Source organism: Acanthaster planci, linkage group LG21 (assembly GCF_054643075.1).
Source record: "Acanthaster planci isolate LZ-2023a linkage group LG21, COTS_SCS, whole genome shotgun sequence".
Lineage (NCBI taxonomy): Eukaryota > Metazoa > Echinodermata > Asteroidea > Valvatida > Acanthasteridae > Acanthaster > Acanthaster planci.
The window spans coordinates 5,957,572-6,063,607 of NC_141797.1; the positions used below are offsets into that span (position 1 = coordinate 5,957,572).

At 42.0% G+C, this 106,036-nt stretch overlaps 5 protein-coding genes, 1 long non-coding RNA gene and 1 pseudogene across 11 annotated transcripts; 4 read left to right on the forward strand and 3 right to left on the reverse strand.

Annotated features, from left to right (window-relative positions):
- Positions 1 to 839: 839 nt before the first annotated feature.
- On the reverse strand, positions 840 to 10,742 carry LOC110989780 (uncharacterized). Its single transcript, XM_087131183.1, has 4 exons — positions 10,530 to 10,742; positions 6,367 to 6,479; positions 4,464 to 4,766; positions 840 to 3,730 (listed from the first exon to the last, which is right to left on the reverse strand). The coding sequence occupies exons 1-4, from the start codon at positions 10,573 to 10,575 to the stop codon at positions 3,479 to 3,481; spliced, it is 714 nt and encodes a 237-aa protein (XP_086987309.1). The 5' UTR covers positions 10,576 to 10,742; the 3' UTR covers positions 840 to 3,478.
- A 1,700-nt stretch (positions 10,743 to 12,442) lies between these two features.
- LOC110989779 (uncharacterized) lies at positions 12,443 to 17,743 on the reverse strand. Its single transcript, XR_002599683.2, has 5 exons — positions 15,689 to 17,743; positions 14,930 to 15,066; positions 14,527 to 14,630; positions 13,864 to 14,195; positions 12,443 to 13,665 (listed from the first exon to the last, which is right to left on the reverse strand). It is a non-coding gene; the product is annotated as an uncharacterized LOC110989779 (long non-coding RNA).
- A 2,307-nt stretch (positions 17,744 to 20,050) lies between these two features.
- Positions 20,051 to 35,174, forward strand: LOC110987479 (GTPase KRas). Of its 2 annotated transcripts, none has more exons than XM_022250233.2 (8): positions 20,051 to 20,325; positions 25,749 to 25,797; positions 26,893 to 26,921; positions 28,334 to 28,418; positions 28,939 to 29,081; positions 30,055 to 30,173; positions 30,371 to 30,412; positions 30,936 to 35,174. In XM_022250233.2, exons 1-8 carry the CDS (start codon positions 20,295 to 20,297, stop codon positions 31,002 to 31,004), a joined length of 567 nt encoding a protein of 188 aa, XP_022105925.1. In that variant the 5' UTR covers positions 20,051 to 20,294; the 3' UTR covers positions 31,005 to 35,174. The 2 variants fall into 2 exon arrangements, with proteins under 2 accessions (XP_022105925.1, XP_022105926.1); XM_022250234.2 differs by lacking the exon at positions 25,749 to 25,797 and adding an exon at positions 25,854 to 25,902 and having other exon boundaries at positions 20,052 to 20,325.
- Positions 35,175 to 36,674: 1,500 nt separating this feature from the next.
- On the forward strand, positions 36,675 to 63,234 carry LOC110987489 (aldehyde dehydrogenase, dimeric NADP-preferring-like). Its single transcript, XM_022250252.2, has 15 exons — positions 36,675 to 36,918; positions 41,727 to 41,792; positions 44,794 to 44,937; positions 46,040 to 46,135; positions 47,098 to 47,233; positions 49,828 to 49,913; positions 52,315 to 52,478; positions 53,620 to 53,797; positions 54,332 to 54,384; positions 54,794 to 54,920; positions 55,892 to 55,962; positions 57,380 to 57,495; positions 58,062 to 58,191; positions 58,942 to 59,077; positions 60,398 to 63,234. The coding sequence occupies exons 2-15, from the start codon at positions 41,763 to 41,765 to the stop codon at positions 60,422 to 60,424; spliced, it is 1,494 nt and encodes a 497-aa protein (XP_022105944.2). The 5' UTR covers positions 36,675 to 36,918; positions 41,727 to 41,762; the 3' UTR covers positions 60,425 to 63,234.
- A 1,539-nt stretch (positions 63,235 to 64,773) lies between these two features.
- LOC110987490 (uncharacterized) lies at positions 64,774 to 68,311 on the reverse strand. Its single transcript, XM_022250254.2, has 2 exons — positions 68,155 to 68,311; positions 64,774 to 66,776 (listed from the first exon to the last, which is right to left on the reverse strand). The coding sequence occupies exon 2, from the start codon at positions 66,743 to 66,745 to the stop codon at positions 65,864 to 65,866; it is 882 nt and encodes a 293-aa protein (XP_022105946.2). The 5' UTR covers positions 66,746 to 66,776; positions 68,155 to 68,311; the 3' UTR covers positions 64,774 to 65,863.
- Positions 68,312 to 71,407: 3,096 nt separating this feature from the next.
- On the forward strand, positions 71,408 to 87,111 carry LOC110987488 (sodium-dependent glucose transporter 1A-like). 5 transcript variants are annotated; one of them, XM_087131204.1, is made up of 7 exons: positions 71,446 to 71,566; positions 72,283 to 72,308; positions 73,741 to 73,937; positions 76,008 to 76,293; positions 77,903 to 78,406; positions 79,198 to 79,305; positions 80,769 to 87,111. In XM_087131204.1, exons 3-7 carry the CDS (start codon positions 73,767 to 73,769, stop codon positions 81,731 to 81,733), a joined length of 2,034 nt encoding a protein of 677 aa, XP_086987330.1. In that variant the 5' UTR covers positions 71,446 to 71,566; positions 72,283 to 72,308; positions 73,741 to 73,766; the 3' UTR covers positions 81,734 to 87,111. The 5 variants fall into 5 exon arrangements, with proteins under 5 accessions (XP_022105943.2, XP_086987330.1, XP_086987332.1 ...); XM_087131206.1 differs by having other exon boundaries at positions 72,286 to 72,308; XM_022250251.2 differs by lacking the exon at positions 72,283 to 72,308 and having other exon boundaries at positions 71,408 to 71,566.
- A 7,412-nt stretch (positions 87,112 to 94,523) lies between these two features.
- Positions 94,524 to 100,028, forward strand: LOC110987492 (solute carrier family 60 member 1-like; annotated as a pseudogene).
- Positions 100,029 to 106,036: the final 6,008 nt, after the last annotated feature.

Below are 106,036 nucleotides of genomic sequence, written 5' to 3' on the forward strand. Positions count from 1 at the left end.
TTCCTTGTACAAGTAGCTCATAAGAATCTCCTTATATGGATTCGGTGCATCCCGTGGCGAGTTCCAATAGGAATGGTTTAATCTGTTTTGTATCTAGGTGCCAGTGTGTTTTCACGCAGCGTGCATTATCAAATGTTTCGCGGTCACGTGACGCGTTTTGACCATGGAGGAAGGGCACAGGATTTCGAAATTGAACTGCCCGGGCTATAACATCTGGCCAATTACCGCTTTCAGGCATGCCCAATGTGTCCATAGCCAGAGCGCAGCGGATGCTTGCTTCGCACCATCTGTTTCACAACGATTAGCCCGCTTTGTACCCCATGATCATCGAACAATCATGATCAATTTTTCGTGGTAATCTGCATCCTTAAAACGTTGTATACTGCAGTAATGGAAGTTGAATATTCAGGCCATCGTTTGTGCTTCGTGTGATCTATCAATTTCAATGCTTGCGCATTTGCTTTAATTAGGCTGTGTACCCGAAGTATTTCATGTGCAGTTATTGCCCTTATCTAACGCTTTCTTCTGAACTTCTTTTGGAAATTAAGTTGTTTGAAAGATTTTGAGTTTTATTTGAATCCTTTTTATTTCGGAATTTTCACAAAAAAGTATTTTATGAGATCTCACGACCTTGTGATGAAACAGCGCATTTTGTTTTCCATGAACTTAAATGTCCTGTGGTGGTTAACGTGTTATTGACCAGTCTTGGCCACACTCGTACAAAGACTTTGAAAACTGATGTTTTAGAGTGACAAACTAAAATTACGATCATATGCACAGATAATGGAAAAGGGCATCAAAATCTGTAAAAAAAATTTTCACAACGGCAAAAATAAATCTAATGTTATTACTAGACATTTTTCTTTTAATTTCCTGGGTACTGCGATAAGTTGTAATAAATTGCAAAGAAAACACAACAAATATTGCTAAGATATTACTGGCCCCACTTGTCCGGCTAAGCTGCAGGCAGTAATCAGACATTTTTGAATGTTTACTGTTGTTCGTCTGACCGGGCGGCGATGATCATTGAGCACTTCGATGTGCCAGAGTTGTAACGCCTTCTGGGTCCCTCCTCCATGTTTTGACTAATAGCAATTGGGAAATTGCTTAAGTATTAATGAATGTTATTAAATAACATGAAGAAAATCAACAATAAGACTAATGCAATATGTCAAAAGTGCTCAGCCCAAATGAATTTCTTTAGGGAGATGGTAGGCTACCGTTTGTTTTGTTTTTTGTTAGCTTGACAGATTTTGAGGTATTCTGATCCAGATCTGGCTATCGAGGTACACGGAAAGAAGAACTTGACACCATCCCTAACTAACGACGTGGCAAAAAAACTGCACTCCTCGTCAATTGCCTGATTTATCAATACCCGAACAATCCGCGTCATCTGATTGTCGGATTGTTGATCACGTGGATTGCATTATTCATTCTATAGAATAAATCTACGTTTCACTCGTCTGGTTCTCACCCCCATTTCATATAACAGTTAGCAAATCAAGTCGGAAGACCGGTCTTCCTACCCGACAGGCACGGACCACTAAACGAATATAAACCTCTATGAATGGCAGTTTGCTGATTCAATGTGTATGACAGTTCTGGTGCAGCGTGTTGCGGTTCGACGTAGTACTGTGCGAGTTGTCATGCTGTCGCAGTCTATCCACGATCAAAATGCAAATTTCAGAAATCAAGCAATTTACCACAGTTAACATAAGGGTCGACCCGAAAACCGGATCAATGAATGGAATCACAGGCATGACAGCTTGAAGTGGGCGACTGTACCCCCCTCCCTTTGTTAATCCACCAGGTTTCCATACCATCTGTGCTTTACGTTAATTTGAGTATTAATGTTCGAAACAGCGCAACAGGTGCATTGCATTTGAATCTGTCCCAACTATAGACTTACAACATAATGACGTAATGCAGTGTTTACCGCGGTGCATTGTGGGTGAAAGGTGGGGATGTTGCAGGAACGCGTCGACGTGACACGTCATGTGTAACGTATACTATATGGCGTGTGTATTAATATATTCCTTCCTGGGAACATTGCTTCAATAAAATGCATTATATAAAAAGAAATACTTTTGTAGTTTCCCCAAATACAGTACGTGTTAACTGGGTAATTTTGCTATGCAAAGACTGTTGCTATTTTGCTGTTTAACTAAGAATTGTTCATACGGATTATGAGATGCTTTTGAGCAATTCAAATCAATTTCGGTTTCATTGTAAAAACGAATCACTAAAGAAAAAGCCCACGTACTACAAAATATTAGGTTTACCGTAAGAAACAAAAGGTAACATGAGAATGGATCTAAGAATTACTTAAGGGGTAACCTTTCAACTAGCATTAGAATGAAGAGGCTTCACATATGCCACTTTAATTAAACGAGATTAGTCATTTTGTTCACTGGTTAAATAACATTTGCTCCTGTCACAGAACAATCCAGCATTACCACATTGGCGCTGATCACATTTAAATGTAGTAACCCGCGCATAATGAATCAATAGCCGATACGTTATTGAATGAGCGTCTAGAAGAATTTCTGAGTGATAAGAATAATCTGTTTAAGATTCTCTTCATTTAAGAATATTTTATGTGCAAGTCAGATCTAACCAGTAACCTAGCAATTCCCCCCCCCCCGAAAAAATGGATTCGCCCTTGCAATGGTTTCCTGCGTCTTTAGAAGTCTTGGTGGCTGCATGGCTCAGTTGTAATAATTCTTCCTATGTGTTCCACTTAATTTAATTCTCAAGTTTCACGATACATTCCATCCTGATTGTTACGAGATCCTGTGCTCCTGAAATCTATAAATAAAGCCAAAATTCTATTAGGGTAAATATGTTTCACCTAAACTAAAGTAATCACAGCAATGGAAGTTTCCTTGGTTTCCAAGTGTCCTAACTTCGTCGCTGGTCATTAAATGAATGACCCTTGTCAATTATTCACAATGTCAAGAAGAGACAAAAGCATTGTAGCAATACAAAACGAAAACTTAATAAAGTAATAATTGTTTTAAAAGCTTGTAATCTGTGGATTCCACTTAATTTCATGTTCCACGATGACTTCTATCCGGATTATTACAAAGATTTTTGCTTCTAAAATAGCTACTCTAACATAAAGCCAAAATTCTTTGACGTAGAATATATATCAGCTTCGATAATCACAGCAACTGTTAGAAGTTGTCTCGGTTCTAAAGGTGTCCAAACTTCATTGCTGGTCATTAAATACCACCGAAATGTAAACTAAAGGCAAAGCGAAGCATTGTAGCAATTTATAATGAGAGATGAATAAGCCATTATTCTGTGTATGTGAGCTCCATGAGTCCTAAAAGCTTCAACCTTTTCTACAGAGCTTTAAAGTATGTCGCCTTGAATAGGTTTCCTGTACCGGTACACTAAGTCCTTTATTAAAGGTATTCTGTGTAGATAAACGCCTTTGCATACACCGGTCGTAAAAATGTGCCACAGGTCATATCTAAAGCAGGACAACCATGCACAGACCAGCCCCGATCAGCACTATACGCAAGAGGGAGAAGTGCTCCAGAGACGGCGCTGCACTAGGTGTGGTCGCCACGCCACCCTCGCTCCCTCCGTTACACAGGTTGGTAGAGCAGCAGGTGTTGCAGTTGATAGAGGCGTCGTCACAGCCGGGGGTGCATCCCCCCTGGGCGTTGGGGAAGCAGAGCCTGTTTATGGCAGTGTGTCCACCAAATGTGGTGTTTATAACCTTCCAGAAAAGAAAAAAACAATGCGTTTCATCGCATAAACCTTTCCACCATTGGAAGGAAAACTGTTAACGGTTCTCGGCCCAATAGAGTGGAATAAAAATGTATCAAGGCTCATCACCAACAGCAGAAACTAAATGCTTGACAGTAATGTCGAACGGAATATGGGGAAAACAAATGATTCCTCAATACCCACTAGTAATGGAAGGAATGTCTTTCCTGCGCTTGCAGAGGACCGGCTTGTTTTGTTTAGATTTACCCTATTTCCCAATCAGCAGCAAAATACGAAAAACAGAACCAGCCTGATATGCATCCCCACCTTATACTGAGTGAGTTTCCAGCTTGAATTCTGTTATTATAGTACTTCTCTGAGATTTTAATTATGAACAAAGTTTCTTCACAAAAACGGGCTCGCTGGATGTCAGCATATGCTTGTATTAATTCGAATATTCAGGATGGAAAAGTAAGCAACAGACTTTTAGTTGATTACAAAATAGCATGGGGAATATCAAGAATTGTTCATTGTTCACCAAAGCTATCCGCTGAGGATCCGAAAAATTAAAAAAAACAAAATTCATGTTTACAAAACTGTGGATGTCAAGGGTTAGATTATAAACTGCATAATATACAGAGCGTGTGAACCTCTTCAAAATAGAGGACAAACTTTAGAGTTATCTCTATTTCATGATTAGTATCAACGAATTTAAAAGCAGATTTAGGATTTTCTTCACTCACCCCGCACTTTCCGTCAGGGCAAGGCAGCTGAAGCACCCTGGTATCAGTCGGGTCGAAAGGATCGTTGCACCCTGGAGAGCTTACGTTCGCAGATGAGGGGTCCGAACTGTATGCACAAAAATAGCAGTGGAGGATGCTGGCAATTTCGTCTGCGATGGCTTTGCGGTTGCAAAGGTCCTCATCGTCACAGCAGTAACTGCATATCATGCCTTCAGCAGTAGTTAGGCAACCTGGCGAACAACTATCGGCTTCCACGCAATCGCGGCTGTACAGGTTGTTCCCGCCAGAACGTATACTTTGGGCCTGCAGAAGATTTTTGTAATTGAGGATAACATTAGAAATAAGGATAACATGTTCTTTATCTAGTTGAAATGGTTGAGCAGTAGGTACTTGTGTGTCTTCCTCTTGGGGGCTGTCCTTTGTGCTGCCTTTTTCGTAGGTATTGCTTTCATTTACGAATTTCGAGTTCGATTCAAAATCAAATTAACATTTATTATGAGAAACACGGATAATCGTATCATTTCACTCAATGAACCTGCTTACTCCCTCGTTCAATCTTGATCTCTGCTGTGACAGTTAACTGAATGTGAAATCAAATAGTAATTCAGTAGGCTTAAAAGATTAAAAGCACATTTTTCTCAGATCAAATCAAGCGTTATTAAGATTGAAATTACACTTAAGCCTAGGATATTGTCTGTATGAGCAGAACATTACAAGGCCAATAATGCAAGTCATCAGGTTCAGACAATTACGAACAAGACAAACCAAAAAATTAGAACAATTTAAACAAGTACGTCTGTACAATAAAGTATTTATTTATGAAGTTAAACATGGCATTAAAATTGGATTTTAACAATGAAAATTTCAATATCAAAAGCATGATGATGACCGTAATTTACTGAAGAAAAAAAAGGTCATCATACACGCACTAAAGTGTTGTAAACAAAACGTTTACACGATGAAAGGCAATTTTAGGCAAGTCTTAAAAAGAGCACCAACACTATTTCTATTCTGTTTAGTTATTCACCCACGAGATCCCACTTCAAAACAGAAAAGTTCACAATCATACACTCCATCTTCAATATCGACTACAAGAGAAGCATATTTTTCTGTCCTGGACATGTACCATGTCTTTCTGGAAAGACACTGTGAAATATGGAGGTCTGCTCTTGAAACTGTGCAACTTTTAATATCTCCACCGGCTGCATTTCTCAGAAAGGTTTCTCGTTTACTTGTTTTTACAAAGAAGCGAATGACAAAAGAACAGGAAAGCACGCACATGTGCTAAACTTGACATATCATTTAGGTTTTCTGTCTAGGATCTCACTTGCTAATGTGAAGAGTCGTGCTGGCATAACTTGAAAACATTAGCTTAAAAAGGGCACAAAGGCAGGCCTACTGGGGAGGAAGGATTTAGAAATTCGGTGTCAGTATTTAGCTGTACCTGAATCCTTTTGCCGCGGCTTGGAATGACACACAAATCTGTGGGAACTAGCTGCAGCCGTTACCATTATAATCTTGTGCTTGAATTCTAGCTGCAGCTAACTAATTCTCACCATAGGTGTAAATCGCGTGGGGTGTGGGGTATATCCCACCCACACATTCTGAGGGAATGGGCTATTGATTCATCACCCAGTTTTTGAGGTGAGCAAAAAATGAAAGGGGATTGTGACTAAATTGTATTCAATATCCCCCAAAAGGGAAAACAATAAAAAGTCACCAATATGCCGTTTTGATGTAAGATTCTGCATGAATGGAATACATGTTACAGACGTACATCTGTATCATAAACATCGCCCCCGCCGCTTTTCAAATTTTCATGGCAGGGCAAGTCATACCCCCCGCAAATCCCCATCCACCCACCTTCCGGCACAAACTGATCACACACAGTCTGACAACTTACCGAGCAGACACTCCCATTAGAACATGTCTTGGTTGTGGCGCTGGCTGGGTCAAACGGGTCTCCACACCCGGATGCCAATAAGCAAGAATAGCAGTCTAGAGCCGCACACCACCCTGCACGAATAAGACATGAATTTACAACCAACGTGCATCCTGTGTTCACTGGCCCTGCTACATTAATCATGGGCGTAGCTCAAGGGGGTATGCATGGAAGGCAAGGCAGCGCTTTCTCCCTAAACGGGGAAAAATCTAACACGGAAGAAATGAAAAGAGGATGAATTAAGCCAATTTGCTAAAAAACTACTTGAATTTAAACCACTTTCAATGATAAGGGCACCCTTTTTATATTCTATGGTTCTCATTTCCGACCGACCCTATTTTGGGCTCCCTATCTCGGAAAAAAAACACTTTTTTTCCCACCGACCATGCTAAAAAGACCTAAACTCAAAAAAAACTGAAGGGAAAAAAATTTGCCAGCACGACCTTTGAAAACAAAAGCCCTGAAAACTTACGATTTCGCAAACGACCAACAGCGCGGTCGGCGTTCGCGTAAACATTCGGTATACCGCACCTTTCTGTGGCCCACTGATGTCCGTGCATAGCGCTACACCAGCATCTTGGACATTTTTTTAAGGATTTTTTTTCGACCAACCGACCTTATCTCAAGTGGTAAAAGAAATGAGAACCATAGAATTTAATAAGGGCGCCCTAATGGTTCGTAAGTTCCTTACCCGTGAGTGCCCCCCCCCCGAAAGACCGCCACCCGCGGAAAGTGAAAAGTGCTTTGTCCTCTCCCAGGAAACAAACCACACATACCTATTGCAAATCAAAATGGGTTTGTAAAAAGTGTGGCATTGGGAATGCAAAACTGATTTGGGGAAAAGAGATCCCAACAGCAAAACAAGGCCAAGTTCAATGATAATTTCGAGATTTGATCACGTTAAACTCATTTCAGGACTTTAATGGAATGCACCGTAAAATATATCAGACATTGTCAATTTGTCATACAAGCGTTCCATCATTCATCATGGTGTATTCACCTTCAACAATCGGCCTTGTACTTCCCTTTCACAGCCCTATACTATTGGCGCCAAGCTTCAGACTCATGAACATGGGGACCGCGAAAGCACTGTGTGTCACAATTCATATCCTAATCTGCCAGGCGACCTTTATGCTGTATTCCGAAAGGCCTTGAAACAGCACCTGTGTCACTTTCGATTCGAAGTTTGAGGCCGCAATAGAACTTGCTTTTCATTCTCAATATTACTTCACTCATGTAAAATGACATGGGCTAGGGTTTACACGACATGCAAAGTTTCTGTGAAAAAAACATATCCAGTACAAATATCTGGTATTTGGAGATACCTATCGACACCTCCATTTCCTTTCTTTACTGTCGAGGGGACCAAACACGTCTGGTGGATTTTAGACATGACGTAGCTGACCCCATTATGGGTTATCAAGAAAATCTCGTGTTAAAACGTCTTTTCCACAACGTATATTTATTTCACAAATGTAAAACATAGCCGGTCTAAATCCTGAAGGCACCTTTCTCCTTTTGTTTATTCCCAGATCAGCCTGAGTTTCCAAGAATTTGTGGTTACTTTTATGTCTGCGCGGTGATTTCGGACAACTACCATTCCCCGAGAGTCCATTTGTATGGCTTTCTTGATTCTATTTACTCCTATTTACTACTACTCCTCCTTAATTAATTAATCACCACCCGTCCCAGTTCTTTTACTCGCAGTTTGTTCGTGACGACCTCTTGAACACACATACGGTGTCTTTAGAGTCTGCCAGCCAGAATTCGAATCCCAACTAGGTCAGCATGTGGGTTGGGTTTACCAGTCGCTGCCTGATTCTGTGGAGTTTTCCTGGAATGTTTATCCAGGGTTTTTCTTCTCACCTCGAAAAGTGAACTTTTCTTCCTTGCCTTAATTATCACTTCATCCTATAATTGGCGCTAAATGCGCAGTTAGTTAATAAATAAATATAAATGAATTTAGACACTTTTTATGTGTAGTTCTCTGTTACGTGTACACAAGGGAAGGAACAATTGTTTACTCGAATTCAAAGTTCCTCCGACCCTGAAAGGAGAAAGAATTCTGGTTTGATATTATACACATTCCTCATTTCATGGAAGCAGGTCTTCCGTATGAACTTGTTAACATAATTTAGGAACGCAGTGTTCCCTGCAATGATCCCGTCAGTACACGCTACAACAGAGTCCAAGCTAGTCAATAACGCTTGCCTTTCTTCCCGTACTCATGAGTGATGCATCTCCATTATTTCCTGAGGTAATTACAGACTTAATGTTTATTTCATGTAACTATTCGCGTATTTTTGGTAGCCACGCAAGTTTTACAGAGGTTCCTTCCTCCATGGTCATGCAGGCACTTGCCTCTACATTTTAAAGTACAGCTGCTATGAGTTTTTGTTGGTCATATCTTTCTTACAAATTTGTAGTCTGCTTAATGTATGAAACTGTTGACATTCCCATAAGACTACATGCATTGGAGAGTGAAGTTTTTAGACTTATGTAATGATCCATGCTTTTTTTAACAACTGAGGGCACTGTTGCTATAATGTCGTCTAGGGAAGGTGTGATTTAGTGCATGACTACGTTTATCCGTTGAAATTTTGAGAAAATCTGAGAAACGGTTGCTTCCTTGTTTGCTTATGCTGTGTACATTAGCAATGAATCATAAAAAGAGAAAATGTTGCTTAGCAATTTTTTTAAGAATAGGCTTACACAAGTTTTATGCACAAGCCAATTGGTTTTCTTTTGAGCGTGACATAACAAGTTTGTTCATGAAAAATGAAATTGCTCATCAGCATAAGAACCAAAAGGTAGCAGAACACCCTCTACACAAGTGAAACAAACACTGAAAATGACTGTGTACAAAATGTGCAATTTTGTGTGGATTTTATTTTTTTTAAATTCCATTGCTACTATCGTTTAGGAGAACCATGACACTTGCATCCAGGTTCATTAAAAATACAGGAACACACAAGGCCGTGGTTCGCCTTTGCCTCTTTGTATTCCTGTAGGTTAATGTGCCTTCACCATCCCCACTCCCTGCATTGTGTACGGCTGATGTGGTGGCTCACATCATATCCGACATAGAGCGTTTCCGAAACGAGTGGATTCGGCAGAGATTTGGGTTTCGCTGGTTCATGGCTTGAGCATGTAGTTTCGAACACTGCTTCCAAATGGCTGGAACCAGCGAAATCAAAGTTTAAGCCGAATTCACTCGTCTCGAAAACGTTCGTTAAGTAAATGCAATTGTCATGTAAAATGAACCAGGGGAAAGAGCTTGTGTGGCAATGTTGCCTTACTGTGTCGTCATTCTAGCCTAATATGTAAAGCTGAACACTGACGGGATGTAAATTCTACTTTTCCCAACAGCACACAGAGCCTGGCTAAATACCCACGTGACCATAAGATGGCAAGACAAATAAGCTGTTAAATCATCTCTTTAGCAATGAGGGTGGCGTTTGCATTGTTAGCTTTGTATCGGGAACCTCTTTGTCCGGCAGTCTACCAGGTACCGATAAAGCGCCCCTTTTTGATACCGCTGAAATGATTTTTTTTTTCATGCTAAGCCTGCGGGACATTAATTTTTTAATAACATTTACAATGAGTCAATTTAGACACTTTGTACGAAAACCCAATAAACAATCTTAGTTTCTGGGGGGAGAGAGGTTGAATCTGTACACGGCTGAAAGATGGACCGAAAAGTCCGTTTTGTTAAGGTAAAAAGGTGTTTGTATTCTGTACACATGAAACAGCGAGATTAGTGTCTACTGATTCATACATATATCACCACAGCCACACCATTCCCACCAAGCACTGTGCTTCTGGACTGCCAACGTGTGATTCGTCAGGGTGGGTTTAGCATTGACATTTTCACGCTAATGGGTTATTTTTTTCGCTCCGCATCTCTCAGATTGCCATATTATCTGAAGCTCTCCCCAACTGGCTCGAAAAGCAGGAACTTGTTTTGATTTATTTCTTTATCAACACAGCTGTCTGATGAATTCCTTTTGCCCTGCACACCCATGCCAGTAATCGACCTAAATCTTCAAACCTAAATCTTGTTGCTTCTAATATAATACAAAAAATAACGTTTGTCCCTGGTATGTTTAAAGATGTTGTCTTACCAAAGGCGGCACAGATGACAAACAGATAACACACAGTCGTCTGCATCGTGTATGGCAGCAGTGTTCTTATTCCACCAGAAATGCTTTGATGAGGAAATATCGCTTGAACACAGAGATCAAAAAGGGCGTGAAATTATGGAATGCAGCTTGTTTGCAGTTTTTTATTTGTGGTCACGTGCTTGAGTTTCACAAAGGACGATACCACTGCTAGCCAGGGTGGGGGACTGAATTGTCAGATCTGGATAATGTCAGATCCTTCAAAATCGAATATATGGAGCCTTCTTTGCGCTGGGACGTGTGCCTCAGATTTTTTCTCCCCAAATTTTAAAACGAAAATAAAGGAATTAAGTACCTGTTTTGGGTTATTGTTCTGAAACATTTGTCAGTCAGTACTTAAGTAAACTCCAAATATGCATTGCTGATAAAAAAAAGCGGTGTTAGGACTTGAACAAGTCAAAAACACACCAGCGTCTATCGTTTCTCGTTTGTAGGCCTACAAACACTTCCAAATGGCGTGCGAAATTGACATTTAATCGCAAAATACAGATATCTTTTTATTAATATTGATATATCAATTTCTAATAGGGTCTATGCATATGACATATTCAAGTCGTGCTTACTGGCGACAGCGCCCTCACTGTGGTCAAGCAAACTTACATATATTTTTATTTCGGTTAATTTGGTACGAGTGGCGCGGCCATTTAATTTCGTGAGACACTATTTTAACGCCTTTTCTTTGTTGGCTTAGGCCTATTAATTTTTGTTGTTCATCGTCATTCTCCGTAACTACTGTTACTGCAGTATGGTATACTGTTGCTGTGTGGTTGGCTGTTCCGACCGTAGACGAGAGGGTCTGTCGTTCCACTGCATTCCGGTCGTGGTAAAATCTAGGGGCCGAGAAGTCGAAACATTGACGGCAAGAAGAAGATCAAAATGGTTGAGCAGCATCAAGCGACACGGATGGCCGCCCTCCAAGTTTTCACGGGCGTGTTCGGCACACTTTATCTCAGGTGAGCCAAATGTTCCTTACTTGCCCACGTTCGATGAAGAGAAAGCAAGGGGTTTTACGATAAACCCTTAACAGATAGAGTTCCATAAACATAATACTGTAGTGATAGACGAGTAGGCCGGACGACACTTTGTCATGTCTGTGCTATGGTGGAACTGATCAACAAGCCTCACTGTAGTGTTACATAGTCTATTAGTCTACCAGTCTACCCGCATTGCTAATCACAAATGCCTACAAAAGAATAAACAACAATCAAATAATACCCCCCAACAAAATATTTGCAAGCGCATTAAGCCCTCAGCAACATTATATCACAGTCGTATTTAAAGCATTTAAATTTTCAGTACTGAAAAAGAATATAGGTACTCTAACTATAAGCCCTAAAAGGGAGCTATTTAAGTTATAGTTTGCCATTCTGCTATGAATATTCTAATGAATAAACTAGAAAAGCAGTTGTGATTTCCAGGTTTTTGTCCTTTATGCTGGAACTTCAGAGTACCATCATTGTAGTAACAGCACTATAAAATGTCAGGACACAGCAAGACTTTCACATAACTCTGAAAGTGTTACTCTTCAGTATGCTGCCTAACACCTATTTCTGAACCTTGCTTTGCTTTCTCAATTTTGAAAGCTTTGGGAACTTCCTGCAGTGGGGACAGTACCACTTGCCCTTTGGAGGGACCCGCAACATGAGACAATCCATTTGAAACAAAATGATAGCACATAATTTATTATCACATGTCACCATATTACCATATGAGAGGCGCTCACAGAAGCAACAGTTAATGTTGGGAACATCTGCTGCTGACGGGGATGAAGTCTCCACTGGTTCAGGAACATCTACAATACCATTTGACTCCACTTGTTTTCTCGTCTGCCACTTTTCTACTAATTCTGGCAGGATTCCAGTTTAAAAAACATGTAACTGCTGGTAAGTTATGCTTAAAAAAAAATTGATATCCTTATTGACTTCTTGAACAATTAGGTCATTTGTCCAAAGAACAAAAACATACACATTGACATTGCAAATATTTAACTGGACCTGAATTTGGTAAAAGTATGGATGATCTTCTTTCAGCTTCCAGAACCCATCAACCCTTTTTACGCAGAAATTTTTGCTGTTACTTTCCTCATGCGGCAGTCCTTCCCGGAAACAATAGGAGCACTTCACTTCAATCAGCTTCTTGCCACAGCAGCTACACTTCAGGAAATCAACGGGGGAGACTCCAAGGTGTGGATACTTTGGCTTTAAAATAAATCCACAATCTTCCACGACCAGGTCTCTGTGGTGTCAGCTCAGCATTGACATACACATGCTCCTGGCTTCATTTTCATGCTCAACTCCCCCCCGTAAAATGCAAAAAAAAACCACGGAATAAACAATAAATTTTACAGGATTGATGTCACATTTTCCCCTTGGGGATGCATCGCTATGCAACTGTATTTGGGTAATTCCAGAAATTAGGGGTCCAAAAGTGTAACATTTATGTGTCCCTGTTACATCTGACCTTTGTTATTTGACATGGAAATATCACTGAAATTGTTTTTGAACTATTCCTGTTGGTTTGGCATGTGATTTACCTTAATGCATCACTCTTAGAAATTAGAAAATGTCTTCTGAACTTACAAATCATGTGCCAGATGTGACAGGGACACAAAAAATGGACCCTAATTTCTGGAATTACCTATTTCTGCTGTTAGTAATTCATGCACAGAGCAATCGCTATGCAGACAATACGGGTGCAAGTCACACAATAGACTGCAGAGTACCTGTACGATAAGCATTTCATTCTGAATGTCTCCATATTAGTTGTCGGCACAATAAAGTGCACACAACATACTTTGTGGCCAGAAAAGGTTGCAACTTTCATTTATTACTCTCATTTGACTTTATAGTATGTAAAACATTTACCTTGTTGCAGTGGTGGAAAAGCGATATGCCTCAGGATCAAGGCATATTTTCTTCACCAAGCTGGAAGATGGCATTGCCAAGTTCGTCTAAACAGCACTGTGGAATTGTGAGGCAGTGATTCTTCCAGCACGTTGCTGAAACCACAGCTTACTTTTAGCTTGGTCATGAGTCCTGAATTCTACTTCTTTGCACTGTTCTTCTGTTATCTGGAAAAGCTAAGACATAAAATGAGAAAAAAGGGTTATTTAAACTACTTAAAAACAATAAACAAATAGTATCCCTACTCTCCCCTAATAATTAAGACTGTTATTTTCACCAGTTACAAAGCAAAGGATTATTACATTTCACAATTTCACTCATATCAAACATGCCAAACGAAAAGCAGACTTAAGTTAATTAGAGAGATAACTTACCGGAGAAGTATCGAAAATGTTTGCACAGTCTTGCACAGGTTGGCAAAATGCCATTTAAGGGCATCTGGATTGTAAAGGCTGCTTGGGTATATGTCAGTGGCACTCAAGACTATGAACTCCCCGGCATAGTCATCCAGAATGTGGTGCAGAACTGGCTCGGTTGGTGCTGTGGCCCGGCCCGGTGGAAGGTTGCAAGCTTATCTGCAGTTGGCCCGGTTAAATCTCTCTTGCAAGCCTGTGTATGATCTGATTGCTGTCCCTTCTTCCTTTTTGTCGCAGGGCTTGTAAATAGTCTATAAATAGTCTATAGCACTGATCTCAGCAGCCGAAACCTATTACATTTGTTAAAAAAAAACAATTAGGATACATGGTGATCCATTTCCAAACATCACAAACAGAAGGATGGCAAGGGTCATCCTTGCTTCGAGAATGGATTAAACAAAAAAAATAAAGCAACACGAGACACTTGAATAACAGCTTTCTGTCCTGAATTATCTACATCTAGCCACAATTCTTGGGGCATCTTCCAATCTCATCCAAAAACAATCTCCAATTGAAACCCTGATCAGTAGGTATGCATTTTTGAGGTGTAGGAACTAGAGAGTAAATTCAGTGAACCAATCAAACGATGACTCAAATCTCGTTTTGAGGGTAGCAACACACATTTCTGGGACGTGCAAGCATCCACACTGGTCATTCTCCTGTACTCGTTTGCACGTACGACACATGAGATCAGGGCTGCCACTTGTGAACATGCCTCACGAAGGCTACAAAGAAGTAGAAAAAATACAAAATGATTACTGAAATCATAAGAAGAAAGTCTTGTGTGATAGGTCTGCTGGACTGGAATTATGGGATTTTGGACAAATTTTCCCGATAAACCATGCAACCATATAGTTTTTTCAAGGTTGCTAAACTTCAATGTTAGAGTTTTCATTACCACCAGTGCATCATTAACACTGATGGTTTCCTCTTCCATCTTTTAATTTTTTGAATAGAAATAGAGACCTATATTGAGCCAAGGGCAATATATCCCCTCCCCTCACTACACAGGACCTTATCTTACTGTGCAAAATAGCCCCGTCTGTGAGCTGACTTGACACAATGTTTCCATTTTTCTCCGGCAAAAACCACGGAAGCATATCATGGAACCATCGATCCAGCTTGTATAAAGCTATCTGAACCCGTCATTGCCTTCCATGCCTACAAATACAAAAGGAAATATTTATGTTTTTTTCAGCATTTATTACTTAAAGTACATTAACAATACCAATAGGCAATACAGCATTAGACAGTTTTAGAAGGGGGAGGGTACGGGTGTGGACAAAAAAATCTAGCTTTGGAATACATAAGAAATGTATTGAAGACCGGAATCTGACGAAATTTAGACCAGACCTAAAGCGCTTGTTTTCTTGGATGATACGCTTACAGCCAATACTTGTGATAGGATATGGAATACAGTGCGGTTGCATTTCTTATGAACTGACCGGTGAAATATGTTTGGACTCCCTCAAAATTTTATGATCAATTTTTGATTTAACCAAGTATGGGAAAAATTCTTCTCTCGGAGTTAATTCAACAACACTGAAAAGAAAGGGGCTTTGTAAATTGTTACTTTTGTGCAAAGCCACTTGCAGACAATTCAATTGTCAAACTGTTCGCTTTAAAGCATGTAAATGAATTTAGACTGATATCAAATTCGGACAATACCGGTGGTGGGTGCGTTTAAGCAGTTAAAAAATTAATGGTTTCTATCCAAACTTCACAAGAATATTATCAGGCCTAAATGCCTATTGTCTGTACAGATATCGAGTCTCAAACTTACTCGCATTTCCTCACGCGTATGCTGGCTCGGTGTCGACCTAAGACAAATCGCCCCACTTTACTTGTGGAATAACAGCCGGAGACGCATCCAGGTCCTTGGCATCGCCGATATTATGGGTCTTTATCCAAGCCACTGCTTGCCAGTTTCTGTACGTACCGGGCTTTTTGGGCCCCCGGAAGACCCGCTTCTGCATACTTTGACAACCTAATCATGGTTTAACGGTCCAACGCGAGCCAGCAACCGTGGAGCTACACTGCGACAGATCGCAAGCACGGTGCAAGTACTTGCCAAATGTGCGGTCTGTCAGGTATCAAGAAAATGTAAACAAGTTGCGCAACCTATATGCCGGCGTGGCGTGCAAGTGATTTGATGACCGGCCTTGACCTCAGTATCAAAGATCGTATAGGGGTGCGCTGAAACAATTCAAGCTCCATTGAAAATGGTGTAAAATCAACCACGTTTGGAGCCCCATGGCAAGCAACTGAAGTCCCTGAGGCCTCTCAAACAAAAAAACAATGTGTTGTGTGGTCCTTCAGATTTCATTTGATTTTCAATTTTTAGTAGGTTAACCGATGAATTTTTTAATTATCCGCCCAAAACAAACTCACCCCCAAAAAGTGAATGTTGCCAAGCCCTCCCAGCGGCCATTTTTCAAATGACATCCCTCACTTTCTTCGGGCTCTTCTGACTAATTTTCAATCCCATTTTTGTCTGCTTTTCCCCCAGATGGGTGCCCCTGAATCTACAGAGATGATCCTGGGCCATACTGACACAATCCACCATTTCTTGGCCTAAACAGGCCCCTCCGAGTTTTCGAAACAATCTCGGGGGGGGTACTTTTTGTGCGCCTCCGCCTGACGGAGAATTTTCCTTGAATTGAGACACTGCACCCATAGCCGCGGCTGCGAAGCGGCGCAAGATGGCGAACTTCACCGTGAATATACACGTAAAACGTTGTCATCCCATACGCGACATTTAAGCAAGCTATACGCGTGCGCAATGCACATTAATGCACAGGGACAGGCGCCGCGGCAGGCACGTGCACCTGAGCCTGCGCCCAAGCATTACCGTAAACTGCGCAGGCGTGTCCCTTGCTCAAATGGCGTCTATGGTAATCAAATCTTATGGCCTATGGTAATTAATTAAATTGCGAAATATATGAGTTACGCATACTAAGCGTGCTCCGTGTCAAACGCGCATATATTTGCGCGCCTCAAGGCGCGCCTATGCGGTTGTAAAAAAAAACGAAAAAAACACGCCCTCTTTTGTTCCACTCGGAGCAGATTGCGCTAGATTCTTCTACTGAGGCTTACCATTTCGAGAAAATGTGTCCCATCTTTAATTCTAAATCAATTTGACACTGGTATAAAATAATGCTTTTTTGTTTTTCTTGCCTAAACACAGGTTAATCAGGGGAAAACAAAAAAACGCTTATGTCAAAAATTGAAAGTTGCAGAATTCATGTATAAAAAGGGTATTGTTTGGAGCGCAGACTACGAAAAACTACAAGTAACCCTTTTGCAATCACTGTAATTTAGTTAAAGGATTTGAATTAAAAACACATCGAAAACGTGCGTGGTAACTTTTTATAGGAAAAACTCATTGTTAGAAGGAATAATCTCAGGATCTCCGAATCAGAATGATTGTAATCCCGGTGGACATATTTGGGCCATCACCCAAACTTGCGCCGTTGCTATGTCTATTGAGCTGAAGCCGATGTAGCACCCTACCTGAGGGCCGCGGCAACTGGCGGAAGGCGGATTTCCTAACCCAGCACAGTGGTACGGAGGTCAGCGACTGAACACAAAACGGAGAGTGTTGGGTGACGGACCACTGAGAAGATCCTTCAAGGGAGGAACTGTATCTCAACACGCCTCCAGCAGAAGCACCCCCTCACCGGTTTAAAATTTAAAGTCACGTTGGTCGACGGAGTATTCATTTTGTTGGTAGCCTGATGCAACCGTTAGGCGTGCAATCATAGTCGTTTGTGAACTAACGAAATTCAGTTCCGACCAAAGGAACCCCCGTTGCTAAGAAAAGAGCGCCCTCTCTTATTAGTCCAGCTCTAGGTCCATAAAACTTCCTTGCACAGTTAGTATACACAATTTATGGAGAGTCCTCAACAACATAATCAAAGTCCGTCATCATACGTAGCCGCTCAGTGGCGTGACTACAGGGCTAAATGTCCGCGGGTCACCCGGGGGTGCACACATTTCTTCACGGCTGTGGCTATATAAACACAACAGAAATTATTCACAGATCTTAAGGGGGGGGGGAACCAGGGATGGGCATTCACGGGGGGGGGCACGTGTCCCATGCCCCCTCCCCCTGGTTACTCCACTGCTGCATACATGTAACATGTAACAAAAGGCCAATTAAACCTTTCGTTTGTGAATTTAGCTCCGCTGTGCTAAAGTTAAATTGGAGTTCTTCAGCAGCTCAGGGATTCCTGATGATGTGCAAATTTAATTTTGTGCCCGGCACACTTCAAACAAGGAAAGAATTTTGCAGATAAAACTACTCGCGCTTCAAAATTAGCAAACGTTACTACGAATGGTTGATGACGTCAGATTTACTTCGCTCTTATGATTGCCTAAAGTATGAACTGACCTTGAAAGCAGGCCCGTTGCCATGACCAGACTTGTGGGGGGGGGGGGGTTGTCAAACCCAAAAGTGGAACTTTGGCTCTGTGAACACATATCTTTATACACATCATCAAACAAGCTGCATGTTTGTCGCGAACCGACGACTGCATGTAAGACTTGAATACTTCAGTTTGGAAATTAAATGAAATTATATTAAAAAATACACACACATACCTAAGTGGTGAAACACCGAAACTTTGGATATTTGCCAGAACTTCCTGACTATACAGTTAACCATTAAAATGCAAAATTCTTCACTCGAAGTGGCAGACTGAAAAGCTTCTCCAATGTCGGCGAGGCTTACACATGTATTATGTTACCTGATCAGTTCTACCGTAGGCTTAACACACGACTGAGATTAAAGTTCATTGCAGTGCCGAAGGGTCTGACACACTGTCACATTCTTGTTTTTTGTTTTTTTTTTTGACAGGATCAGACTTCTTATCATTGTCTCCACATCTTCTCTTGGACTAAGTTGCGAAGAATTTCATCCGATTTTTGATTATTAGCAGCTGGCCGCTTCCTTTCCCGCTGTCTGTTCGGAACAACTGGACCCATTGTGAGGCTGATGTACCGACCTAATTTAGCTAGCTTTCGCCGCTTATGTATGTTTTAGGTGACTGCTTCCTCCGTGATATACCATTGAATTTGTCAAAGAAATTGCTCCATTCAAAATGTACTATACAATATTAATTACAATACATAAAATACAAAAACAAATTGGTCAGAGTGCGAGCGTTACAAATGTATTAAAATTAACTGGGTCAAGGGGGCTCACATAGTGTCCCCCTGGATGTTAGGACTATTTATGGCATGTAGTAAATTAGTCTGGTATTAAGTCACTCCTACGAATGGTGTCAACATTTTTATATTACAAATAAAGACCAACACCACCACTAACGAGTGGAAGTCAGAAGCGAGCTGTACCCCCCCCAAGATGGTGGGCCCCCTTTGTGCCCCCCCCCCCCAATTAGTAAAATCGTAGCTACGCCACTGACGGGGACCCCAAGCCTATGGGCCTGGAAAGGCATGATTGGCATCATTAATGGTTGCAGTTTTATTTTGTTTCACAAATTATAGGCTGTAATAAGTTTCAAGACCCATACATAAAACCATTTTATAAGACGCGCAAAAGCAAACACGATCAAATATTCGTGTTGTGAATTCTTTAAAAAACTTGGAACACATGATTATTTCAACTCGAGCAAAATTTCGTCCCAACCGTACCTTTCGTGTTGTCAACTTCGCTTTCGCATTCGCCTAAAGTCGTGTTATATTCGTCAACTCACACAGCAAAATGCGGTAATAAAGATAAGAAAAATAGCTTTAATGTGCGCTTTGATACCTGGGAAGTAATCTTCTCAGGACTTTTTGAAGTGGGGATATTTGTTATTGTTCATCATTGCAGCTTTGGTCCTAAATCATAGTGCTCTTTCCTGTTGAACTCACAGACATAAATTTGCAGTGTAGCGCCACCTTTCGTTTGAAATAGTCTGCGTAGTATGTGATAGACTGCATTTCAGCCACCGACTATAAAAAAAAGTCGTTGAGAAGACCTACATATACAAAAAGTATTATTATTAACAACGCAATCAATATGAAAGATTACAGTTGTTATTAGACATTAATTTCTTCCTTCCAACCTCAGTAAAAATTCTTTTAGCGTACAAGCGCAGAATGTTTGCGGCTGTTATAGAGTCTACGCTATCAGTAGAACTGCTATTTTTAGAAGGTTGGCGATCTTCCATTTTGCTGCTGTGCAAATTTTGGGCGTCGAGCGGTCTTCAGCCTTGATACAACTGAATCATCGGTCACGCTTCAGATTACACCCTGAATCCTGACAAACAAAGCTCCTTGGTCAATGAAGGACCTCGGAGATTGCCTAGGGAGTTGAAGAAATTTGCAGGACCTTTTTTGAGAGGCAAATGTTGGACGAATCCGCAGTGAAAGATTAAAGCGACATGACGGAGTACAAACTGGTTGTTGTCGGAGGTTGGTGCACGTTGTCCATTTTGTCGTTTGCGTTTGGCATGATGTATGGAGCGTCTGCTTCCGGTATTTTCTGTGACTTCAATCTTCGAAGCTATTTTTATTGTTAATGTTGATATGTCATGAATGTTGTGTTATAGTTGCCTGTCAACCTGCAAAAGCTCCAGATTCTGCATCAGGCTGGTGGCTTGTGTAACGTGCGTGACGATGTACAGTACATGTACAGTACTCGTCGCCAGGTCTCTTTCACACTCGGGCCTAGGGTTCATTACCATAAGCACCCTGTTCCTATAACAAAGTCCATTTCTTCAAACTAACTGACATTCAGACCTTGAGGATCCATTCCTTACCCTTGGTAGCTCTACTGTAGGTAAATTTTGACAATATTTCAGCAAGAAAACCTGAATTTTTTACCCGAAAAATTACCAAATCACACCATTTTGTTTCACATCATCATCGTGTTGCCTGACCCAGCCATTGTGGATATACTGATTAGCACTGAATTTCATAAAAAAACTTCATTGGTTCAGGTCAAGGAACCAGATTACGTGCGCTGATCATCTTCGTTCACAGCTCTTCGTCGCCTCATTTTTTACGCTGAGGTTTTATCCCACAATATCCCTCAATATTCAAAGCCCTTCCCTCTGTTCTTTCTGATATGAAAGAGGACATTACTGCCAACTTAGGTAAGTTGTTTCGAAAAGATAGACTGTGTTTCCTTGTTTTAGGAACAGGGTGCTGGTAATGAACGCCTAGGCCTTGGCCAATGAGACTTGACAATACAATGTACGCTGTACCAGGTGACTATACTGTCATGCACATTACGTGCATGCCCAGCATTTTGAGCTGTGATCATGCAGTGATGTTTTTGGATTTACAATAAAATGTAACATGTTTACGTTACATTAATTAAAATACACACGGGCCCCCTATGCAAGATACATGTGCATGTAAATGCTTAAAAAGTACTCATGTACATGTACAGTAGTTTAGCACACTTGTTTGTCCATGTTTGTGATGAGACTGATATGACTGATGGAAACGCGGGCAAATGAGCATGATGAGGTGGGATATTACTAATGTAGCCTAAAGTCTTGCTGATTGACCATCAGCAGATCATGACCATTTGTCGAAAATAAGTACCTGTATACGTGTACATGTACAATTGTATAGACGTCTACATGTACAGTTATGTACATATGTAAGTGTTCGTGTACAGTTATGTACATGTTCGTGTACAGTTATGTACGTGTTCATGTACAGTTATGTACGTGTTTATGTACAGTTATGTACGTGTTCGTGTACAGTTATGTACGTGTTCATGTGCAGTTATGTACGTGTTCATGTACATGATACATGTATACGTGTACAATACTGGTACACGTACTGTATGTGGATTTTCTACATGTACAATGTACAGGGCAATTTGAAACACTCAGAATTTTTTTCCCCCTAGACTTTAATCAAGACTTGTCAGAAATTGTAATTTTTGACGATCGTCACATCTGCTCATGAATGATCATTCTGAGATTTCTTTTCAGTTTGAAAGCACACGTACGTGTATACATAAACAATCGTGACGGTAAGACTTAGAGTTTATACTCTCAATATTCATCCAGCAACCTACATGTATATGAAGATTGTATCCACCTGTTCCCCAGGACAAACTAAAAAGCATTTGTATGGGAAGTGACTGGAATCACTTGTATTAATTTACTCGTCTGTACACGTACGTGCTCATTATGGGTAGGCTTTCCTGGATTAAGGTCAGCTTTTGTATGGAAATTTGGGACAGGTTGGCTAAGAATGCATCCCCGTAAAGGAGGGGGGTACATGTACCAGTAGGAGGTACTCCCCCCCTCAAAATAGGTGAAAAGATGACTGTGTGTCTGCGCAACTTCAGTACAAGTTCTTGCACATGGTCTTTTCAAACCACACATACTCCAGAAAGAGATTGATACACGGTGCAACCGCAACCATTTTACTCATGCATACATGTATGTGTTACACATGCACGTGCCTGTTGAGTGTACACAGTAGTACGCGTGTGTCACAGAAATGCAGAGACCACCAGTCTTGCACGTACATGTATAACTGTGTTTTTAAAAAGTGTGGGTAAACAGTGGGCTTAACGATGGATGACAGCGCGCGCGTTCAGTCATGTCAGTGCGAAATACGCGTGATGCACTTAGATTGCATGTATTTGTTTGCGTGTGCTCTTAATTACATGTATGTTCTCTTTTTACTCTTTGCTACTGTTGTCTCTTCTTTTCAAACGTTGCAAACGCATTGTTTTGTTGAATCTGCAAATTGGCCAGATTAAGTAAACAGGAGTTTTTACAATCGAATGGCCTCATAGAGTTTTATGGCTGGAATTCTTCAACTGTGCATAAATTCCCTGTACCAAGGGGTGAATTTGCCCACGCTTTGGGATTTAATCACTTGCCGTCTCAGCGACGGTAGCCCACACTTGTTTGAATGGGAGCTGCCCGTCTATGGGTTTATATGTCTGTGGTGTGTACATGTACTTGTACAACTGTAGTACATGTACATGTATGTTACTGGTATACGTACATGTCCTGGTACATGTACATGTACATAAGTAGGCCTACAGTATGTACAGTACATGTATGTGTGCATGACCACGATACATGTTTATTGTGCATGTACATGTATATTAGGATTTCAAACAGAAAAATATGTAGACCAAAAATAAACTGGCAACATATACTTAACTACAAAACAAAAAAATCGTTTGACTGTCAGTAAAGCTCATTATGATCAGTGTCTTCCTTTCCAACCACAGAGTACATGAAACTTTCGAAAAGAAAAATACTGAAAAAAAAAACCCACAGGGATGGTGTGTTATTGATCCTGTTTTATTTGTGTGGGGGGTATCATGTTTCTGATGTAACTTAGTTGGAAGCTTCTACAGTGTGTATGTACATGTACATGTATGTACATGTATTTGTTGCTGAGGCATTTGCCACTGTGCAATATTGCATGTTCCGGGCCCACCTGGAGTAAATTTAAGCAAGGTACTGAACAACTCATGCTGTCCTTTCCTTGCCACGGCATCCCTAAACCCACTGTGTGTCGTTTTATTGCAAAATGAATTACATATTGCACCCATCATGTCCCAGGATGTTGGTGTAATCTCAAGCGTTTGTTCAGGATGGTGGGTGGTGAGGTTCTGCACCATAATTAGACCTGTTGGGTGACCCTGGGCTGTCTCATTAGCCACTTCCTCCCACAGGAAGTCTGCAGGGACTAGACCAAGGTTGAAGCACTCTGTTACAAGTCTGTGTCTGAAAACCAACAAGAAAAGCCTTGCTTGGTTCAGACATTTGCAATTATTTGGGACTTTTCGGTGATTGTTAATTTCCAGTATGTGCAGTCATTCCTGATATGTACTGGTAATGTACTGTACATGTACATGTAAATGTATGTACAGTATGTGTGCATACGTGTACTCGTGTATGAACCAACACGGGTATACGGTACAGTGTACATGTACATGTACAGTCATTTGCAAAACTTTAAGAAAATTCTTTTCTTTCCTACATCTCCATCATGTGAAAATAAGAGAGGAACAAATCGGGCAGTTTGGAGCACGTGTGGTAGGAAGAGCCGCCTACCTTGCTGTATTTCATCAACATTTCATCATCAACGAGACGAAACATGCGAGCATGAAGTGCTCTTAAATCATGCACTTTTAAGTTTATACATTTGTTGGCTTATTAGTTTGGATACTAAGTGATCAACATTTGATTATTTCATATGACTGTCTAAAAGGGCTCAATAGTCGTAAGGCAGATCATTAAGACTGCGGGGTTAATTAATTATAGGCCATAAGTTTCTGTAATATCACGCCAAACTCGAATTATGAAGATGACCAACAAACAAAAGACAGGCCGGTTACGGAGCCAGAAAAAAAATAGTTGCAATTAATACATGCAGCGGAATGGTGCCAAGACACTCCTGCGTTACACGACAGATTAATGGAGGTTCATTGGTAGATGAAATTAATACTTAAACATACATTATAATTGTATGATGTAAAGGCTAAAAGTAGTAAAGACGAATTACTTGGACATGCGCTTTGTCGTAAATTAAAAGTGACCAGTAATGATGGAATTTCATCGAGCATCGATATAAACTAGCAAATACTCGTCATTTTATTTTATTTTTTGGGAGGTCCTGTCGAAGACCCGGGAAGGTTTGTAGCTACCAGTAAGTGTAATTATAAACGTAAGTGTAATTATAAACGTAAGTGTAATTAGTCGCCTGAAAATAATTAGATACAGTAAATGATGTTGTGAGTATGATGAACTTATTAATGACTTAAGTTATGAAGTTATTATAAAGCTATCAGTATAGGGATTGATTGGTTTAGGTTTGGTTTTCCTTCAGGTTAATGCATTTTCTATGGGTTGGCCTAAACTTTTGCAAATGACTTTTGCAAAGGCCTATATGTACATGTACATTTACATGTGTACGTGTACATGTGCACATGCACATGTTTGTGTGTACATGTACATGTGTATGTGTGCATGTGTACATGTACTCTGTATGAGTACCATGTACCCGTATGCTGGCATATACGTACATGCACATGTAATAGTAAAGACACATGTAGGCATTTATAAATTGGAAGAAGCAGTCTTGTAAAAACTGGTTTCTGTTCAGTAAACTTTATTAGCTACGGGACCAGTCATCCAGGGACCTTTTCAAGAAGTTCAGCCTAATTTAAACCCAGGCTTGTCAATGCTTGTGTGCAAAACAGGTACACCACATGAACATAAAAACGGCACAAACTTTTACAACAGAACTTTAAGTGAAAATTTCCAGAAGTACATGAAGTATACTAGGCTATTTCTCGCTCACCTGTGCTGTACACTGTACATGTACATGTATTGTACAATGTACATGTACATATGAGTACATGTTTTCAAAATGCTCCCATTTCAACATGAATCGCTCTCCTGGACTGAAATTTCGACTGAATGTCCCTTATATGAAACACTTCATTTTGCGACGGATTCTTACACATTAAAAATTTCTCCTCTTTGAGCAATTTCCAAATATCAGTTTCGTGAAATCCTTGTGGAGACCTACATGTATTCGCCGTTAGGAATTCCTGTGGAGACCTACATGTGTACGTACTCAACCCCTTTTTTCTGGGTCTCCACAAGGCACCATTCAGTACATGCACTTCAGCACACCCAGGTTCACTCAAGTTTATATTCATTCTCAAACACTGGGCTAGTGCAGGCTTATCATGTTGTGCCCATGTACGGTTTGCACGTGTACATGTACATATGTACATTTTGAATTGTACTTTTTATGCCCGTTTTCTTTGTCTGACTTTGTTTATATATGTTTCTTACATATATTGTTTTCATGCACCCATTTCTATTCAACAGCTGGTGGCGTAGGCAAAAGTGCACTAACGATACAGTTGATTCAGAACCAGTAAGTACTGCACTAGTATGTTTTATACGATTTTTCTACCATTTTTTTGCCAACAGCCGGTGGTGTTGGGAAGAGTGCCCTCACGATACAACTCATTCAAAACCAGTGAGTGAAAACTTTCCCCATCATGGCTTCATTCCTTGCACTCTTGTGCCTTCTCCCTTCTGCCATTGTGTCCCATTCCTGACCCCTGTGCCCTGTTTCTCACCCTTGTGCCCCATACTCACCCTTGTGCCCATACTCACCCTTGTGCCCATACTCACCCTTGTGCCCCTACTCACCCTTGTGCCCATACTCACCCTTGTGCCCATACTCACCCTTGTGCCCATACTCACCCTTGTGCCCATACTCACCCTTGTGCCCCTACTCACCCTTGTGCCCCATACTCACCCTTGTGCCCCATACTCACCCTTGTGCCCATACTCACCCTTGTGCCCCATACTCACCCTTGTGCCCATACTCACCCTTGTGCCCATACTCACCCTTGTGCCCCATACTCACCCTTGTGCCCCATACTCACCCTTGTGCCCATACTCACCCTTGTGCCCATACTCACCCTTGTGCCCATACTCACCCTTGTGCCCATACTCGCCCTTTTCCCCCATACTCACCCTTGTGCCCCTACTCACCCTTGTGCCCATACTCACCCTTGTGCCTCATACTCACCCTTGTGCCCTATTTCCTCACCCTCTGTACCAGATTGGTAAAAGTATTCATAGTTCTGGCCCATTTCTCTGGTCTCAAGCCCTCATGAAACATTGCTCTTTTTTGTACATGTACATGTTCAAAAAAGGGGGGACAGTAGGGACGCAGTGATTAGCCAAGGTCGCAATACACACAAACAGTAACCACCTGCTTAATTTGAAACCCCCTTCCATCTTATAACCGTCGGGCCACACAGGCTCTCTGCCATGGTATCCCATCCCATATACCTGTATGAACTCCATGACCTCCTGTTCTTCCGGCCCCAATCCCTGCCCTGGCCCCTCACATTTGTATTGTCTCTTTTACACGTTCATGTACATCTAGTTGCTGGAAAACATATTGTTATTGTTATTTCATGTCTACATTCTTTTCTGTCTCTTTCCATTTCAGCTTTGTGGATGAATATGACCCAACTATCGGTGAGTTGTTGAAACCCTCCTCCCCCTTTTAGGGAGGAGCTTTCGCTCAAAAACATCCCACATGTACATGTACGATACATTTGTACATGTATGTTGCATATTTTGGTTGACATGCTATGTCATACATTTACAACACACGAATAAATCCCAGTTACATGATAGGTGAATTGTGGATCACATGACAAGCTCCACTTTTGTCAAAGGGAAATGGTTTTGTTTGGTGACAGAGAGAATGTTCCATTCTACTCGTCTTCACTTTGTAGAAGAGAACACGCAGTTTGTCACCTCATGAAATAAATACATGTAATATTGTTGTGCTCGGATACATTCATTACATACACACTTTCATAAAATTACGTTGCGATACTACATCTCCCACTGTACATGTAGTTGAAGTGCATAGGCCCACTGTTGCAACTTGTGTGCGGTACATGTCCATGGCAAATTGAAACCAAAACATACAAAAATTAAAACAATACCAAATGAAACCCAAAGCAGAAAGAGATTGTAAGCAAGGAAGCAGCCTTGAGCAATATCACAACAAAAGCCCATTGTATCAAGTGTTGGCTTTGTGGACGACTCGGTAACATGACTGTGAAGTCTTTCTGTAACCGTTCCCTCCCCATCAATCATCAATGTAGCAGTACATGTACAGTAGGGACCATTAGTGTGATTGCATACATATACATGTATGTACATGTATATACACACATACCACAGTAGTTTGTAGGTTTTTGAAATAACTGCACAAATCGGTGATGTACATGTAACCACTCAGTTTTCCCTGTGCTGCACACAGTACCGGTATGTACATGTATCCTACATCTGTACCATCTGTAATGGTCCCTATTTACATGTCCATAAATTACCCTCAGTGTCATGTACATGTACTACTATTTCAGATTTGATGTCAAGCACATGTACTGGTACCCGTGTTTTTGTGGTCCCTTACATGTATTTATCTTATTGAGCAGCAGTTTACTAATCAGGAGATTTTACTTTCCTGTACATGTACATGTTGGTAATGGCAATAGATCAATGCAGATATTATCAAGAATTTTACACACAAAGTGCAGTTACAAGTATGTACATGTACCTTTAACTCGGGGTCATCCTTGTTTTTTGTATCATTTTACATGTAGTCGGGAACAATAAATACTGTATTATTATTCTTCCGACTCATTTCCCCCTCCTGAAAAAGTATGCAAGAAAATGATAATGGCGGAGCCTCATTTGCCTTCAGATAGAAAAATGCCTCTCCCCCCAACAAAAAACTGAATGCCCCTTTCGTACCATCCAGTTACATGAAGTGCATCGTGAATTTGTTTTTGTCTTTGTGACTTCGTTTCATGTACCAACTCAAACTAAATTGCAGCTGATCAAGTTTCTTTGGTGATTTGATCGCATTGCAGAGGATTCTTATCGTAAGCAGGTGGTGATTGATGGAGAGACGTGTCTTCTGGACATTCTGGACTCTGCCGGTCAAGAGGAGTACAGGTAGGCCAGACTTTCTTGCATTGGTGTTCAAATTGACTGGCTGCAGTTTTGTTTTGAAACAGTATACCACGGTTTGGGGGATTTAGCGTGAGCGGATTACCATCGGGGACAAAAGCGCTCGACCACCACTTTGATGAGCCACACAGTACCCCTGCATGCTAATCTGGCCCCTATTGAAAAGAGGTCAGCAGCACACTGTGCCAAGTTCGTGAACAAAAGAAAGTTACTTAACACCGCACAATCTGGGCTCTTTTTACAAGGGTGCAGGCCTGGCTGAAATACTCTGCATCGATGGATTTTGTCTGTCAAATTAGAGTAGCGACCAGACAGTCATTAATGTGGGTGTAAACGTCCATTAATTGAAATAATGAACTTTTGAAGAATTTTGAAAACTGAAATCTTGAAAATGTCCCGAGTGTGTGCACTGCATTTTTCAAACCACCAGGTAGCAAGTGTTAAAACTCTGGGAGTTGCATAATTCTTTAATTCTTTCTATTGTTTGCTTGTATGGTTTCTACAGCGCCATGAGGGACCAATACATGAGGACAGGGGAAGGCTTCCTTATCGTTTTTGCCGTCAATAATCGCAAGTCCTTCGAGGATTTCAACCTGTACTGGTCTCAGATTTTCCGTGTGAAGGACACAGATGAAGTACCCATGGTTTGTAAGTAGCTAACCATTCAGATTTATGTGGCAATCGATATTCTTATTCCCAATACAAATTTTGTAACACCTCAGCCACAGATTGGCTGAGCAATTTTGGCTATCTTGCTGTGCACAGCCAAAAGAACTGCAACCGTAGCAACCAAAAAACTACATGTATATGCATGACCACCGGCATTGTGTGCAAATGCATACTTTCGCACACATTGCTAGTCATGCGCATTCAGAAGTGCTAGTGCCACACAACTGGGTTCAAATATTTTGAGAAGAAATAGATTGGAACATTGCTGGCAAATTTCCAACAAATTGCGTATTCATAGAGATACATTTTTGTTTGTGGTAAGATCAAATTAATCAGTTTTATCTTAAATAAAGCAGACTCTGTTTTAGAGGGGGGTATGAAAGAAATACTGACTGCTCGATCTTGTGGTTTAGTAAAAGTAGTCTCCCCCAGTGATCCATGGAGCGTTCCATATTCCCGCAGCTACACCTCGGGGAAATAGATTTCTCTGTGGATCATTTTTGGAGGCACGTTTTTACTACACTCCAAGATGAAGCAGTCAGTATTTTCATGGTATTCACTGCAGGGCTGTAGCTAGAAGTATCTGCTTCAAGCAGAAACCACCCCGACATTTGTTGAAAAGAGCTACATTGGTCAGGAGTATTGATTTTGTTGGTAACGAAACAACTGCAGCGCTTGTGTTTCCCAGTTGTTTGTGAACCGGCGATGTGTAGTTAGTACCAAAGGAGTTGTCGTTGCTTAGGAAATAGCACCCTCTCTTGGCCTAGCTCAAGGCCCATAGCACCAGTTGTTTTGAGGCTGCATGACTAAGCCGGTGCAATATCAGCTGCACAAGGGGGCTCAAAATCGTCTGGCCCATTCTCTGCAAATCTACACTTTCTCATCCTTTCTCTGCAACTTCACAGCTTTTCACACACTTTCTATTTCCTTTTCCCCTTTGTGCCAACTGCAGTGGTAGGGAACAAAATCGACTTGCCAGAGAGGACAGTTGCCACAGAGGACGGTCTTGCGATGGCCAAGAGCTCGGGCATCCCGTACATCGAGACGTCAGCTAAAACCAGACACGGAGTGGTAAGACACATGACAAGGGATAGATTTGTCACCACTTTCATCACAGAGAAAAAAGGAAGAGGAAATCTGAATCCTGAAATCTGAAAGGTTGCGTGTACACGTAGCCAAATTGGGAATACTTAAAGAGTTTATCAAAGAGAGGTCACCCTGACTTGCCCTGATTTTAGCCTTTTTTTTTGTCACCGTTACTTTTACAGGATGATGCATTCTACACTTTGGTGCGAGAGATCAGGAAAGATGTGAGTCCTACCTGTTGCCGTTGCATGTCTTGTCGAGAGGCTATAATCAAAATTTCCACACATTTCCAAGAACCAAGAATTGTTTAGGGAAAAATTGTGACATACAAAATTTGAGGGACCATTTCATTTGCCTCCCTTCAGAAAGCCTGTAAACAGCCCCCCAAACGCAGCCACATCCCTCAGAAAGGCCACAAAATGTTACATGATAACAACTACAAATTCCCCCCCCCCAAAAAAAAACATATTTTTGCCTCTCTCCCCAAAAATTTGGTTTTGGATCCATCCTTGCTTCTGCCAAGCTGATTGAAATTATGTTTATGTTTATTGTGTACAGCTGCCAGATCGAGGCTCTGCATGCCTACCATGGCAGCTTCAAAGAGCGAACAGGAACTGGCTGTAGCCACTACCGTAGACCAATTGCGTAATTTCAGGCTACAGCCAAGTAATTCTGGCATGGCCTAGTCTGGAGCAAGGAGAAAATTGTTGGGATATATTCATTCTTGAATTTGTTTTCCTCCTACAGAAAGAAAGGCGGAATGCCAGCAAGAAAAAGAAGAAAAAGAGCAAGGGAATGAAGTGCATTTTGGTCTAAGGGAGAAGAAGCGGACTTTTCCAATCTTCACTGTGTCGATAAACAATCTCAAGACTGGTGTCCAGCTTGTCACGTATACTTGGAGACTCCAGCCAATCTTGTGTTCGATTTGGGGGGCAGCAAACACAAATCTGTGCAGTGCGGGCCCTGTATAGAGGCACAGGTCTGGCTGCAGACTGCGTAGCTGTTTATATTGTTCAAAGATATTTTGAATCGGATATCCTTCCGGGGAAGGTGTACAAGTTATCTTGAGTAACGCTTTCCCTCTAGCTCTCGATGACGGGACCGGGTCTTTGGCCCTCATGCACGAGTTCATGTTTTGGAGAAGGGACGCTGGTTTCTGAATTGTGTATGCCCTCATATTGAGACAGGGACAACTTGGGCCCCTTAAATTGTAAATTGAATTCCCTGCCTTACTTCTCTGACAGTTTAGACATTCAGTGTGCGTGTACGACTGGTAAAGTGGGGATTGTTGGTTGAGGTGCATATGGATAAGTCGGTAAGAAGGCTAAAAAGAACTAGTCCAGTGAGAGTTCCTTCTTGGCGGGCCCGAGGCTGTGTCAGAATGGAAGGCACGGGGGAGAATCCGGTGTCTGTTTGCTGCCCCCTAGAGTTGGAAACTTCTGCCGGTAGTTCCATATTCATCCATGCAGGGTTCGGTTGAAAGGTTGGTTGTGTAAGGGTCAGTAACCCTAAAAGAGCCGGAAGGGGGAGGGTGGAATCTGCCTCCCTCCGCATCTCTAGGAATTTTTGTCAATAACTTTTTGCAGTCGTTTTGATCTCAATTTTGTGACATTTGAACATACCGTTCTTGCACGGTGCCCATTTTGTTCAAACAGGTCAGCCCAAAATGTGTACTCTTCCACTGCTGTGCTCAGTGCATGCAGGCCGGGTCACATGTAGCCTTGACCTTCAAATGACGTTAGCAAAAGTAAATACCAGACTGGTTTGAAACTCCACAAAGGTAGTTATAGGGAGTGACTTTACCACGCATTCCAGGTTTGTTGAAACGCTAAGTGCGAGAGGGGCGAGCTCTTCAGGAGAGACACCCCCAGCAGCTTTGAGATGGTCCGAAATAACCCGGCTCTTTTAGGGTTGAGCAGTGTGCATTTCTTGCATTGTAACATTTACTGTTTTCCTGAAAATGAAATTCACTTTTGCTCCTAATTTTGTATATATTACGAGCACAAGACAACCATCAAGCTCTACACTGTACACAAGAAAACTTGACCCCTTTTTGTTAATCTCCTTGTAGGGCCTTCGTGTGCACCCAATGGATTTTTGAATGTGTTTGTATTTTTGATGCCACATACCAAACTAGATGACCACAGTGATGGTGTTGTGTCAGAGCCAATTATTTACCTATGCCCTTGAGAATAAATCAGTGGGAAAAACAGTAGCTGCTAGGGCACCTGTAGATGCACCTGTGTGGATCGTGGGAGCTGTTTCTTTATTTCTGTTGGCTCTAGTTATTTTTGCCTTGGTCAGTATTCCTATCTGTAGAAACCAATCCAGGATGCACGGCACGAAGGTATCACGGAATGGTCCTGTGCTAGGGCAAAGTGGCCTGCGCGATCAGTGCACCTTTGACCTACGACATGGTTACCTCCCGTGGTACTGCAGGCAGGCCATATGTAAAGAGCTTATAAACCAATGCAGGGGTGCAGAATCATTCTTGAATGTCCCATATGCACAGGAGAGTAGTGGGTGTAACAGAAAGTAGTATTGGAAAGCTGTATTGCTTTATAGGGCTGCCAACACCGAGTAAGTTTGAGCACGACAGAAGATGATTCCATAGCATGGGGAGCCCATTTCAGACTCGGACTTAAACCTTGTTTGCACAAAACCATTTGATGTCATCAACACCACCGGGATAAAAACTAATCAGATCTGTTTGTTTGTTACCCTACCAGAAACCAACTTACAGGCTGCAGAATGTTTTCATTCTGTGGTCAGGATAGGGTGTTGCAGTTACTGTTTTGATGATAAGAAAAGCCGTATTTCATTTATTTAACACATGGGTTGGAATTCCCATATGTGCACGGGAGCTCGAGGCAGACAATAACCTGAAATGCGCGAGAGTTGGCAGCCCTGCAAATACGAACATCCATCCCGTATAGAAGCACTTACTTCGATGACTATGGTTTCACTGGTATACCTCATAGGAAGAATTGAAGGCATGATCAAAGATCTTATAGTGGCGCAAGACAGGAACTCTACCAAAAAGGTGTAATCACCATGGGCGCCATTCAAACAAGTGATACGCCTGCGCAGTGGATGTTAATGCACAGGCGGAAATGCGCACACTCGTACCAGGTGTGCCTGCCTGGAACAGCGTCTGTGCATTAATGTGCGTTGCGCAGGCGTCTTGCTTGGTCAAATGGCGCCCATGGTGATTACAACGGTTTACGTGCATTCACGGTGAAGTTCTCCATCTTGCGCCGTCACGCTGCAAGATCTGTTGGCATGATTGAGGCATGTCTACTCCACAGACTCCCAAATATCGTGCATTTGGACAGCATCTGCATTTCTAAATATCCAGTGATGTGTTTTATGCACATGTAACTCCCAAGACTCCCAGATATCGTGCATTTGGACAGCATCTGTATTTCTAAACTTCCAGTGATGTGTTTCATGCACATTTAACTCCCAAGACTCGCAAATATTGTGCATTTGGACAGCATCTGTATTTCTAAACTTCCAGTGATTTGTTTTATGCACATGTAACTGAGGGCACTTTTTTGCATCTCAAGTGTCATATTTCGATGCTGCTCCCTGAGTGCAAGGTCATGTTTTTCCTGTGTCTTCACACCTAAGGAGACCACTCACCGTTGTCAAGAATGCACAGTTTCTGATGACCAGTTTCTGTATTTCTGAAAAATCCCTCACGTTTCGAAATGTTTTGAAATGGTTTTGATCAGCATACCGTGCTGTTTGTCAATTCTAAATGTAAACTACCCGTAGAAAACCATTTTCGTTTTTTGTTTATTTTTTTACTGCACAGAATTCTGTCCCTGCTCATCTGAGCAAGTGGAACTTAAAAGGTCATATTTGTAGGTCACCTGCATTGGTTTATTATAGCTCTTCAGTTTTCATATCTCTGAAGCCCTGACCATGAGCCATTCTTAAGCCCCTCCCCATGCTGCAGGCTTCTGTCATTCAACGTCTCGAGATTATTCACGGTGTTTTCTCCAGCTTATTCCGATTCCAAGTTTGTACGTAAACTCTTGAAGGTAATGTTATGTGCATACAATATATCACTCATCACCCTATTGTAAAATACAGTTGTGGAATAAGATATGAAAAAAGATAATGGATTTTAAATATGAGCATGATTGATGCAGTTTTCCCTTTTTCAGTAAGAGAAATTGCCACGTGTACTTTACATCTAGTACGTAGTCCAACTTTTCCAGAGTTGTTCCTTTTGTTTTCTCCACTTCAAAAGTTAGCCCAGATGATGTAAAAAATGTACAAAAATTAGACACTGGATGTAATTGTAACATTGTAGGTCCTATCTCACCTCTTCCTTATTTTCAGTTGCCATGATATTTTACTACTGTACAGAATGTTTGTGTAACCTGCCCTCCAAACTTGTATTTGTGGGGTAGAAGAAGTAATGTACAGAAGCAGGTGGAAATGATCTTCAACTTCCTTTAAAAAAATTAGAATTAGTAATATTTAGAGTTTTTCTTTGATCAAAGCGTACAGGAGTTGAGCTTTGTGTCCTTGAGAAGTCCACACCTTTCTGGCTCTGCTTTTTAAATTTTTAAGTTGTCACTTGTGGCTCGTGTATTTGCTAGCTTCAGTGTTTTTTTCCCTTCTTTTTTCCCCCCAAATGAAGTGATCTATTTTTGTTGTTGCTTCAAAACTTAATCTGTAGTATTGCACGAGTATCCATAAACATTTATGTGTGCTTGTGTGTTACCATCTCTTTTCCTTTTCTTATTATTATGACTATTTTTAATGTGTAACTTTTTTTCTAGTACATGTACATGTGTACTTTTTTTCTCTATAAGTAAGATTGGCTGTACTTCACACTAATTTACGGTGACCATTAAAATACATGTAGTGTTTTTCTCTGTCAGCAAACTAGTGTCAAAGCAATTCAGTGAATTTGCTTTAATAAGTATGGGATTTGATACATACCAAACAAAGATGTGACACACTGGATTATTTGAGCTGTTTGTCAGTCATTGAACCTTTCTCGTGTCTGACTAAGCCTTATTCCTGATCCTGGAGCCATATTGTGTAGTCCTGAATGTATCATCCAGTTTGAAAAAGAACAACATTTTGTATCCTTAGCTTTTTATGACTGGATTAATAGTAATTGTACCAATCCTGGCCTGTAGTAGGAGATGGCCACCATATTGTGCTGTGCTGTAGTCAAAACTATTCCAAGACCATTTGCAAGGCCAAACATGACCATGCACAAGATTACATGTAGTCTCAAGTTCCGGTAACAGGTTGAGCAGTGACAGGAATGATTTTGCGGCAGTTCACTTGAAATAGCCAAATATTGCAGCACCCTTTGATGGAGGGTTTGCGTGGCTGCCATCTTACAGGCTATTGCTTTTGTTCCACAGGGTAATGCACAAAGGAGGTGTCCCTGTGGAACAAAACAACTGCCGTGCAAGATGGCTACCGTGCAAAGCCTTGATAGGCACACACATAGCAAGTCGCAAGACTAGACTCGAGCAATAGGACAGTGGCAGGAATACTTTTGTTGCAGATCCATTTGAATAACTTGTGACTGGACTTCAGACTGAAGGCTTTGTGTTGGTCTCTTTGTGAAGTTATCAATAAAGTTTCAGTCAGAAGTCAAAGTCATGTACATGGCTGTGGATATTTGTCACATTGTCGAATCATGGCTGTAGCCACACAATTGCAGTCATGGCCATAATCTGCCCCATCCCCCCAAGATGCAGAAGATTTTGCAGGATGGACATTGCATGGAGAGGGGCTCCCCCCCCAAAAAAAAAGAAAAGAAAGGAATATGAAAGGGGATGGAAATCAATTTTTTTGGATAAAACCCTTAAGTTGACCCACTCCCAGTGTTAATGATGTATTTGTTCATAGCTAATGAGTACTTTGCCCTCTCCTGGAAATGTTGGCCCTCGCACTGTGAGATATCTTGTCCAGGATTCCTGAAGGCTTCTAAAGAAAATCCTCCATCCGCTTTTCATTTGGGTTTTACACGTGTATTTTTTGTTTTACACTCCCCCTGCCCCCATTATGTATAGACTGTTTGCAAGGAAAATTACAATGAAATGTCAGAAAAAAATGTATGCCTTCAAAAGTATTGAACTTTGTCGGGCCGGGGGATCATAGAGGAAGGATTTTTTTTTTATCAAGAACGCCTTCATCGCCCACTGACCAAATGAATTTATTTCTTTTAATGAAAGAACAAAAAACAAAGCTGCACGGGCAAAGCTGTGAACTTGATGCCCACTTTTGCGCAACATTGATTATGCTGAATGTTTAACCCTAACTCCCTAGAGAGCGTGCAAAATATTTTTTGGGAGGATTTTCTAACAGCATGCATGCGCGCGCTGCATGCAATGCACTGTACGTGTACACGTACACCTGGCGTGACGCGTGGGCAACGTGAATAATGGTGGCGCTCGTGATCAAACTCGGTCAGAGTTGACGCATGTCCCAGCCGGTAAAGTGTTTGGACAGGTTCAGTGGCCATGACCGACAGTTAGAGGCAAGTCATGCCAGTCAATTTGCACAGTGAGCCGTAGTGCTTTTGATTTTGTCATGCTGGAGCTAAGTACACATTGGGCCTAATCATCGAACAAGAAGTTTACGTAAGGTAGTGTGGGGTTGCTGTTGTGTCAGTGGACAGGTGGGCCAAAGCAGTAGCTGAAGTGAAGTCGAGAGAGACGTGTACTGTGTAAATGTACAGGAACCGGTAAGGGGCTTTGCTGTTTATTATGAAAGTATTTTTTAACGATCGAGGAATTCCATGTTATAAACCTTCAAACCAAGGAGCTTAGATTGAACATTCATTTATTTTTTGTAAAATGTTAACAATTTAGGCCTAGGCCTAATTTTATTTTCCAAACATAACCTACATCATAGTACATGTACATTTAGCCTATTGTAGGTACCGGTACGGCGGTAGGCCTACATGTAAGTAAAGATCCGGACTTGAAGTTGAATTTGCAGTTGACAGACTGTACATGTATCACTGGGAGGCCCGAAGATGTAAAAACCTTTTGGGCCTAGCACAGTGCTATCATTTGTGTCCAAGTTCTTTCAACCGTAGCACAGTATGCCGCATTTATAAACAAATATGTGGGAATTTACGTACAAAGTTACAAGTACTTGAAGTACGCCTGTGTACCATAACTTAACACTACAGATCACATTCACAGTTAGGCCTAAGCCTATGTCAATCAGTATTAATAATTATGGCGTGGCTGTTGTTACGGCAGCCATCATGCGTCCCCCATTTTTTATCGTTACAACACTGCAACTGAGCAAGCACGCCAACTTAAACGCAGATTTCGGACTTTATTTCCACTTAAAAACAAATCCTCCAAAGCCTCCAATGAAAAAAGAAGAAAGATTCCTGCCTTGGCCTATACCAACATAAAAAAAACAATTATGATATAAAACGTGATATTTAGGCAAAAAAAAAAATGGTCCAAGCGCAGATTCGAACTCACACACCAGTGGTTTCAAACCTTTCACCTTGACCACTCGGCCACAAGTGTTCAGTGATCCACATAATTTTAAAATATGATCAGCTACAAGTATGTCATTGCACTTGCGCTGTTCAGTGCCGTAACGAAAGAAGATGAGAAATGCGTTACGACTGCCGTAACGATAACCACTCCGTAGTAATGACAGGGGTGGGAGAATTCAGTTTTTTTTTGTTCAGATGTTGACCCTGAATTTCAGCTTTTTTGTGCGCCTACTGTGTACATACATGTACATGTACGTACAAACGTATGGGGACTTCATACATTTCAACTTGTTGCTAGCTGTTTTCAGCTTTAATTTTACAACGTACATGTAAGTAGCCACACTCACACCCCTGTAAATTGTAATTAGCTCATCTGAAAATAAAAGAACTAGTTGAACATTTAACGTATTTCTTTACGTTAAAAGCAACTCTTTATCTGATAGCTTTGTGAGCCTCTCAAAGCGAAAGCAAAGCCACTTACTGTACATGTACTGTACCTTGATCGCAAGTGTTCAGTTTACATGCACATACATGTATGTAGGCCTAGTCCAATCAATTCACGACTATGGAGATGACCGATGATTGCTACAAAGAACTCCTTTCATCACTTTTGGTAATCCGCTAATAATGGGCGCGTACGCCGGGAGATTTCCACGTATTTTAGATGTGAAAGATAAACCCTAGCAATGAGGCCAGCTCGAAAAATATGCGATACATTTGTGCATTGACAAACGTGAAAGTACCAGAAGACATGTCACGTTTTTAAGACATGACAGATAAGCCTATTGAAGTGTTCACCTTTTCCATTCCATGAAAAAGGTTTCACGTCTCCGGGCCTCACAGTGCATGTTTTGTCATGCTTTTATTTGTGAACACATTTTGTCATCATGGACTGATAATGGATAGATTCCAGACATGTACATGTACATGTAAATGTATGCCGAAGAACACCAGCTGTAGACATGTATGAATTTACATGTATATGTACATGTACATGTGTGTCATGAATTATATGGTGTTACCGTGTAAATGTATGTATTTTTAACAGATCTAATGTCAATAAGCCATTTGCGAGTTAAATTTGAATAAAATCTGGTGCACTGAGTTATCTGACTGCACATAAACATAACACTTTGATTTCCCCAGACTAAAGACACTGTTGCTATACCTCGTGATTCGGGGCAAGCTTCGGTATAGCGACCACCATCTCTGGAATGGACTGGTTCCTTTGTGCCCTTCATACCGCGTCCCAGGGTTTTAACCATTGAGAATAGTGTATTGTTGCAAGGCATCTCTTATGTAACTAAGTAAAAGCTTGCCCCGAATCACGAGGTATACATGTAGCAACAGTGGTTTTAGTAAGGAGAATTCAAGTTGTTATGTTGAGGTGAATTTGAAGAACTCAGTGTACCAGATTTGGGTCAAAGTTAACTCGCAAAAGGCTTATTGTCATGAAAATGTTTTCTGTCTACCTGTACAGTTTAAACTACCATGACATTGCATTTTTCTATCATGATAGCCATCTGGACATGATAGAGGGCATTGTGTAGGCCAAGCCTACAGTGTGAGCATTCAGTGTTATTAGGCCCATATGCCTGTCCAGTACATTATGTGGGGGAAAGGCTAGAGCAGATCATTGAGCAACCTTTGCTATGGCAAAGTAAACACAGCCAAGTCGGTTCTCAGTTACTGGTTAGGATTGGTACTTGAGGTCCTGTAAGTCTTTAGCAAAGCATTGTCATGCATTTCAGGGTGTTATCTGCCAAGGTACACATGCACGTCTGCAACCTTCCAACTTTGCACTTTTTACAGTGCTTGTACACTTATGATGTGCGTGTACGTCCATGACTCTACTAACATACAAACGTTCTATTAATTAAGTTACACCTGCAGTGAGTGAGTGGTATGGGAAAAAGAAAGAAATTAGGTCTTTTTATATGTATTTATTTGTGGATAGGGTTGTACCGGTATATACATGTACTTAAAAAAGGGGAGCTGACGTGTACAGGTGGGCCTTGTCCCAAGGCATGTGGGTATGATTAACCCTAACCCCGTGTAGCCCTTTTTGCCAGGGACCCTCCTCAATCCTCCAGAATCCTCCAATTGGGGGGGGGGTTGAAAAAATTGGATTCGCCCACGTAAAAGCCTTCAAAATATCTTGAAAAAGTTACTTGGAGGTGTGCCTACTGCCTCAATCCTTCAAAATCCTCCAGCAATTCCTGTCAGTATGTTGAGGCAGTGCGAATGGCATTTTTGAGCAGTGTGGTTTATTCAAAAGAAATATTGGGCTGAATTTATGCATGACTAAATGAAAACAACACAAGGTCTAGCCCACGACCGTCATGCATGGCATCCTTTGCAATAAGCCACGCACTTTTGCCATATATTCACCCTCAATCCTCCAAAATGCTGCAAAACCGCCTGAAGGATTTTGGAGGATTGAGGAGGGTTAAGATTATTGTTACTGGGACCTACATGTACGAGTTACATGTACATGTACCTACATGTACACTGTATTTACCGTACATGTATATCATTTCTGATGCTTTGGTTTGTTTTTTTTTTTGCAAGCTGTAGATTTTTTTTTCACCATCAACTGGTTCTTGGTGGTCTGACTGATGCTGTACCATAGGCGGAAAGAGTGTTGCATCCAGCTGTTTTTTTTTTATTTATTTTTTCCCAAACCAGGAATTGCGAAATAATTTTAAAAGCATGTTATAAATAACTACAGACTTAAATTGACTGACTCAGGGACACAACTCATACATGTACCATGTGTACTGTACATGGTGGTTTTTGTTCATTTTATTTGGACATCAATTGATGTGCAAATGCAATCTTGACACATTCATTTCTGTTATTTGTTTAAGTTTTATCTGTATCAGTTAATTTCTTTGTCCTTTTTGTACATTTACATGTACATGTAACTAAAGGCATGTTTTTGGAGATAAGGCCATGTTTTTGCAGACACTAGGAGATACATGTACTAGCAAATGAGTTACATGTACATGTATTCAAACCCAACCTGCTTCTCTTCTGCCAATTTAGCGACGTGATCATATTAGTTCTGCTGCTTGTCAGATCAAAACCTTTCTTACATATACGTTGCCGAAAAATTTTCATGAAACCAGCAAAATCACTGTTTAATTTAAAAAATTCCCACCCTAAAAGTTTTGACCCAAAAACTTCAGAACAGAAAAAAGAAGATACTACCCACCTGTCCAACCTATTTTTCTTTCAGGTAATACGCGTACCAGTACGTGTAGGAGGCACAACTATTATTTGGGGTTTTTTTGCCTGTGGATAGTACAAGCACAAGTACAGTACGTGTCATATGCAAATACACTTTTTTTTCTTCTGTTTTTTCTGAGCCATGGATACCCATTCCCTACCTGCATAATTTCCGATGGTCCCTACTTTTGAGGGCACTGTGGGATTTGCATTTGTTGCCTGCGCTTAACATGCTTCACCTAGGATAAGACCTTCCCCAACCACACAGAATTAAACAGTAGTAAAGTGTTTAATTCTGTGGGGATAGGTCTGGTAGGCCCATAACAGCTGGCTTTTGCATTGGGTTTGGCATACCTCAGAAAAACAAAGTCCAACAGTCTCTGTGCACAAAGTCCCATATGGGTGTTTAACTTGGTGTGAATGGGGAAGGTCAGGGCCAGCAACCCTTAGGGGGCTAGGGTTAATAAGAAATTTACAAATTCACAGTAACCGTGGTAACTGTACTGGTTCCCTACAATACGAACACAATATGAAACAAAAGACAAAGGTGGGGTCCCAGATTACTTCAATGACTGATTTGACTGGTGTAAGCAATGTCATGGTAACTTTTGGTGTCAGTACATTTACCGGTAGTCCTGGACCAAATTCATAGGATCAAAGTAACATTGACGTATAAAACCAAATGTACAGTGTACATGCAGCCCACTGACTGACTGACTGAGGAAAGTGCTGATACACTTTCCTCGGTGAGCTACAATGTACACTCATTTTTTCATTGTTTTTTTTATTAACTACAGATTTGATAGTCTACGATAACCTACACCGTCTGCGCCATGGAAGAAGTAGACATAGATGCCGCAGCGGTAAGTTAATGAGAAAAAAAAGGTAGCTCCTTCATGTTAAATCAAGACACTCTTCAATTACATTGAGATACGGGTACCGGTACATGTACCAGTACTCGGCAGAAGGAGACTTGGAATACGTGAAAACATTTTGAAGACACGCAGGTACATGTAGATGTAATTAAAGTCAACATGGCTGTTGTTATGCCAAGATGCAGTGAAGTACAAATCCACGGGGAGTGGGAGCATGTATCCTTCCCCACTTTTTGATGGGGAGAGGGCTATGAGCCCCAAAAGACCCCTCCCCTTTTTGATGTACATGTAGAGAAACCTTAAAATGTGTATTTTAGGTTATTTGAAAACAACCTGTCCAAAAACTATCTTGATATGTGCAAATGTAGGTTTGAAAGTTTTATGCAAATAAACATCTGGATTGTAAACAGTGCCCCAGTGTTCTCCATGAGGGGTTTTAGCAGGGAGGGCCGCCCTGCCAAAAGTTGAGACCGCCCCACTAAAGTTTGCTGCCCCGCCCAAATTCTCACCGCCCTGCTATTTTTTCAGTTGGATTTTCCTTATTCTCCACCGTCTTCACAGTTTCTAAATGCAAAGAAGTTTACGGCACTTTATGGAACGAACATGATGAGTTTGCCATCATTAGTCATCATTAAAGAAAAGCACTTTGCACCATGTTTAAGGCATGTTCTTCATAAAATGGACCAAAATGCAACTCCCGCTGTCATTTTTCAAAACTTCTAAAAGAGTGGCTTTGATCATGTAAAATACAAATTAGCACTTTCAGATTTATAAAAATGATTATATGAGGATAATTGGGCATAATATGTACTTATGGTGGACATTTGGTTGGCTACCAGTGCAAATCAAATTGAGTTGAATTCATTTAAAGTTTTACATCAAAGTGTTTACACCAGAGGACATGATTTCTAAACTTCTGACAACAAGAAGGAGAATTCAGTATATTTTTCGACTGCTGTATTTTAAAGCATCTAAGAAATAACTTTTAAAAAATATAAGCCTTAAAAAAAAAAAAATTGACGGAAAATGATGAGAAAAGTTTGGCTCTCTTCATTCTCTTACCGTTTATAATCACTCTCACTATACCAACATATCTGCCAGGTCTCGTATCTTTCGACCACCAAAAATTATCTTTAAGTTTGGCTGCATCAAAAATGTATGATGAGTACATGTACATGTACAATATGTTTGTTGCGAATGTCATATTTGACAGAATTTTTGATGACGTTCGAGAAATTTGACAGAAACTGCATGACGTTCAAGAATGGCAAAAATGCTGTCACATGTAGTGCTCGAAATTTCTATTGGCAATTTTTGAACTGCCGTTTTCAGGAACGTACATGTACTTGTAGAAAATGTGATCGGTCCAGTCGTAAAAGGATGATGGTTTGGCAGTGCTTTTTTGCACTCTATTTTAAAGCTTGTGTTGTACATCGATTTATGGATTTTACTCATTTTTTTGCAGTCAATTTTTTTGACACTAATGACAGAATCGAATGATATTCGCAACTGCCGACTTCGGGACCCGATTAATTGTGAGAGGTTCTTTTTAATTTTGTGATTATGGTTTTAATATGTGTAAATATTATCATCTTTCACCACATAATAAGTCTGTTTAAAATAACCTTGGGGATTATCACTCCTCAGTAAATTTGATTGGCTGGGACTTAAACAGGGAGTTCATGTCCCTCATAATTGCTAACGTTCGAGACTTTAATTAACTCCAATTAAGTTGAAAGGTTGACACGGTCATCATTGTTCCAGATATCAGCCATGACTTCCCTCATTACATCAAACATTGGAAATTAAATCACTGCTGTTCACTTCACGAAAACTGAACCCCCAAAGTTGAATATTATCTACTGGTCCATATTTTGAGGAACCTGCCTTTAATCACAATGGCTTTTGGAGTTTCCGTTTTTTTGTAAATTGGCCAAAAACTAAACACATATTTTTCCTAATTTTGGATTACACCATAAGTGCACGCACGTACATTACAGTATGTTGCAAACTCAACTGCACGGGCATAATAAGTGTACGTGTATTTGACGTTATGAGTTCGTCAACTGGGCAGCGCAGGGGATAGTCAGTGATTGCTCGCAGTACGGCAAAAAAAACACAAGTCAAAACCTACATGTACACAAGTTTTACTTGTTAATTCATTGAAATTTTATTCATGAACTAATTTTCTCAAAATCTAGAAATTCTTAATTAGAAAGCCAGCTCGCTACAATCATGACAATGGCTCTGGCTGATTCTTTTACAAGAGAAAAATGTCGCTATTCGGAACCGGTTAAACCGACTCAGAACTATAAGTGTTGTCACTTCTGACGATCCTGTAAGTTCAGATTAAAAGCTTAGATTTCGAAAGTACATGTACCAATTTTGTAGTTTTTCCAATTATGTGAGGTGGATGACTGACCATATTTCACTGGAATTGTAGGATTTTGTCACTAGAGTCTGACCATGGAAGGTTTTTTTGAGATCTGGAATTAGAAAATGCCCCAGAAAAAAAAAAATCAACTTTTGATGACCTCCCAATTAGTAATCTTGCCTTCATTTCAACACGAGCAAATCTGATTCTAAGAGTCTTAAGAAAGTGCCCAGGAAATACCTTAGATTGCACCACAGAGCATCTAGAATCCCAAATTGTCTGTGGCCTGCTTAATGGCTTCGTAATGGCTTCATGCTCCGAGCTCACGTCATGTGCCGCCCTGCCACAATTTTAGGCTGTGGAGAACACTGGTGCCCCCTAGCGTATTGCCCCACCCCTCATGTTCTTATTTACACGGTGCAGACAGTTGTAAGATTTGGATCATGCCAGGAGCCCCTCAACCCCATTCTGATGTATGACACCGGTATTTTATTACGCAGGCCGGTGAATCTGTTTAGAGTTCATGTGGCACATACAGTAGGTGTTCTAACTTCTAATCTAATCTAATTTTTCTTTGGTGGGGGTTAAATGGTTTATTTTCCATCCTGCCGGTAGATTGTGCAAAGAGCACGGAATGCCTTCCGAGCCAACAAGACCAAGCCCATTGCCAAGCGTAAACAGATCCTGCAGGCCCTCCTCCGTATGATCAATGAAAATGAGCAGAAGTTCGTGGACGCCCTCTACAAAGATCTGCGCAGGGTTTGCTACTTTTCTTTCTTTCAGATCGATCCTGAATACCTGCATTGTTACCAGTTTTAAGCACGTTTGCATTTAAAGTTGATCAAATTTGTTAATCAAATTAAGCATATCAGTCTCACCAAACAGTGAAAAATTTGTACATGTATGTAACTCGTGCAATAGCCCATAAGTTGAAAAGCCGTGGGGGATTTTTCTGTTTTCACAAATTCGTGCATTAGAAGACATGAACTACATGTAGTAACTTAAATGCCACTTCGGAAATGTTACAAACAGGGCACGCATGGTTGTTAAATATGACACATTACCAAACACAGATTCGTCACTTCGTCAAATCTTGGAGACTACACACATGACACAGCGTGCCACAAAAATGTAACCCCCTACATGTATGAAGCATTTACCTCCTCTCAAAACTGTTTTCAAAAATTGTTGATTTTGAGCTTGTTTTTCAGTTAGACTTAAGCTCTATACATTGCAGATATACAGTACATTCAATTGTGTAACACAACTCATTTTTCTTCAGTTCAATTGTATATTAGTTGGAACAGTTTACACGTACATGTACATGTACATTACAAGAGATGTGGTTACTCAGCTCAGATCTGAGCACTTTGTGTCTTTACATCCTTGAAATTTCTTTTTACCTGGACATATAGCTCTGAACTTGATTGAAGTGATGCATACATGTACTGCAGAAGGAAGTCGGTGGTTGTTCAATTTATTGTGCATTGTCAGAATTTAACGAGCTTGTTCCAGATAAAACATTCAGATAATTCTGATTGTACGTACTTGATGTGCAACACGCAAGTGTAAACATTCAATGTAATTTTTTCTTTCAAATTAATTGCAGTGCAGTGCACACATTTTCTTTGTCTTTAGTCTCTGTTTCTTTTGTCTTTTGTCGTTGTTCATTCCCTGTTGTTATTGCTCCTGAATGGGTTTATGACAGGACTCTTAAGGTTGGCTTCTGATGGACTTGATAAGAAATTTGACCAATGCCTGGACTAATGTATGTACATGTAGGTCAAAAGGCTTATCCCACAGATGACCTCATAAATTATTACATTTAGCTTCACTCTCTCAATATCCCAACTTTTTGCAGAGTAAATTCGAGTCCATTGTGAGCGAGATAGACTTCACGAAGAACGAAATTATCAATATGCTCAACAACGTGGATGAATGGTCCAAGCCACGGATGGTAAGCAGGGAGAAAAATTTCTCTCCTTGATCAATCCAGGTGTACATGTATTTATCAGAATCTTTGCAGTTTATAATGTGTTTACTGTGGTCAAGTTTGTGAAAAATACTGTTGCAAGTCACTCTTAGGCCTAATACAAGATGTGGAATTTGTAAAAACGAAAAAAGTCATTGGACGACTGGCCGGTAGTAAGTTTGCTAGACAGCTGGAAGGCCCGCTTTGCACTTCCTGTAAAAATACCAGCTTTGCCGTAGCCAGGCTTTTTTCTATGACATTTCTACGAACTTACACGTGCATGTGAGAACGGTGTTTCGTTTGGCGTGCCCTCACTCAAGATGAACAGTTTTGAGAATGAATTTTTAACATCAGTTCTTGACTGTTGCCTTGCCTTTGCTGAACAAGTAACGGTGCATGTATAATTTTCATTTTTACTTAGCAAGTTTGCCATGTTCACCACTTCCACAAAAGTGGTCCTCACATGACGACCACACGGCATAAAAATGCACGTGCAGTTTGTCAAGTTAATTAAACCTACCGTATTAAGAGCATTTAAAAGGCAGTATAGTATTAATTCTAAAGATGAATCACAAAAAAATAAAGTAGAGCATGGTTTGAACCTGCGATGGGCTCTGAATTGGTGCCCTACAAACTACATGTACGCGGCACGAACCCACCATATGGTTCTTCGCAGTTGTCAAATCGTTCTGGGGCACTAGTCAGAAGCCATAAAACCTGACACACAAATATGGCCAATGAACACGCCCAAAAAACATGATGCAAACCGGGAAGTACTGAACAGGCATCGTGGAGAGGGATATGGCTTTTTTACACCTAAATAAAAGAAACCATGTACACGTATTGTCAGCTTTCATGATACACGTACATACGTGTAGAGGTAATTTTTTGGATAAGTGGTGATAGTGTTATGTGAAACGTCAATTTTATTTATGCCTGTTCTCCAGGTTGAGAAGCCTCTGCCCATGGCAGGTACTCCAACTTACATCCAATACCAGCCATTGGGAACTATTCTGATCATCGGAGCGTGGAATTACCCCTTTCAGTTGATCTTGCATCCGATGATAGGTGCCATAGCGGCAGGTGAGTGCTCCCCTATTGACCATAACCCACTGAAGCTTGCCAAAGGGGCAAATGATTACTTCTAGAGGACCATACATCCACTGACAGGTGCCAAAGGGGGCTAATGACTACTCCTAGTTGATCAGACATCCCCTGATACCGGTATTCATGGTATTTGTAGAAGATGAGGGACATTCTCTTTTAAAAATCTGATCCCCTCTGAAACCAGGACTTCATTTTATATCTTTGCAACAGGGATCGTGACATCAAACCGGTATGTTTGGTCTTTCAGTACTGCAGGTAGTATCTGCTCGACCTTGTCCTGTTAACTGTTTGTCACGCACTCCATCATGGGATGGAGGAAAGATTTAGGATTTGCATTAAGTCAGGCACTTGTGCACCTGTTTCCCTGCCATTGAAAACTGGAAAATCTAGCTTCCCAACTTGGCAAAAGTAAATAACAGATTCTTGATTAACTTTATAAAAGTTGACATGTTGAGAAAGCGATAGGCATATACCCCACACGCTGTTTATTCAAGCGACAGTAATTGCTGACTGTGGGGGTGTGGCACTTATGTGTGTATACCTAACCACAACAAAATCCCATCATAAATATTACATTGGCTGATAAGAGATGCTCGAATTCCTGGTACATGTATGGCTCACGACTTTAGGTAGCTGAACTAGGGTTTACTGGTTCTGGTAGACGAGAATCGATCCTCAGCCTGGGGGTGGTAAGTAATCCTAGCAGTAAGTACATCACTGATGGGAGCCATAGCAGCTGTGAATACCCTTAGAAATCTGTTGATAGGTGCCATATAAGGGGCAGGTAGGTAATTTCAGAAATTGGGGGTCCAAAAGTGTGACATTTTTGTGTCCCTGTTACATCTGACCTTCATTAACTGACTTGGAAATATCACCGGAATTGATTTTAAACTATTACTATTTGCATTAATTCATCACTCTTAGAAATTACAAAATGTGTTCTGAACTTACAAAATCATACATGTATGTCAGATGTGACAGGGACACAAAAAGAACCCCTAATTTCTGGAATCACCCTTGTCATGCTGGTACAAAACAGAAAAGTCAGGCTTACCGGTAGGTGCCATATGCAACACACATAATTGCTTTAGTTGACCACACAGGTACATGTACAGTGTACATGTACATGTGAACCTACACTGTGTATATTGTACATTACTTACACACATGTTCCAGTACATGCACATGTTCATGTACCGGCACATCCACTTGTACTCCAGGTGCCATAGCACATGTACATGCACATGTAGTTTTTATATACAGTAACTGCTATACAGATCCTTGTCATTTGATTGGTGGAACACGCATCATGTGACATTCATTATTCCTGCCATTCTTTCTGTGTCAGGTACTATTCGCCCATGAGCAGATGGGAAGATACAATGCTTAGGATCATGCTTGTTTCTACGACATGAATGGCCTCATCCCTCAAACGGGAGCGTAGGCGCAGCACGCAGCGCGAGCGCAACGCGTAGCGCGAGGGCAACACGCAGCACTGATCGAAACCTGGGGGAGAATAAAATTTGGTCCGAAAAGCTCAGCTATTGAGATGTGAAATTGTTTGAAATTTATTTAAAGATAAGTCAAATGACAAGGATCCATATGACATATATAAAACAATTGATGAATGTTTTTCCACTTGTGCAATGGTTAGCATATTTTCATGAGTTGAAAATGGAATGTCACCTTGTTGAATGGAACATTCCATCTTTCAACTCATGAAAATATTCTTACTATGGTACTTATAAACATTCATTATTTGTATAACATGTAGTGGGTGCGTAACCATTACACGGCACATCTACCGGTAGATACTGTAATGGCACATCATTTTGTTCAAAATTTATTCCAAAAAAGGGCAAAATTAAAGAAGAAACAGTTGGAAGGGAGGCTAAATGATAATAAATGGAAAGTACACGCAATACAGACAATTCACAATAGTGCGCCCCCAAGAGTTTGCAACACATTGGCCAATCACAATGCAGGAAATCTGTTGGCCCTTTCCAAACGCGCATTGGGTCGACAGATTTTGTGCATTATGATTGGCCAGTGCGTTGCAAACTCTTGGAGGCGTACCATCGTGACCGCCTGTATTGAACCTACATGGATATAAACCAAACCGCCGCAGTGCAGGCCTTCCGGCCGGTACACGAGCTAATGACTGAAAAAATGAAAAAACACCTCACACAGCCCACGCCCAGTCCCAAATGCACACTGAGCTAAAATTACTGAAAGGTTTCATAGGAAAGTAACAAGCCGGTTCAACAACAGAATTCCACTTACACAAGAATAAAGAATGGCTAATCTTACGCGGTATCCCGTTATGTGTGGCCACAGGCAGGGCTCCTCATTGCCGAGGCCAGGCAATGGTATCCTCCACTGCTGTGACTATTACAAAGATAACTTAAATTGTTACAACACTGACTGATGACGTACTGGCAAATTGTTGACCAGGTTGTTTCAATATTTTAAGAAAAATGAAAGTACAAATAGTTTATTTTTGACACAATACCATAGGGTGTCTACATTTTTATTATCCACTGATGATGAGATGTTTCGTTGCTACGTAGGTAACACCGTCATCATCAAGCCCTCGGAAATTGCTCCTACAATTGCTGAGATGCTGGCTAAGATCATCCCTCGGTACGTGGATCAGGTAGGTTTGGAAATGTTCCACTTCACACTGCTCACTTGTAGGACCTTGCTCCGGGGATGTACATGTACAGTACAATGCCACTATCATGAGCACACAGCGGGGCCCACACAAAATCTACGGTATCTGCCTCAAGCAGAAGGGCATCATCCCCCATCGGTTGAAAAGAGCCATATTGGTCGGGAGTGTTCATTTTACTGGTAGTGATGCGAATGTCATGCATGCATTTTATAGTCATTTGTCGACCAGCAAATTCAGTTCCGACCGAAGGAGTATCCAATGCTAAGGAAATTGCACCCTCTCTTGGTCCAGCTCGAGGCTTATACGGGTAGCAGTAGGGATTTTCAGTTGTTTTATAGTGGTCAGATTCGCCCGTTCCTTCCTTTCGCCCACTCACATACGGTATGTGGCAGCCTGCCTCACAAATGTTTGTGCAAGAGGATTTTTTGGGGGCCAACACTTCCCCAGCAAAGAGTCAATTTGAAAAGCAGGAACACGAAGTAAAGATTACCCCGTCAACGTGCCATTCACGTAGCGTTACTTGATGGCCGGTCTGCATCATGGCGGCACATGTCCATGCACGCACACATTCACATGTACCCTGAATATGATATGGACCATGCCACGCATTGATTGTTATTCCTTTGCAGGTAAGGTTTACCTCAGAGTTTGAGTCTTTATCGTCAGTCCCAACTATGTTTCATTTCTTTGAAGCAAATTTCAGTCTATGGTAGAAATGCACAGAAAACCAAGGAGCGTGTTTCATATACATGTACCTGGTTGATTGTTTGGTATTCACTCTCTGCACGCTCCTGCCATTGGCATGCAGGGCCTTGAACTGGCAGCTTGTACAATCCAGTCAGAACCGCGTCAGCGCAGCTTTTTGAAATTTTATCCAATCGCATGGTAGAAGAACTAACGCAGCATGCGCAAAATTACTTAGCAACATACGTGGCCGGGAATCACTGAACTGGCTATATTTATTGTGTAAAGCGGCCTGATCAAGGCTGTGCATGGCTATGGTGATAGCGTGCAAAGAGCGAATAGCAGTGTTTACAATTGCGCCATTGTATTGTTCAGGCTGCAGTGCGCGCATTCAGTGACTTCCCTCACGCTTTACCTGTGGTTTCCCGAGTCCTCACAGGTGCTTGTGCCGAATGACATACACTGTACACAATCTGTGTTAATAAGCGAACAGTCTTGGTTATCGGAAAAAACTGGGCCAAACGATCATGCAGTGGTTAAATAACGAATCCAAACCTGTCAGAACTAAAAGACATCCGCTCACACATTTCAAGTGATTCTTTCATAGAACGTACTTGGTCTGAGCTGTAAATTTGTAAAACTTGCAACATGTGTCCTTTCATCTTGAAAGCAACATCAATTTTCCTTTGTATTATTCGATTGTTTAAGCTGCCATTTCATGCCTTCCCCAAGCAATCGGCTCAGCAAGTAAGTTACCTAGGCAGGGTTGTAGTTGAGACCATCAGAAGACCATTCACAAGATCAGACGCAAGACGTGCCACCAGACTGGTCGTAGTCACATGTAATAGTTTGAGCTTTGACAAGTGAATGCTTTTGGTGCGTTTCATTGGAGAGGCATGGGACTTGAATTCAGACCAGAGGTCTTGTGTTGGTCTTGTTGCATCTTAACCCTAACCTTCCCCAACCACACAGAATTGAACAGTAGTAAAGTGTTTAATTCTGTGGGGATAGGTCTGGTAGGCCCATAACAGCTGGATTTTGCATTGGGTTTGGCATACCTCAAAACACAAAGTCCAACAGCCTCTGTGCACAAAGTCCCATATGGGTATTTAGCTTGGTGTGAATGGGGAAGGTTAGGGCCAGTAACCCTTGGGGGGTTAGGCTTAAGATTACCTTAAGAGGTCTTGACTGTAACACTGAACTTGGGCCAGGCCTGAGAAAACAGTGTTGTACTCAAGACCAACACAAGACTTCCAGTCTAGATTTGAGTCACAAGCGACATGTATTCAAATGAATGCAAGAAAAGCATTCCTTTGTCATTGTTCACACTGTTACTAGTGACTGGTCTTGTGCATGATCGGTTGTCTGGTCTCGCAAATGACCATGATGTGGTCTCATTTACAACACTGTGAGTAAAGCTCACATGAGTGTCAAAACGAATGCAGTTGTACTTGAAGAAATGAGCACCGGGGAAGTACATGTATGTGAATGCCCTCTCTGTAGTTATACACAGCAGTGACACTTTAATAGAATTAGATATTCCCGAAGCACCTTTTGAAACAAAAGTTCTTGTCTAGCGGTCGCACTTGAATCTTTGTAACTGTTGGACAGAGTCCCTCAATGGTGCATTTAATTTGTAATCTGAAGCAAAATTTGGAAACAAAATCACTCACTGTGGTGACTCTCTTTAAATATGCAGGATTTTATCCAAGTTGTCAATGGCGGGGTACCAGTCACCACTGCCCTTCTGAAGGAGGAATTTGACCACATCCTGTATACGGGGAGTGGCAACGTTGCCCGTATCGTCATGGGGGCTGCGGCAAAGCACCTGACTCCGGTGACCCTTGAACTTGGTGGCAAGAGGTTAGTGGCACCTTGAGGTTCCATTGGAAATGAAGAAATTTTCAGCCATGACAGGTTGAAAGACTTGCCTGTCAATGAATCATGTGTTCGTGGCAATGCCATTACTAAATCATTCGCATTGGCCCCCGCCAATGGCAGTAAGCATTGTGATAATTGTTGTATGGTACCACTGTTGTGTTAGAGTCACTCCATGCAAAACCTACATGTACCATTACATTCTGCCATTCAAGGGGGCCATCCAAAATGGCCACTGCGATGTTGCTAGATCCATCTACTGTATGTTGATTTTGTTTCTTTTTCAACCGTCTTCCAGGTGTTGATTTGTTTTCAAACTTGCCTTGGTTTTTTTTTTCTTTCCCATTTTCAAATAGATCAAAGCATTTTGCAGTTATGGCCTGCAGTTTTTTACACTAAAGTTGGCAATTTTTCTGCAGATCAGAGGAAACAGCATTGTACTGTATGTGTGTGTTTCAGGGTTTTAGTCAAATCCTTCACAAATCCTTTGACATACATGTATGTAGTGGCAACTGGGAAGTCCTTGCATGAGATTTTTGGGACTGCTGTTCGTAGTGGTCAGTCTGAGCATTCATGACTTTAGCCAAATGCTCTTCAAGTTTTCCTGTAAAACCTGTACTGTACTGCTCTGTTATCGGTGTGTTTGACAGAGGTGATGCCCAACAGAGAATTGCAATGTACATGTACACATGTATGATGTTAACTCATGTACATGTTATGATGTTAAATCTTAGGGTCGCGCTGAAAAAGTAGGATTGGCAGGGAAACTGAAAGCAGAACTGTTTTTTTTTTAGCCTTATTTAAAAACAGCTCAATGGGTCAGAACAGTGAAAAATGACATTCGGAGAGACCTGCGCTTTGATAAGTTGGAATAAAATTGTTCTCAACTAATAAGGTACTGGTAGTTGGCTAAATTTTGTACAGTGCACCAGACATGCTGTTTGAAAACTGTGACTTTGGTTTCTTGAGATGGGCGGACTCTCATAAGAGTTGATTGACAGCCAACTCGTGAGAGATCAAGAAGCTGTGTCGCAAGTGTCTCATGATCATCGATGGATCGTTGAGTTGTCACATCCTTACCCGTAATGGCTCAACAGACAGTGATCGGTTTCATTCTCTTGAGCAGCCCTTGCTATGTGGACGAGAACACTGACATGGGCGTTACTGCCAATCGGCTTGTGTGGGGGAAGTTTCAGAACGCTGGACAGATTTGCATCGCGCCAGACTACGTCATCTGTAAGCCCTCTGTCAACGATAAGCTTGTTACCGCCGTGTCCAGGGTCATCAAAAATTTCTACGGCGAGGTAAATCCAAGAGTCAGGCATTATTCTGTCTACATGTACCTGAGATTTGGGTGGGTTTTGTTCTGCCCTGTGCCCTTCTCCTTGTGCCAGTGTCTTTCCAAGTCCTTGCCTTATGCGAGCGCACAAAGGAAGACAAAATAAGGTTTGAGAAAAAGTCTACCAAAGATCCTAAAAAAGGTTTGCAGTTAACTTAACGACTCAGGCCAGTATGCTTGCAACCACTTTTCCTGCAGGAATGCGTCGCGAGGCCTGAGCGGGCTTATTGACATGTTCCGTATGTCAGTGTTATGTCAGTGTTAGCCCCTTCGCGCCGGGATTTGTCTGACCGTGACTGCTGGGCTGTGGTATGCCCTGAATGGAGGGCTTTGTCCATCAGCAGGCCCCATTGAACCAGCAGCTGCATGGTGGATAGACTGTGTTTATGGTATGCACTAATCCTCACTAAGCTGCAGCTCTTGCCTTCTCCCGGAGTGAAGGGGTTAAGCAGACTGTCTAAAATGTTGTGTGTCTTTTTACTTTGTCCTTCATGTGCAGAATCCCAAGAACTCTCCCGACTTCCCTCGCATTATCAACGAGAGGCATTTCCAGTAAGTACAGCCATTGCTTAGAGCCCGTGGGACATTCTATTTAAAATTGAGAATGGGTCAAAAAAAAGGACTTTGTGACCAATGTATTCACTGCTGTGTATTGTGTTGATTTAGCAGACAAATGGTGTTCATTTTGGTTCCTCAAATAAAGCACCCTTTGACAGTGCACCATTTTTTGTGGAAATTCTCCACAGCAGAGCCAAAACAACACCAGATCTTTTTGTCTGTAATTACTGTCTTTAATTACAAATGCAATACAGTCTTTCATGTCAATTGCTTGGGACAGTCCCTGTGCTCACAGTGTGAGGTCACGTCATGTAGAGAGGGATTTTTTTGTCAGCCAACAGCACCATTTAATGAGCTCTCTTTGTAACAGATTTTGCTTGGCTTGTGTTTTTTTTTTTCCCAGGCGTTTGATGAACCTGACCAAAGCGGGCAAGGTAGCGGTTGGTGGCGACAACGATGTGTCTCAGCTCTACATCGCTCCCACTGTACTGACGGACATCAAGCCTGAAGACCCGGTCATGCAGGAGGAGGTCCGTGTTGCTACCATGACAACCCCCTGTCCATTTTCCTTCTTGTCACCATATAAGCGCAGATTGTTTTGTGTTACTAAGGGGAAGCTAGCTGCTACAACCAAATTGCAATCAAATGTGCATTGTTACTATACCTCATACATATGCATGATTGAGACTTCAACTCTCATTGGTCCACTACACGTGCACTTTCTGAAGCAATATGGAACTCTCACGTGGGCAAGATATTCACGCTCAGCTACATGTATATGTGAAAAGATGGCAGCATGCGTAAAATGCCTCTGACTATTTTTCTATGCTCAGTCAGTGATGAAAACCATATACGTATATGATGTATACCGATAGAAGAACAAATATGCCCCGGCTTGTCTTAGGTGGATAGTCAAAATTAGCCCCCATAGCGATTGGAAGTTGACAAATAAGTGCACAGCTGTGCCTGCAGAGCTAGTCAAGGTCCTAATATCAACTACCCAACCTCAACTCGTGATGTTTGTTTGCTGACCTTCAGCTGTTTGGCCTAGATTTCAGTTAAAATCAAAAGAAGGATAGTGCAACAGAACTGTATTTGGCTGCTTTTTAAGCCTTTGTGCATTGTCAAGACTTTGAAATGGCTCTACAATTCCACACTATTTGCGCCAGCCAGCACAGCTACAACTGTTTCACACCATAGCTACATGTATTAGCTTGCCATTCACACTGATGCTTGTTGGAGAAAGACACAGCATGTACATGCAACAGTGTCCATACTAGGCTCGTGTAGACTTGAGGTGAAAAAGCAGAAATATTGAACAGTCCTTTTCAAGCGTGCAACTTTTCCTCAGATCAGCTGATTACCTGGTTTTTTCACTTCACACTCTTGCCATTGAAACTTACAAAACACTGTACAAAGACTTGTGAAGATTTGAATCTCCTCATTTTTTTGTCAAAGTCTTAGTTGCATGCCTGTCTTTTGCTTTTCTCTCTTGTCACAGATCTTTGGTCCCCTTTTGCCCATTTTGAACGTAAAGAGCGAGAATGAAGCTATTGACTTCATCAACAGCAGGTGAGATGCGCGTCCCTCCATGAAATATCAGAAGAACGCGCCATGTGTTTTCTCGTACTTTAATTGTACCGTAATTTTCAGAATATATGGCCACGAAGAGTATAAGCTGCACCAAGCAAAAGTCTGCAAATTAAGATTTAAAGTCGGCGTATTAGCCGCGGGGTTTACCCGCGCTTCGCTGAATTTCTTCACTTTGACATTCAGAGCACTGAGCAGAAATCAAAGTGTCATGTAAACTGTCTTGCCGTATAAGCTGCCCGGAGTACAAGCCGCAGGGACATTTTTTAGCGTGAGAATCGACGTACAATGTATGAGCCGAAGCTTATACCTCTTGCATTTTATCTTGACAAAGGCAACACAGGACATGGGCGTTTAAGTCGTCCGCTGTCCGGCAAAGAGGGCATAATTAAACCAACTCTTTGCATGCTGAGTTGTGTGGGCAAAATGCCTGAAGGTCCCCTCTGCTGGGCACAGGACAAAATTTGATACACTGATACACTTCGATGCGCTGGGCATCCAACAGCAGCAAAATGAACTGCTATTGAGTAGACTATGACAGCTAGTATCATTGAGTATTAAATGTTACTCATTTACCCACTCACACTCACTCAACCATGTAGACTGCTGAGGTCGGTTTCACCAATCAGCTATGTATCAAACAGCTAGCCCACATTGTAAATGAATACACTCTATGTTGGTCTGATTTTATCCACTGCTGAGGGTCCACTCATTTCTCTGAGACTGAGCAAAAGCTTTCTCTAGGTATATGACAGAGCTATCTAGAGGGCTCAACATATACTCAACTTTGGTCATTATCGACCAAGTCCATCTGAAAGAGTTGCCAATGGATGATACTAAGCTAGCATGATACGTATACTGAGCAAACAACTGTCACATCTCTTGTAATCATTCAGTGACCTGTAGTCAGGTCAAGAATAGATTTTTTAAGCAGGTGCTTGTATGCGATGATCGAGGAACTGGTTTAAGTCAAGATCTCTTACACAAGCTATTTTAGAAGGGCTTCATTTGAGTCCATATAGTTGTTGTAGTTAGTCAGTAGCCAAGTTCAAGCTGAGGTGAGTCCAGAAGGCCTTGAGTCTGAGTGGAGTCAAGAACCCAGGAAAATAGGTGGATTGGGTCTTGGTTGGAATTGAGTCCTCCACCACCGACACGTTCTCCAGTGAAGTTGTTGGAAGTTCTCTGCTAGAGGTCATTGACCCACAGTGAATGAGAATTAGGGCAAGCATGCACAGGGATACAGTACATAGGGTTAATTTTGCTTTCCTTAGACATTCATCTCTGATTTTTTTTTGTTCTTCAGCCATAGAGGGACATTGACACGTGTGTCATTTCAGACAGATTTCTCCGTCTTTACACCTGACAGTTTTTCTCCCATCCCCTTCTCCCTTGTTTGTAGGCCCAAGCCCCTAGCCTTGTATGTCATGTCCAAAAGCAAGACAACCATCAAGCGCTTCAATGAGGAGACTTCCAGTGGCAGTTTTGTGGCTAATGACTTCATGATGCAGGCAGCCTGTGAGTAAAGCAGCTTTGTCCAAATACCGGTACACCAGCTTCATGTACATGCATGGCTTGATATTTGGCATGTAACCAAATACATGTATCTTAGTAATTGAGCGAATTGGAGGTCAAATAACCATGTACTACATTATTAGAAACCACTCAGAGCTTTGCCCAAATAAACCGGCCGAGGACTGAGTATATTTTGGTGTGTAGCTGAATATTTTAATACTTGAACTGAATTTGAGGTCAAATAACCAAGTACTAAATTATTGGAGCCCATTTAGGGCAAGCATCAGTACTTGTGTTGACGTATCTGGTTGACAGGTTCACACCAGACCAAAAGAACAATTGTGGTGCGCTCGTTTTTCTGGTATGATTCTGCAGTAAAACCATATAGAGTCCCAAAGTCTGACGTCATTTTGAACCAGGAAATGCAGTGCAAACGAATGGAGTACGTGCACGGGTTGGTTCACGCGCTGGGCCTCGCAGTCATGTCTTTTAAACACACGTTTACTTCGGTACTCTATAGCATCCGGCAAAGTCCATGAAGATTACCGTTCGTCCATGTTTACGTCCAGGTGACACTCTGCCATTTGGCGGCGTCGGCCAGAGCGGCATGGGTAGCTACCACGGACACTTCTCCTTTGATTTGTTCTCCCACAAGCGAGCCTGCGTGGTGGCCAGCCAGGGCATGGACAAGCTGCTCAGGTCAGTGTGTGGAGGTACCTAGAGAGGGTGCAGATTAGGGAATCAGAGAGCCGCTGATCTCCACTCAAAGAGATTACTTCTTGCCCAGAGAAATGGACAGAGAGGAAGATATTTATCTCATTGCCTGGCTGAAAGATATTTTTTTTACACAATTTTGCGCTGTGACATGCACTTCTGCCAGGCAGTAGACAGATTTCTGCAGTGCATGTCCAGAAAATGTAACAAAATAAAAGAAGATGCCAAGTTTGACACTTGCATCGGGAAAGTTTTATGGCAAAGAATGACTGTTTCTGTTGGTTTTGTTGACAGAAATTTGCTTGAATTTGTTTTGTGATCTTTCCCCCACCATTTGCCATTGATGTCACTGCACGGTTCACACGTGGAATAATGAAGGGATAACTTTATTCGATCTTAACCTCTGGCTCTGTGGTTTTTTTTTTTTTTTTAGGTTTGATGTGGTTAGTATGCGGGCCCGTAAAAACAGAAAATTGTTCCTTTTTGAATTTGGTTGGTAGTCACGTCGTTGGCTCAGTACAGATATAGAAGATGGAAATGACATAAGAAATATTTGATTCAAACAGACTGCTTTCATTTCAGTTATAAAACTAGCTTTGAGGGCCAATTTTTGTCTAAATTTTCAACCAGTTTCTTGCCCAAAATAATGACCTTTTAGTGCAAATTTTAAATGAGGAGCTTTTAACTTTGACATGAAAACGTAATGAGTCCCAGCCATTTTTCTCCCTATGACAGTCCAAGGTATCCTCCCTTCACGGAGCGCAACCTCAGCTTGCTGCGCTGGGCGACGCGCAAGAGCCCCAAGGGAGGATTTCTTCGTTCGCTGTTCTCCATGGCTCTGCTGGGCATTGTGGCCGGCATTGTCTTCATGGTGAGTAGCACGGCTTCCGTTTGGCGCCACTCATCTGTCAGTCACATGGATGTCGGATCTAAGATCAAGTCGAAAGGTCATAAAAAAGACAAACTGGGTTGTCAGAGACCATCTTGTGTGGGCGAGGGGGTTGGATCCGCCCTCTTTCATGATCTCTGTCTTCTTTGTACCCATTCCATTTGGAAGTTGGCTGCATGTGAAGACATTCATTTTGAGTACTATTCAGGGGTGCCTTTGAATGGAAATTCATTTCATTTGACTGGTATCCGCCCTCACTTTCATATATCTACATGCAATTTCCATGAAGGAGAGAGAAAAATAATGCAGGGACGGGAACCAGTCCAACATTGCACGGTACTACCAATGGATGGCATTTCACACTGAATCTGTCTCGTAGAAATAGTTGATGTTTAAAATATGCAATGACTATTCGTTCTAACAAAAGAGAATTGATGCAGGTATTGTGTAAAACAAATAATGGATGTTTCACACTTTCACAGTGGTAAGGAGGTAACACATGAAATGTCAAATGGGCTGCCAGGTCGGTTTTTTTCTTATAAATAAAAAAACAAACAGCATGTTCTAAAAACAGAGCACGATGTAATACCTAGGATGCCCCCTTTTACTTTAACCCTAACCTTCCCCAACCACATAGAATTAAACAGTAGTAAAGTGTTTCATTCTGTGGGCATAGGTCTGGTAGGCCCATAACAGCTGGCTTTTGCATTGGGTTTGGCATACCTCAGAAAAACAAAGTCCAACAGCCTCTGTGCACAAAGTCCCATATGGGTGTTTAACTTTGTGTGAATGGGGAAGGTTAGGGCCAGCAACCCTTGGGGGGTTAGGGTTAATGTGGGCACACATCTATTTTTAAATGGTCACTCTGACTGATTTCAATCAGAGTTGTGCAAAAACGGAGATCAACATGAAAAAAAGGAAAGTTTGGGACATTTGTTTTCTAATTATGATGCATGATTGGGCATCTTCAAAACAAAACCAAAAAAATTTATAAACACTTGGTATTCTTAATTATTGATAACACTTTGCGAAAAACAGTGATATAGGTTTTTGGCCCAATTTTGAAATTTTGGGTAGGAGCTCTTCTATTTTTGTGATGTGACATGGGTGGCCACTGAACCCAAAGATCTCTCAAAGTCATTGGAGTCTTCTAAGTCTAGGAACCGGATTACGCCTTATCATGCCCGTACATGTACATGTGTGTACATCTACGTACGGTATGTCGTAGGTTGTTCAGAGGCATGGGGAAGTTCAGTCTTAATGGAGTGTTGGCTTCTTCTTTTCTTTCCTTTTCTTGTCCAGTTGCTGGATCGTAAGTTCTCCAAGTAAACTGATCCCGGAATGCATCGCGTTGTAAACGTGATTGCCTAGACGAGCTACCATGCGTGTCTCTCACTCTGAGAATGCGTCTGGAGTGAACGGTCAAGTATGTAGGTTTTTGATCAGTAACACTGATTGGAAAACCACTTTTTGCTACATCAAAGTCATTGTAGTTTTAGCAATTCATCTGACAGATCTTGCTTTGAAGCCGCAGATTAAGTATTAAAATAGCTTACAAAGTCAACAAGTGTGTTCTTTCTTCTGGTTCAAGTTATTGGCAACATGTAATTTGGTTTGTATTCCTGATGAAATTTACAGTAGCCACTAATATGTATCAAATCATTCAAAAATTACAAGAATGCCAGTCATTGTCTTTAATATAAAAACAAAATTCTGTTTAATAATTTTACAATAAATATGTATTAACGAAGAGCCATTTGTAATTTGTCAAAGGACTTTTGCTATCAATGTCTTGAAGAATATTGAGCTGTTTGAAGCGGGCAGACATAGCCATGACAGATACGGCGTACCAAACTGTTTCTGTTTGAGTCCAGCCTCGTGGGTTTCAGTATGGCTATGAAAATTCACAAAGCCGCTCCGTAAGGCTAGCAGCCTCCATAGGGCCCTGTGCTATGTCCAGCCATGGCCAAGAGATTGGGACACAGTCTATGTCTGTCTTTGGGAAGTTAATTATGCAATGCTCTCCCCCTGGGTCACCGGGAAGAGGCCAGTTTCCCAGGGCATTCTGGGAAAATGGTCACAAACGGTTTAATGCTGTTCCTTCTCCACAGGGACGGTTTAACATCTGCTTTTTACGTTTTTTGCCAGCACACACAAAGAAGGAGTCAGTTTATTTCCAACCATTTTCACAAGCATACACATACAAAACAAAATCCTTCAATTCATCCTGAAAGTTCACGCAAGAAAATAACAACAGTCAGTCACAACTGTTTGATGGAAAGCCGACACATAATATATGTATTCACCCTCTGCCCTCATAGCGTACATTTATACGTTTGTGAAGATGACTTCTTAGTCCATTAACCCTATTTATGCCAAACGCAGCACAGTACATCAGTTGAACAAATCTGATACACTCTGATGCACTGGGAAATCAACAGCAGCTGAACAAACTGGCCATGTTGAGACGATGGGAGCCACATTGTAGTCCCATTAATCAGCACCACTGTTGGATCTTGTGGTGACTGGCAACCACAGGCTTCCAGGCTGTTGGTTCTTGTTACACTGGGCAGGCAAGCAACTTGGACAGATGATGTAGACTGATGTGTCAAGCAGGGTCTCTAGCCAAAGTACCCTGGGGTTTGGGTTAAAGTACCAAACAAGCTCATTTCCAGCAGCACTTCAGAAAACAAATAAGACAAAACCAGCATGGTCGTCGTTTCTGTAATGGTTTCAAATTTTTGTCGTGTTTTGAGCAAAAACTGGTGTTAAAACTATTGTGTCTTGTCATCCAATGGCATTCTGTTTTGCTGAAAATTTTGTTCTCTTTCTTCATTTACCCACACACTGGCCAATCCAATCTTTGAAAGTAAATTTTCAAGCATCCTGGGGGAATGGGTTGTTCTAGGGTAATTTCCTCTCCAAGCCTTTTGTACAGTGTGAATCATCCTGTGGTGCTGTGAGATTCCAGGGTCTTATAAGCTGAAGAAATCAAAGTGTATCCTTGCTTCTGGTTAACTGTTATGAGGAGAGTCAGATGTGATATTCGTTGATTTGTTACTTGACTGGTTGATAATATGGCTGTTATATACATTACCCGTACATGTTTAGTTACAAATATAGTTACTCTATAGGCCTATTGATCAAGCGACTTGATTGGTTGTCAAAGACTCATGCCTCAGTCAGAAAATAGGAAATGATTTGCTTTGCATGTACGTGTTTTAATTTACTTTTCTGTTTGTTGTTTGTGAAGATTTTTTTTCATTTTCTTTTCTTCCACAATTTGTACTGGTATCACTCCATAGTTTGAATCCAGGCAATCACAGGTAGTGTATAGCCGAGGCACAGTGGCGAAATAGCACAGGCCGGAGAAGTTTGGAACAAATCCAGCCATTAATTGCCAGGACCATGGAAATCAGATATGTAAAAGCTGATAGTGAAAGCATTGAATACCAAAATATTTGCCACTGTTGTGAGTAATTTTACCTAATTGCGGTAAAAAAATTATTTTGTTATCTGGCAAACAAAACCCTGGCTCTTCGCCTCTCACTTGCTGAATACATTAATTAAAAAGTCAGCAGTCAGATTATAATTTAGGTTTTGAAGTCATTTCTCATGAGGGACGATGAGCCGCGATAGAATGGAAAGAACTCAGTGGAATAGCCAGACACCGTGAGATCGGTGAATGACCTTTGTTAAGTACGTTATTTACCCATTTGGGGGCGTACCCAGGATTCTCAGAAGGGGGTTCGAGATGCAGTAGCTTGGCTCGTGAGAATATTTTTTATAGACAATACAAAAAAACAAACACAAATCTCTGATTGCCTCGGACAGGGGAATAAACAGGAAATTAAATACATGTACAAGTGATCTTGTTTGTCATCCAAGTCAGCAAATGAATGCTTGTGTAAAAGGAATTGTAATAAGCACCGAATCATTGTAAGAAAGTGACAACTAAACAGTGTTATGAATTGAACCTAAACGTTGCATTTTGTGTATTGATACCGAGGGTAATCAAGATGAATATTCGTGTCAGCTGTCCTGTTTGCGCATATGTAATGCACTCTTACAATACAAAATGTAAGATGGTATTCGCCAATAAACTTAGAGAAGTCTGTTTTTCTCTTTTCGTTTTAGTATCCCCTGTTTCAAGCCCTTCCTACTCATTTCATTGAGATAGCGATAAATGCCATTTTATTGTGATGCCACTGTATGTTTACCTGCTGATAAGACGGCAATGCCGTGTTTTGAGTGCCAAAATGGGAAACATGTGCACGACTTGTCATAATTTTCTTGCATGGAAATTTGCAATCGACTTGTGGACGAGAGCATGATGAACACAATGACCCGACCATGTACCAACGAACATGCGAATCGGATCCTGTCCGCTCCGAGCGGAACAAAAGAGGGCGTGATTTTTTATTTATTTGTTTTTGTTTGTTTGTTTTTGGTACTCGCCGCCTAGACGCGCCATGAGGCGCACAAGTATATGCGCGTTTGACGCGGAGCGCGATGAGTACGCATAACTAATTTATTGCGGCATGTATGGTTCTTGCGTACACGCAGAACGCGTGCAAGAACCAGCTTGTAACCACCTCTCTTTCTTTCGCCGATTGGGGGTGCACTTCAGCTCGGGCCGGATACTCTAAATCTCCGGTGATATTTGGCCATTAACGTACACACTAAATAAAGATCGGCCTCCACCGCGTACGCGTCGAGGTGTGAAATTTGGCAACTTACAGTTCAGTGGCGGAAGTGCCTGTAGCAAAGCGACATCAAAATGCACTGGAATTCGGAAACGCCATATCGTCACGCTCATGTATGCAATATTCCAGCGTGATTTTGTTGAAAATCCGCCCAAAAGCCTCGCGATTGGTCAGTATAATGATTGATGTCCTAAAATGGTTTATTATATCGAGTCATTTGTCAACGAAGTGTAATGCATTTTGTTTTGTAGGCACAAAAACTGTAAAAAAAGGGGGGCGAGGGTTACCCGAGTAGTTGGCCAACCTAAATCCACAATAATGTTTGCTCAACTGCGAAATGTTGCGGTGAATAATTTCGGGGCATTTCTTTTGCTCAAATTAAATAAAAGTGTAACGATCTTGAGGGCATGTGGTACATGTAATAATGAGATGGTGCTTCGTCATTCTGTCGCGTGGTCACTATTCAAAAGTACTATGGGTCCATGTGGCAAAAACAATCTGTCAGATTGACTGCACTTCCACTGCCTACCACTTTTACTTGCAGCTTTCCTCAGTCTTAGCACTGCAATTTGACCTAGAGGTTGAGCCGACAACCTGTACAATTAATGTGGGCTAAGTTATCTGGAGAGGAGCTTTGTGTGCGCCGTGCTGTCAGAGCACGTAGGCCTACTGCAGGTGCATTTCGTGAGCACACAGGATTACCCGCTACAACATACACTGGGCCGTGCGAGCCATGTCTGGGTCCCGCCTCTAACAGTTGCGAATTTCGTCTTTTCGGTCTGCGGTAAAGAGCCGTTGGGCACCACTGATACCGATGCTCTGAGTTGCACGTGCAAACGCCGCCAGGCGTGTTGGCAACACAGCGTGCAAGGCTACGACACCCGTAAACCATTCAAATTATTTATCGCACTGTACACGTACGTACATGTATTTGCAAAGGTACAAACACACACGATAAAGAGCAAAACTGTATTAAAAAAATAAAGTAATACTCAACGATTTTAATGCAACATAGCCATGTAAAGTCGATAGAAGCCAATGGATTCTCATTTGTATCGACACTTTTAAAACCTACGAAATTGTACATTACTGGAATATCAACTGCATCTTCGGGTCAATTAAAACTGCCGTGACAGAATACACAGACAGCATGCACCAAATCGAAGCTCTTGCATTTGACCTCAAAATACATTGACCACCGGAATGGTTGAGTTTAGTGTAGGCTCAACTTTCGTGGGTTTCACATTCTGTGTCGGAAAAAAACCCACGGTGAAAGAATCTCATGATTCACTGCTTGAAAAACGTTACTTCCAAGATTGAGTATTTTACATCTTTAAATAACAAAAGACTTTATTTAGACATTTCGTAGTGATCGCAAAAGCTCGCGAACGTTCAGTGACACGATCAAATTAGGCCTAAGTTGACGAAAGAAACATGCTGTGCGTGAAAAATATTCGTCATCCCCGGAATCGAGTCCTTCAGTACAACGCCCCTACGCTGTTGACCGGCAGACGAGTAAAGCCTAGTTTTTGTATCGACGTCAACAGATGCAAAGAGCATCGCCGAGCAGTCCCCGGTGATACACACTTAATGGCGAAGTTGAGTTTCTTGCCTATACTGTCTGGGTTGAGTCGCTTGAGTATAGCCTATACACACAGGATGGCATGACGGGCGTACAACGATGTGTTTCTCGTTTAGCATGCATTTTGCCCAAGATTTTCTCCTCATTACTTATATAATTATGCAGTCCCGAACGTTAAGAAAATAGCTGACCACATACAAAATACATGTACATGTGTTTCAAACTGGAGTATGGTTTTGCAAAATGCAAATGCCGCCGTGCAGTGTCTCTTCTGTCTGCGTCTAGACGCCTTGTGTGCCGTAGGGGAACAATTGTTTCGCCATAAACCAGGGAAGAGCTCACGATCACAGGCATGCATCGATGCATTCCTGTGCATGCATGGGGAAGATTCGACCTGTTCCTTGTTTGTTTGTCTCTTGGGTGTTCGTTTCTTGTTTCTTCAGTAAGTCTCTCCCGTGATTTCAATTGATGGTTAGCATCTCACCTGGATGCAACGATTCTTTGACGGTGGAGGTCTTCGTAATAACCAATGCTGTACCGAACGCACGCCTGCACATCATCTGGCAAACTGTCTAGATCCGGGATGGGCGAGGGTCTGATGAACCCTTCACTCTCGAAGACATTCCTGTAGGCCGGATCTTTCTCGTCGACACTCATACAGATCTTGGTGCCCACCCAAGTGCTGGTGATGTCCCTGCCTGGCTTCCAAGACAGCAGCTTGCTGGAGTACGGAATCCCCATCTTGGAGCAGTAAGTGGACAAGATCCCCGCCGGGTCCTGCAGCAGATCGTCGGCATCCAGGATGACCGGTGAAGGCTCGATGTTCTCTCGGACGTACTCCACCAAGTCGCACAGCTCCTTGTAACAGCGACCCGGAGGAAGGACTATGGGCGGCCAGGTCCGCATGTCTTCCGCTATTTGTGCTCCCAGCACGTGCTTCTTATAAGATGGGAATACTTTGTTAGGATGCCGGATGATGAAACTGTACTTGAATCCCTTGGGCAACATGTCATAACGACCATCCAGATATTGGGCCTGATCTTTGCACAAGAAGACCTTCTTCCCTGGGTAGGGCGCCTCTAAGATCCTGCGGATCGATTCAAGAGACATCAACGATGGGTCCACCCCCGAAGCTGCGACCTTGCTCTTATAAATACCGTCCAAGAGGGCGTTCAGTTTCGGACCCATCGGGTGATGGGGAGTGGTGACGGGCCGCTTAGCATCTGGGCCGAAATAGAACGCGTCTGCGTAGAGTTGGGTGGCAATCTGGATCCCGTCGACGTAACTCAAGCACTTGATGAAAACTGTAGTCAAGCTGCGGGGAATGCCCCACAGAAAGACTCGGTTCAGCTCATCGGCCATTACGCTATTGAGCTGGCTTCGAATGGAGTTTCTGTAACGAAATAGGACAAGATAGCCAAAGTTAAGTATCATTATTCCTCTCACAATTCACAAAGGCGCCCCCGAACGGGTCTCCACTGTGCAATCCTTGAGCTCGAGGTTTTGCCACATGCATGGGTCCGGCAAGCAATTTCTTCTCTTACATAACACGCTGGAGAAGGGTTGTTGACTGTTTAAAAGGGAAGTAAAGTCCGACATTTCAACAGGGGAAGCTCCCGCCGCGCGCAAGCATGAAGAGTGAAGACCAGTCTCCTCTTAAAGAACCATTCTCTTTCAGTAGGAAAGTGCATGGTGTATCGCCAGACAGTTGAGTAATAATTAACAACGCGGTCGGGATGTAGGTCTGTCCGAGGGACAGCCAGGGGCCTTTTAATTTTATGGCATTCATTTTGTTGTTCGGGATACAACAAACGCGACACTGGTCTCACAAATACACATTTGCAAGCGTTTTAGACGAAACCTCCAGTCATTTTAACCAGCTCTCTGGCGCTACTACCTGAGAGAATCATGATTTCTGTTGAGGGGCTCTCTGATCGATCAAAGAGAACACTAGAAATAGTCCCGAGCAAAAATTTATGCAAAATCCCAAGAGAATTATTACACTGTAAATACAAGTTTTCCATGTTTACATGTAATGAATGAATAAAAATTTGAGCAAAACAAACAGTTGCAGTGAATGTTCTTAACAGTAAACGCCGTTACAGAATAAAACTGTTACAGTAGATTGGATCTGGCCTTGGCAAGCATTCCTAACCATTTTGACGAGATACGTACATACTAAAGACAGATAGAGCTACAATACCTTGTGTAAGAGTGTTCTATAAATGCTTGCTATTGTTATTGTAATAACAAACCGATTTGATAGGATTCAAGTGACTTTCCCGCTCAAATTGTGAATAATTGGCAATGGCAAGCCAAAGACTAACTACACTGTCAACTTCCGTCAACTGGGGTGGGGAGGGGGCAACTGCTTCACGCAAAGTACTTGATATATTGCGGCTACTGGACGACATGGAGGTCCTGGTCGGCCTGTGGAATGGGACAAGCACAACCGTGCATACATGTACAGGTCTACTTCATACGAGGATCAATTAAGACCGCGCGCAGGCAGACAAACAGGGTGTTACTTTCGCTAGCAGAACCTTGGTTTCTTGTCAATCACTGTCAATGAATCGGATACGTTGACGTAAACGTGTCGCCAGTATCACTACCGCCCTAAGAGGTGGGAGGGGGAAACACCTAAATAGAGAAACAAAATAATGTGAGCAGCCAAGTAACCAACACCATAAACACCTTCCGTATTTAATGGGGTGCACGCCATGATCACCGCACACAATCGACGGACGTAAGACTCAGAAAAATATACTCACTGGAGGTTTCCTTGTACTTAGTATACGTCATGCATATTGCCACGTAGAGCCAAATCATGGCTGATCCATGTTCAGAGACAAAACGGGACATCAGAATATGCTCATTTCTAAATTACATGTACGTGCTCTTCGGCCGTTGCACTATTCAGCAACGGCACAAAATAAATCGGACAGAAATAGCGCCCTCTAGCGTTGCGTGTGTTACTCAAAGATACCTTGTGGACATTTTTTTTTTTCCGACGGATTTCAGAAGTGTTTAAATAGCCACCTGATTTCCTTTCTCCCAAATAACTCTAAAATTACCCGGGCCCAGGTCTTAATGTACCCGCCACATCACAAAGAAAACTCCCCACATTGAAGAAGATGACAAAATCCACAGTTTTGACTTCTCGTTTCCCATTTTGGGGGTTGTGTTCCTTGAGGAGGGGGTAGGCAGGGTTTAAATGATTAGCTCATTGGTCCTTAAAATCTCGGGGATTTTCAAACACTTTTTTCAACCTGTATTGGGGCAGATACCTGACAAATCGCCACTAGGCTCTCCAAAAAAAGGAAAACGCTCAGTGTAGAAAAAGTCTAGCTGTTTTACCTCATGTGTTTGTTTTTGTTTGTTTGTTTGTTTGTTTTGTTTTTTGGGGGTTTTTGTGTGCTCATGATTCGCACAAGTTAATCTATGAGTGTGAACTTGTACAACAGAAACATAAGTGGAACTTGAACAAAAACGTTTTGTGGAAGTGGGCGCTCAGTGCACGTCGGCTTGTCTGTGTATCTAGGAGTATAAGTCCCAGGGGGATGCAGGTCAAGGTATTTCCTCCTCTACCCCCTGCTATTGAATCATCGCCACCATCCTGACTTTTTCGTGGTGAGAAAAGAATGAGTTGAATTTTAAGGACTTTTTTGGACTTTCCGATGCTAAAAATATTTATCAAAACCACTAAAGATGGAAGAAAAACTTTAAAAGCTTTAAATCCGCCATTTTGTTGGAAAGTTCAGGGGCCAGGTGTCATCTGTCATGAACAGCGCCCCCTAGTATCATGTGGCGCCAACCCCCCTCCCCCCACCTTCCAAATTTCAACGGCCTGACACTTTCTGTTCTCCGTCATCTTCCGCCTGTGTTTAAATTTGTACTACACCTAATAAGCATCAGTAATAGAAAATAGCGGGAAATCATTCAGGAACAGCGCCGCCGCTGATCACGCCGAGGAACAGATCGGTAATACGCCGTTTCACAACAGTGTGCCACCAAGAGTTTGCAACGCGTTGGCCAATCACAATGCGCAAAATCTGTCTACCCAATGCGCGTTTGGAGAGGGTCGACAAATTTCGCGCGTTAAGATTGGCCACCGTGTTGCAAACTCTTGGTAGCGCACTATTGTGAATCGCCCGTATTAAAAAAGCCTTTTTTACTAGAAATTAAGGTGACCTCTACGGCAATTTGCTTTTCACTTTCACAAATGTTATTCGGGCGGTGACGGACCGCTACGACTGTCACTAGCACCCTGGGCTAACTCGTACTGCTCTCGCATCGGTCCAAGCTAAGTTAGCTGGGCATCCGTATGGTTATATTTCCTCGCCATAAGAATCGTTACTATCGCACTTCTCTCGGGAAGGTTCCAACCGCCGCACTACGTTAGGTTCCGCTCTCTCAACAAGGGTTTGACCCGCTGCACCTGACCGACAAGCTAGGGAGAATCTGCTCTATTTATAGGATTCTAGAGGCTTAGGAATTAATAAAATATGAGCGTCGTTGAACAGCTCAACTAATGAGAATCTTCCATCTCAAAGGGTCACACGACTTCCTGCTAGGTATGTGTGCAAGCATGCAGCTATTGTTTGCTGTTTGCCCATAGTGGTGCATTCCACCAAATCGTTGTATTTCTGCGCGCGAGCTCATTAATATTTTGTGATCCCACGGGATTTTTACAATAAGACAGACCATTACCAGGAGGGATCACAGAAATATTTCTTTAAATCCCAAATTTGGACTGATAGTTTCCAGTTCGGGGTATTTATTTCACAAAAGGCCCCTAATTGCAGGCCTATTTTGGAAAGAGGCGGGCGCTACATTCAGAAATGAGCGCTTAGTTTTACTGCTATTTAATTTTGGAGGTATCTTCCTTGAAAGGCCAATAATTTTTTCGTGGCTAACCCCCATGAAATTGAAACGAAAAGTGATCTTCCGGTCATAATCTTGAATTTCCAGTGAAAAAAGGGATGCCGACCTATTCACGACAGTCAACAGGCGGCGCTATTTCGGTCCGATTTTGCCCTGTTTTCTATGGGAGCGTATTTTGGTGTAGTGCAAGCTGTAAAGACAAGATGGTGGCGCCCATGGCAACAGACCAAAAAGGGGGGCGCCCTGTTCTTTTTTTTTTATTGTTTTTTTATTCATGGGTGGAGAAAAAGAGCAGTTTTGTCTTTAGAAGTTGGCAAAACAGTTACGATTATACCCAAAGATCAGAGGAGTGTACACATTGTTTCTCGGAGGGGCTTATTGACTATTCTGTCCTATAATGACTGGAAGAGGGCCTGAAATTCCCCCATTTTTTCTTCCATAAAAGTTCCCCCTGAACGCCGGGAAAACAGAAATTTAAAAAGTTCGATCAACAATTCCGTGTGCTCGTCCTCTTTCTGGTACTGAGTTTTTCTTCTCTGTGTCCCGCAATTTTACTGAAGATGTTTGATTTCTCTGTTTTGTTTACTGAATAAGATTGTCATTGCGCACAAAATACTGCCACATTGAGTGGCAACAGACAAACTGTGTTGTCCTTCTTCAGAAAAGCAAGAAAGCGTATTCAATGTTTGGAATCGGTTTCTAGATTTTGGATACTTTTCTTCGTTTCGATCCATCATTACTACTTGTGCAACCAAATCTGTGCAGGAGGCTCCCAAAGAGCGCCCTCTGAAATTTCGTGATATTGAGATTAGGGGCTTCCCCCAATATTTCCGGAATGCTCATGCGCGCGCGGATTCGTAACACATGACCAAAGATCGTACAGCGCCATAGAGTTGGATATAATAATGATATCCAACTCTCTGTACAGCGCCGAAGGCGCAAGATGGATAACTCTGCTAAACAGCTGTAATTACTTTAGGCGCCATTTGAGGAAGCGATACGCCTGCGCAGTGTACAGTACTGCTTGGGCGCAGGCTCACCAGGTGCACGTGCCTGCCGCGGCGCCTGCGCCTGTGCATGAATGTGCATTGCGCAGGCGTATCGCTTGCTCAAAAGCGCCTATGTGATAATAGCCTTTTACGTGTATTCACGGTGAAGTTCGCGATCTTGCGCCGCTTTGCGGCGCTATACGATATTTGCACATGACTGCATGACGTGTCGCCTTGCATTCTGAATATGGCATGTCTAGCTTCACACGGTGTGTAAATTGTCTCGGCTTGGTGTCAAAGTTTTCAAATCGTAAGTCATATTCAAGTCATAATCGTAAGTCATGTAACTTGAAAGTATGCCTGAGCTTTACGTTGAGGGTTATGCATTGCTGGTGCCTTGGAGGACTTTTTATTTTAAATTTCAGTTTAGTTACAAGTTTGTACAACCGTGTTTTATTCCTGCTTGATACAAGGAATATACAAAAGGTTCGCTGGCGCCACGGTCCAGTGATCAGGGGGTAAAGTAGATAGTGATACGGCCCTTCCTTGCCAGCGCCGGCTTGCCCGTTTTAACCCCGCGTTAAGGGGGGGGGGTGTGAATCTCGATTTGTTTTCCGATATCGCCAGAGTGAGCTTATTTCCGATTGGCTTTTACAGTAAGTGGAGAAATAAGAGATTCACTAGGCATGCTATGCAACTAGGCCTGATACCCTGTACATGGTCTCTGACTTCAGTCTGTTAGTGTAGCCTGGGAAACTTGTGATGTCCGTATCGGCATCTTTTCCTACATGTGTACCTCCAAGGTTTCGGGGTACCATTCTCTTCCCAGGGACTTGCAAAACAATCCCGTTTTCATCATGGCCTGCCAGTGGCCCAATTGGTATGTACTAGACTCATTTGATATGCTTGGATCGAATCCACTGGTCAAAGGATTTAGGTTTTTTCCAACTTTTCTTCCACTTTAATTAATCTTCTTCATTTTCTCAATCAGATCGCGTATATGAGTATGTTTCTTTTCCTTTTCAGTAGATATCCCTGGAGGATTTTTAAAGGCAAGTAAAGTTGCAGATCCATTCGTTGTAGACTGGTCTGATTCCCGTATCCAATGCACTTGACCATGTTGACTGGTGCAGAAACCTATCTAAGTGCTGTGTTGTGCCAGTTCTTACATGTATGTAAGTTGTAAAGCTTTACAAATTTACTGACTTTATTCGTTGGTCATCACAGACAGTGTGCAAGAAGTGGAAGTGAAGTGACTGTTCTTACAATGCACATACGGAACAGTACGTGTACACATCTACCTGCACATGTACTTTATTACTGTACCGGGTACATACATGCAATTTACATACATGTACATGTACATTTACATTTACAAATGTACATACATGTACATGTATATGTACATGTAGTACACCTGTACAGGTGGGCAATGAAAGTATACATGTGATGCTACCCAGTACATACATGTACATGTACATGTATGTAAGTGAAGTTCCCAAAATGTCACTTCTGTATTGCTTATTGTTCTCGATACACATGATACATGTACATGTAGACTTCCACTGTACGGTACTGGTCCACTGGAGGTGGGTAATTCCAGAAATTACGGGTCTATTTTTTATTGGTGTCCCTGTCACATCTGACATGTCTGACATATGATTTTGTACATGTAAGTTCAGAACACATGTTCTAATATCCAAGAGTGATTATAATTATGAACTAATGCAAGTTACCTGTACCGGTACCTGCCAAACAAAGGTCAGATGTAACAGGGATACAAAAATGTCACACAGTTGGACCCCTAATTTCTGGAATTACGCAGGTACGGTACTTGTTCATACAGGTGTAAAGCGACATGTACCGGTACATGTGTCCTGGTTTTGGCATGAGACATGTACAGGGTGTCTTCATAAAAAGTATACCGAGATAAAACTTACTGTAATAGCAAAACTACTTGATGTATGGAAAAGAAAAATATATCTCTAGAAAGGGCAGAATGCCCTCTTTTCAACTTTTCTGTCCTCAGAAAATCCAGCAAACCACAAACTGTACATTTACCATGTTTACAGGAAAAAGTAACGGAAAACTGCTTTAATTCACAATTTGATGTTTGAGCAAGAGAAATACTGCACAAGTACATGTAGGCAAAGACGAATTGAGATAGTTACCATGTACAGGAAAACTTAACATTTCCATGGTTAATACTCATATGTAGCTTTGCAGTTGGCAGTAACGGACCAAGTGGAAAGAGTGTCGTTTGGTGGCAGATTCAATGATCGATTTCACTGCCAGTAGATGAAGCCAAACGGAAGAGCAAATTTTGATCTTTCACCTAAAGGGAAATATTCTTACCCTTGCGCACTCTCAAACAATCCACTTTTGTGTGGCAGCAAAAGTGGCAGGCAGCCAGGGCCATCTACCGGTATTATTTGTGCTATTAGATTTAATCCGATTAAGTCCACGCTTTCGGTTTTGGTATAGAAACAGATTGAATAACTACGTCGGGCATGGCTGATTCCGATGACGATGACGTTCTGTTCTCCAAGTCCCAGACCAATCAGCAAACACGGGGGCTGCTGGGAAATGGGGTCAAGAATGTGGATGATGTTATGAACGGTCCGAAGGAGGACAGACGGTTGAAGAGGACTTTGGCACTCTGCGCTGCCTTCCTCAGTCTGGTGAGTTGAACCCTCAATTCTCCCCTGCCTGTCGTATCAAGTCAGCACCTTTTCTCCCCATGCGTTATACCCGTAAATACCTACACATTTCCAAATCACACCAAGATCAGTCAAAATATTCTGGAGTTCATGAAAAACTGACAAATATTTATGTCCCACCACCATCCTCAAATTCACTTTTCTTTAGACATGTACGTATCTAAAGCAACCTTGCATTGTCTGGCATCTTGCTGAACCAGTTTGGTATTCCAGCAGGGCATGCTCAGAACCATGCTATTCAGGAATGGCTATTGGTATACGCGGTTGTGAATAGTCTGTCCTATCAGCGCAGCCATACATTGACTTGTACCCGGTACGTACATATGTACGCGCTTTGTTCCTGAAACACCTCAACGTTTTGCTAAAAACTGAACTGGCTCATTGTGACAATTTGAACAAATTATACGTACATGTGTACATGTAACATGTACATGTACTAGTACATCCAAATGTTATGGAATTGGTGTCAAAGTACTGGCACACGTATATACATGTATGTACATGTACTGGTATACTGTGCATAACTCCACTAAAAATCTTTAACCATAACCGCCCACATGTAGGCCCCTTTGGGTAGGATACGCCCTCAATACCGGTACTTCCAAAAGCCTCCGATATTTCTTGAATATGGTCTGCGAAGGTTAGTCTTGCCCCAAGACTGGTTTTTACTGGTTTGGCTGGTGCACCGTGCAGGCAGTATGCTCTAGCGAGCACAGCCAAATACACAGTGCTGGTATGAGTGGAGAGGGCTACATCTACGGGTACTGATGAACTGCCAGAAAACCAGTCTTGTAGAATCTGGCAGTCTGCATGGCCCATGATTTTCAGCGGTGCGTACGTACCGATAGGCAATCATTCATCAGGCCTTGAAATAAGCGATGGCCATGACAGGCAGTGCTGTCATTGCGTTTCTCGCTGGCCGAGGTGCCTCACAAAAAATCTCCGTCCCCACGGCCAGTTTTGGCTTGCCCTACATTTACCTTGGCCGTTGTGCCCTTTTTCCACAAACATCCGTAAAGTTATTAAAAGCTGGAAAATCCTTGTTTTCAGATGCTTGCAAACCCATTGCAAGGTGTCTTAACATCTCTCAGAATCAATGCACACAGACGTTGCAATGCATGATAAGATGTCGATCTGTGCCTGCACTGAATCTACTGGTACCGTACTGTACTGGTATGTCTCCTTCCAAAACTTACCGGTAGTTTTGCTGATGTTCAGGGTCATACGTACACTGGAAAACCATTGAGCTCTTGTGATGGAAACGAGTCGTCTGACGGATTATTTTGGTAGTCAGTGATCTTAATGTACATGTAAAACTGGCCAGAGTGGCCAAATTAACATGTACATGTACAGTGTACATGTACAGTATGCAAAGACAAAATTTTGAGAAGGCCTGATGCATGTAATGATGGATTAAAATCCTTCATTCCCCCCAGTAAATGAATTTGTGGTTGAGTACTGTACATACATGTATACATACATATTCATGTACTGTACAGGTGTACATGTCCATGTCCAGTGCACCAAGTTTACAGTGTACATGTACCGCTACTGTACAAGTATATCACATATATGTACATGTGTTGAATTTGCTATGTGCAGTGTACATTGTATACCTGTAGATCCACATGATCTGCCTGTACATGCATGCGAGCAGCGTGAATGGACAAACCGGCATCATATGGAAGATTTAACAATGCAGCATGTACATACTCCAAGAGATTGAAGAGAACCTTTCCAGTGTTATTATCTTAAACACTTTAATTTTTTTTACAAAACTGTAAGAGGCGTAAGACTAGTCATCGGTTTAGTTTGGTAATCTCACCTTTGAACAATTGAAATCTAGTTTGCAATCTCTTTTCAAACCTTACCAGTTCATTATACATGTAAATGTACCGGTACATGCACGTACATGTAGTTGTAATCTTTGTACTTGAAAGGTACAGAGTCCAACTCTGTCTGTAGGGGTACCATACTTGAGAATCATAACTTAGATGTTTGCTTACTTGTTCCTTAATATTTTGCCTGCAGGGTTTGGCTATCGCTGTTCTGGGTCCAACCTTAGTGGCACTCAAGGACCAGCTGGCTGTCAGCCTCCCCAAAATCTCCTACGTCTTCGTAGGCCGTAGCATTGGTTACCTGGCTGGGTCCGTGGTCGGTGGGGTGACGTTTGAATGGTTCCACCCCTCCTTGCTGATGGCTGTGTCTCTGCTGGCAAGTGGGATTGGGCTAATTGTCGCACCGTTTTGTCACACCCTCTGGATTCTGGCAGCTGTCATCTCAGTGGTGGGTCTGGCTATGGGAGCTCTAGACACGGGTGAGTGTCATCAAGACAATTTGTCGTGAAAATGTAAAGGCATGTGTTGTCATGCTAGCTGAAGCAGGTTCAGTGGATGTGCGTGTACATGTACGTGTACATGTCTGTGTACATGTACACGTACACGTACATGTACATACCCTGTACCTGCAAAGTGAAGTGATACCCAGATACTGCCTCCAGTATTATAATAATAATAATAAAAATTAACCAACACTTGTTAAGCGCCATCGATCTAGTCAACTATTCCGAGGTGCTGTATTATCACCAGTGTGATGTGTTTGGTGCACCGTCTCTTCATTTCTTTTGCAAACCAATTTAAGTGAAGATCCACAGGTACACTCAAGTGTGTATTTGCCTGCAACTGGGGACCCCCTATTGTTCCTCTTTTGTTGGTACTTTAACTTTTTTAGAAGACCATCCATATGTTTTGTACACAGTTGTCAATCGGGGACCCTCTGTCAATTGGGGACCTTATTGTCCTCTATTGTTCAGGGTCCCCAACTGTATAATTAAAGTTTGTTCACTGATTTTTATATGATTGGTCTCTTTGTTTAATTTTGTCTTGTTTGGTGTTGATGTTAAATGTTTCATTTCTCAATGCAGAATATGCATATGTACTTATTAACCCCTTCGTGCCGGGGAGCGGCATAGCCGCCGTAAAAATTGAGATCCTCAGCCCGCTTTTCAGCTATTATTCTCGGCCCACGCTCGAGTGAACACGGTGAAAGAAGGTAGACCCTGGCTCTTGTATGTATGGTGATTGGCCTTTGTGCGTAGCCCAGAAATGAAAAGACCGATTTTGCATCATAATCATCAGCTTCACAATTGTCCCCACTTTGAAAAGAGGCAACGGGAATGTGGAGGGTGAGTAGAGCCGTATGCCACCGAACAATCAGCCTTTTCACCGTGTAATTCAAAGCGTGCAGAGCACGCAGGGCCACAAACCGAGAATTTGCGGTTTGGCAGGTGGCCTTTGTGGCCAAGCGAGGCTGGAATTCTTTGAGTCAGCTTTTGGAAAGAAATTCTCGTCGTCAAGGGGTTAATAGTCATGGTAAATACGTGTATATTTGTTAAATGATCCCATTCCTGTAACTGGCAGTCCGTCCGCTGTTGGATGTGGTGAATAAAACAAATAAATAAACTAAATTATGAAATAAATAATCATTATCCCTGCGCATTGGGATCACATCATCTGAACATTCCTGAAAGCATATCAGCTCCCTTGGGAGTACATGTGTACCGGTACCAGAATGTATGTGTAGGTAACCATCCGATTGTAATGATTTTTTCTGTATTACCTTAATGGAGATCCTGTCCCGTTTAACATGCTTACCAAAGGATATTATTCAAAGCACATGTACAGTGTACATGTACCGGTGTTCATATCAATGTACAGATACATACATACATACATGTAGGTTGTATATACTGTACTTAACGGTGCATGTACTTTACACATGCCACATGTACTGTAGCTCCCCCACCAACATCTAACTTTCAAACATTCTGAAGTAGCGTTTTCAGAACAAATTTACCGAGAATGCATTTTGCATATAATGCATGTACATGTATATTGTATGTGTACATTGTTCATTTTATCATTCAGGTGCTAATGTGGTTTGTCTGCGTCTTTGGGGTAAGCGTTCATCCCCTTTCCTCCAAGCACTCCACTTTTGCTTTGCTGTTGGGGCATTTCTAGCCCCACTGCTGGCCGCCCCCTTCATCCCTACTGACATCATCTTGGCTACTAATAGAACGGCAGCAGTCCCAAAGACATCGTTTGTCCACACACGGGGAGAAACAGGGTCGACAAACGTAGTAGAACAAACGTTGTTAGAGAATGCTTCAACCGTCACCATAGGAGAGACAACAATCAGCACCACTGCGACCAGCATGGCCACTGCAAAGTCCGCCACCATGACCACAGCCATCACTACAAAGGACACCACAGTTAACAATGTACATGAAACCACCACCGCAAAAGATACGACAGTTGCCCCCATGGAGGGCGCCACAGCTAACGGCATAGAAAACGCCACAACTACACAGACAACAGAAAGGGAGGAATCAAACATGTCAAACCAGACAGTTCAAACTGCTGTCTCAACAGGTAGGCTACAGGTGTTAACGTTTCCCTCCTCAAAAAAAAAAAAAAAAACCCGGGCAATATGATACCGCCAGTTGCCTCTTTGTCTGGAGGAGTGCTTTGAGTCTTTTGCAAAGGCAGCAAAACACCTTATTTGCCAAGGTTCACAAATACCACAGGGAAAGAAATGCAGGAGTGTGCCAATCAATGCTGCAAATGAAGTGGCAACCGTGAAAGCCCTTATCAGAGGAATCTTTGAATAAGTGCAAAAGGTTCCGGTACAAGCCCTCTGGAACTACATGTACATGTACGTGCCATTATATGAAAAAATTGAGCAGTGGCGGCCGCCATAATATGATGAAGGAAGCTCGGCAGCAAAAGTCTGGGGAGGTCAGGCAGGTCTGGTGGCTGCAGGTTTAAATCTGGCTCCAGGTTCTCTGTCCACCTTTATAATTAAATGCAGTATTGTTTATTAGTCATTCTAGTGATGATATATGTACATGTATATCATGGAGTTCTACAAGTAGTCAGCCACATGGTGCCGAGCAGTCCACAGGGGTGGATCCATGATTTTCTGGGTGGGGGGTGGAACTAAAGATTTTAGAGTCATGCCTGTAATGTTAGGGAGGTTGGTTAACTACCTGTCTCATTAATGGGGCTAGGTCCCGCCCTCTATTTTTCTGCCCCGTCCCTCTTTTTCATCTCTATTTATTTATGTATTTATTTTGTTGGTGAGAAGGGGGGCATGTCCCCCCCATGGATCAACCCCTTGTCCAGAGTAACTCGTTTAAAATTACACTTGATTGACACCACAGGAAATTCCACAGTTGCCACAACCAAGGGCGCTAGAAACATCACAACAACACCGACGACAGGGACAGAGGAATCAAATCAGACAGCGGTTACTACTTCTGTTTCAACAGGTAGGTTACAGGTGTTAACATTCCCCCCCTAAAAAAAAAAAACAACCAAAAACACAGGCAACATGATATCCCAAGTTGCCTCTTTATTTCTGCATCCGGAAGAGTGCTCTGGGTCTTTTGCACAAGCAGTGAAAGACCTATTTTGCTAAGCTTCACAAATACCACAGGGAAGGAAATGCAGGAGTGTGCCAATCAATGCTGGAAATGAAGTGGCAACGAAAGCCCTTATCAGAGGAATCTTTGAATAAGTGGAAGAAGCATTAGTTGAACAAAGCAATAAGACCAGATACCCCTATCAGCTGACTGTACATCGGCAAAGGGCACCCTTTTTATGTTCTATGGTTCTCATATTTTTTAGACCTGAGGGAGGGTCAGTCACTCAAAAAATTAAAAAAAGGAAATTCCTATGTTTAATTAATTAAAAAAAACAAGGCTGCTTCCATATTCAGTAGATGACTGAATAAACCAGGCAAAGTGCTCTGTGCGTACTGGACGTTAGCTTTTGTATCAAGTACCATGAGTGGAAGAGTAAACTGTGGAGCTATAGGTGCTGGAACAAGTCCTCTTGAACAAAGTCTTAACCTACAGTACATGCTCCGGTATTGTGTACTAACAAGTCAGTAGGATATTGTGTGGGGGTTTGTGTACTTTTTTCCGTTGACATTTTTCACTCAAAAATTGATATCATAAGGTTAACAGTGGAATCTTTTGATGTCCCATTAAGTAGGATATATTAATCATTTTACCCATATCATTGGCCAGAAATATACCACACTTGACTGTGACAAGTGTACATGTATTTAGAATGCATGCCGTTGCGGTACCATGCCGATTCAACATCACAACACACTTCGTTTGAGTCATTGTCAAGACAACGTACGTGTATGCAGTGTTCCCGTGTAGTGTGCACATTTCTATGGTGCTCTGTACTTGATTGTATGCTGTGCATTAATTTGGAGCAGTACGGCACTGTTCGTTCTGGTACTGATGCCGTGCCGTGGATTTCGACTGTGGCTGTGTTGATGTTTAGGCGAAGGGAACTGCACATGTACATTTTCAGTGCTGTTTTTATAGGCAAGATCCTCTTAGAAGGGTCGGTAGAAAAAAAAGCTTTGTTTAATCATTTTGGCAATCCACAGGGGCGGATCCAGAATTTCCAAGGGAGGGGGCATGAACTAAAAATTTTACTAAAGGTCATGGCCTTAAAATTAGGGAGGTTTGGTAACTTGAAGCAAAAGTGTTGTTTTATACGTCTTTATTACATGTATGGGGCTGGGTCCCTTCCTCTGGTTTTTCTCACTTCCTCTTTTTCCTCTCTTTTTATTTACAATGTATATTTTCTTTTGTTGGTGAAAAAGGAGAGCATGTGCCCCATGTGCCCCCGGATTCAGCACCCGTGGTCCAGGGTAACTCATCTAAAAATGCACTTGTATGAGTGAAACATTTTTTTCTATTTCTTGCAGCTAATCCCACTTCTGAAAGTCAAGTTGAGGTTTCCTCAGCGGTACCCCCAGGCCAGTTTCGAAATGTGTACATCATAATAGGAGTCTTCAGCATGCTGGTATCGACGAGTTTCTTCTACTTCTTCTGCACATCCCCAGTCAGACCACCACCATCATCAACTCCGGGGCAGTATGGAGACAGAGAGTCCAAGAACATGGATTTCAAGTACACTGTCCTGGGCCTGATGTTCCTATTTTACTTCCTGTATGTTGGGGCCGAGGTCACCTTCGGTGGCTACATCTTTACCTTTGCCACCCAAGCCCAGGACGGGAAACTGATGAATGAGACTTCCGCGTCCTTGCTGAACTCTGCCTTCTGGGGGTCCTTTGCTACCGGCCGGGGCCTGTCCATCTGCCTGGCCAGTGTTCTTGAGCCTCATATGATGCTGATCTTAGACATGGTCGGCTGCATCGCTTCCTCAATTGCCTTGTCCTGGTGTGGGGATACCAACAGCATAGTGCTCTGGGTGGGGACAGTGGTGCTGGGACTGTCCATGGCATCCTTGTTCCCAGCTGGTATCTCTTGGCTGGAGTCCTACCACAGAGTGACAGGGAGCATGGCCACCATCCTGGTTGTTGGCTCAGCTTTTGGTGAGATGGTCTTCCCTCTGCTAATGGGGTGGATGTTACGCAAGAAGGACATCAGGGAGGGATCAGGCTTCCTCCAGACAGGTCCCATTGGCCTAATGTACTTCATGCTAGCGACCTCGGGCTTAACGGCCATCATCTTCATTGTGATGCAGTACCTTGCCAAACAGCACGGGGTGGAGCAGACAAAGCCTGGGACCTCAAACCCGGCCCAGGATCTCAAGCTGGGTTTGCATGAGGCCATCAACATGGAGGAATTGATTCCCAGAGGGAATGCCAAACAAAGCTCCAAGCCAATCATTCCCAAACCTCTACGCATCAAGAAACATACTGAATGAATATTCCAAATTCATCTTGTAGTAAGAGGATTTTGGAGTGGTGTCCTTTAAAAGCAAAGCTCTTGTTATCCATGTTCACACATCCTGTTAGATTTGGTTAAATTCCTTGTCCACGTCTCCTGGTCAGTAAATAAATTGACTACAACTACATGTAGGAGCACTTGTTCAATAGATAGTAATCTAATGCATGTGCCTCAGTTCTGTGTCTCAATGACCAGGGGTTAAGCTTTTCCTCTTTACTTGTTGAACATTTGGCAGTGAACTTGGCCAAAGTGTTCGAATTCAACATTGGTCACACTGTATGTTTGCCTTAGCTGTTGGTATACATGTCATTTCTTCAATTCCTGGCTCTGTATTTGTTTTGACGGTTTGTTCCTGGGCGGTTGGAGACAAAATACATGTATGTGGCTCAAGCATTGCATACTTTGGTTTCAAGGCAACTGGAATCCAAAGTTGGGTGATGCTTCGGGGTCGAGCTTTATTTGATAAATTTCCACGCTTTCTTATAACTTAAGTGAGTAATGCAGGTGCATTTTGGCCTTCTCATCAAAGGCCAATGTCTACAAATATACCCCAATACACCGATCCACCGAGAATTCATTTTACCAAGATGATGGTACCAAACTCACACATACATGCATAATACACATACAGTTGCAGGTGCATGTGACTTGTGGTGTGAGGTGTCTATGCACTTTGAAAAACCACAAAACCCTGTTGGTCAAAGAGGCACGGGAAAACCTTCCAACTATCTGCGCATAACTTTAATAATTGGACCCGAATGGTTTCTGAGTCTAAATGCAGTACATGTCATCTGTTTCGTTGAGCCAGGGTGATAAATCGAAGTACTTTACTGATTGAGAATTCGTCCAAAACCCCACGTGTACTGCGGATCACGAGAACATGACTGATGTATTGGCGTGACTTTGTGTACAAGGTTGTACAGCCACGCTGGTGATGTGCCGTGGGGAAGCATAGTGATGCACTATTTCTGCTGCAACCGCCATTTTGTTCAGAACGTTGCCTGTTCCTATTTTTGACTGAGCCAATTTCGCTGTAATTTCGCCTTAACGGTGTCGGCGGATGGATGCCAGCAGTTTGGTTTTTTTTTAAAGGTTTTCTTTCGTTCCAAAACATAGATCAGAAATTCGATTTTTGTGTACGATTTACGTAGCATCAGCAGGGAGAAAAATATGGAACATGCTTTGCGTGTGCGCATACGGTGTTTTCCGAATTCTGCATCGCCACAGGCATTGGAGACCCTGTATTTTCAGTTGTTACCCATTAGAGAATGAGACACATGTAGCTTTCTGAAATATCTCCTCAGAAATTTCAAGGCAAAATATGGTGCTCCCTACCATTTATTCATTTTTGTTCAATTTGTTCAACTGAACACTTAGTTGGTGAAGACAAGTCTCACTGTAATGAAACATATTGTGGCCCAGTAATTCGATGTCTTGCATTTGTACAATTTATGGACGTAGTGTAACAAAGCAACACGGGCGATTCACAATACAGAAAAAAGCACCTCCAAGAGTTTGCAACGCTTTGGCCAATCACGATGCACAAAATTTGTCGACCAAACAGAAGCGTGTTTAGTAGGGGTCGACAGATTTTGCGCGTTGTGATTTGCCATCGCGTTGCAAATTCCTGGAGGCGCACTATCGCCCGTACACAGCCGGGCAATAATTGTTCACTGGAAAATGTTACTTTGGGTTTTAGCATTACTGAAAGAAAATGAAAGGCTACGTGTACATGTATATTTGTTATTCCACTGTTTGACTGTGAATTTTTATTGATCGAACATTGATCACGTGATTTGCCGAAAGCGCGTTTACTCAGGGGTATGCGAGTGATAATTACTCCGAGGTACATGTACGTTAGTGATGTACATGTACCCACTTTGATCTTTCCAGCTGTTGAAAGTAAGAACTCTCATTTATACCGTGTTGTATTATATTAGTGTGACCTCGATCGGGCATAATAGCCACATGTATGCTGGTACTGCGGTGCATCATTCCTAGTAGATGTACGTGTACCATATAGGGACACTAGTGAAGCGCTGCTACCACCGCCATGCCGCTTTTGTTCATATCGTTCCTTGATGTTTTGTTTGTCAGTTTTCCCCCAATTTTGCCGTAATTTCACCTCTGTAAGTTTAGAAGATGACAACAGGTCACCTTCAAAGAGGATGTTCCCTACCGATTCAAAAGATGTGATCAGAAAATGTGACTTTTGAATACATAGGACCGCATCAGCACAAAGAAAAACACTGAACTTTTCACACAAATTGTTCGTAAATTCTGCTCTGCATACCCCACAGTTCCAGCCGTTATCAGTGACAGAATTGGAAGGTTAACTGGCAAAATTCTTCGGAAATATCAACAAGAAGATGGTACTTCCTACCAGTTATTTGATTTATTCTACGAAGCTTTTCATTGTTGCAGACAATTTCAATGAAATGCATTGTTCTGCGATAAAACGTACATGTATTTCACTTAATACTGTTCCCTTGCTTGGTTTAAGCTATTACCTGTTACTGTGATATACTGAAACAATTGTTACTTGCTATGAAGGGGTCCGCGGGCTTTGTATACCATTGGATTCAAATGTCACCCACGAATTGCGAACGATGTAATGTACGTGTACGCTGCTCCCACGAAAACACAAATCAGTGAAATGTCATGAGGGCTTACCAAGTAACCCGAAGGAAAAAAAACCAAAAAACAGATGTAGGCCTATATAAGAGGACAAAATGGTGAAAGAGTCCCACCTTTTTGATTAAGAGATTTCTCCATGTGTTATAGAGTAAACGCAGTTTTTCTTTATTCCTGTGTTGTTAATGTTGGAGGACAAAAAGTTGAGAGGTTTTATGATTAATTATGGAAGATACACTTCAAAGACAGGTTCATTGTTCGCGGTTATGAGTACATGAACATGACGATTGCTGAATTAATCATGTAAGTATATGATCTGCTTGCAAACTGCGACTACCTTTGCTTTCAGTTTGAAGCGCCTTTGTAGGTACAGTCTTCGGAAGGTGCTGCCATTGTATAATGTGAGCATGCGCAGTATTTAGGTGCTGATATCGTGAGACATACATGTTGTCTGTTCACTGTCCTTCCGTTGGTATTGAAACTGTTTTATATACTTCGAGATTGTTATTTTTTGTCGTTTGAATGGCCTTATACAGTTACACAGTCTTTGTTGCATTAACTATGGTTAAGAACAAGGGAAATTTAACTGAATCTTAGTGTCTGTTCTTGGATTTTAGGGGATTTTATTTTTGAAGGAATCGATTTCATAAGAATCAGTGTCAAGAAGTTGAAATCAAAGCAGCTGCTGATTGCAGGAGATATTTCTCCATTGCTTCTTAATCCTTTAAGCGTTGTCAATTGGTTTCAAATTTATACATGTACAATGTATATTGTGATTCAATTTGTAAATAATTGTTAATATTTCACAGAGCGTTGTATTAACTTCTTAGATTTCTTAAAGTGGGAAGTTTCACTACAAATTAAATCGAAATCAAGAAATACATGTACAGTGTACAAGCGAAGAGGTTACATACACCTGCACTGAAAAGATTCCATGACAGTCTTTCAAACCTGAATATTGTTCCCCTAATCAAATGCGTTCTGTGACCGGTAGAAACGAATAGGCACTCCATTATACCAGTTTCAACCCAACTTCGGTTTACAGAATATATGCTTTTTTTAAACCTTACGTCAAAAGGTGTTGAAATGTGCTGGGTCAGAAGTGTGCATCCGCCGTCAGTATTTAGTAACATAATGTTTAGCCCCATAACAGCAAATACGCAATATTTGTAGCCATATACATACTTGTGGCAGAAATCTAGCGAGATTTCTGGCCATATCTGGGTGCATCCGGGTTCATCTGGGACCTTTTTCTTCAGCTCTTTCCCGGATGTTCTCAATAGGGTTCAGATCAGGGATCCGGGAAGTTCACTCAAAGAATTAAATTTGCTCTTTTTGCTCCTAAAGTCGTGGTGTCTTGCTGGAAGAGCTAGTTTGCGCCAAGATACATGTACACCTTCTGGCAGGTGACCAGATTTTCCCTGGTGATTTGAAAATAACCGCCATTCTTCATGATTATCCAACTTTTTGAGTGTCCCAGATCATTCGTAGCATTGCAGCCCCCGGGGGGGGGGCATGATACTGCCACCGTCATGCCTGGCAGTTGTTATGCTGTTGGGATCGAACGCTTCTGTACTTTCCACCAAACTTCAGAATTTCATCACCGGTGTTCAATTGTCCTTATCAGCTCATAGAACCTATCTGTAGAAGTCATTCCTTTATTGATCTTGGCCGAAACTTGAATCAAACTTGGATGTGGGCCTAAATTTGAAGAAGACGGTTGTTTATTACATGGTAGGTCCCGATGAGCCCGCATTACTCCCGAAAAAGAAAACACATTTTTTTTAGTGTACTTTTCGATCACAAGTAGGAAATAGTTTGGGCTTTTAGACCTTCATGCTGTGTAGACTGTTTTGAAGGATTTAGACTTGCCACACAGTGTTTGTACAGATTGCCTTGCAATGGAGAGGTTTTTTTGAAAACTCTTCCAATGATTCGGATTGAAGAGAAAAAGAGAGAACGTTTTGAACACATTTCTACGAAAGGGTAGATAAAATTATGCTGAATCTGACTTATCAAGATGTGAAGACGAGAGCCCGCCCATAGCTATCTGTTTTAGCCAGTGAAACAATGACCCGGGGAATATCTTTTGGCCCAAAACGTCGTCATGTTCTCAACGCAGGTGCACATAAACATTAGGCTGCAACTGTAGAAGCCAGTGCTGTTAAATGTAACTGTCCGTTACATGGCTCTGTGACAGACGGGGCGACCTCTCAAAATGCATGAATGTCTGAAGATAAACGCCGCATGCATGGTGGCACTGCCGTTATGGCGTCGCCTCTGATTTATACTTGATCAGAGATTTGGCAGTTAGGCCTCACTTGGCCTTTGATAACGATTGGGCCCATGCCATTGTTTTGGTCTTCCCTATGGTTAGGCCTATGTATTGTTAAGCCAACTGAATGTGTCAGTCATCTTTCCTGCGTCAGCATTGACTTGGCAAGTGTTTACGATTTGCTCCAAGTATTAGTGACCTGGCTTGTCATTTGTCAGTGATAATAAAATCAATGACTCAATTCTTGTCAACAGGTAATCACCTTTTAGATAATGCTAATGATAGTGCTCTTTTCTGATCTCGTTAAAGAAAGGATTGATTGATATGCACAAGGAATGTCCGTTAGTTGCTCTTAATGATATTTGATAATTTGGGTGCAGTATTTTTCAGGATGATGCCATCTCTTGAACTTAGCTTGTTTGAATAAAGTTTACAATCAAGCGGGATTTTGTTCTTGAGTGTATCAGTTCATATTTTGATGAACAAGAGAACTTGAATCGAGCCACACCAAATGACGTTATTACATGCATAATATCCAGCCTGAATGTAGGCTTATTCTGTTGACAGTACGGGCGATTCACAATAGTGCGCCTCCAAGAGTTTGCAACGCGTTGGCCAATGACAATGCTCAAAATTTGTCGACCCAATGCGCTTTATTCTTTTGTTTTACCGGGCTAAACGTTAGTTGATTTACTGTTTTCCCCGTGTAGTTTAAAGTCTTTAAGGTCATCCATCTCGATTGCTTCTGTAGTAAACTGCATCTGTTGTGAACTGCATTTGTTGAACGAAATGCATTTGTCAATGAACCGCAGGTTGTTGCTGATCTGAGGACGCTGTATCCGGTCACAGTGGTTAAGTTTGAATCTTGTTTTCGATATGACACACGGATTGTAATGATCGGATCATTAAATTATTAAGATCATAATTTTGTTTGTTAATTAATACGGGCGATTCACAATATATATAGTGCGCCTCCAAGAGTTGCAACGCGTTGGCCAATCACAACAAGCGAAATTTGTCGACCCTTTCCAAACGCGTGTTGGGTTGACAAATTTTGTGCACTGTGATTGGCCAACGCGTTGCAAACTTTTGGAGGTGCACTATTGTGAAACGCCCATATTGAAATGACTTTGTTGCAACAATGTTCCCAGAAATGGTTTATCCTGACGGCTCTGCATGATTGAACACATTGTCACTCAAAAGTACGTCCATTTTGTTCTTTGCAGAACTGATTGATAAATTTGATGAATTTTAAAATGAAAATCTTCATACCATTAGACACAACGTACACCCTTCTCTGTTCCTTCCCTAGGTCCACCAGTTCCCAAATAAGCCTCTATACTGACGAAGTTCAATGACAAAGTATCGATCAAACTGGTCATATCCCATGTTCTGGTAACTTAGACATGTACTCGAAGGGCCAGGGGCGTAGCAACCTGGTGTCTGGTGGGGGGCTGGTGCGGCACCCCCATAATTCCAGTCGGCTGATAGAGTTTCGGTCAGCAAATGAATCTAAAGTTAGTACATAAACAATATACGTTGCCCATTGGCATTTCCCGTGAAGAATAAAATGTAGCGTACCACGGATCACTTTGTGAATTTTACACGACACGAGGTTGCCGAACAAGTGACAAGTCGGCGAATTGGCTCTGTCACACCCCCCAAGAAAATCCCTCGCTACGCCACTGAGCCATTCCGCCTCGTCGTTGGAAGAAATGCACTCTGGGATTCTCCAAAAGCCCTCACAAAACAAGTTATCCGCTAGATATAAACTAAAGACTTTTTGTTTGTACTAGTTACTTTTATATGGTTACTTTTTGGACGTTGTACTAAGTTGCGAACTGATCGCGCACACGGCCACTCCAAAAGCCACTCCTTGCAAACGTCATAATGGCCCGAAATGTTGGCATTTGTACAGTTGTAAGTATACCATACCTCACAAACTGGACATGAATGGGTGGCACAATAGATTACCGCAGTGCAAAGGAGTTTGGGGTGTCTACTTCATGCATACACAGCGTACAGCAGTACATGCAATGCACAATTCCACATTAACATACAACAGCAACATTAAAAGACAGAAATATAGCCATCCCTCACCTGTGAGATTGAAGATTACAGGCCCGTGTCCAGGCGTTTGTGATTTCAAGTTGCCGGACTCCTCTTTGAAAAATGCTGCAACTGCACCATTAAATTAAATTGCGAAATTTGGACCCTTATGCAAAAACAAGCCCATAGATAATAAAGAGCATGACGTGGTTAACGCACACTGTGCAATGCTTGCGAGTCCATATAAGGGAAAAAAAACGACGGGGATTCTTGGGAATCCAAATTTCATACGTACGGTGGCACAAATTCGCCAATCGTACATTCAAGTCAATTGTTGCTCTTTTGACATATTGCATTCCTAGTTTGCTATAGTTCGCCGCATGTAATGGCCTTACTCGGCAAACTGTCATCACCGCATTACCACATCCGATACATTAATTGCCATTGCTCACTCAAAAAAAAAAAAAAAGGTTTTGTGTGAAATTGTGTCCGGCATGAAACCGTGTACTGCATGGGTCCGCCATGAACATCTGACCATTTCATTGCAAATACAGTGTAGTATTTTACCCCCCTTTGTGTAGGCCTACATTACATTGCATCGTTGCTATCCAGCAGTCCTGCCAACGTGGCATGAAAAGGTTCTTTTTTATTCTTATTTGTGCTTAAAAACTTGTGTTACTGTGTGGTATTTGGGCTGTAAATTGATATCAGGGTTATTTGGTTGGAGAGATCTAAACGTGTGTTGTTTTTATTTATTAATGAACACCATTAATACCGATGTAACACTTCCGCAGCAAAAGTGCACTAGCTGTGTATATGTGTTTTCTCTGCCTATTAATGAGTGCTTTGTGATTAATAGGCTGCTTCAGATATTAGTAAGGAACTGTAACGTAAACCAAAGAAGAGAACCGACAGTGATTTGGCTGAAGATCAAAGCACTTAGCTAGACGAGGGCAGCAACAGGAAATGGAGTTGGCAGTTGGACTTTGCAATGACCGGAGCATTATTATATTCCCTATGCATATTTTTCGATCGATAACGTACGATATTGAGAGGGTCAGTCCATATTGTTGAAACTACACGTGACAGCTAGCCTTTTGGGGACCTATTAATGTCACGGTTACGTGGGGGGTGTTGCCACCTTGACGTAGTTGGTCCGCTCAACTTTTAAATTGAGGACAGGAAACTGCTAGGTGATCACAGATTAATCAAAGAATAACATATGTATTCAGTACAACACGATGTTCTGTGATTGAATATCAGATTAGATTTAATTATTCAATCCAACAATTATGAGACAGCATAGGCCACACTATAATATAAACATGGAGGAATATCTAAAATATGAGGATGACAATAACCAGAAGTGTATTTGTTTATGAAGATGAGACTCCTAGTTGAGAATATACAGTTAGGTTTCTAGGTGATTGTAAATTAAAATCTACTAAATTCCCAATGGCACTACACGCTAACTTTCAATAACTTCCCAAGGGCATTACACGCTAACTTTCAATAACTTCCCAAGGGCATTACACGCTAACTTTCAATAACTTCCCAAGGGCATTGTGCGGACCCGCCTCTCTCCTCTGAGTAAATCTATTGCACAAAATACACACAACAGTCGTCAGGTCGCTGACGTGCAACAGTCGTCGGTCACACGACACATGCACAAAACTTTCTCTACAATGTGCGAAACTGAAAAGGAAGCCAAATGTCCTATTTTGGATCTCATCAACCAACGACGAAAAGCTAGCTTAGTCACAAGGTTGAAGAAAACAAGGCTGCAATGTCAACACGACCCAAACGCAAAATTAAAGTGAACAAAATTTGAAAGCTTGATGAAGAACGACAACTCACGTTACGTGCCAACACAACTCGATCGGAGAGAGGGAGAATCGCACGTACGCCACGGCAAAGTACGTTGCGCAAGAATAATGTGTCAAAGTTTTGTAGAGATATAACCATTGAGCTAATCCAGCCTCATACATGTATAAATCAAGCAATATGACTAGTTAGAGACAACTGACCATTTCATATCCCATCGAGCTCTTTAAATACTGGTTACAAGCATGACGGGGTGGGAACTATTATGACTACTCGGATGGCTACCAAACTCATAACACATTCCAAGATTAGACTTAAATCAAGCCGGTCCGTGACATTAATAATATTGCAGAGTAACGGACTGTTTAAGCCATTAAATGACTTTGTGAATGAACTCGTAAACACTTTGAAAATGAAAACTCAGCTCGAAGGAGCAGCAAGCACAATCTGCCCCACCTCACTTTCCAAAAAAGTAAGCTATAACCCCACCCCCCGAGTGAAAACGATCCTCTAAGATTGAAAACCACTACGAAGGAGTGCAATTTCCACTCCTTCAAGGAGCCTTACAAGTGACAGCTCTGTTTAGCTCCTTTGAGTGATTTTCACCCTTTGGAGTGGGTTTTGCTCTTTTTAGAATGGTATTCGCTTCTTGGTTTTTTTAAGGAGTTCACTCTTTCGGAGTTTATCGTTTTAACTCTTCCATAGAACAGATTTACCATACAAAGTGTACTTATTTTCATAGTGGTAGATCAAGATAGTAAGCCAATTCAAGCATGACTGATTCCGAAGACGATGAAGTTGTATTCTCCAAGTCCCATATGCCATCCAGCAAACTTTGGGTCTGCTGGGAAGTGGGGTCAAGAATGTGGGCGATGTTAAGAACGGCCCGAAGGAGGACAGACGGTTGAAGAAGACACTGGCACTTTGCGTTGCCTTCCTAGGACTGGTGAGTCGGATAAGCTTTGTAACTTTGAGACATCCACAATGTGTTTGCCAACAAAATGTCATGGAGATGGCAATGAGCTGGGTTGTGATCGTCTGTCCCTGATTACACTATTTTTCATCAATGTATGAGTAGTGAAAAGCCGCCTTCGTAGCCTATATCTTGTATTAGAGATTGTAAGAATGAGATTCCTGTACAGTGTATTTGTGTCAAAGCATACATGTGCACAACTTAATGCACTCTTCTTCGTAGCGAAAATGGAAAAAATATAACATTGACATTTTATGTATGAACAGAATAGATGGACCCGTCCCTCTCTTGATTTGCTTCGAAAGTAACATGGATTGACTATCAAACTGAAATTTATATCCTAATAAGACCCCAAATCCCGAATTTGCTTATAGAGAATATCAAAACATAGATACCACATTAGAGTTTCACATACACTGCGGAGTCTGAAGATTACCAGCTACGCATTAATTACCACCACAACCCACGATCTCTGTGGCTGAATGGGCACGACCAAACGTCTATGATGAAGCTTCCATCAAACTCGATCTGATTTATTATTCAAGCAGCTCAGTAAAAAAAGATCGAGTTGCCTTTTGGCCTACCAATGTGTTTACATGTTGTTTAACATACCCACGTGTCTCTGTTTCGGATACTGTCTGTTGCCAAGGACGATCATATGACAGGGCGATATTTCCGCATATCACATCTCATTTTGCTGATAGCACGTGCACGCGAACAAGACAGAGGATCTTCGGGAAGTTTGAGAGTGGCCGTTGTCGCTTGGTTAGTCAGTGTTTGCGTGGTAATCATGATAGTACGATTTGTGCATAGTTATCGGGGAATTCGATCAATAATCATGATTGTATAACAGATTCGTCGCCGTCCCCCAGGGAATGCAGGGACCGCTAGCTATACTACGGACTCGTGGACTTGTGCTCAGTGGTACCCGCACTACTTGCACATTAAAGTTGACGAAATTAAACAAAGTGAGGGAAAAGTGCATTCGCAGACGATATTGCCTACGGTTGTTATCTTTATTATACAGTAGAACAGTAGGCCTGTCGTCTTCTGAACCTTTAAAATACAGAGCTCGTTTCTTTGGATAAATTCCTCAATGACAGAGGTAGACGCCTCGGTGCGCTATGCTTCCCTCAGGTATTCAAAACGTCATATCGCACATCACAGCAGTCAACGATTATTAAAATAATTAACAAAGAAAATAATGTATTCTCCTCCATAATGTAAATACTCCAAACAAACTGCATGTAGATGAGATTTGAAGTTTCTCATGGTGAAGATGGCGAGCAAAGGTGCTTGCTTTTGCAGTAGCACCATGTATATTTCTTTTGTATGTGTGGTTTTGACGACGGACAGAGCACAGTGTTCGAAACGTTGAGTACCCTGCGGTACCCACAAACGAGATATGTTTTACACTGTGGTATCGCACACCCTAAACTGCATGTAGTTAATTTGTATTTAAGGGTAATCATTTCTACGAACACGAGGTCTTAGAAATTCCGTCGCAGTATTGGGTGTATGCATTGAATACTCGCATTCTAACTTGTACCTGACCTGTGCAGAGGCTTTCTGTTGCTGTTCTGGGTCCCACTCTCCTGGCGCTTAAGGAACAGCTGACTGTAAGCTTCCCCGAGATCTCCTACATATTCGTAGGCCGAAGCATTGGTTACCTGGCTGGGTCCGTGGTGGGTGGGGTGATGTTTGAATAGTTCCACCCCTCCTTGCTGATGGCTGTCTCTCTGCTGACAGCTGGAATCGGGCTGATTCTTGTACCGCTCTGTACCACCCTCTGGAGTCTGACAGTGGTTCTCTCAATAGTGCATGGGTCTGGCTATAGGGGCCCTGGACACAGGTGAGTATCTACGAAGACCTGCTTACGAATAATGCGCTATGCGTATTGCTATTTTGTATGTACACCAACGTGAGATTTTGCTTTCGTGTACCGTACACTCATTAATCTGATATTCTCTTACTTACCCCTTCATTCATGGGCGGGTATTTCTTGTCACGTGGACATGCAGCGTATGATGTCTGAAAAGTTATCCTTGTGCGTGGCATGACACAGCACAGGGTCCAGTGTCCCACTTCAGTTGGGTTCGGGTGCGCAGAACTTCAGTGACTTCAAATTTGGAGGGGGGGTTGAATATAATGGCAATCTCCCAAGTCAAAAAGTGAGGATCTCCGTCTATCCCTGGGATCTCCGCCCATGCCTTCCCTGGTAGGATTTGCTTTCACTTGTATGTAAGATGATTTTTCAGACGTCGAAAGTTTTGAAACTGCAATGTCTGCACAAAAATCCTCAGCAAGGTGCACACACACCAACACCGCAAAGATGTGGGTGATCTATCACATTAACATCTTTCCCAAGGTGTACGTGAACAAATGCGACAGCCCAGTAGGCCCTACTTGTGAAATATTGCTATGTAGAATAATATTGTCTTTATATTATGTTCCAATAAGCCAAACTGGACAAATAAAAGCCATTTGGGCAAAGTCATGGGAGTTCGGGTCTGGGCTCACAACGGCCACACTGGTAGTGATAGGGCCGATCTCATGTGGATCGATTATCCCGAAGAGAGTCCGGTTTGTGAGTATGATGTCATTTCAATTTAGACCACGCCCACTTCACATAGAGCTATCCGGTTCGTAAGTGACTTCGTCACAAAGGCACTCTTCTGTACGGCTGTGGACAGGAGTATTGGCTTAAGTAGACGCTAGGGTGTTCTGAGTGTTCATAGATTTTGCTCTTTAAAAGCTACCAAATTTACTTTACAGGATTTCTTGCCTTTTTATTCAGGTGCCATTGTGGTTTGTCTGCGTCTTTGGGGTAAGCGTTCGTCCCCCTTCCTCCAAGCACTCCACTTCTGCTTCGCAGTTGGGGCATTTCTAACCCCACTGCTGGCAGCCCCGTTCATCTCCACTGACATCATGTTGGCTCCTAATAGAACGGCGTTGGTTCCAAAGACATCATTTCCCCCCACACAACCGATGACAGTAACACAAACAACATTGATGTCGGGGGATGCTGCAACCGCCACTCAAGAAGATACAAGAATCAGTACCACTGCGACAAACGAGACCATCATAGAGGCCGAGAGAATAAACACTACTCAAAACTCCAGCGTCATCATATGCAACATCAAAACCAACTGCACAGACGATACCATGACCAACAGTAAAGAGAATACCATGACCAACAGGACAGAGTATACCACAGCCAATACCACTGTAGATGGCAGAGCCTCCACTACAGAGGGCGCCACAACTGTTCAAACTACATAGACAACAGGAACAGAGGAATCAAAACAGACAACAGCCGTGTGTAGAACCATCTCAGAAGGTGGGCCGTGTTAACGGGGAAATAATGCGACCAAACGGGAGACTTGGAGACGCTTGGTTGGAGCAAACGTACCGGTTCCGCATGACCTGACCGGTCCGCTGTTGCGTGGATGCTAATTAACTGGTAATCAAGCTGAACGTCAAAGTAGTGGATGGTCATGTTGGATCACCGTGGTTGCTGCCACCAGGCGTGTCACATGTCTCCCATCGATCGTCAGGTTTCCTGAAAATCCAAAGTTTCTCTTTTAGTGTATTGCTTTTTGTGTTGCCCAAAAAAGTAAGCCATGTTGGGGTATAGGCTAGATATAGGAACCTCCCAGGTGTCACTTTATTTCCGCATCCAGAAGAGTGTTTTGGGGTACCTTGCCAAAGGCAGTGGATCACCTTTTTTTCAGCAACCCTTTCAGCGTAGATAGACACTGTGCATCAGAACGCCCGTCAGTGCTGGAAACAAATGTTTTTTTGGGCCGTGGAAGAATCTTCTTAAAAGTGGGAGAAAAGGTGAAACAAGTGGCCGTCGGTTGCTTATTGCGGGCGCCTTGAACAAAACACCAGGACCAGATGCCCCAATCAGCCTACACTGGCCAAGAAAAAAAAGCTGATTAATACCAAACTTGTAACTTAAGATGGTCGTAAGATGGCGACCTTCTACTTGACATTGCTCTGACGTTAACGGACCTTCTCTGCTAAAACTATACTCGTTAAATAGTGAATCAAATAAATTGCCAACATTTGGACCAGAGGAAATTATTTATAGTCTATAGGTGTGACTCTGCTTGTCAATGTCCTGACCTTCGTAGAACAGAATGTAAGCCGAAGAGCGGCACCAAAGGTTGGACTGCTTTGTTGCCGATTACAACGTGCGAAGCTACTCGACATTGCAGAGTCCACCCTGTCAAATCCTACCTGTTCGATGGCAGCAAACTGCTGCCCTCGTGCGAATATTCACGCTGTACTTACGGCACTATGTTGGCTGTGCTAGGAGACAATTAACCTCGCACAATCACTCTGGGGAGGTCAGGCAGGTCCGGTGGTCCCAGGTTCAATTACACTCTGGTCAGTTTCTTTGTTCATCATTATAACTAAAGAAAGTATTGTTGATTGGTGGTGGTGATGAGATATTGCATTAAACTAGCCAGCCTCGTTGGGGGCTAGCAGTCAAGGGTCACTAATCTAAAAATGCACTTGTATGAGTGAAAACATTTTTTTCTATTTCTTGCAGCTAATCCCACTTCAGAAAGTGAAGTTGAGGTTTCCTCAGCTGTATCCCCAGGCCAGTTTCGAAACGTGTACATGATAATAGGAGTCTTCAGCATGCTGGTATCGGTGAGTTTCTTCTACTTTTTCTGCACATCTCCGGTCAGACCCCCATCCTCAACTACCTTCCGGCAAAATGAAGACAGAAAGGCTATGAGTAAGGATTTCAAGTACACTGTTGTGGACCTGATGTTCCTATTTTATTGCCTGTATGTTGGGGCCGAGGTCACCTTCGGTGGCTACATCTTCACCTTTGCCATCCGAGCCCAGAAGGGGCAACTGTTTGATGAGACTTCCGCGTCCTTGCTGAACTCTGCCTTCTGGGGGTCTTTTGCTACTGGCAGGGGCTTGTCCATCTGCCTGGCCAGCGTTCTTGAGCTTCATGTGATGCTGACCTTAGACATGGTTGGCTGCATCGCTTCTTCAATTGCCTTGTCCTGGTGTGGGGATACCAACAGCACGGTGCTGTGGGTGGGAACAGTGGTGCTGGGACTGTCCATGGCATCCTTGTTCCCAGCTGGTATCTCTTGGCTGGAGTCCTACTACAAAGTGACAGGGAGCATGGCCACCATCCTGGTCGTGGGTTCATCTTTCGGCGAGATGGCCTTCCCAATGCTGATGGGATGGATGTTACGCCAGAAAGACGACATCATGACATCAGGCTTCCTCCAGGCAGGTCCCATAGGCCTAATGTACTTCATGCTAACCACCGCTGGCTTAACAGCCATCATATTCATCGTGATGCAGTACCTTGCTAAACAGCACGGGTGGAGCAGACAAAGCCTGGGACCTCAAACCCAGCCCAGGATCTCAAGCTGGGTTTGCACGATGCCATCAACATGGAGGAATTGACCCCCAAAGGAAACTCCAAGCAAAGCGCCAAGCCAATTATTCCCAAACCTCTCCGCATCAAAAAAACATTCTGAGTGAACATTTGGTATAACATCCCGTTTGAAAGGTAGTTTTTGGAAGGGCGATACATTAACAAACCACTTGTTACATACATGCATATCTGCGTTTATCTTCAGTTTGACTGGTGAAATCTGGTAAATTCCTTACCGATTTATGCAAGGGTGACCCGTGGGAAATGGGACCATTCCCCAGCCTCTTTTTAAAGAAAACAGAATTTCTTTGTCTCTTTCATTTCCCTTTCTTCAGAAAGAGTGAAGGCCCATTTTACTGCCTCATCCCTCAAAGAGGCAAACGATATTGAGAAAAATTGATAACTTTCAACTTCCCCAAGGAAATCCCCCCCAACCCAACAAATTTTGTTCAGTATCCACTTTTGCTTTCCTGGTTGGCAATCGACTAAAGCAACAACAATAGCTAGCGATAGTGATTTGACAATCTGGCTCCCTTCACGTGTCGTCAATTTAAAGAAGTAGAGTTAGGGTTTTGGAGGTAGATTGGCCACCCAGAAACCAGTATACAGTGAATATATCTTACGAAAGTCAACATGAGAGAAATAAGAGGAAATTTCCGTCCACAACCAACTGGGCCGATTTTGGAAACAAGTGAGGTCAAATATTGTGTTTGTGTTGGGTTGATGACGCAACGGGGAGAAAGGCACAACAGGCATGCATGAAGCATGTATGACGGTACATGTAGGCTGGCATCGTTGCGGCGCAAATGCATTGAAGTCAGGAGTTTTGATGACGTGTAAAAAGTACTCAATATTACACATTAATATTTAAGATGCATAAACTTGAAATCTTACTCTAATAGCTGGTCAAAATAATTGTGAGAATTATTCCGAAATGAAGGAGTACGAGGCGTTGAGCATTGAAGGGAATGCCATATGCAGCAAGGAATGAGACGGGGAGAATCTCCCCCCCTGCTTTGTGTTGGTCATTGTCTCGCAGGAATTCCTTTCAGACATCTTGGGGGATGTGTTAAGTAACAATAGTTTGGAATGTGTATAGGGATTGGGCATGTTGGGGGGTACCCCTCGGTCTCATTTCTTGCTGGGTATATGGAATGTAGCGTGCGTGGCATACATATGAGAGTGCACTTGCGTTCATCTGCAGTGGCAACAGACTATTCATACGCCACGGAGAATAACGCCGTCTGTATGGGAGTACCCAGACCTGAATTTTGGGCTGAATCGTAGGCTTTCTTTTATGCGTGTACATAGGCCCTATTGTGAAGCTTCTAGAAAAAAGACAGCCACCCACGTGCTTGCTTGTTTACGTACTGTACTATTTTCAGTGTGTCGAAGAGAAATAGATAAACACGTATCCCATACGTCTCCTGAAATTGAGTTAATTCAATATCTATGAAAGTAACTATGATTTAATCTTCGATGAATGAGGACGGCGGCACGAAACCTGTCAGTGTTGCGGGACTGCTGTGTCCCAAACCTGTCGGTGGTCCAGCGGTGATCCAGCAGCATAACACCGCGTACACCGGCAGCTGCAGCACGAGCAGTCGGCAAGGCTTATGCGTCGCTTTTCTAAACTCGAAGTGCTTTTCCAGACACTAGATATTTTGTCGAAGCAGTGCTCCGAAAATCCTTAGAATATAACTTATCTGCGACAACCGCAAAGGTTTAAAATCTACCGTTGTCCGGGAACAATCGATTCTACGCGTCATTGCACGGAAACCTCGAGACCAAGTCTCAGTTTGCAAAGGTCCTGTCCAAACTGCTTTAGACCGGGGTGTGTTATTTTAAGACAAAACAAAAAAAACACCATGCACTTAAACTTGATGGATGGACCAGTCAACAAAGGGAACAAGAACCACGCAAAAACACTACATTTTGAGCATGCCTCTACGACGAGACTTACGTGTGAAGATGCCCCATGTTTACACCCGTATCTCCCCGTGACGTTTTGGTGTCACCGGCATATCATTTTAATATATGTATGATGATGAGCGTGTCTGAGATCAGCGAAAAAGGGCTTCGCGGAAGCCCATGTTTGGGACATTTTTTTCTATCATGAATGGGAGAACTATTCCATTTTTCGTGTTATTATTTTGGATCATGGTCTTGTCATGTGGAACGGCGCACATATTCAGTAAAAATAAAGTGCCCGTTGACAAGTCACGACATCATCCTGTCGGTTGAAGCGGCATGAAGATCCTGCTAACGACATATGTGTAACTTTGGTAACTGTTCCAGCTATATTTTATTCTGGTCAACAGAGTATAAATCTGTTGTGGAAAATATTTACTGAATACAGTGGCGGCGCTTCGTGGTGTCACATGGGTGGAAATGCACCCTCTGAAAAGCCGTGCGCACCCACGTTTGCACCCACAGAAATGTTGTCACATATTACGACAGGGCGATCAACCTCTTAGCTTTGTGACTCTGCTTCATAACCAAGGAGAAATGAAGGATCGTTTGCACCCACGTGTCTGTACCTACAGCCACCGAAGTCTGGCGCCGCCACTGACTGAGTGTAGTGTGAACTACAGACAAAATAAGATTTTTTTTTCTCATTATGAAAAACATACTTCTAATGTGTCACCTAATGACCAAAAACTGAGACATTTACTGGGCACAAAACTACAGAACTGCTCCTTCATGGCTTCATATGGGCCTGATGTGGAACTTCTATCATTAATTCACAATTCAGGTTTGGTCGTTAAGTTGTACATTTTTGATAGGTAAAACGCCCGAAGACAATATAGCATCAAATAACCTAAACAAAGATTCCCTGCCGATGTATGTTGAAGGAAGAAAAAAGGGCAGTGTTTGCTTGTTGTGGTTGATGTATTTTTCATGAGTTACATGTCGAGTTATAGTATACAGATTTGTCGCTCTTCCTGACCGGAAAATATTTGAATGGTTTCACAATTTATTATCCAAAAGGTACATTCATTGTTGGCTTTAGAATACGGCTGTCATTTGATGACATAAATTTAAGCGTTTGTGGAACGTTCGCTGTATTATCCATGTAAATACAGTTGTACTTACTGTGGCTGCATTCGGTTTTGCTTTATTTGACAACATCAAATTAAAATGAATATGGACGATTCACGATAGTGCGCCTCCAAGAGTTTGCAACGCGTTGGCCAATGACAAGCCGCGAAGTCTGTGGACCTTTTCCAAATGCGCATTGGGCCGAAAATTTCGTGTATTGTGATTGGCCAACACGTTGCAAACTCTTGGAGGCGTACTATTTTATTTCGAATCACCAGTATTAGAATTGCAATTCACCTCAGATGATGTGGTTGTGTTTGAGGAAGGTGCTCTTTTTATAGTGTCTACTCGAGCACAGCCTTTAGGTGTTGGTATGAGACATCTATGATCTGTACTCTGTTCCATCCTTAATTTGAAACTGGTTTTAAAGTGAATTTTATATGGGCCTAGCTTGAAATAGTTTTGTTCATGGTAATATGTAATTGGCCTAACATTATTTAGCCTTTCTTGCATTTAGTATGGTAAAAAAAAACTATGGAAATATAATTGAGTTTCAGCGTCTGCTAGGGGATGTCTATTAGATTTTATCAAATCAGTTTCAAGAAGTGAAAATCAAAGCAGTTGCTTACGGTTTTCTTTATTGTATCTTTTCCCGGAGTTTATGAAACAAATTATATAGAGAGACTGACTAGGTGCTTATATAATGATTTTAAAGATGAACAGAGAAATTGACTACAGCAGGATTGGAACCTGCGGCCTTTAGAATACCGTTCCGGTGCTCTATCCAGCTGTACGTTGGTGGCTCTTCCCATTTGTTAATATGTCTGTTCAGGGGCCCTAGCCAGAAGCCATTAAACCTGAAACACCATGTAGCCAGGGATAACACCCCAATTAACACGACACAACCTGGGAAGTGGTGAACAGGGATCACTCAAAGAGGATACAGCTTTTTTTAACATAAACCATGAAACAATTTGTATAGGGAAACTGACTATAGGTACTCATAAATGATTATAAAGATGAACAATTATTATTTTCTGGAGTTGCTGAATAAGTATCAGTTTTCTTGAAACTTATACATGTACCATGAATAATGTAGTTCAGAAGATCTGTACATAGATGTTATTCTTTCAAAAATGGTAAAGCATCTTTGATTTCTGAGGTAACTGGTCGCACTAGAGAGGTTTTAAAATGGACTTATTCTACGTCTAGAAATAGCAGCCATATATTATGCGATGAAACCACGCTTGCGTGCAGGTCATGTAAGCATGATATGTTGCTCTTTGACAAATAGATCTCTGCACGAAAGTCCAATCGTGGCAATGAACTATAAATTTTCAGCCTGACACTAATTCGTTACTAAATTCGTTAAAACGAATTAGTGTCAGGCTGAACATTTACAGGCCTACTTTAGTGGCACGATTTGGCTTTCGTGTCTCTGCCTTAAGACGCCATCTTCGTAGGAAAAGTACTACTGTGCAGTCAACGCCATCAGGTCCGTGTACGTGCAGTAGTGATCCAGCTTATCATTTGTCGGTGCTATATATTTAGATGTAACGTTTATAGTTTATTTTGTTCGTACGTGTATTATTTGTACTATTTTCGATCTTGTTGAAAAATGTAATTGTTAGGCCCTATACCAATGTTCAATGTACATGTACTGTACGTCTATAGTTTACCATTGAAACTGGTCATAGCTTGGAGTAATACCGAAAGAAATATAATAGAAAAAGGAAAATGATGACGAGCAGAGCATACTGCTTGAAACGTCGAGTACCACTGGTTCTTTTCAGAACCGCAAATATTCACAAAAGAGATACGTCCATGGTGCTACCGCAAACCTACTTTCTATTATACCTCTTCACCATGCAATCCTTTAAGACTTATCACCGAAAGAAATAGTATCCAGTTGTTGTGTTTTGGGTTGTACGACAAGACAAAGAACAGATTCCAAAGAGAAAGGGCTCTGGTTCTTCAGAAGTGCAGGAACTAGCGAACCAAACATTGAACCTCACCTCGTGTTAACAAAGGCACAGGTTGGCTCCAAGAACACTACTGGTAACGATGTAATTTATACTACATATGATGGAAGGGGGTCATTCTAAGAAACGGCGATCTCGTGCGCACAGGAAAAATCACTATTACAAAGTCTTTTCACAGAGCACTAAAATACCGCTCAGATTAGAAACTAATGGCAAAACCGATTTCATGGGATTTTCTGAAAACAAAACTGAATAAATCCAGAAAACCTGAGAGAAAATGGTCATCAAAGTCGCAACCGGCCCTGTGCCTTCACACCCTTTGCCACCAAAGGCCATTTTCTGGCCATGCGTGTATAATTATGAATTTATTAGTGAAATGGTCTATACACTGGTCTCGCACATTCTCTGCGCCAGTACATAACGAAGAATGATTTCATCTTTTAACTGAAACCTGAACCTGTGCAAGCCATTTGGTTACAGTAACTATTAATTGCCCTTAATGACCTTTATGGTGTTTAGTACCTGTCCAGTACTCTTCAGGATGAGTACACCGTGTAACCTGTAGCTCAGTATGTTCTGAACACCCAACGCTTATGGTGTCAGTTTGTATTTTGTTGGGAGGTTGTGGTACACACTGTTACATGTCATCTCCGGCAGCACAAGTTATGTGCCAGACTAGAATAATAAACTTTCTTACGCTGCCATGGTTTGGTTCAGGCCGCATTATATTGAGAAGTACATAGGGTGAGCAGAAGAGCTCTTACACCATCTCCAAAGAGAGCGAGATAAAATTAATTCATCTGTAAGATACAAAGGATGTATGAAACCTTACAGTAAATGCATTGAGCTGTTTGAAGCAATCAAATGCAGTAATAACGAAATGATGTAACTTTAACTGCTGCATTGTGAGGTTGCTTACAATAAACGGTGGCTTGGGAAACGTGTTAACCAGGCAAAAACAACCTAGGAGAGGTAATACCAAGCATAACCGTTTTCAAGTGGAGATGGTTCTGTTTATGTCAACAGACATCATGATTCAGGAGTTCAACCAAATGGTCAGGTGTTTTGACGACCAGCACTGATGTGCATCCAAATGTTAATCGATTTACTGATCTGTGCAGTGTTGGGATACGCTGGAAGAGTTGTTCTCAGCCAGCTGTCTCTAAAACCTTAGAGCCATGTTTTGCTGGTTGCTGGGGATAACCAAGGCTGAATCTCGGAGTTAATTAGCTAAAGTGCTCTTTTAATATTTCATGTGGATGAGGAGCGGTTTGGAGAGTTAATTAGCTTAAGTGCTTTTTTAATTTTTTATGTGAAGGGCCTAATTGATCAAACGATGTTAACAACAAGAGACCGACAGGTCTTTGGGCTGGGCGCATACGGCTCTGATATTTGGAGATAACCGGCCCAGAAGACCGCAGAGAGTAAATCTGGACCTAGACGATTTTAATTAATTTAAAAAAACTATTTCTGTGTAGGTTGTTGGCCCTGGAGGCCGCAGAGAGTAAATCTGAGCCGAGACGATTCTAAAGACGATTCAAAAAAGTTTATTTTTGTATTGGTTGTTAGCCCTGAAGGCCTACAAGGCTAAAGGGCGCAAGAGAGCCGACAGTCAGATGAGCGAGAGGGAGCCTTATAGGCCTTCAGGTTAAATGGGGCGCAGGGAGTAATGAGGCTGGATACGTATACTATTGGAAATAGTGCGTAGAATCCTCATGTTCCTACTACTCTTTTTCTGAGACGAAAATTTCCTCCAGAATTTTTCTTTCCTTTTGGGGTAGATGTTATGTTTAGGCGCACAGTCTCTGTTCGTGTGGCATATTATCTAATGGTACCGCCCACTATTCTGTGTGTGACCCGAGTTTGATCCCAGGCCACAGTGAATGACTAGTCATGAATATTTTCGTTGTCCGTGCAGGAAATTACATGTAAGCATGATATTTCTGGTTATTTTCAAGGTTTCTTATAAGATTAAGTAATGCCAAAAAGTGTATCTTAAGAACTTACGTAATCAGAGGAATTTCTAGAAGGAATCTGTGGACTGTAAAATCAGGAAAGACAGAGAGAGAGAGACACACACTTATCGTGAGAGAAATTTTGTAAGCAATTCTACCGTATGCAGGCTGTGAGAAGTCTTTGACTTGTTGACTTCTGCACCATTTAACCTGTGGTATCGAGTCATCTGTGGAGCGACCCTTGTGAGAAAAGTTCCAGACTAAGTGAAGTGCAGAGCTGAATTTTGTTCCGAAAGAGACAGTTTGTGAACTGAATCCAGTTCCAGTTTGTGGGATCATCAAGTTCCCGTATTTGCGACGGTCATCACGCCCTCGCCGTTTCGTCTCGAGCCTGGTCATTCCTATTGGACGCGGTCTTTGTCACCGATGCAGCTCATTTTTGCACCATCAAGGAGTGAACTGTTTTTCACCATCTGTGGAGTCCAGCGTTCTTCACTGTAGTGCCTTGTTTATGTGTGCCGTGTTTGTGTTCCTTGTCATTGTAAACTAGTCCCAATCAACATTTTCTTTATTACTATTTTCTAAGTGTAATATTCTCATTAAATCATACTTTGTTTATTTGTTCTCTATATCAGTGTGATCTTGTTTGATTTCTTTGTTTCATCGGAGAAAATTCAAGCTTCAGAATAATTAAATAGCCTCGGATTTTTTTTGGATAACAGTGTGGTGGCGCAGTGACGTACTGTGGTGACTTCAGTTACTTGACCGCCTAATGGAACGTTGTTTATTGGACAAATTCTCTGCGTTATATTTACTGAAGAAAAAACACAAACTTGAAGGTAAATTTACCAGCAACTAGTAATGCGCGAAGCCATGGAAAAATGCATTTTTTTAGGGCCATAATCGGTCTGCAGATCGGCCTCGCCCTGTTCATTGTACAAGCACTCAGGAACGTCCTGTGGTCCATGGATTTTGGGGAGACAAGTTACACGAGCTGCGATTCGAGAGTTAAACATGAACTTCGTTTTCTCGATTTTTCTCAAAGCAGAGATCTAAAAAATTGGATCGAATTGGGGGAATACACAAAGTAAATCACAACCCCCCAAATCGGCCAATTTTGACAAATTGCAGCAAATGCAAATCCTATACACTACCTTTAAGTCACACCAGCGCTCACTCCAATAAATGCTATAGCCACGTCACAGTGCCGCGTACAGCCCTTTGCCCTAAAGATTAGCCTCCATTTCAGGATAAGATTCATTTTAGTCAAACCAATCGTTGTGGATAATAGCCCACATCGTATCATTGTTTTAATCATTGCTGTCATTTCATTTCTTATTTTATTAGAAAAGCAGCGCATCATCTTCAGATAGCCCGATCGCGTTCAATTACCCCGACTTCTGTTGCTCACTTTCAGCCCACCCACTATGTATTGTCCATTGTCTAGGGATTATTGTTACCCGGCGGCACGTGCAGTCCATTGTATGTCTAGTGTTATCGCTTACTGCCCCTTGATTATTTCAGGACCTCCAGGTGGGCCAGTCAGTATTTTTCCATGACATCACGCAACATGACACATCGCCTATTTGTATCATCGTATTGCACCCTGTTGTGCAATAATTTCGCGTAGAAAAGGTCAACGTGTACCACATTTTCTGACCCTATGATATTTCATTTTCATGTTTATCCCATCCAAAAGGTCACACTGGACATTCCTGTTCATCTTTAGATCACCTTGTGCCACATTTTTCACTACGACACGTAATTCCTTTTGATATCAATAGGATCATATTATTATGCATATGCATATTCATGTGAGCTTTTGCTGATTTTGTAGCAAAGGTCAAAGTGTACCAGAAAGTCCCCCCCACACACACACACACTGTGCCATGTGATGTTTCATAATTTTTTCACAGGTCTGCAAATAATAAGACAAAACAAAAATCCCTGGCCTGACCACCCACCGGAAACATTTCCCGATCCGCCCTTGAAAGGATCAGTCATTCATTCTATAAGGATCTTGTTTGATGAGGGACTTGTCAAACGTTGGGTCCGTAGGTATATTCTGGTAGAATCCAGAGATTCCAGTGTTGAATATTGTTACAGCTAGCTGACGTGTCTAGCATT

Excerpts from the sequence above, each read along its gene's own strand:
- LOC110989780 (XM_087131183.1), bottom strand. The coding sequence starts at position 10,575 with ATGCAGACGACTGTGTGTTATCTGTTTGTCATCTGTGCCGCCTTTG. Across the intron at positions 4,767-6,366 it reads CTAATGGGAGTGTCTGCTCG|GCCCAAAGTATACGTTCTGG; the intron begins GTAAGTTGTCAG and ends AATCTTCTGCAG. Across the intron at positions 3,731-4,463 it reads GCCCTGACGGAAAGTGCGGG|GTTATAAACACCACATTTGG; the intron begins GTGAGTGAAGAA and ends CTTTTCTGGAAG.
- LOC110987479 (XM_022250233.2), top strand. The coding sequence starts at position 20,295 with ATGACGGAGTACAAACTGGTTGTTGTCGGAG. Across the intron at positions 20,326-25,748 it reads CAAACTGGTTGTTGTCGGAG|CTGGTGGCGTAGGCAAAAGT; the intron begins GTTGGTGCACGT and ends TCTATTCAACAG. Across the intron at positions 25,798-26,892 it reads ATACAGTTGATTCAGAACCA|CTTTGTGGATGAATATGACC; the intron begins GTAAGTACTGCA and ends TTTCCATTTCAG.
- LOC110987489 (XM_022250252.2), top strand. The coding sequence starts at position 41,763 with ATGGAAGAAGTAGACATAGATGCCGCAGCG. Across the intron at positions 41,793-44,793 it reads TAGACATAGATGCCGCAGCG|ATTGTGCAAAGAGCACGGAA; the intron begins GTAAGTTAATGA and ends TCCTGCCGGTAG. Across the intron at positions 44,938-46,039 it reads TCTACAAAGATCTGCGCAGG|AGTAAATTCGAGTCCATTGT; the intron begins GTTTGCTACTTT and ends AACTTTTTGCAG.
- LOC110987490 (XM_022250254.2), bottom strand. The coding sequence starts at position 66,745 with ATGGCCGATGAGCTGAACCGAGTCTTTCTGTGGGGCATTCCCCGCAGC.
- LOC110987488 (XM_022250251.2), top strand. The coding sequence starts at position 73,767 with ATGGCTGATTCCGATGACGATGACGTTCTGTTCTCCAAGTCCCAGACC. Across the intron at positions 73,938-76,007 it reads GCGCTGCCTTCCTCAGTCTG|GGTTTGGCTATCGCTGTTCT; the intron begins GTGAGTTGAACC and ends TTTTGCCTGCAG. Across the intron at positions 79,306-80,768 it reads TACTACTTCTGTTTCAACAG|CTAATCCCACTTCTGAAAGT; the intron begins GTAGGTTACAGG and ends TATTTCTTGCAG.